The sequence below is a fragment of the Adiantum capillus-veneris genome, chromosome 18 (genome assembly GCF_014529385.1).
Source record: "Adiantum capillus-veneris isolate H3 chromosome 18, ASM1452938v2, whole genome shotgun sequence".
In the NCBI taxonomy this organism is placed as follows: Eukaryota; Viridiplantae; Streptophyta; class Polypodiopsida; order Polypodiales; family Pteridaceae; genus Adiantum; species Adiantum capillus-veneris.
Genome location: NC_140948.1, coordinates 48,804,189 through 48,948,367, shown reverse-complemented (window position 1 = coordinate 48,948,367; position 144,179 = coordinate 48,804,189).

Below are 144,179 nucleotides of genomic sequence, written 5' to 3'. Positions count from 1 at the left end.
CTCCATGAAGCTACAAAAGAATCCACACCTCCCAGTGTTCAAGAATCACCTGATGAACCACTTCAAGTTCAATCCTGGGAGAGTACCTTACCACCCTTGCAGCTTGACAAGGCACCTAGGGTAATAGAAAACTAATGGCAAAAATCCTCACCTATTACCAACTGGAACAATTGGTTTCAAAGGGTGACAAGCTCATTTCAAATGGTATGATCTACCCAAGGAAGGGGGGAGTGTTTGCTGACAGTCATCATTCACTTGCTTCCCTCTCAACCTTTTTCCCTGACCTCTCAATTCCAATCTTAGGGAATGTACATATAAATCTTTATACTCACAAAAAAAAAAAAAAGAGCAAGAGCAATTAGCAAACGAGTATGCACATTAAAGTCAAAACATTGACTCAGACCTACACATGTCACATTTGGTACAGTGAAACAGAAACCTATGCCATAAAACACCTTTGATCCTCATCACTTGAGTGATGGAGGGTAGGTAAGATTAGTACGATAGGAGTGTTTCTGTTTTAGAGTTGAGTGATTAGCAAAGATCTCTTTTCCCACTAATGTGCCTCCTGGAGGTATTCCTTTTGTTTCCTAGTGTGTACAGGAGCGTGTTGCTATTGATAGGATTTGGACCTTCATGGAATCTTTATCTCGACTCACTCTTCAAATCAAGCGCGACCATCGACACAAACAGGTGTTTCTTGTCCATTAGCATTGCCCTTATCTTTTTGCATCCATGTTTGTCTGCTTTGATTGTGATTGGTAGCATACTATTCAGCGCATTGGCTTAGTATCAAACATTTAATTCAATGCAATCTTTTGTCATAATCACTTGTTTAGGTGTAAAAATCAAGCAGTCCGACTAAGCTAGTTTGACCAAGCTAGGTATTAGAAATCTTCTCTTAATACCATGGGGAATGCCTTCCTAATAAGCAATGGTTACTTAGGTTCTTAATGCGATTTAGGCAGCATTGTATGAAATGTACTAGGGCTTTCTAGTGGGCTTAACACTAGTGACCTTTAGCTTAAGTATTATAAAGGGAGTTTACTAATGTGATGAGCGTGGGGAATGTAACAGTGTTATATGACCTCCCAAAGTTAAAAAATTAAAATGCTGAAAATGAACAAACAAAAAATCAAAGTGCCACAATGTAAAATTTTAAGCATGAAGAGAAATCCCTGCTTAAATTGGTACTTCACTCACATGTATTGCCTATGGTACTAGAGCCCTAGAGGTTCCCAGTGTGGGCGCTTTTCCTTGAAAAGCAAAAAACCCAAGGCATACAAAATAAGCACCCACTTCAAAATTGAATCAGTGTGAAAAGACTTTGGGGGGTCAAAGAAAAAGTAATCAGTCAGGCGATGATTTCATGAGAAATTCCTTTTATGGTAGCTTAACTACAAAGTCTTCTAGGTATAGCCTCTAGTCAGCCCTCGAACATGAATACTTGGCTCTCGCGATTAAACAACTTAATTGACCACAGAAAATTAAGAAGCTTACCCATGGTATTAATATTCGATCTCTAGTGCTTTTTGACCGTCAAATTAGAGACCCCAGACTTGTTTAATTTTCTACCTTTACATCTGTTTATGCATTTGATTACATTGCAATTTAATGTTCATTGCTACCAAATTGTTTGAAATTCTTTTACCAATCAATTTTTCTACCTAAAACTGCATATGCTTTTTAAGAGAATGCAATTACTGTGCCAATGTTGTTTGATTTTGCAGTGACTGAAGAAGGCTAAGGACATTCATCTCAAATTCTCTTCCACCTCGACGAACCAGCTTCAACTCAATAGCTTCCGAGGACGGAATCTACATCAGGAAGGGGGGCATGTTAACCCTCACGGCTCACGGACACCCCATCACCTACGACGGACGTGTATTATGTATTCGGTAGAGTCAGGTACCGGGCTTGTCGGACCAATAGGAAAAGGGTAAGAGTGATCGCCGATGAGAGGCGCACTTTAAGTTGAACATGCTAGGGTTAGTTGGCTAAGCATGGGCGCCCAAGTGTGAATGGGGTGAGCTCCTATAAAAGCCAACTAAACCTAATTTTTACTCATTCTCTCATTTGTGCAATAGAAGAGTGCTCTTGCTCCATCTCCATCTTCTTCTTCTTCACCTCCTTGTGTGTGTGTGTGTGAGAGAGAGAGAGAGAGAGAGAGAGAGGGAGAGTGTGTGTGCGATCGAGCATTACGAAGGCACGACGGTGGCGAAGCAGTTGAGCGCGACACGACTGCAGCTTCTTCTTCATCGCGGCGAGGAATCCACCACGAAGGCGAGCGTGGAGCGGTGAGTGACACACCCTTTGTTTTCTTGAGCTTGCTAGTTTAGGCTTGTTGTGTGCTTGGAGCCGTTTGTGGCTCGCATACGGTGTATTGGCAAGTCCCTTGCTTCGACAGTGCGGCAAGGAGCGCACAACCACGATTAAAAAGGGACTATACCCAAGAGGAAGTGTCTAACCTTTGGGTGCTATGCTCCAATACTTAATGCATACATACATGCATAAACAAATAAATATATACACACAAATATATATACAATTCCATACTATAGCCATCGTTTTGAGTATAGATAAATAGTTACGGTTGTAAATGTAGCCATCTTTTGACTATAGATAAATAGTTATGGTTGTAAATGTAGCCATCTTTTTGTATTGTGCGCAGTGAGAGAGTGCTCGTGCTTCTGTAGAGTGCTATAAAGAAGAGATTCTTTATTGTGCTTCTTGCGTAGCATCCCTTCACAGTGCATCGCATGTTTGCCTCCATTTTGAGGAATGGTATCGTTAAAAGTTTTCCAACCGGACGCCTCTTTCCCTCTCTCTCTCTATCTATCCTCGCTTTCCCTCTCTCTCTCTCTCTCTCTCTCTCTCTCTCTCTCTTCCTCTCTAAATCTCTACCTCTCTCTCTCTCTCTCTCTCTCTCTCTCTCTCTCTCTCTCTCTCTCTTTCCTTCTCTTTCTCTTTCTCCCTCTCTCCCTCTCTCTTTATCTATCTCTCTCTCTCTTTCTATTCCTCTCTTTCCCTCTCTCTCTTTCTCTTTATATCTCTCATCATGATATTCATTAGCTGTGAGACTTGCGAGATGGACATTGACCGGGATGGGTGGAGCACAATTGCTTATAGCCAGCTACTGTGCAATATGATGATCAAAAGTTATGATAGATGGAGATAGAGGAGTAGAGATAGGCAGCTCCTCCAATCCTTTAGTGGCAGGTGATGTGAAGGTGGTGGTGGTGGGCAAAGGTTGAGAGGGGATGGCCTTATTAGTAGTTTGAGTACTAAAAGATGTTGGTGCAACCAAAGTTGGTCCGAGCTAGAAAGTGGTATATGCCAGGTAAAGGTTGCAAGTAGGTGTAGTGCAGAAGGCTAGGGCAGGTACCAAGGTCCCGTGCAGCCAAAGGGTAGCGGAAATGTATGTCTAAAGAGGTTTTTTAGGCCAAAAGAGCTCAAGGATGGTCCAAATGGGATGAGAGATCAAGGTACCCAAAATACTATGTCAGTAATCTGGAATGTAGTTTTCAATGTTCTCTAGAAGCTGATCTAGATGGCTCGTTAAGGGGAGCCCTGGTGTGTAAGATACTAAAGTTCAAAGTTAGAAGGTTTACCAGATCCCCGACGGGCAGGGCAGCTGAGGATAGGTGGCCTAGACAAATGTCAACAGATAGATATGTAGAGCTCAAATTATGGAGCATGCCCATCTTCTCGGATTGCTAATCAGAACTCTCGATAGCAAGTTATGGCCATCAGAAGTTTTTTCGGGGGCCAATTATGGGCCAAGTGGACCGCAAGGGGAATCATGCCGGTGGGCATCTTTGGGACCTCAACAGGGCTCTAGAGAAAAGTATGCATCATACGAAGTCAGCAGAGATAGACAGCTTGGAAAACGGATACACAAGCACTGAATTATGGCATGGTGAAGTTGGGTATACTCCCGGGGCGGTCACTTATCAAAAGCTTCCTATATCACGTGCGTTCAAGAGGTTATCAATAATACCTCAATATACATACTATATTTACACTACGTGCTTATTTAAAAACCCCCCACCTCCCTCTGTATGTATACATTTTGATACATTTTGATCTTTTAATAATCCTCTCCGGTTAACTCATGTGATAGCATACACATTCTAAAAAGTGACCGCCCCAGGGGTATACTTGGCAGAGAGGAGGTTGCAGATGGGAATTTCCATTTTCAGAGGCATTGATTGGCAAACAGCCTTGAGTCTAAATGTGGGGAGAGTTGGTGAGTTTAAAGTTGAGAGCCGTGTCTACTGGCTAGAGCTTACGATTCGAGTACCGAGCCTTGGAGCAGCAAGTAACACATGCTTGAAAGTGACAAGAAGAAGTAAAAAAAAAAGGTTTAAGTGGAGAGTTTGGTGGTCTTGGTCACCCCATGTGGCTTGGAAGCCCAGGCACTGCCACGTGGCAAAAAATAAACCCATGGGTGGATCTTGAGCAATGAATGTGAGTCTATAAGAGCTAGGAGTGGTGCCCATTGTGGGTATCCTAAGGGGGAAGAACACCCTCTCGCGGTGTGAGGCTATGGCGGGCGCTGTGAGCACGTCAAAGCAGGTGACGGCTTCGGCCGATTTTGGCGGACCATGGCGGCGAGGAGGCTGGGTTGAGCGGCACCGCTAAGGGCAGCGATTGACTGTGGTTGGCTATTAGCCATTAGCGACAGTGATGATGTGGTAGGTGCCCGCTATAGGCTGGTTCACACAGCACCATGGCTTTTTGAAGGGAAAGGAAAGGCACCATTAGCAATATTTATATTGGTCCTGTGCATAGGTAGGGGATCAGTCCCGCGAGAGAAGAGAGAGAGAGAGAGAGGATGTGGCCGGCTAGAGCAGTCGGGCCCAAACTGAGTCAAATGCAAAGGGGTGGTCCCATGGGGTTCGAGCAAGAGCTAGTTGATGTTCGGGCAGAGCAAAGGGCCCATTATAAGGCCCGACAAAGCATGGGTCAAAGGGCAAATGAGAGCAGTGCAATCCAAGGGCAGACCAGATGGGAGATGGAAGGGGATCCAAGGAAAGCCAAGCCAAGCCAAGGTGGGCAGATAGAGTGCAGATGGGTCAAAAGCCCAAAGGGCCAAATTCAAAGGTAAAAAAGAGTAGGGATAAGAGAGGAAAAAAAAAATAAAAAAAATAAAAGTGCCTATGGGCAATAGCGACATTGCTAATGCACCCCCCTCAAATGCAAGAGAGCAAAAGAGAGCAGATGATAATGAGGCAACTCCATTCTTTCAAAGTTTCCAAGTTAAGGTGCCAGATGGGCCAATTAAGGTGCAGATTCTAAAGTTGAAGACCCCCCACTATAAAAGCCATTTTTTTAATGAAATGGGGGCCTTTTTGTGCCGTTTCAAGCCTACAAACTAGAGCTCTCTAACAAAGGAGTGTGCCTGTCAAATCCCTTTGTACTTTTTCTTGAAAATGGTGACGACATTGCAAGCCTTTGTACATGCCTTTTGAAGTGTGATCAAGCCACTGTTGCCCCGTTTTGCTGTCATTTCCCTTCCCCCCTTCTCTTTCTCCTGCTTTCATGTTTTCCGTCGGTGCTGGCAGTGTGGATGTGTGTGCCCCTCGGACCAACGGTGTTTTGGGTGAGAGAGTGAGATTGAGTGGCTGTGTGTGTGTTCAAGGGTGGAGACCAATCGTGGCAATAGGTGTGCGATGTGTGGTGGATTTGTGGAGTGTGTAAGTAGTGGAAAAAGAGCAGGTGGTGGTCTACTAGTGTGAAGTGTGTTTTTGAAAGGTGTTTTTTGAGAGGATAGGGGTGTTGTGGATACCTTGAGCTATAGAGAGTCCTTTGTGTTTGTGCCGGGTGTGTTCCCCCATTCCCCCTCTTTAACATCATATCAACATTGTGGAAGAGGAGGGGTGTGGGTGGGGGTGGGGGAAGATCTAGAATAGACGTGCATGGTGCTGCCAAAGGGCCCCCAAGACGCTGCCCTGCAAGGGCAGAGAACACCCCTTCCTCTTCCACAAACTACCACAAATCTTCCCCTGTGATCCTCAATGCCATTCAATAGGCAACATGTGTTGCCGTAAAAGCATGCCTCTGCTCTACTGCTTGCTTTATCAACCTCTTTCTAGCCCTGCATTTGCCCACCACATCCTCTTCTCTTAGCTTGGAGTTTATGCATCCCATGGCGCTGTGCATGTCAAGAAGCTAAGGCTGGAAGCCTTTTGCCCCTTGTGGACATGTGTGTGTGTGTGTGTGTGTGTGTGGGGAGAGAGAGAGAGAGAGAGAGAGAGAGAGAGAGAGAGAGAGAGAGAGAGAGAGAGAGAGAGAGAGAGAGAGAGAGAGAGAGAGCCCAAAAGAAGTATGAGACTGTGACTCTTCTGTGATCGGCTATCTAGTTGTGTGACATCAAGGTCTTGACAAGATCTATCGCAGTCAGTTTGAGGTACGCGAGTCTTGAGGCGGGCGATTGATCTCATGACTACGGCTCGTCCGTCACTTGTTCCGGAGACAAGATCGAGCCTCAAGGGAGGGAGAGTAGTTCATTGTGTCTAGCCTTGTGAATCATGATGCAGCAGGATAGCTCTCCATTTTGTAAAAAATTATGTATGACCGTTGGGACTGTCACCTGTCTCTGCATGTCTACACATGTTTTAGGATAAATCAAACAGGCGCCCAACTGGTCGGACACGTAGCCGGACACCACATTTGTAGTCTATTATTTTGTCCGAGCTAGTGTAGTGATACTCTGTGTAAATCCTGATTCCAGGATAATGGATCAATTCCGTGAGTTGTCATGCTATAATGATATTTGTAAAGGTCCATGTAAACCGGCCACTATCCATTTAGAATGCCCTAGGTATAAAGGTCAATAACCTTAATCAATGTTAGCGGGTTGCTGCGAGACGGGTGTCTGCAGCATAGCTTTCTGGCACTAGCATAATGTCAATACTCATGGAAAGTGACTCGGATGGGGCACGAAGACTCTATGAGATCTTCAATCTCACGAAGTGAACCTTAACAAGCAAACACAACAACTCTACAAGCATAGCTTTCTGGCACTAGCATAATGTCAATACTCAGGGAAAGTGACTCGGATGGGGCACGAAGACTCTATGAGATCTTCAATCTCACGAAGTGAACCTTAACAAGCAAACACAACAACTCTACAAGCAAACCAACACTCAATGATCAGGGAAATTTGCCTATGTCCTTTCTCACAGCTCTAGGTCATCATGCCATTTCGGCACTCCAACGGACTCGAAATGCAATGAAACTTTAGGAGGAGGTCTAGGACACATAGGGGCACTATCCTAGCAAATTTGGATGCAATCCAACAAGGTACCAAAACCACGATCCATCATGAAAAAGGTCCTCAAAACTGGAACAAAACATACCAAAAAGGTCGTCCTATGGTCTAAGAACACTCTCCTACGGTCAAAACAACCAGAAACAACAATTTAAGCACTCAAATCTGCAATTACAGCTCACAGACACGTAGTCGCGAACCACAACAAAACTGCCAATGCTTACACTAGAATGAAAGAGCAAAGAAAGAGGAACACAATGCAAGTTTTGGATTTGAAAACGGATTACCAAATCATTAGCTGCAATGATTACAAGTTCGGAGCAGCTCGTAGCTTGAGCGTACGTTTTTTGAGCTCCCTTGTTCTTCTCCAAATAAGCCTTCTGTCACATTAAGGTTATTGACCTTTATACCTAGGGCATTCTAAATGGCCAGTGGCCGGTTTACATGGACCTTTACAAATATCATTACAGCATTACAACTCAGGGAATTGATCAATTACTCTAGAATCAGGATTTACACAGAGTATCACTACACTAGCTCGGACAAAATAATAGACTACAAATGTGGTGTCCGGCTATGTGTCTGACCATTTGGGCGCCCGTTTGATTTATCCTCAAACATTTAATGTTAGCGGGTCATCGCGACAGACGTCTGTACCATAGCTTTCTTGCACTAGCATAATGTCAATACTCAGGGAAAGTGACTCGGATGGGGCATGGGGACTCTATGAGATCGTCAATCTTACGAAGTGAACCTTAACAAAGCAAACACGACAACTCTACAAGTAAACCAACACTCAATGATCAGGGAAATCTGCCTATGTCCTTTCTCACAGCTCTAGGTCATCACGCCATTTCGGCACTCGAACGGAGTCGAAATGCAATGAAACTTTAGGAGGAGGTCTAGTACACCTAGGGTCACTATCCTAGCAAATCTGGATGCAATCCAACAAGGTACCAAAATCACAATCCATCATGAAAAAGGTCCTGAAAACTGCAATAGAACATACCAGAAAGGTCGTCCTATGGTCTAAGAACACTCTCCTATGGTCAAAACGACTAGAAACAACAATTTAAGCACTTAAATATGCAATTACAGCTCACAGACACGTAGTCGCGAACCACAACAAAATTGACAATGCTTACACTAGAGTGAAAGAGAAAAGAAAGAGGAACACAATGCAAGTTTCGGATTTGAAAACGGATTACCAAATCATTAGCTGCGATGATTACAAGTTCGGAGTAGCTCGTAGCTTGAGCATATGTTTTTTGAGCTCCCTTGTTCTTCTCCAAATAAGTCTTCTTTCACATTAAGGTTATTGACCTTTATACCTAGGGCATTCTAAATGGCAAGTGGCCGGTTTACATGGACCTTTACAAATATCATTACAGCATTACAACTCAGGGAATTGATCCATTACTATGGAATTAGGATTTACACAGAGTATCACTACACTAGCTCGGACAAAATAATAGACTACAAATGTGGTGTTCGGCTACGTGTCCGAACAGTTGGGAGCCCGTTTGATTTATCCTCAAACATTCAATGTTAGCGGGTCGTCGTAACGGACGTCTGCAGCATAGGTTTCCGGCACTAACATAATGTCAATACTCAGGGAAAGTGACTCGAATGGGGCACGAAGACTCTATGAGATCTTCAATCTCACGAAGTGAACCTTAACAAGCAAACACAACAACTCTACAAGCAAAACCAACACTCAATGATCAGGGAAATCTGCCTATGTCCTTTCTCACAGCTCTAGGTAATCACGCCATTTAGGCACTCCAACGGACTCAAAATGCAATGGAACTTTAGGAGGAGGTCTAGGACACCTAGGGTCACTATCCTAGCAAATCTGGATGCAATCCAACAAGGTACCAAAATCACGATCCATCATGAAAAAGGTCCTGAAAACTATAACAAAACATACTAGAAAGGTCGTCCTATGGTCTAAGAACACTCTTCTATGGTCAAAACGACTAGAAACAACAAAGTACTCAAATCTGCAATTATAGCTCACAGACACGTAGTCGCAAACCACAACAAAATTGACAATGCTTACACTAGAATGAAAGAGCAAAGAAAGAGGAACACAATGCAAGTTTTGGATTTTAAAACGGATTACCAAATCATTAGTTGCGATGATTACAAGTTCGGAGCATCTCGTAGCTTGAGCGTATGTTTTTTGAGGTCCCTTCTTCTTCTCCAAATAAGCCTTCTTTCACATTAAGGTTATTGACCTTTATACCTAGGGAATTCTAAATGGTCAATGGTCGGTTTACATGGACCTTTACAAATATCATTACAGCATTACAACTCAGGGAATTGATCCATTACTCTGGAATCAGGATTTACACAGAGTATCACTACACTAGCTCAGACAAAATAATAGACTACAAATGTTGTGTCCGGCTATGTGTCCGACCATTTGGGCGCCCGTTTGATTTATCCTCAAACATTCCTCCCTTCCTAATTCATGTCGTCCCTTGACACGAGCTTGTGCAGTCTTGTCATAGGGTTAACCGTCTTCAGCTTTGTCTTCAAGGTTGGTCTTCAGCTTGGGAAGTGCTTTGTTGTTGATGACACTCCCCCCTTCCTTGAGTGATTCATATATGTTGTGTTGTTGATTCGTGATTTGAGCTTGATTGTTGTGGCCACTTTTCTTCTTGTTGAGCATTCGCCGCTTCGTTGCCAATTTGAGTTGCCGTAGAGATGGAAGTTGATGTGTCTGAGCTTGTAGAATTGATCCTCTTTGTTGCTTGGACTTTATGATGGATTTTCTTTCAATATCCACTGCAAATTGAATTTTCCACAATAGGTAGTCTACTTCTGGGGAAGCTCTGCCAAAATTTTTCCAAGTTATGATGGCTGGTTTTTTGGTCTTTTGAGCCATTTATGCTGTTATGTTGCTGAAATTCTGGCAAAATCAAAGGATAAGTTAGGTGCGCCTTCTTGGCTTTATTGGATGATCAAAACGTGTAAGGTCTCTGACCTCGATCAAAAGAGCACCATTGTACCTTGAAATGAATATAATAAAAAAAGTTACTATTTTTAGTAGTTTTCCGAATTCTGTCAGTGCCATGATGTTTAGAATGTTTTAAAGCGTCGAAATGTGAATTAAAATAATGTTTGTAAAAAAATTCCAAAAATAGTAAGTTTTTGGTCACCCCACCCGTCCAGTTTGAACCGTCTCGAAAAACTACACCTGTACCCCGAATTTGAAAAAAATGCATTTTCGGACCCCGGGGGGCTGCTAAATATGGCAGGTACTCGGGCCGGTATGCTTTAGTTAGAGCTTGCTATAGCAATTTTCGGCATCAAAATCCGACTCGTATGATTCGTTTTAGCCTAGAACCAAATTTTCCCAAAATTGTCTAGGGAGGCTCCGGGAGCCCGAGGCTGTGTGGGAACAAGTTCCAGCCCACTCCTGCTCAGCTTTAGCAGCTAGGGGGAGCCCTCTTACCTTGTGGGAGTCTTGGGAGAGTTTCTAAGATTGCTACTAAGTGTGAGAGTCAGTTAACCAAGCCAACTAGACACTTGGTGGGTAGGCAACTGGACTTGCCATGCTTAACTAGAGAGGCTCCCAGATGCAAATAGCAACCCAGATCTATTTTCAGCTTGAGGAGGCCTATTCAAAGGTGTGCTCACACACACACACACACATGCTCACACACACACACCTACACACACCTTGGGGAGGTGCTGCCGGCACACACACAGTTTTTGAAGGAGAAGCAAGGAGGGAGGTGCTGCCGAAATTCTCATCTTGAGGATTCATTGGATCAGAAAATCAAGAGGATTCTCAGCCCCTAATCACGGTAATTATGGTTTAATTACGGTTCTTCTCAATTCTCATCATTACTCTCTCATAATTCTCGTCTACTAGGCCTACTTTTAGCTATAATTGCCAATAGCTGCTCTCTAAGTTTACATAGCTATACTCCATTACATAATCATCATTCAATTAGCTAAATTATGCATCCATTCATCATCCTTAATCAAGGATTAATACATGATTAGGAAAGATTCTCTCTCTAGGCAGCATAGTTAATAAATTGTCTGCCGATAATAAAGTAGATTTGATGAAATTCATTCTTTTATCATTCAATAGTATTGCAATTAAATTAGAATCAATCTTCTCTCACATTAAAATGTGATTAAGGCTGAAAATTAAACCGTCATTAGGCAATTAAGAAGAGAATTTTCTATCACACATGCTTGCGGTGCTCTAGGAAAGTGATTGAACTCGCTTATTTCATCTCTCTTGTAAATCAATTAGTAAAATTCTGAATTTACTTATCATCTAAGCCAAGTGATTAACTTAGAGCTAGTTCCAATAGGGCAAGTAAAGAACTACCCATAAAATTGCTAGGTCTCGAAGGAAAAATCAAATCTCTTGCATAAGGTGGATTCATTAATGATTCTAATATGCCAATTGGTTTGTTATGATGCTCTCAAACTTTAGCTCCTTTTCCAGTTTATCATTTAAAGTAGTGAGTAAAATGGCCTCGGTTAAGCGAACTCGTTTCGGTGGTGCCCACGACCGCGAGGCGGGAATGAGCAATGTGAATGGAAAGGGAAAAGCTCCCATGGACGAACAAATACCGGCCATCTCACGGGCCATTGACGAAGAAATGGAAGAGGTAGGTCGTTTGAATTAACATTGCACACGTTTAGTTAGGAATGAACATATCCCCAAAATATGTTGGAGAAATCCGACGGAAACCTCGGCACTGAACTCATTTGTACATTAAAGTCTAAAGTAGGAAAGAAATGATTGATGGGTCTGATGTTTGCAATAGGAAAGAATGTCTGCTAGGGAAAATTTAGCTCGACATGTTCATTTTATTTCCAATGTTGAATCAGTCCTGACCCCCCTACTGATCATAGGGGGCAGAGTTCCTCGTTAAGGGCTCTTGAATCCACGACTTTCTTTTTATGCGGTGGATACCCACGACTTGCTTTCTATGCGGCGGGAATCCACGACTTGCTTTCTATGCGGTGGGAGTGTTCGTGTCATGCTTTCTATGCGGTGGACATACCTAGTTGTATGGGCAGCTAGGCGACAACGGGAGGAGTAACTCTCACTGGAGGGGGGATGTTGTACCTCCAGAACATTGGAATTTTAATGAATAAGTTTGAGTAGAATTTTTACTAGAATACTGTCTTGGTGTTGTTTGCAATACTGGTTGAAGGGCTCTCTTAACGAACAATGTGATTCGGAATTAATCAAGGAATGTTTATGTTGAACAACCATTGTGGTAGTAATTAGGTCAGACAAGGAAGTGTGAGTGTGGGGGTGGAAAGTGGGGGCTTGGCTCAGGTTGCCAATGCCTATAAGATGGGTGGTCCCGATTGGTCGGGAACTCTCTGTCCCCCATAGTGTTCAATTCGATATTAGTAATACTCATTGCCCCTAGAGCGGTGAAATATCGAGAGTACGTGCCTCTGAAACATGGGGAAAAAGGAACTCGGGGTTTTGCTCCTCTTGGAAGGTGGGTCTTAGGATCGCTAGATAGTTTAGGTACGCTTCCCCTGCAAGGTGGAGCTAGATCTCATTGCTAGTAGGCTCGAGCTCGACTCACTTTGTGATGAGAGATCGTCCGCTAGCTGAACCCTGAACGACTTTGTTTGCTTTCGCTATAGATCTAGTGGGGGCCACCAGGTTCACCATCAGATCCGCTATTTGATATGGCGGGGCGGGGACCTCACACTGGTGTCAGAGCCTAGGTTAGGCTGGGAAATAAAGTCGTGCTGTTTGAATCTTTAAAAAGGAACTGAAATTATATAGGTAGCTGATCCAAATTCCCTGCATTGGTGTTGCAGGAAGACCCCGTGCTAGAATATCGGAAGTTCCAAGTGCTTGAGCTTATTTATGAGCAAGCTCAAAGATCCCCAGTTTACCAGTTCAGGCGAGGTGTCATGGAGATACTAATGAAGGCTCATACGCCACACTCCACTCGCATTGATAGAGGATGGGAATTTGATTGGACATTTCTAGGAGGGGTTTACTACATCAACGCTCGGAAGCTAGGATGCCTGGCTACCGATTTGAAGAAGATACGTTGGGGAGAAGAGTTGAGGGTAGTGGAGTTATTCTACTTGCTGCCTACCTGATTAGACCTGACTGTTTCAGGCGACTCAAATTAAACCATCAACGATAGGCTCTTGGAAAAGGTCACTGAGGTGATCCCAGCTAACAGAGTCAAAACTTTTGGAGTACCAAAAGAGGAATTCCCGCTTGATATCTTAGTTTATTATCCACTCAAGGATGAGTACAGGAACTATTTCACGAACAAAGTAGTGCATCATGAGAATACCATCTCCTAGGCGTATTTTATACGTAATCCAAAAAGCCATGTAATAAGTTGATCATCAGTTATCCTAAACCTTGAGGGGTTTCAATTGTAATAAATTTTCATCAATAAAGTGCTTTTTGTCTCTGAATCTCTGTCTCTTGATAAAGTGGTATCTTGAATTTTAGTCTCGTGTTTATTTTGAAATCCAAGTAATGGTATCAAGAATCTTGTATAACCTCTGTAGGCACCGCCTGTTGCTTTGTACTCGGCAGCGCAAGAGAAGAAGCTTCTCCTTAAGCAAGCCCAACCTCCGATCTTTAAGGGCGAGGGGGAAAATGTGGAGAGAGATGCGGAAGTGTGGATGGAAGCCATGGACGACTACTTTGAAGCTGCGGGGACCCAACCCATAAATCAGACCATGCTTGCGATGTTCCGCTTGACTGGCGATGCCAAGATATGGTGGAAGCAACATTGCAGGGACCTGGATATTAAGGGATCTTCCCAATCCTGGGAAGACATCAAAGCTGCGATAATGGGGCATTATTTACCACCTGCCTATAGAACCTTGAGGATGAATGAATTCTTTTCACTTCGGCAGTTGAATTCATCTGTCAAAGAATATTATGCAAAGTTTGTCACTCTTCGGAGATACGCTCCTAAGATGACCTTGGAACAACAGGTGCCGAGGTTCTGCCAAGGGCTAATCGACCCTTTGAATAATCGATTGGAAGCTCTCAGGCCAACAACACTACAGGATGCCTTGTTGAGGGCCAAACCTCTGGCTCTTGAAGTACAAAAGGTTAATCAGAACAGGAGGAATCATTGGGCAAAGAGGGCAAGGACAACTACTTGGAATAACAGACCAGCCAACCAAGCATATGACCAGCATCCTATTGTGGCTACCACCACAACCATGGAGTTCCCAGATTTTCGATGCTATGTTTGCAGTGAGTATAGACATTATAGATCCAAGTGCCCCAGGAACATTCAGGAAACCAACGCCAATGCCATACCCTTGAATACCCATGGGCATGGCCAAGTTAATGGAAGAGGAGGACGTGGAAGGATGAACAGAGGGCGAGGGCGTGGAGCCACCGCTAGAGTGAATGCCACAATGGTACAACCAATTGTGGGTGATGAAGCAGTGGAGAGAGCAACCCTGCATGCTGCAATTGACAACCCCAATGGTTGCGAGAAAAAGTTGGGTGTCCCCCTAATTGACTTTGATTTAGGGGGACACCCAACTTCTGCCCAATTTCGAACCCTACCCTTAGGATTCTTTGATGGGATACTAGGGATGGACTGGATAAAGCAAAATAGGGCCCACATACATTGTGCACAAGGAAACTTTACCTTTACAGATAACTTGGGTAATGAAGCCTTAATCTAGGGGGAAAATGGAAGACCTAGGGCTACTCTAGTTAATTCAAGCAGACTTTTGAAGGGATTAAGAAAGGGACAACAAATTTATGCAGTAAAGCTCAACAAAGTAGACCAAGCAGATACCTCACTTCGACCAAACTGGTTGAGGGAGTATGATGATGTATTCCTTGAAGACCTTATGAATCTTCCGCCACATAGAGAGGTAGATCATGAGATTGAGACTATCCCTCGATGTGAACCTATCTCAAAAAGACCTTATAAAATGTCACTTCTAGAGGCCATCAAACTCAAGGAACAACTTAGGCAACTCATTGAGCAAGGATTCATTCGACCCAGTACTTCTCCTTGGGGTGCACCAGTTCTTTTTCAGAAGAAGAAGGATGGAACCTTAAGGCTATCCATAGACTACCGTGGACTGAACCAGGTAACTATCAAGAACAAGTATCCAATCCCAAGGATTGATGAACTCTTGAACAGGCTACACGGCGCCAAAATGTTTACAAAGATTGATCTAAGGTCAGGATATTACCAAATCAAGATCAAGGAATCAGATATTCCAAAGACAGCTTTCAATACTAGGTATGGGCACTACGAATTTCACAGTAATGTCGTTTGGTCTAACAAATGCTCCTGCAAGCTTCAATCGACTTATGTAAGATATTTTCAGACCTTACCTAGATGATTTTGTCTTGGTTTTCTTTGATGATATTCTGATCTATTCTAAGAATGAGGCAGACCACGAAGAACATGTTCGCAAAGTACTTGATCTTCTTCGGGAACACCAACTTTACGCTAAAGAGAGCAAGTGCACTTTTTGCTCGCCAAAGGTCAACTATCTTGGATTTGTCATATCGGATGAAGGGATCTCAGTAGACCCAGACAAAGTCGAGGATATCATTGATTGGCCTCAACCATCCACTGTCAACGAAGTAAGAGGATTTCTTGGAATAACGGGTTGGTACAGGATTTTTGTCAAGTACTATGCACGTATTGCTGCACCTTTGACGGAACTCCTGAAGAAAGGAATGAGGATCAAATGGAAGACCGAGCACGATTCTAGCTTTGCTAAGCTAAAAGAGTTCTTGGTCTCAGCTCCTATTTTAAAGCTTCCAGATTTCAGTAAGGAATTTGAAGTAGCGACCGATGCTAGCAAATTTGCTCTAGGCGGAGTTCTTACTCAAGAAGGAAGACCAGTGGCGTATACTTCGTGAAAGTTGAGGGATCACGAGAAGAATTACCCTACTCATGATTTGGAACTTTTAGCAGTTATACATGCGCTGAAGTTATAGAGACATTATCTTTTCGGACGCAAGTTTCAGCTGGTTACTGACCACAAGAGCTTAAAATGGATTTTCACTCAACCTATTCTCAACATGAGACAACGGCAATGGATAGAGCTATTACAGGAATATGACCTTGACATAAAGTATAGACCAGGGAAGGAAAATGCAATTGCAGATGGTCTTAGCCGAAAATCCTTTCTCGGAGCTATCTCTATTCCAAATAACCCTATTAGGGATAGAATCAAGGAAGCATCCTTGGTGGATCCAGAGTATCAATGTATAGTATCATTAGTTCAGCAGAATAAGATGCCTGAAGCTAAAGATTACTCTCTTATGGGAGGATGTCTTTACTACAGACATAGACTCTGTGTACCCGGAGACCCAGCTCTAAAGAAGGCTATTCTGTATGAAGCACACGATAGCCCTACATCTGGACATCCAGGCTATGCTAAGACTCTTCATGATGTCAGGAGGAGTTACTTTTGGCATGGAATGAAAGGAGACATACTTCGTTATGTGAGGCAATGTCTTTCTTGTCAGTGGATAAAAGCTGAAAGGGTCAAATTACCAAGACAACTTCAACCTCTTGACATACCCCAGATGAAATGGGAATGCATCAGTATGGATTTTGTTACAGCATTACCTTCTACAGGAGGTTATGATTTTGTTTTTGTGGTTGTTGATATGTTCACAAAAGTGGCTCATCTAATACCCATAAAGGCAACCTTTACTACTTCAGATGTTAGCCGGGTATTCATCGAGGAGATTTTTAGACTACATGGTCTACCCAAGCGTATCGTCAGTGGTAGAGATGCCAAGTTTACATCAAAACTCTGGACTTCTCTTTTCCAAGCTATTGGGTCGCAATTAGCTTTCAGTATAGCGTATCATCCACAGACAGATGGGCAAACTGAAAGAGTTAATCAAGTCATCGAGGACATTCTTAGAGACTATTGTTCGCAAGAGCCAAAGAAGTGGTTACAATATCTACCTTTGGTGGAGTATGCTTACAACTCTTCCGAACACAGAAGAATTGGAATGTCACCTTTCAAAGCTCTTTATGGACAGGACTTTTTAGCACCACTGAACTTCTCAGATCCAACCATCAGGGTAGAAGCATCTAGGAAGATGTTAGAAGATATGGAAGCATAGACTAGAGCTATTCGCCAGGACATTCAGGCCGCTCAGGATAGACAGAAGCACTATGCAGATAAGAACCGTTCGGAAAGAACCTTCAAAGAAGGTGTGCGCTCCTTGCCGCACTGTCGAAGCAAGGGACTTGCCAATACACCGTATGCGAGCCACAAACGGCTCCAAGCACACAACAAGCCTAAACTAGCAAGCTCAAGAAAACAAAGGGTGTGTCACTCACCGCTCTACGCTCGCCTTCGTGGTGGATTCCTCGCCGCGATGAAGAAGAAGCTGCAGTCGTGCCGCGCTCAACCGCTTCGCCGCCGTCGTGCCTTCGTAATGCTCGATCGCACACACACTCTCCCTCTCTCTCTCTCTCTCTCTCTCTCTCACACACACACACAAGGAGGTGAAGAAGAAGAAGATGGAGATGGAGCAAGAGCACTCTTCAATTGCACAAATGAGAGAATGAGTAAAAATTAGGTTTAGTTGGCTTTTATAGGAGCTCACCCCATTCACACTTGGGCGCCCATGCTTAACCAACTAATCCCTTGAATGTCCAAGTTAAAGTGCGCCTCTCATCGACGATCACTCTACCTTTCCCTATTGGTCCGACAAGCCCGGTACCTGACTCTACCAAATACATAATACACGTCCGTCGTAGGTGATGGGTGTCCGTGAGCCGTGAGGGTTAACATGCCCCCCTTCCTGATGTAGATTCCGTCCTTGGAAGCTATTGAGTTGAAGCTGGATCGTCGAGGTGGAAGAGCATTTGAGATGAATGTCCTTAGCCTTCTTCAGTCACTGCAAAATCAAACAACATTGGCACAGTAATTGCATTCTCTTAAAAAGCATATGCAGTTTTAGGTAGACACATTGATTGGTAAAAGAATTTCAAACAATTTGATAGCAATGAACATTAAATTGCAATGTAATCAAATGCATAAACAGATGTAAAGGTAGAAAATTAAACAAGTCTGGGGTCGCTAATTTGACGGTCGAAAGGCACTAGAGATCGAATATTAATACCATGGGTAAGCTTCTTAATTTTCTGTGGTCAATTAAGTTGTTTAATCGCGAGAGCCAAGTATTCATGTTCAAGCGCTGACTAGAGGCTATATCTAGAAAACCTTGTAGTTAAGCTACCATAAAAGGAATTTCTCATGAAATCATCGCCTGACTGATTACTTTTTCTTTGACCCCCCAAGGTCTTTTCACATTGATTCAATTATGATGTGTGTGCTTATTTTGTATGCCTTGGGTTTTTTGCTTTTCAAGGAAAAGCGCCCACACTGGGAACCTCTAGGGCTCTAGTACCATAGGCAATACATGTGAGTGAAGTACCAAATCAAGCTGAGATTTCTCTTCCAGCTTAAAATTTTACATTGTGGCACTTTGATTTTTTGTTTGTTCATTTTCATCATTTTAATTTTGTAACTTTGGGGGGTCATATAACATTGTTACCCTCCCTAGGCTCATCACATTAGTAAACTCCCTTTATAATACTTAAGCTAAAGGTCAATAGGGTTAAGCCCACTAGAAAGCCCTAGTACATTTCATACAATGCTGCCTAAATCGGATTAAGAACCTAAGTAACCATTGCTTATCAGGAAGGCATTCCCCATGGTATTAAGAGAAGATTTCTAATACCTAGCTTGGTCAAACTAGCTTAGTCGGACTGCTTGATTTTTACACCTAAACAAGTGATTATGACAAAACATTACATTGAATTAAATGTTTGATACTAAGCAAATGCGCTGAATAGTATGCTACCAATCACAATCAAAGCAGACAAACATGGATGCAAAAAAGATAAGGGCAATGCTAATGGATAAGAAACACCTGTTTGTGTTGATGGTTGCTCTTGATTTGAAGTGTGAACGAGAGAAAGGTTCCATGAAGATCCAAATCCTATCAATAGCAACACGCTCCTGTACACACTATGAAACAAAAGGAATACCTCCAGGAGGCACATCAGTGGGAAAAGAGAACTTTGCTAATCACTCAACTCTAAAACAGAAACACTCCTATCGTACTAATCTTACCTACCCTCCATCATTCAAGTGATGAGGATCAAAGGTGTTTTATGGCATAGGTTACTGTTTCACTGTACCAAATGTGACATGTGTAGGTCTGAGTCAATGTTTTGACTTTAATGTGCATACTCATTTGCTAATTGCTCTTTCTCTTTTTTTTTTTTTTTGTGAGTATAAAGCTTTATATGTACATTCCCTAAGATTGGAATTGAGAGGTCAGGGAAAAAGGTTGAGAGGGAAGCAAGTGAATGATGACTGTCAGCAAACACTCCCCCCTTCCTTGGGTAGATCATACCGTTTGAAATGAGCTTGTCACCCTTTGAAACCAATTGTTCCAGTTGGTAATAGGTGAGGATTTTTGCCAGTAGTTTTCTATTACCCTAGGTGCCTCGTCAAGTTGTAAGGGTGGTAAGGTACTCTCCCAGGATCGAACTTGAAGTGGTTCATTAGGTGATTCTTGAACACTGGGAGGTGTGGATTCTTTTGTAGCTTCATTGAGGTCCATTACTATAGATGGAGGTGGTGTAGAAGCTTTTACCTCTATGGATGTATTACATGAGGAGCTAGACGCTTCATGGGACTCCCCCCTTCCTGAGCTAGGTGGAACAAATCGTTCTTTCTTTGGTACCCAAACTAGCTCGGGAGCGGGTGTGTAGCATTCTGTGATTTTTTCCTTTCCACGATTATTGATTCGTTTTGGAGCTATGGGATTGGGCTCACTTGGGTCAGGTGATAGGTAAGAGCACAATCTACGTTTTGGCACCCAGATTTGATCATTTCCTTGATAGTAGCCTTGGGCTTCCAATAGTCGTTTAGGAATCCAACGCAGCGTTTCTTTACATTTCTTGGAGTGAGTGGTACGGTTCTTACTAGGTTTCCGTTTTTTAGCACTAGCTATGGTCACTAAAGAAGCTTTAGGGACCCACTTGTATGTTTTCTTCGTTACCTTAGGATGAGTCTTGTCAGAAGCGATATGCATTGCTTGTAGCATATTTAAGGGTATATGCATTTCATCCCCCTCAGGTGTTACCCATGTCGTCCCCCTATTTCCCCAAGTGTCTATGGTTGATGCTAGGTGGACCCAATCCACATTGTCTGATTCCGTCATACCCGGTAACACATCCATGTAAGGAGAATCTTGGCCAATGTCTGTATCCTTCTTACAAGTGTAACAATATTGTAGTGGGGCCGAGTGAACTGTGGTGTCAGAGCGATGATCAATAATGGTTTTACTCCCTAAGGGGTGTACCTTACCAGTCACCAAATCCACTCTAAGGACAGAGTCTTGGAATTGCAAATAGACATGATTTTTAGACCAATCGTGAACCATTTGTGCTTCCCTCATGAATGGTCGTCCTAAAATCATTTCATATGACATAAGGTGTTTAGAGAAATCCATTACAATGAACGTATGTCGTACCTTGTGTCCTAGAACTTTGATCTTAAGATCCTTGAGCATCCCCATAGGTTTGGCTATGGTACCATTTGCCATCTTTACCACAATGTTAGTAACACTGAGGCGGGGTTTTCCCATGGATTCCCAACAATCTTTTGTAACGATGCTAACTCCCGCACCACCATCAAGAATTCCCTTTATAGTTAATCCCTTGGTAGTGATGGGTAGGGTCGCATTAGACTCGTCGCCTTCAAAACACTGCCCTAATTCGTTAATGGGTACCTCGATCACAGACTCGTGTCCATCTAAGTCAAGTGATTGCACATGATTTTCCTCATCAATCATAATCGAGTCAGGCCTATTTGGTTGCGCAAACTGCGGTAATCCCGTTCGTAGCTCTCCGTTAAGGAATGCTCGAAGTGCAAGGAATAACTCAGGATCTCCATACAGCTTTGCTATGATCGTGGTTCGGACCTCAGAAGACATGAAGTCCACTAGTTTGGCAACATTCATTGGTGTTTTGCAGGGTGTAGGTCCTTGACTAGGAACTGGTGAGGATGGAATCTCATATTCCTCAATGGGATCAGGTATTCCTTCGTTAAACATCCTTCCCAACAAGAAGGGTGTATGCTCACTTTCTGATGTCCCGTCCTCACTCCCTTCTTGGATGATACTAGATATGGCTAACGGTCTATGGTTCATGTGGGGTGGATGAACTTGCGTGGGAAACACTGTGTCATGAATTTTTACATGCATGGGTTCTGGTTCTAGTTTCCTTTGAGTCTCCTCCACTAAACCTCTTAGATGTTTCACCTGCTTAATCTCGTCTACAGGGTTTGGGTACGTCCCAATCTTCTTTTTACGATTTTTCCCTTTTTGCCCCTGCGATTTATCTTGGGGGTCGTGGATTGGATTTGGAAACACTTGTGGTGTTTTCAGAGGCTCTTTATGGTTTTCTCTTATTCGGTTTTCATTTGGTTCCATGTTACGGTTTTCTTTGTCGGTCTTTCCCTTTGTGGTATTGGTTCTAGTCTCCATTGTCCCGACTGAATCTGAATCATCCTCGAGGTCATTCATATACACGGGGTCATCTCCTGTTCCTATGTTTGTTTTGGAACTTGGCTTTGAATTTTCCGTATTCTGCGACTTCTTCCTTCGTGTCTTCTTTTTCTTTGCTTGGATAACTGACGCGGTATCTCTCTCTTCGAGGATATGTCCTGGCCCTTGAAGCATGGACCGTGTAATCGCATAAGCGGGTGCGACGGGTGGCATTGGCGATGTCACACTAGCAGTTTCGACCAAATTCAGGGGTGTGATTTTAGGTGCATTTGGGTTATAGGGGCATTGGGCAATCAAGTGATCTATGCCACAACGATTACATGTGAGTATTGGCATTGCAGACGTGCTCCCTTGATTCACTTGCATCTGTGCAGCATTCTTTTGCAGCCTAATAGGGCATTCCGCTACTCGATGTGGTCCACCACACTCGTAGCATTGAAGAGGTGGCCTCCTAGCCTGGGTGTTGATATTTTGACCTCTGGATGCAAGAGCAGCAGCTTGATAAACCGGCTTGACTTGTCCCCAACAATCTTCCATGTAGTATATAGGACACTCTTCCAATGTATCAAGTCCATAGGCAATACTAGTGTCTATTTCCTCCTCACATCCATCTGCATAAGCATTTGATGGCTCGCAACCCACTTGGTTCATAGGGGCGACTCTTGGATGCGGGGGCTGCGGTCCTAGCACAGGAGGTGGTAACGGTGTAGCTTGTACAACATTTTGAGATCTAGGGACCATGTGTTGCGGTAGTTGCTCAACAGGTGGAGTAGGCATCAATACAGGAGCTCGAGGCGTATATTTGCCATCATACGTTTGATCATTAAACAATCCTTAGCTTGGTGACCATACCTACCACATGCGTTGCAAGTTCCATTAAATTTTACTCTAAACGTAGGGCACTCACTAGTGCTATGTGGACCTAAGCAAATGGAACACCATTGTTGCTCCCTTCTTGGATACATGTGACTATTTTGAGGGGGTCGATTATCCTTAAGAGACTCTTGGATTGCCTTGGTGAGGTCTATCAAGAATGTCTCAAATACCTTTGGCTCATTGGCAATGGGCTTTGCAGTCATGGGTTCATACTCAATGGCTTGTGAGCTAGTGGATCTCGTGTCAGTAGACACCCTCATGCCTGCTATCATCAAGTTGTCCTCTAGTTGGATTGCATTGGCAGTGACATCTTCCCAGGTTGTGATACCTCTAATCACTAGTCCATTATAGATTCCTTCATTCCTCAACCCTCGAATGAATCGATCAAGCAGTTGGTTATTGTTGAAGCGCTCATTTACAGGGCAGCGAGAGTTTAAGTGCTTTAGACGACTAATGAAGTCTCTTACTGACTCTCCTTCCTTACGTTCGGCCTTCTGTAGCTGAGATGCTACACCCCAAAGCACACCTTCTCGTATGTACTCCTTTAGAAACAACCTTCGAAGGGTAGGGTAGATTGTTTTCTCGTCCACCCTTAGGGTCCTATACCAATCTCCAGCCTTCCCACTTAATGTCAAGCTTAAGGCATTGCACTTATGTAGTTCGTTGCGTTCCCCTAAGGAATCACATACTTGTTCAAACACTTCAATGTGTTTCCTAGCATCTTCGTCCCCATTGAATTTTTGCGTGAGTTTGGCAATTTGTACTGCCTTACTTCTAGGCTCTCTATCAGATGCATGACGCATATTTTCCGCGATAGATCGACCTATGGTTTGAGCAAATGCTGCCAAGTCACCTATGTGAGGAGGTAGGGCCGGTGGAGGTTCTCTTGGAATCATATGTGGGAGAGGAACGGGTACCGGTCTTGGCATATGTGTGGATGATGCAGGATATGGAACATAACCGGGCATAGGTCCACTCGGATAAGAGCTAGGGAGCGGCACTCGAGGAGCATAAGCAAGTGGTACAATTGGAGGTGTGGGGGCCATGTGTGCATAAGGGGCTAGAGGCACATATGGTCGAGGCCCCATATTAGGTACTACGACACTAGGTAGTGGCACTGCGCTAACCGTAGATGTCATCGGTACATTCTCTGTCAGGCTTATCCCTGGAGTGAGCACTGTGTTTTCCTTGATAGAGGGTTGAGCCAAGTTAGGGAAGCTAAAGTTTTCGCTCGGAGGCTCAGATTGCATAGAGACCCCAGGTGAAATGACGTAAGATGGGTCCATGGGGCTCATTAGAGGAGTCTCCATTTGTGATAGAGTAGGCTGTTGAGCCTTACTCGTATCCAAAAATCTCATGGGGCCAGTTGAGAGTATATTTACCCCTCGGTTTTGCCTTTCTGATTGAATAATGCCATGGATAACATTACAGATCATTTTTTGTTGATCTTCGATGCTCGTGGCACTAGAGGTGGATTGTACAATCTCTATCCATCCTACATGGTAGGCGTGGCCAGAGTGTAGATCCGTCAACACCTCAGTGTGGAGGTCGTATGTCCAATGATCATTAATGAACAATCCTTCTAGAGTCGACGTGTTAATGGTTTCTTGTGAGGTAGAAGCAATGTTGCTCCCCGTGGTTTTACTTGTCACCAACGGTACTCTAGAGGGAACTTCTGAAGGAGGCAGCTCAACAGGGCCTTCTTGGTAAGAAGTTGGCAGGATATCCACATGGACACTCTTTGGGGGTGTGGGGTCCACGTGCGATGTGAAAGGAGAGTCCACTTTCCCACCCCCTTCGTGTGCTTCATTTGCATCAGGTTCCGAGCGAGTAGCTCTACCTAATGTTTCCATGAAACGGCTAAACATACTACTACTAGGCTGTGGAGCTTCGGGAGGTGCATGGCCTTCTCTCTCAGTGTTTTGGGTAGGGTATGCTTCCATGATTTCTGAGTCGGAGGAGGAATCACTAGCGGCTATTTTAGGGTCTTGGGTGGTGCTACCTTGTGTCCCCGCTGAGGGTCTAGAGCTTATCGTGAATGGGTAATGGGTGTCCGTATGAACAGAGGCACCCTCAATATGCTCGTGTTCTAGCACCCGTCCAGAGCGTAAGTGCATGTGCTTTTGATACCCTAAGGTGTCAAAAAGCTGCTCTAGGAGGCCTTGTGACTAGTTTTTAGCGTGTTTTTTGTTTGTTTTTTTTTGCTAGATTTTTTAGAGCGTGTCGTGAAATGGGCCGTGTGATAGCTCGAAACGAGCGTATCGGTCAGAGGGTCGTGCCGTGCTTTACAGCCCTCCGTTTGGTCACTCTATGCCCTCGGAATCCCTAAAACTGTCAATTTCCAGTAGGGAACTAGGCCCAAACTAGAAAGTCTAAGGGTGCAAGTGGGAAGAGAAAGGAGGAGAGTGGAGGACTTGTCCCACATGCTCTCATTCTCTCTTGAGGGAGTAGGGTATATATATAAGAGCGAGTCTAGTATATATCATAAGATTGAGGACTGAGGCCTGGGCTTGGGCTTGGGCTTGGGCAAATGATCCCGATCTATCTTTTATACAAACCAACCCATACGTTTTAAGAGTCACGTTTTTTATTTTCGAAAAATATCGCCACCCACTCGCTCGCGTTTTTAATTTCCGAAATTTTTTTCCTTTTAATTTTTTTTTTCAAATTTTTTTTTTCTCAAAAAACTTTTTGTTGATGCAGAAAAACGCAGAAATTGAAAAAAATACAGAAAAACGCAGAAATTGCAGAAAATGCAGAAAAAACGCAGAAATTGCAGAAAATGCAGAAAAAACGCAGAAACTGCAGCAAATTGACAGAAATGCTGAAAATTACAGAAATTGAAAACGCCGAACTTGAAAATGCAGAAATTGCAGAAATTGAAAAAAACGCAGACAATAGCAGAAATTGAAACTTGACAGCAATTGCAGAAAACGCAAAAAACGGAAATCTTCCACACACTCCTTCCCTGCCTTTCCTATGATAGAAATTGCACCACAAGGAAGCGTAAAGTGCTAACCGAGCTTAGTGTAGGGCATATCCCCGGCAGCGGCGCCAAAAATGTGCGCTCCTTGCCGCACTGTCGAAGCAAGGGACTTGCCAATACACCGTATGCGAGCCACAAACGGCTCCAAGCACACAACAAGCCTAAACTAGCAAGCTCAAGAAAACAAAGGGTGTGTCACTCACCGCTCTACGCTCGCCTTCGTGGTGGATTCCTCGCCGCGATGAAGAAGAAGCTGCAGTCGTGCCGCGCTCAACCGCTTCGCCGCCGTCGTGCCTTCGTAATGCTCGATCGCACACACACTCTCCCTCTCTCTCTCTCTCTCTCTCACACACACACACACAAGGAGGTGAAGAAGAAGAAGATGGAGATGGAGCAAGAGCACTCTTCAATTGCACAAATGAGAGAATGAGTAAAAATTAGGTTTAGTTGGCTTTTATAGGAGCTCACCCCATTCACACTTGGGCGCCCATGCTTAACCAACTAATCCCTTGAATGTCCAAGTTAAAGTGCGCCTCTCATCGACGATCACTCTACCTTTCCCTATTGGTCCGACAAGCCCGGTACCTGACTCTACCAAATACATAATACACGTCCGTCGTAGGTGATGGGTGTCCGTGAGCCGTGAGGGTTAACAGAAGGGGATAAGGATTTTCTACGAGTCTGACCAAAGAAAAGCAACTTATCTCTAGGCAGATATAAGAAGCTAAGCCCAAGGTATTGTGGACCATTCGAGATCTTTAAGGTTGTGAGTGACCAAGCTTACAAGCTAAAGTTACCTGCAAACTTGAAGGTTCATGATGTGTTCCACGTCAGCTTACTCAAACCCTATATTCCTAACCCTGATCAATTCTTAGACTCAGATCAGATAGTCATGCCAGCACAAGGAGTTCTCGAGCTCCAACCTGACTATGTACTTGAAACAAGGGAAAGGAAGTTACGCAACAGAACTATCACGGAGCATCTGGTAAAGTGGAAGGATTACCTTGAAGAAGATGCAACTTGGGAGGACGAACCAACGCTCTTAAAAGATTACCCAAACACATTCTTGAGATGAGGACATCTCAAATTTTTCACGTTGGGGAAGTTGTAAGGTCTTTGACCCCGATCAAACGAGCACCATTGTACCTTGAAATGAATATAATAAAAAAAGTTATTATTTTTAGCAGTTTTTCGAATTTTATCAGTGCCATGATGTTTAGAATGTTTTCAAGCTTTGAAATGTGAATTAAAATAATTTTTGTAGAAAAAATCCAAAAATAGTAAGTTTTTGGTCACCCCACCCGTCCAGTTTTAACCGTCTCGAAAAACTACATCCGTACCCCGAATTTGAAAAAAATGCATTTTCGGACCCCGGGGGGCTGCTAAATATGGCAGGTACTCGGGCCGGTACGCCTTAGTTAGAGCTTGCTATAGAAATTTTCGGCATCAAAATCCGACTCGTATGATTCGTTTTAGGCTAGAACCAAATTTTCCCAAAATTGTCTGGGGAGGCTCCGGGGGCTCGAGGCTGTGTGGGAACAGGTTCCAGCCCACTCCTGCTCAGCTTTAGCAGCTAGGCGGAGCCCTCTTATCTTGTGGGAGTCTTGGGAGAGTTTCTAACCTTGCTACTAAGTGTGAGAGTCAGTTAACCAAGCCAACTGGACACTTGGTGGGTAGGCAACTGGACTTGCCATGCTTAACTAGAGAGGCTCCCAGATGCAAATAGCAACCCAGATCGATTTTCAGCTTGAGGAGGCCTATTTAAAGGTGTGCTCACACACACACACACACACACACACCTACACACACCTTGGGGAGCTGCTGCCGGCACACACACAGTTTTTGAAGGAGAAGCAAGGAGGGAGGTGCTGCCGAAATTTTCATCTTGAGGATTCATTGGATCAAAAAATCAAGAGGGTTCTCAGCCCCTAATCACGGTAATTATGGTTTAATTACGGTTCTTCTTAATTCTCATCATTACTCTCTCATAATTCTCGTCTACTAGGCCTACTTTTAGCTATAATTCCCAATAGCTGCTCTCTAAGTTTACATAGTTATACTCCGTTACATAATCATCATTCAATTAGATAAATTATGCAGCCATTCATTATCCTTAATCAAGGATTAATACATGATTAGGAAAGATTCTCTCTCTAGGCAACATAGTTAATAAATTGTCTGCCAGTAATAAAGTAGATTTGATGAAATTCATTCTTTTATCATTCAATAGTATTGCAATTAAATTAGACTCAATCTTCTCTCACATTAAAATGTGATTAAGGCTGAAAATTAAACCGTCATTAGGCAATTAAGAAGAGAATTTTCTATCACACATGCCTGCGGTAATTCTGCATTCTCAAATTGCTCTAGGGAAAGTGATTGAACTCGCTTATTTCATCTCTCTTGTAAATCAATTAGTAAAATTCTGAATTTCTTAATCAGCTAAGCCAAGTGATTAACTTAGAGCTAGTTCCAATAGGGCAAGTAAATAATTACCCATAAAATTGCTAGGTCTCGAAGGAAAAATCAAATCTCTTGCATAAGGTGGATTCATTAATGATTCTAATATGCCAATTGGTTTGTTATGGTGCTCTCAGACTTTAGCTCCTTTTCAAGTTTATCATTTAAAGTAGTGAGTAAAATAGCCCCGGTTAAGAGAACTCGTTTCGGTGGTGCCCACGACCGCGAGGCGGGAACGAGCAATGTGAACGGAAAGGGAAAAGCTCCCATGGACGAACAAATACCGGCCATCTCATGGGCCATTGATGAAGAAATGGAAGAGTTAGGTCGTTTGAATTAACATTGCACACGTTTAGTTAGGAATGAACATATCCCCATAATATGTTGGAGAAATGCGATGGAAATCTTGGCACTGAACTCATTTGTACATTAAAGTCTAAAGTATGAAAGAAATGATTGATGGGTATGATGCTTGCAATAGGAAAGAATGTCTGCTAGGGAAAATTTAGCTCGACATGTTCATTTTATTTCCAATGTTGAATCACTCCTGACCCCCCTACTGATCAGAGGGGGCAGAGTTCCTCGTTAAGGGCTCTTGAATCCACGACTTGCTTTCTATGCGGTGGATACCCATGACTTGCTTTCTATGCGGCGGGAACCCACGACTTGCTTTCTATGCGGTGGAAGTGTCCGTGTCATGCTTTCTATGCGGTGGACATACCTAGTTGTATGGGCAGCTAGGCGACAACGGGAGGAGTAAACTCTCGCTGAAGGGGGGATGTTGTACCTCCAAAACATTGGAATTTTAATGAATAAGTTTGAGTAGAATTTTTACTAGAATACTGTCTTGGTGTTGTTTGCAATACTGGTTGAAGGGCTCTCTTAACGAACAATGTGATTCGGAATTAATCAAGGAATGTTTATATTGAACAATCATTGTGGTAGTAATTAGGTCACACAAGGAAGTGTGAGTGTGGGGGTTGAAAGTGGGCGCTTGGCTCAGGTTGCCAATGCCTATGAGATGGGTGGTCCCGATTGGTCGGAAACTCTTTGTCCCCCATAGTGTTCAATTCGATATTAGTAATACTCATTGCCCCTAGAGCGGTGAAATCTCGAGAGTACATGCCTCTGAAACATGGGGAAAAAGGCACTCGGGGTTTTGCTCCTCTTGGAAGGTGGGTCTTAGGATTGCTAAATAGTTTAGGTATGCTTTCCCTGCAAGGTGGAGCTAGATCTCATTGCTAGTAGGCTCGAGCTCGACTCACTTTGTGATGAGAGATCGTCCGTGAGCTGAAGCCTGAACCGCTTTGTGTGCTTCCGCTATAGATCTAGTGGCCACCAGGTTCACCATCAGATCCGTTGTTTGATATGGCGGGGCGGGGACCTCACAAAACGGACCTCAATTCACTCCTTTTCATTTAACACAAAGAATCCAGATAAATAATGTTAGCAACAAGCTAACGCGGACACCATTTTTCAGAGTTCTTTTTGTAAAACATTTATTATTTTGATAAATCGAGAATATTATAACTCTTATTTTCTCTGATAAACCTTGTAATTAATGAGCCGGGGCTACAAGCTTCCAGATTGTATCAGCCAGTCACTTCCCAGCTTTGGTAGAACTCCAGATTATTAGTTTTGACCATCCAAAAACCTTGGCTAAGGTATAAAAGCCAATTTTTGTAAGTTTTTTATAGGTTTTTGGATAAGAAATACACAGTGTGAGCTAATGGCACTCACTTCTCTCCTTCTTGCGCTTCCTACTCCCTCTCCGATTGTTACGTTGTAATTGCGTTTGTTGCATTGCAACCACAAGTAAGAGCTCTACGCATTGACGTAAGCCATTCACAGTATTTCGTAGCTTTTGGCATCGCAGTTCCGCGGCCTAATTTCATCATAACTAAGAATTTACATGTTCAAATAAAAAACTAAGCATAGGCGGGGTATTGGGAAATCATTGCTAAGCATTTAGATGCATTCTAGGTCGAAAACAACTAGGTCAAAAATCCACTGCTGTTAAGAATCGCGATTTTGAAACTTGACCTAAAGTGGGATTTGAAGCCATAGGTATGTGTGCTTAGGTCTCATAAACTTGTCCTAGAAGTTTCGTTATGTTTGGATGTCATTTGATGCTGTAACGGATGTGATTTGCTTGTTGATGATCTATTGGCTTTTGGTGATTTCAGTCACTTGAGTGTAGCTTGAGTTAGATGTGAGTTGTTAGTTGTTTTCCAAGAGATAAACAACCTCTTGTAGACTCAATGCACTAGTCGAGTCAGCTTCGTCCCATGGTTTGACAAATTAATCGTGGTTCTCGCTAATACTCCAATAAGATAGGATGGTGAGGTTAGACATGCGTCCCACATTTGGCGTCGCTGTAGGGGATCGAAGAGACCTTGGGAAAAAACACGAGCGTCTTGTGTATTTGTCCTTTAACTTCTTCTAGGTTCGCCTAGAGTTCAAAACTTTCTTTTAGAAACCGCATAGCTTATTGTCGTCTTTTGCTGTGTAGAGGTAGCTTGGAAGTAATCATACTTGTTGAGTATCTTTAGGACTATAGGATTGTAGATTTAGATTAGGATTTGGAGAATGATTGGTAGACGAGACAAGTCTTAAGATCAAGACTCTGAAAAACATAAAAAACACAAGAAAACGAGTGTTTGTGGACACTTTCCACAACCCCATTGCATGAGAATCTAGGAGTAGGGTAAGTAGGATCCGAGGTGGATTTCAGAACATTGCTCTCTCTGAAATAATCAAGTGTGAGTTGTTATTGGAAGTTGCAGAATTTCAAGTCTACAGCTAGAAATAGCTTGAAAAGACTCGAATCCACTCAGTCCGACTGGAGAGTAAGCCTAAGAGTGTTATAGAATTGATATTTTGTTATTTATTGCATCTGACAGGTGGAAAAGACTAGACCCAGCTTGGCCTATGCGAATGGATATGTATATCATGTACATTTTATTATTCAAGTGCTCTTTTATGAGCTTTGGCCATTTATGACCGGCCGACCAGTTTGTAACCAATTTGACCATTCAAGAAATCTATATAACAAATACATGCAAGAGGGAAATGGACTCTTGTACGGGGGTAGATTGCACCCAGTGTCTGTCTATTCTTCTCTCCTCTCCTCTCTTCTCTCTTCACGTGCCGGTGTAGCACTCCACTCTAGGAGGTGCGCCTGCACATGTTCTTTCGCTCTCTCCCGCTCTCTGTCTCTCTCTGTTTGAGTACGATTTGATTATATGCTCACAGGCTTTGTCAGGTATGCATATTTGCGGTGTTTTGTTGTTTCCATCATGCTATTTGAGGTATTTTGCAGGGACACTATGTCTTCCGTTTGTAGCAGTGGTATCAGAGCCCTGGCTACGCTCCAATCAACCTCACACCGAGAAGTCTACCTACACAAAGTAACATGAAGACGAGAAGCCTTGTTGGGTATGGCAACAAGGAGGCATGCGACATGAAGAGTAGATGCACAACTTGCAAGATACTACGCATGCGAAGCTAAGTAAAGCGTTAAAGTTTAGTTAAGTAGCAAGTTTATGAGTACAATCTTGTTGGACTATCAACTACAATATGGAAAATTGACCAATTTCTTTTTCAGTGACATTATTTATGTTTGTGCATATGTTAACCCCAATGAGATTTGAACCCATATCTCCCTGTACAACACAGGGGCACGACCATTTGTGCTATGGAGTTTCAAGCATTTAAAAAAAAAATAAAAAATGAGTCACTTAGCATGAAGCGGCACATGCATGCAAATGCGACCGACTAACACTTTCTGCATAACATTAGATCCCTCGAAGCTCCGTGAAAATGGCGGGGTAGATACCATAAGGGCATGATGGCGCTGCCCACCCATGACCCTCACACGCTTTCACCGGTGCGCTCTTAATATGACACACTGTCATCTAGACTGCGTATTTTTTGTCTCTCTCTGATTCGGAATTGAGAAGAATTTCCAGGGAGACAAGGCCCAGGGACATGAGGCCTAGAGACCTAGTGTAAGGCCAGACATAAGGCTTGCGAAAATTATGACGGCAGCTACGCTCGGAAACGAGAACTCGCAGCAACCCACGGCACCCTACCCCATATTCTCCCCTGCATGGCATGCCACCCAAATAGTATGACGCCACCTCAGCCAGGGACCTGGCAACCCCTGCAGCAGGCACGAGTAGGAGCATACCTACCCTCCTATGATGAGTGGCCGACAAGAGCAAAGCGGAGCCCACAGGGTAGCCTGAGGGACACACAGGGCGAAGACCACCAACCAAAATCCAACGGGCCAGCATGCGACCACCAACAACCCGCCCCTTCCGATAACGCATGAGCTATTCTTGACCAATCAAACTCTCTCTCTCTCTCTCTCTCTCTCTCTCTCTCTCTCTCTCTCTCTCTCTCTCTCTCTCTCTCTCTCTCTCTCTTTCCGCTCAATCACCTAACTCCATGCAGGCAACCGATCACCCCTAACCATTCAACCCACAACTACCGTATGACAGTATCTCTCTCCCTCTTGTTATCATGCACACATCGATCATTTTCTCTCTCTCCCTCTCCTCAGTTCACGGAATCCAACAATGGGCTGCGCACCACCCAGCCGTCATGCATATTTTCAAACCAAAAAAGGGGCGGCCGACCTACACTTTCATCTGCATGCCACCCACCATGAATGCAGCCGTTTCTTTTTCTCTCTCTCGGTAAGCTACTACCCTCAGTTGTGCATGTGGTGGGTGGATTGAGAGCAATCCACCCGTTCATCCCTCTCTCACTCTCTGTCCCCCGTCGGAAACTCATAACAACTGCACCTTTTACACCCGTGAACTACCCATAGATGGAGACTTTTAGTGAACAAGATAACTACCTCTGGACGTGGCCCTTGTAGTGCAGCACTACCAACCACACCAGCCAACATCACCCTCTCTCCTATCAGAGCCGCCCAGCACCTCCTACTGTCGTAAAAACACAGCTACAACTCCTAGAGGTGCCATGCACCAGCCTCACCAACTCGATAGAGGGCGCCCGGTCCCAAGGTTTTGTTAAGAAGTTCACAGACAGAAACCTTCTGAGCAGCTGCATGATTGGCTAAGAGCTGCTGAATGATTCTCAATGATACTATTCAGGTATCATAGCTGACCAGTAAGGTCCCCATACACCAGGAATGAAAATCTTCTTCTTTGAAACATCCATGTGGCAGATAGATTTCCCAAAATTAGCACCATCTATTGTGCCAAGGTTCATCAAAATTTTCCACCCTCAAGCTCTGAGGCACCCCTTTCATTACTCCTATGCCACCAGCATGAGCATCAACGAGTGCCGTTCCAACAGGAGTTCCTTCTAGCAACCCAAGCTCCTCAGGAAGTGCACAACAGTTTCAAGCCCAACTATCCATACTGTAATGAGGTTCTTGGCTTTGCAGTAGTGGAGGTCAAGCCAGACCCTAATGGATAACCTGGAAATGCAACACTTTGCCAAAGTTTTGCATAGTTTCCTTCAACAACATCTTCAAGCCCAACTTCTTGCCAGAAAACATCATCCCATCCACATGCTGCAGTAACCGCGGTAGAGTCTTTGCTGGTCATTTTCTCCATGTGAGCATGCCCTAGATATAATGGTGGTGGAGGTTCACCAAATGCCTCATCAGCTGCAGGGCCTACCTGTGTTTCTTGCACCCCTAGTGATGGTATTCTTATCAATTGCTAGCTACAATCGATGGATTATGCTCTCAACATCTTCTGACCATCATCAATTATGGTAATGCACGCCCCTGGTTCTCTAACCGTGGCCTCATACTCACACCCTTATGTAAATCATTAATTAATTTCTTGTAATTGGGGTAGTCTCTCACAGCTATCTTGTCTTCTTCGCTATTTCTTTAGTGATCACAGCGGCAATCACATAATTGCTTTGTAGCATCACTTGCTAACGACCTATGAGATCCAAGCGATACAATCTTGGTGGATCTAATACAATGTTTGGATACAAAATAAATTGACGTAAAATTACGGCGCATTGGTTCATGAAGCATGTTGTAAATAACGGGTCAATAACCGCCTCCATCAATGTCATGGTGGCCCTCGTATAAAACATTACCATCTAGCTCTTCCAAGCTTAATGACTCTATCGATAATCAATATACCTTTGGTATTGCCGGACTCTGAAGTCGGCTATGAAGCTTGTTCATCTAACTGCCGAGTCTCTGCTCTAAAGAAGTCAATGATCTCCCTCTGTAAATTTCTCTCATTGTCTCATCTCCTCAAGGGACTCTCCTAGTGTTTGTCCAACTCTAGCGAAAACAACCCGAGGAATCTTTGATCCTGACTAAATGAACAATGAAAGTGGCCTCATATCTCATAATATACTGGACACTGACATATGCAACTCTATCTTTGGCTCTTTTTGACACAATTGGAAAATCCTGGCCTCTGCTAGTATTCCCTCCCCCTCCTCTTCCGTTATACATACTAGCACTTAGTCTTCAACGTAGGAACAACTTCCATTTTCTTTCTTTTTGTGTTAAGAAACAACTCAATGGGTATACACACCTGCTTGCGACATGTTACATGCCTTCCAGCACCTCCAAATATAAATGTAAGTCACGTTACCTTCACAACAAGAGCTGTATGTTTGATCCATTAGCAAGACTAGCACCTCGCTATAGACATCTCAAAATGTTGTATGTATTCATTAGTGACATAGAAGCCTTCCACAAGTCTTCTAAATAAAACACTATTAATGTATATTAAGAATGATAAAAAATTGTGACTATTTTGCACAATTATATAACCCGTTCGTATAGAAACATTTACTCGTTTTTACAACCTTTGTAACATTGATACTCATCTTCAGTCAATAATTTTTGCATGCTTCCTTCACAACTTGCAGTTATACAATGTTGTACGATCTAAACTTTATGCGCACTACACAGTTGTGAAATTTATATTAATCATAATTGCATTGAAAGTGGCTTAACATTTGTATTTTGGTTTAGTCTATAAATTTTGTTATAAAATCCAACTGTTTATCTTGACTGACATTAACCAAATGATACTTTTTCTACTAACCTTCCCTTTTAAAGTACTTGTTTAGAATTCGACAATTTGACTCCTCGCCATTTCCTTGAACCACCCCTAGGTATGTAATTTCTCAATGTTCTCTATTTCATTTTGATTCCCTTTAACGAGTCACTTCCAAAAAGTATCTACTGATATCATTTGTCTTAAGATCTTGTTATTATGATCCATCTCCCCTCTAACGCACTCGCTTGATATACTACTATGCGAATACTTACCCTCTCCATTTCTTTATCAATTGTTTTCTTGATACATATATTTAGGGAGACCAACTCAAGCAGTTTTAAATAAGAATAAAAACATTGGCCAATTTCCACCAAAAAAAAAAGAATCTTTTGTGTATATATGTATATTCTCTTATAGCGGGTGCCATTACCCATCGGTAAAGTTATGCCTTGTGTAATTTCTATTGAGAGGATTTGATATTCAACTATGCAGCTACTCATATAAGCTGTGGTGCTTTGAGTTAGTGAACAAAAAAAATTGTAAGTACTATGTTACTCAACTATACTCCAACGTGGTGTCACACAGGTAGTAAATGTTTTGTCTTTTTATGTCTTGTCTAGTCCATTGGTCACATGCACACAGATCCGCCGATTTAGGTAGTGTGTAAATGCTCACCTTGGTGTAGATTCGCCGATTTAGGCAACACCAATTATCTGTGCAGATCCGCCGATTTAGGCAGCACACTGACAAATTGCAAAGTCACAATGGTAAATGCAGATCCGCCGATATAGGCAGCATTACTGCAAATTTGCCGATCTAGGCAGCACGTCTTATTGGTGTAGATTCGCCGGTTGAGGCAACACCGATCACGAAATCATGCTGCAGTGGCTGGCCACCACTGCAACTGGTATGATTTTGTTACCCGGGTACATAATGAAAGTGATTTGGATTTGGACTTATACTGTGGAATTGGAATTGGATTGGGAATTGGTATCTGGTGATTATTATGCAGTGTTTATGTGATGAGATTTGACATTATGAGATTGATGATGAGTGTGACCAATGATATCCTGATTCATCAGGGTATGACATATACTGCTTATTCTAGTGGTATGGGACACTAGAATAGGTAGTATGTGGATGACGGCAGGCATAAGCAATGTTGTCTAATTTTATGGATTTTCTTTACTATTTGATACAAATTTCTAATCATTGTTTTTGACAAGTATTGTTCGCAGATTTTTATCTTCGCAACTGAGGACAGTTGCTTTCCAACGGACAAGTATGTTATAGAATTGATATTTTGTTATTTATTGCATCTAACAGGTGGAAAAGACTAGACCCAGCTTGGCCTATGCGAATGGATATGTATATCATGTACATTTTATTATTCAAGTGCTCTTTTATGAGCTTTGGCCATTTATGACCGGCCGGCCAGTTTGTAACCATTTTGACCATTCAAGAAATCTATATAACAAATACGTGCAAGAGGGAAATGGACTCTTGCACGGGGGGAGATTGCACCCAGTGTCTGTCTATTCTTCTCTCCTCTCCTCTCTTCTCTCTTCACGTGCCGGTGTAGCACTCCACTCTAGGAGGTGCGCCTGCACATGTTCTTTCGCTCTCTCCCGCTCTCTGTCTCTCTCTGTTCGAGTACGATTTGATTATATGCTCACAGGCTTTGTCAGGTATGCATATTTGCGGTGTTTTGTTGTTTCCATCATGCTATTCGAGGTATTTTGCAGGGACACTACGTCTTCCGTTTGTAGCAAAGAGTTGTCCGAACGAGTGCGTAAGCTCAAAGATACTTCGAGGTAAAAATTTCAAGAAGTTGACCAAGACTCAGATTATTTACTTTTTTTTGACATTTTAGGCCAAATTAAGTTTTGACTTGATTTATAGGCTTAAAAAAAAACTATATCTCAGAAAATTGCAAAAAAGTACTCATTTCAAGCCTAAAGTTAATAATCGTGATTATTAACTTTCTGCTCTAAATTGACCAAGGTTCATACCATTGACTCATTGAATGTGTACAAACAACTTTTGTAAAGGCTTAAAAGATTTGGATCACTAAACTGGTAAAAAATAGGGTAAAAACTAAAGTTTGTACTGACTTTTTGAATCTTGAGTATAAATTTTTAAAAAAATTGTCCAAACTTGTTGAAATTTGATTCATAGGCTTACGTTGATGTGATAAACATGTGTATATACTCAGTTGACCAAAAATTTGCAAAAATTTATCAAAAGTAAATAATCGCGATTATTTACATCTGCCCTATTTTTCAACTTTTTTGACCAAGTCTGCATACCACTAGCTTCACCATGTTGTAATAAGTCCACAAACCAAATTTGGTAAGAATTGGACCACTGGAGTGAAATTGGTGACTAAAATTGCAAAGTTAGTATGCGAACAGATAATTGATGACCATTTGACCAAAAATTGTCCAAACTGGATGGAAATTGGCTAGTGACATTAACTTAAGGTGCTTAACAGATCTGTGTCAAAGTTGGGGTAAAAATTTATAAAAATTTGTCGGAAGTAAATAATCACGATTATTTACATCTGTTTCAAAACTTGATGATTTTGCAAATTTGACTATACCACAAGGTCAAGCACATCAAGTAGACCTCATGAATCAATTTTGGTGAAATTTGGATCCCAAAAGTGAGACTTAAGCCAGATTCTCGAAATCAGAGTCTGCGGACACCAAACAGTTGATAAACTTGATCAGAATTGGTCCAGACTTGTTGAAATCTTCCGAGAGACTCTAACAAGTTGTATACTTGCCAAACCTATCAAAAAAGTGTAAAAATTTGATAGAAGTAAATAACGCGATTATTTACTTATGCTATCCAGAGACATCATTTTGGACTTTTGAACTCATACAGTGATCGACCAACATAATATAAGGCCACAAGGAAATTTTAACAAGCACCTCACACCGGCAATGAAGGAAAAAGCACGGAAAATGTTGCAAAACTATAAAGATGTGTTTGCTTGGGAGCACACAGATTTGAAGGGAGTAGATCCTGAAGTATGTCAGCACCGAATACCTCTGAAACCGGATGCTAGGCCAGTAAGATTGCAAAGATACCGGATAAACCCCAACTATGCAAAGAAGGTCAAGGAGGAGATTGATAATCTTCTCAAGGCTGGGTTCTTTACGGAAGTAGCAAGCAGTGATTGGTTATTTCCCATAGTCGTTGTTCCTAAGAAGAATGGGAAATTAAGAGTCTGTGTCGACTATAGGAAACTAAATGCCTAGACTATTAAGGATCCATTTCCCTTACCTTTTACTGATACGTTGCTTGATGAGATCGTAGGATATGAGATGTATAGCTTCATGGATGGTTATAGCGGCTATAACCAGTTACAGATCGCTCCTGAAGATAGGACCAAGACCACTTTCATCACTGAGTGGGGAGCATTCATTTATCTGATGATGTCTTTTGGCATGTGCAATGCACCAGCTACTTTTTAGCGGTGTATGATGGAGATGTTTCATGAATTTCTTCATTGGTTCCTCGCCATTTTCATGGATGACTTCACTGTCTATTCAGATGAGGAACAACACCTTCTATTCCTACAGATGGTTTTTAAACGCTGTCAGGAGAAGAGGATTTGTTTGAATCCATTCAAATCTGTATTTCTGGTTTGGAAGGGACAGCTACTGGGACATGTGGTTTCCCGCAATGGAATAGAGATGGCCAATGAAAAAATACAGTGTGTCTAGCAAGCTAAAGCACCCAGAACTGCTTCAGAGTTGAGTTCTTTCTTGGGTTATGTGAATTTCTATAGAAGGTTTGTACACAAGTTTGCTTCTCAAGCAGTACCATTATATGAGCTTACAAAGAAGACCAGTAAGTTCAACTGGACTGCTGAGTGTGAGGAGATTTTTCATAATTTGAAAAAAGCCATTACCAGTAAACCAGTCCTTAGGCAGCCGAATTGGGATATTATTTTTCATGTTCATGTAGATGCTTCAGGATTGGCAATGGGGGAAATATTAGCCCAGCCAGATGGCAGAATAGACTATCCGGTCTATTTTGCTAGTCGCAGATTCAGTCAGGCTGAACAAGGCTATACGACTACTGAAAGAGAAGCTCTCGGAATGGTTTTTAGCGCTACGAAGTTCAGGCATTACCTATTGGGGAAGTTATTCCATTTTTATGTGGATCATCAAGCTCTTCTGTTTCTGATTAACAAAGTTATTATTCAAGGCAGGCTGATAAGATGGATGATGTTCCTTATGGAATTTGAATTCAAAATTTTCCATAAGCCTGGCCGAAACCACTGTGGATCTGACTTTCTTTCCACAAGTGCGGAGGGATATTCAAAATCACCTCTGAGAGATGAGCCAGTCGATGTTGATTAATTTCAGTTAGAAGCAGAAGAATCAGTGGATCCTGAATGGTATGATATTTATCAATTCTTTTCCCAAGGTGCCTTTCCAGAGGATTGGAAACAGAATTAGAAGAAAGCTCTGATCATAAAAATCCTGAAATTTACCATCATCGGAGGAGTACTTTATCGACTACGTGTGGATGGTATACTTCGACGATGTGTCCCTATGGAAGGAAGAATGCAAGTGATTTCAGAAGCGCATAATGGTGAGTCTGGTGGACACTTTTCCAACGAAGTGACCTACAAGAAGATTCTGCAAGTAGGTCTGTGGTGGCAAACACTGATTGCTGATGTCAGAAGTTTTTGTAAAACTTGTGACATATGCCAAAGAATGGGCCGACCAACAACTGCAGACATGACTCCCTTAATGCCAATACAACCATTGGGAGTATTCATGAAATGGGGACTGGATTTTATGGGACCTTTTAAGAAGGTGACTCGCAGGAAGAACAAGTACATCGTGATGGCTACTTGTTATGTTACCAAGTGGGCTGAAGCTAAGGCTGTTCCTGACAACACAGCCAAGTCAACTGCAAGGTTTCTGTTTGAGAATATTGTCTGCCGATATGGATGTCCAGTAGAAACTGTGACCGATCAAGGAACACATTTTATCAATGATACTATGGAAATCCTATTGGATATGCTTTCAGTCAAGCATCGGAAATCTACTCCTTACTATCCTAGATGCAATGGACAGACTGAAAGTAGCAACAAGACAATAAAGACTATTCTCACTAAGGTGGTGCAAAAGAAACCAAACCATTGGGATTTGAAGCTTCGGACTGCTCTATGGGCTTATAGGACAGCTTATAAGGTAACTACTGGAATGATACCATTCAGAATGGTGTATGGTACTGAAGCTGTGGTTCCTATGGAGTTTGTAATCCCCAGTTTGAGAATGGCTGTGAAGTATGGATTAGACTTCAACCATAATCTTAAGAAAAGGATGGATGAACTGATGCAGTTAGATGAACTTAGGCAAAGGGCTATATTGGAACAAGAAATTGTTCAGCAACGAAGGAAGTACTGGCATGATCGCCGAATTAAAGTTTGAGAATTCCAGAAAGGAGACTTAGTGCTTCTATATCAGTCTATATTGGGTCCAAAGAAGCCGAATTTGAAGATTGCCTGGGCAGGACCTTTTGAGGTTGATTGGGTCTTCTCCAATGGCACAGTCAGATTGAAAGATTTATTTGGACTGAGTTTGCCGGGAGTGTATAATGGAGCCAAGATCAAGCTGTATTATTCAAAGACCAAAGAAACTGGGTTAGAACAAGGAACTAAGGAACTAGAGGTTGCTGATCCAGAGAAACCGGAATCAGATATTTTTGGACTTTTTCATGTGCAACCAGTTCCAATTTCAGAACTAGTACCAGAAGGACCAGATCAGTCTGATCTTAGAATCAGTACCAGTATGGTTGCACCAAACTGGGAATCAAATCAGTACCAGTATGGACACACTTTCCAAATTTTAAGCACCCAACGGTCAAATGGCACGCCAGTGGTAATTATTACAAGGATGGGTCGCAATCTTGTCCAATGCATGTCTGCCACGACAGCAACGACGCACACAAGTCTAGGAGTGGCGAGTGGTGGAGCTTTTATGGCACAAACACGTATAACAATCAGGAGAGTTAGCATTTTTCCCCATAAATCTCCTGTGCGATGCTTTCCTCTTGTCAACCATTCGCCATCGCCGAGCTCCGAGGTTTCTTCACTATAGCCGCAAACTTCGACCTCTGACGAGACAACTGACTATCAGACAGTCTTACCAGCGACACCAGGAAACGGCTTTGACACAAGTAAGTCATCTTCTCCTTCGCCTGTTTCATCGTCATCGACCTCACAGTGTATGTGTAGAAGGAAACATTCAGAGAAGATGCAGGAAACTCTTGAGGAAACCCAGGCTATAGTTGCTGAGGCAAAGGCAAGCCTTCTTGTTCTTCCATACAGTAAAATCCAACGATATGTATTTACTGATCACGCAATGACTCTGCTACAACTTTGGGATCTGCGAGTTGTGTTGCAAGCTACAAGGATTGCTTTTGATGCAGATATCATCAAGAAAGTTCTTGATTCCTTTGATGTTGAAACTAGCAGTGCTATGGTAAATAGTAGGAAGGTGTCAGTGACACCAGAAGCCAGTGCATTTGCATTTCGGATGCCTAATGAGCCCAAACCGTCTGTGGCAACTGCGTAGCAAATAAGTATCGCTCTAAAGGAGGATGAAACGGCTAGAAAGAAGCGCAAGGCAAGTGCTCAAGGAGTTCCAGTAGTAGCAGAACTAGAAGCCTCCACTGCTTACAGGTTTGTAGCTGAAGTAGTCAGCCTTAAGAACAACCCAACGTATGTGTCAGAAAAATTGTTTGCTATGCTGTTGGCCAAGATACTGGATCCAAAAGTCCATATCAACCTTTGTCAAATACTCTCGCATAATGTACTCCAACAGACTGTCAAGCTGAAATCTCAAACTGTTTTCAAGGCATGGTATGTTTGGCAATTCCTGTATTGGGCTACTACTGCAGATGTTAATGAGTAGGTAAAGCAGGCTTGGAGTGAGCAACCCATTTCTGAACCAAACAAAATTGAATTGTCCTCAAAGACGACGAGGAAACAAACAGTCAAACGATTTCCACTGACCTGAAAAGGAAAGCCACTGCAGAAGAAGCTGGCAGTTCAAAGAAGCCAAGAATTACACTGACAAAAAGAAGTGAGTTCTTGAAGCAAATAGAAAGCCAGGTTAAGGCAGTAAGCATTGAGAAAGTTGAGATGACTAAAAATGAGCACCAATCTACTCAGAAGCCTGTGCCTGATCAGCCAGTTTTGTCAAAAATACAGTTGCTACTGGATCTGGGAAAGATCATGTCAAGCCAGTCACACTGTTGAGAAGATACCAGACCAGTCAGGGGACAAAGGCAAGAGTCAACTGGACAAAGGGAAAGGTCCAACGTTCTCAACTTTGTCTGGTGGAGTTCTTGCCATTACTGGAAATACTCTGTAACTGGTAAAATAGGATAAGTTGCAGCAAATGCAAACTCAGAAATTAAGAGGGCATCTTTTGCTCAGCAAAGCTGATTGTGCAACTTTACCCTACAAGGATCCAGTGGCAATATATGAACCTATTGATTCTGATCCAACCATGGTCAAAGACAGATGTTCAGTACTGATACAGTCTTCTTGGAATACCATTGTCAGTTGTATGGGACAATTGGTGGAGCCTGCTGGATCAGAAGACGAAGTCAAAAAGCTTAAAGCTGACTTGGCAGAAGCACAGCATCAGATTGAAACACTCCAGAAAGCCTAGGAAGTGCAGAACATACAACACAGGGTACTGGAAGCTCAATCAGAAAGGACTCAGGAGTTGTTGAACAAAAATTTAGCTAAGGCTGAGTTTGAAATTATGATCATCAAAAGTCAAAGGAATGAAGCACTGAGAGCTGTCGAGCGAGCAGAAACGATGCTCAGGATGAAGCGGGCGAAATTCAAAAAGTTGCTATTACACCATACAACTCTAAAGCGTTCGCTGACTGACAGATACATCTACAATAGCTTGTCTGAAATTTTAAACCCTTCAGGCAATGCTATTTATGGCTTGAGAAAATTTAAAGTCTTTGATGGAAAGTATGCAGAGTGATTTGCAGGACAAGGTGGGTGAGTTCAATAATGCTCTGATGAACCAAGCTATAATGGATTATATTGAGCAACAGACTTCCCCGGATGAGGATGGAGAAGATGAATCTGATCAGGAGGAGGATGATCAAGAAACTGGGCATACAAAGGACGATGATAATGCCCCACCACCATCTCCACCTCCAGGACCTGGTACTGGTGGGACAGGGCCTGATGAAGGAGGCCAGTCACACAATCAGACCAGCCAGACCAGAATGAGGGTCAGCAGGAAGTAGATGATAAAGAGCACCAGTCGGGTAATCAGCAAACTGAAGAGTAGAAGCCCAGTAACACTGGGAATTAGCCAACTGATCAGTCCCATCACAGCAGAGAGGCTAAAGGAAAAATGAAAGTTTAGGATGAGGGACCAGTGGCTGATCATCAGCATTCACTGCAGCTCATCAGTTTGAATAAGCAACTAAGACATCAACATGCCTCCATCACCAGACAGTATCTGGAGGATGATGCTCTCTGGAATGACTTGGAAAGATTTCAAAGACTATAGCCAGGGAAATGGTAGAACATTGGAAATCAGCTGCTTTCCATGATAAAGAAGCTTGTAGACTACCTGCGCATCCCAGTACAGTCCACCTGTTGGAACGAGTTCCAGAATGGATACTCAATGCTGATGAGAAAGTGACAAACCTGCACTGGCAAAGGCAGTCTACTGCAGATTGTCGGTCCTTAGCTCTAGAACTGGAACTTCTGCTGGGTAACAAACCAACTTACCGCTGCATGAAGGATGTTAGGATACAACTCAAGGACGTTCTGGTACAAATGCAAGCTGCCAGAGGTGTTTTGGATCAGAGAGTCAAAGCCATTCTTGAGGACCAGACAGCCACTAGCAGAGGACCTCAAACGTGAATTTCAGTAGGAGCACATGTAACAGCTCTCCGAACCTTGTTCCAGCTAGTGAGAATCACCAGAAAGATGATGCAGTAGGAGAACCAGGCTGTTCTCAATTTCCTGGAATTTGTGCATGATTCTCCAGTTCTCTTGTATGTTGTTCCAGCAAGAGAAACTGAGCTGCCAAGATTCTTTCCAGCGCTGTATCCTCAACATCAAGAACCAGTTGATCGACTCACATATTTCAAAATAACTGATGACCTTCAGGATTGGTATGAGTGATCAACTGTGGAATGGAAGACTTGGCTGACATTGCTCAATGATGCTCTCCAAATCAATGACATTCAGGCAATGAAAGAGGAGCTGCATAGGATTTAGCTGTGTATGGGCCAGTGGAAGATTCAAGTAAGAGGATCGACCAGGATTACTAATCAGTTGCTACAACTCACAGTCGAATCTTCCAAATTGCCTGAAAAAGACATTGCAGCAGATCCGAGTCTGGCACCACAGTACAGGGAGATGGTTGAGATTCTTTTCGAAGCTCGCATCAAAACAAATCAACCTCTTCCAGAAGGATGGATCCATACTACTTTGCATTGTCATAAGCTGGCCAGAACCAGACGGAGCAAGGGCAGGTGTACACTCTATGATCCTGACACCAAAACCTATCATTCTCTCATGCTTTATGAGGTAGAGATGACCACAAACCGGCGGGATCAGCTTGAGCAGGAGGCCATTTACCGACTGATTCAGAAGGAGAATGCTGGTGCTGGGACTTCTCAGGCACCATCCCGGTCAAAGAGTACAGACAAAAGGAATACAGTCCAATGGAAGGATACTGGGTAGTTCCATCTCAGAATTCAGTGGGGCGACTTTTCTTCTCAGCAGGCAGGGAGAGATGACAGCTCTACCTTGGCCTGATGACAGCTCCACCTTGGCCTGGTGATAGCTCCACCTTGGCCTTTTCCGCTGCCTTCTGCAATCCTTGGTCCTTCTTGAACCCCTACTCGTAATCTTTGAATGGCCATTCTCTATGTGGTCAAGCTAGCATTCCAACATCAGAACCAGATGATGGATTTTTCATTCTCACATCAGAATCAGACAGGGGAAATTTTCAGAAATTTTGGAATCTTGCCAAAATTCAAGAAAGAAGGGAAGGATGTAGACGGCTGGATAGAAGGTGGGCAGTGAATTACTTAGTAATTATTAGAGTAATCACTACAGTAAATCCGAAGTGTATAAATAGGGCCCATTACATTATTATCGGGTTGGCAATTGTTATCACTTGTATTAGCGCTTTGGGCTATAATTGTAATTGAGCATCTGTGGCAGTATTGTCGGCTGTACTTTCCCTCTGTAATCATATTCGTTGTAATCTTCATCTATAATCTCAATCATGGCATATATTTCAGTGATACTTACTTCTCGTCCAGTCTTCTGAATGTGAATCTGAACCTTATTCCAGTGTATAAGTCTGATTCTTATTTCAGTATCCACATTTCAGTCTAGTCTCTGATTTCTGTTCAGTCTGCTGTCTGAAATCTTCCCACACTAGTAGCTGAAATCCTTCAACACTGGAATTAGCTGTCTCAAGAGATCAGCTCCAATTCCAGTTATGAAGATTTGTTTTTGTATAGTTTTTGGTTCTGAGGATGAAGTTTGAACGCTCTTGGGCTATCAAGCTATAGAGGTATCCCAGTTTTCCTTTTGCCCAAAAACATAATAGACAAATGGGGGTTAGAAGTAAACACTATAATCCCAGATATGTCAGCAAAAGAAGGACCACCAACTTTGGAGTTCGAGGGATATGATCAAGTAGACATAAAGCCTTTGAAATGTCTTAGTACAGATAATCCTAGGATCGGAGTCTATTGTTGGGAAGATAGAAACATAAAAGATCTTTTGTGGACTTCTCATGCCAAACCAAGACAATTAACGGCCATGAAGATCATCTATATCTTCAAGATCAAAGATAAGGGATCAACAGACCTACTAACCTACCTGTTTAGGGATTGTTATAACAACTTTGTTATGATGACTCCTGAGAAGGTAGAACAAACCAAATACCAAGGGTATTCCATACGGGATTGGATATTGGGGCAAGGAACAGACACAATTTCAAGGGATGAACACCGTGAGAGATCATCTAAGAGTAATGTGAAGAAACCACAAACCACCTTATCACGTAGAAAATCGGGTGACACTAAGGCCAGCCCAGGGCTACATGAGTCACTATTTCCAACAGACTGGTTTGAAGGACTCGGAACAGGACCAACTCCCAGAAGACTTGGAGTTGAACCAAATAGACGTGTGAGACTAGCTGATTTTTAAAAATGGGTCAGAAAATACAGTGGATGAGGGGATCCATATGACCACTTAGCAAGGTTTAAGCAAGTGCTAAGAGCAGAGCGTATATTCGATTTCCATACTCAATTCGAGGGGTTGGAATGAAATTAGAAGGAAAAGCCTTGACATGGTTCCAAAACATTCCACCAAGGTCAATCATGGACTTGAACACATTAGCTCAAGGATTTGTAGCTGCTTGTTCCAAAATGGGGATTAAACATAATACGGTAGCTCAAATCTACAGCTTTAAACAGAAACATGGTGAGTCTGTTAGGGATTGTGCAACTCAAATGAAACAATACATTGACAGATGTCCAAAGATGGAGATACCTGCAGAAGAACGACTTATATCTTTCTTTCTAGAGAGACTGCTAAACAAAGAACTTCATGCTATACTCTATAGTAAAAAGCATACAACCCTAGAAGCGTGTGTGTCTGATGCTATTGACCTAGGAGACAATTGCAAGATCTTCAATGAAGAAGATGTCCCTAAGGATAACCAAAGTGAGAAGACAATATCCTTTAAACCAGCACAAGTGGGAACGGCTACCGCGACACCACTCTCAGCCATAGAAGATATGCTAAAAAGGATGAACGACATGATGAACAATATGCAAAAAGCACCTACGAGAGGACCAGGACAAGGGATACCTCCACAGGGACAACCAATTAGGCCACAAAAATGGTATGAAATTGAGGGTAAATGGACCAACCATGAGACCCACGAGTGCTACTTCAGACCAAAGTATGATGGGAATGTTCAGTACGTGCCCATGAGGCCCCAAGGACAACCCATGTATAGATATCAGCCTAATATGGCCCAAGCTCAAAGACCACCAATGGGTATGGAAACACCTCAACCTGTGTTGGGACAACAATCTCCATATCCAAGACATAATGTAGTGCCTGTAAAGTACATGCACTTGAAAGGAGTCATAGATGAACAAGCATTAGTGCCTGTTACACCCTATGCAGAGCCTAGTCCATCTACAATAATGGTATAAGGAGATTGGTATAGTCCACATCCACCACCAATGGAAGAAACCACGACTTATGTTCCACCAGAGTTTGGAAGACCCATGATGAAGCTTAGAACAAGAAATTGTCATAACTGTGGTGCTGATGACCATTGGAAGAACGAATGTCCAAAGCATGACAAAAACCTCAAACCAATTGAAGCCTATTGCATACAATGTTGCAAAAAATGAGGACACTTTTGGAAGATTGTCCTAAGAATCCTTTGAACAAGGAAAAAAGTGTTGTAAATGTAGTCCAAGTGATGCCTAGTAGCTCATCAGAGAGTGAACGGTTGTTCCAATCAAGGTAATCACTAGAGCCCACACAAAGAAAAAGAAACACAACTCCTTTGATGATTCAGAGACCACAAAAGTTTCTTCTCAAAGAATCAAAAAGAGCAGAAGCAAAAGATATGAGATGAGAAAACAAAAACAACGGGTTGAAAATGAAGGGAGAGCAAAAATGCTAGCCCAGGACAAGTTGAAAGAAACTGGCAGTGAATTCAAGGAAACAACCGTGAAATCTGGAGGATCCATTCTAGTTGATAAATTTTTGAGCTTATTAATGCTTCCTTGGAAGCCTACCAAGCAGGCCAAAACATGGAAAACAAATGGAAAAACTATCCATCTCTAGACATGGAAGCAACAAAGCTGGAGGCTTATCAAAATTTGGTAAGAATCATGCAAGAAATGCTGGATAAACAAAAACCCAAGCTTGAAAGTATTGCAAAACCTGAAGAGCTTGCGGTAGAAGAAACGAAAGAAAAATCCGATGTGGTGGCAGAACCCCACCTTGAAACAAATGAACCAGAGCTTATAGTGCCAGACAGCGAAGATGCCTTAGACGGAATTCCATTCGTAGAGGAAGACTGGCCAGGACACTTATGGGAAAAGGTGAGAGAGATCAATGATGGGAGCCTAACTTTAAAGTCAACTCCTATAGAGGAAGTCTGGTTGGATAACCTACCATCTGATATGAACATGGATTTACAATCCTTGTATGGGGATTGTGGATCAGAAGCTTCAAGAATACCTAAACCATTGACATTAAAAACATTACCTTCTTACTTGGGAGATAATGAAGATGAATCCATTGTTTGCAAGACCACTCAAGTAAAAAGAGCCAAACAGACCCTAGAAGTAGACAACATTCATTCAATCATGTCTACACCCATCCAATGGACTCTTACTTTGGGAGAACTGTTGAAACTCAGACCATACTTGTGGAACGATTTACAGAAAACCCTAGAAAAGTTGGGGATAACGGGGTTAATCTCTAAGAATTTGGGAAAATTGAAAAATGAAATGGAAAACAAAGAGATTCGATTAGTTCCTATGAACAAGGTCGGAGAATATTATGAAGGGGAAGAAGGAAACACCACCCACCCAGTGAAATATAATGACATTGAAACCATGGCAATACTGGATAGTGGAGCTGGCATAGCCATAGCCACTAAAGCAGTATGGGAATCCTGGGGACAACCAGCCATTAGACAAACACGAATGAAATTGTAGTTGGCTAACGCACACATTGAGAGACCACTAGGGCTACTTGAAAAAGTGATAGTCAATTCCTGTGGAATTGAATATCAACACACTTTTGTCATAGTAGACTTTGGGAAAAAACTCAACTATGAAATCATATTGGGAAGACCTTTCATGTGACAGGTACATATTATCCAAGATTGGGGAAACAAATATCTGTACTTGAAGCAGGTAGGATCTATAACAAGAGTCAATCTAAAGATCACACTTATAGAGATGTCTTGAAAACACCCATCCAAGAGTTTGATTCAGTCTCTTCGGTTGAAACTAAACTCCCATCCTGGTTAAACAAAGACACTGCTATTTGGATGTGCGGAGCTTCAGAAAATGGAAGCTTAAGATGAGAGGAATGTATCCTAGAAAGGGACTATACAGACGAAGCCTACATACCTGAACCCTTTCCAGAGCATTTATTTGAACCATTCGAGTGGACTCAAATTTTAGCGACAGTGGATGTATGTGTGAATACGTCTATGCCTACTCAATTTTGCAATGAGGATGGCTACGACATAATTCCCATCCAAATGATGTCAGTCCTCAACATTGAAAACAAAGATGAGGAATCCAAGGACTTGATGTAATCTCAACAAGTCTTTTCAGACCTCTATTATGATGCAATTGATGAATTAGATGAACACTCAGCTACCTCAGAAGATTCGGGGTCAGAAAAAGAGCATACGAGAGCTCAGCTACTCTTAAAGGGAGGGGAGGAAATGTTTTTGACTTTCCAAACCAGAAATAAAGAAAACAAAAATGGTATAGACAAAAGAGAGACACCACTATTGTGAAAACAAGATCTATGCCATTAGTCTCCAGTAAAACACAATTTCTGATGCAGATAGATGCTAATGATTGTGTCAAGGACAAAATAAATGGCAGATATCCTTTAAAAAAAACTCAAAAATGTCTCAGACATCAAGAAAAACAAGGAAGGGTACTCAGGAAAAATATCAGGATAAAAAACCACTCATGACCAGAGTCGAGCGGAAAAAGAAATATCAAGAGTTGAAAAAATATCTAAAGGAGATATACACAACCGAAATGGAAACCATGGAAGAGGATGGTAAGGATGTAATGCATGTTCCATCCATTACAAAAAGTATACTCTCCAAGATCAAAAAATCATAATTGAACAACTTGTTAGGGAACTACGAAAACAAGGCGAATCTTACGAAGGGCCTGAAAACGCTAAAAGGGTAGACTCGGTTGAACCAGGAGAAGAGCCTAGACCTGCTTACATTACAAATGACCTAACAAAAGAAGAAGAAAAGATTTTGCTGAGCTTGTTAAAGGAATATCGAGATATCTTCGTTTGGTCTTACAAGGATCTCAAGGGTGTTGATCCAGAAATCTGTCAACATACTATACCCATGAGAGATGATGTGAAACCAAGTAGACAGAATACACTCATAACAAAACATCTATTGGGGTATAAAGCCCAATGTGGTCGCCTAGGTAAGTGGGCGGGCCGCCAGGTATGTACACATATTCTTTTGTAAAAACCTAATAAGAACTCACTATGTTCTACACATTACAGTCGAGCGAGTTCACCATAGCATCGTGCTCTTATTCTCGCACTCTCTCTCGCGTCGCACTTCCGCTCGTACTCCTTCAACTGGTATCAGAGCTCAGATCGAGGCTCGGGGCAGCACTGCAGGAGGCTAGAGTCACCAGCTCAGATTGGAGTGAAATTTGACAGGCAAAGACATGGCCCCAAATCTTGTGGGAGAACCCAAAGGGCTTGGTGTTGTCAGAATTTCATTCAGAGGTCATGTCGGCCACCGTTCGGCTTCAACAAAGGTCTGCGCAGGCCATTTTCGACTACGTGGTCTCGGCGGGTGCAGATCCGACTCTGCAAATTTGGGGTTTTCGGCCTACGACTTCAGGTGCTGAGGATATCGACACTCCCAGAGTGTTGATTTGTGGCTGTCTACACATCAAAGGACGGCTCACAGTTCTTGGAGGCGTGTCACATACGACACGGGCGCATCTACACACAGACTATAGGCGACATCCACTAGTTCATCAGGTAGCTTGTGTTTGCTGCTTGATATTCCAGATTTCATCCTGACATTGCAGGTACTTCCACATGGGATGTATTGTCAGAGATGATGTATGTCTGTTGAGGGTTTGCTGGCTGTGAGTCACGCACCAAACAACCGCCGCAACGGTTACAACATACAGTGGGAAATTTGTGGATGTATGACTTTGTGAAAAGTCTATGTACTGTCAGATTTACTGCAGCCTTTGTTGAGGGTCGAGTGAGGTTTTATTGAGCTGGGGGATTCTCGAATGTTGAGATTCTTTCGGTGATACAGGTCTTGGAGCGATCCCTCGAGCACCCTTAGATAGGCAGCTAGGATGTATTGACTGTGAGTTAGACAGTTGGGATTTCATCTTTGCTTTACTGCCGTTGAGGCATTGTCGCAGTCTATGCTTACAGGGCCGTGACAGGACAGTCAAAGACAGTACAGGTGCAGGACAGATTTACCCACAGCTTATAGTGTCAGAGAGACAGTGTTTTTTGAGCTGTTTTTTGGTCTGTTTTTTGAGTACACCAGAGCCATTTTACAAAGGAGACTCTGCCAAAATTTCTGCAGAATATGAAGCTTTCTTGGTTCATTTGACAGGTTGATATTGGTTCAGAGGTCAGTTTACAGGGGAAACTCTGCCGAATTTTTCCCAGAAAAGTAAACTACTGTGAAGCGTAGCTATGGCTGGATCACAGGACACTGCTCTTTACAATATCAAGAAGCTGGATGGAAGCAATTTCCCATTGTGGAAAAAGAAAATTTGGCACGTGTTGGTACAAAAGAAGCAGATAAAACCTATAAAGCTCAAGGGGATAAAACCAGAAGATATAGACGAAGATGAATGGAGCGAAATGGATGAATTAGCACTTTCTACCATTATGCTGACTTTGGCAGAAAGCGTTTACTTCAATGTAGCAGACGAGATGTCGGCTTATCAAGCATGGTTAAAGCTGAGTGATCTTTATGAGAAGCAGAGTGCAGCTTCACAGGTATACTAGCTTAAGAAGCTTGTTGACTTGAAGATGAAAGAAGGGACACCTATGTCCAATCATCTGAATGAATTCAACACAATCTATAGTCAGTTGTCAGCTCAAGGTGTCAAGTTTGATGAACCTGTTAGAGCTATGTTCCTGTTGATCACATTGCCGGAAAGTTGGGACACTTTTGGCACAGCTTTGAGTAATTCTGCATCTCCAGATGGTTTGAACATAGCAGGTGTAGAAGGAAGTCTGCTTACTGAAGAAACCAATAGAAAGACAATGGACAAAGGCAAAGGAACAGCCTTAGTTGTCAGGAGAAGGACCAAAGAAAAGTACAAAGGTGGAAACAGGAATCAGTCTCGTAGCAAGTCCCACAATGCTAAAGGCAAGAGTGACATAGAATGCTACCATTGTGGCAAGAAGGGTCACATGAAAAGAGACTGCAGAGAATGGAAAGCAGAAAAAGGCAAAGAGAAAGCTGAAGACCATGGTGAGAAGAACAAGTCCTCAATGAAGATTCAAGAAATAAATGTGACAAACACTGTTGCAGAGGATGACAGTCTAGTGTCAGGAGACATCTACTTCTTGAAGAATACAATGGACTCAGTCTTCTTACAGCATCTGATGGAAATGCACTGAGTGACTGGATAATAGACTCAGGGGCATCACTTCATGTGTCTCCAAACAAGGAGTGGTTTACTTCTTATGTGACCACTAAAGATCATGTTCGGCTAGGCAATGGGCAGACATGTGAGATCTTAGGTGTTGGAGATGTTCAATTGAAGTTTCAGAATGGCTCTTCTTTCACGTTGAAGAATGTGAGACATGTTCCCGCAATTACAAAGAGCTTGATAAGCACAGTTTTACTTGATGATGCTGGCTACATCACCACTTTTGGACAGAACATGTGGAAGATATCCAAGGGTTCTATGACAGTAGCACATGGATTAAAGTTTGGAGGACTTTACATGATTTATGTATCAAATGTCTCTAAAAATGTAATCAATGTAACCGAGCAGCCGAACGTTTCTTTGTGGCATAGCCGGTTAGGACATATGTCCAAGAAGGGAAGGGAATGGAAATCTTGTCTCGTTCTGGTTATTTTCTTGGCTTTTCATTTAATGATTTTGAATTCTGTGAACATTGTCCTTATGGTAAGCAAACACAGCAGCCACATAAGCATACAAGCAGTAGAAGAGATACACAGTTGGCACTTGTTCATAGTGATTTGTGTGGACCTATGCCTAACCTATCTCTAGGGGGAGCTTCTTACTTTATGACATTTATAGATGATTACTTGAGGAAAGTATGGGTTTACTTTCTCAAGCACAAGGATGAAGCGTTTAGTGTTTTCAAAACGTTTGTGACACTTGTGGAGAATCAGAGTGGCAAGAAGCTTAAATGCTTACGCACTGACAATGGTGGAGAGTATGTTTCAAAGGCCTTTCAGGACTTTTGTGAGTCAAAAGGTATAAAACGTGAACTTACTGCTCCTTACAATCCTCCTCAAAATGGTGTTGCTGAGAGGATGAATAGGACCATACAAGAGAAGGTCAGAAGTATGTTGTCTAATGCACAGCTGCCAAATGGGTTTTGGGCTGAAGCTGTATCAACAGCTGTTCATCTTGTAAATAGATCTCCTAGAAAGGTTTTGCAGAAGGATTCAGTGCCAGAGATGGTATGGTCAGGCAAAATGCCCTCATACAAGCATCTCAGAGTCTTTGGCTGTGAGGCATATACTCACGTTCCAAAGGAATTTAGGAACAAACTTGAGCCAAAGAGTAGAAAGTGCATCTTTCTAGGCTATGGTAATTCTGGTGAGATGGGGTACAGACTTTGGGATCCCGAATCCAGAAAGGTTTTCCGCAGCAATGATGTTCACTTTAATGAATCCAAATATCATTCTAAACCAGAGAGGGTTGAGGAGATTAGAAGAGTTGTCTTCCAAGAAGATGGACCTGCACGTGCAAGACAAAATGTCAGGGCTCAAGAGGAGCAAGGACAGGATAGAGTGGAACCACAAGTTGTGGCTGAGCCTGAGCCACCTATTGTGCGTAGATCTGGACGTATCACGTGACCTCCTGATAAGTTTGTTCCATCTATGAACTATGTCATGTTGACTGATTGCAATGAGCCTTCATGTTACAAGGAAGCAATGCAAATGAAGGACTCCGGGAATTGGCAATTGGCCATGCAGTCAGAGATGACAGCTCTGCATAAAAACCAAACATGGAAGCTAGTTAAATTACCACGGGGCAAAAAGGCTCTACTTTGTAAATGGGTTTACAGGTATAAGATCACCGCTCATGATAGTCAGCCAAAGTACAAAGCAAGGCTTGTTGCCAAGGGCTTTAAGCAAGAACAAGGCATTGACTTTGATGAAGTCTTCTCTCCGGTGGTCAAGATGACTACATTGAGATGCTTTCTTGCATTGGTTGCCATATTAGATTTGGTGTTGCACCAAATGGATGTCAAGACAGCGTTCTTGCATGGTGATTTAGATGTGGAAATTTACATGCAGCAGCCAGAAGGCTTTGTTGAGAAAGGCAAGGAAGATTGGGTATGCCAGTTGTTAAAGAGTCTTTATGGCTTAAAACAATCACTGAGGGCATGGTACCATAAATTCCACAAGTTTATGCGGATATTATCAACGGTTCATCTACATGTATGCTATAATTGCAAAATCCATGTATAGCTTGATTACGCACTTTGAATGGACCGTGTCATGTGAAGAATCCTTCATGAAGCTTAAGCAAGCTCTCACCTCAACTCCAATATTAAAAGCACCAGATTGGGATAAGGTATTCCACGTACATATAGATGCTTCGAACTTTGCTATTGGTTGTGTACTAGCCCAACTAGGAGTTGGAAAAATTGACTTTCCTATTTCTTATGCTAGCCGACAATTGAACATTGCAGAAAAGAATTACACCACCACCGAAAGAGAAGGACTAGGAATGATCTATGCTGTTAAAACGTATAGACATTACCTATTAGCCAACAAGTTTGTATTCTTTGTGGACCACCAAGCTTTGTTATATTTGGTCAACAAGCCATGCAGCACATGGAGAATAGTGAGATGGTTTATCATTCTTCTCAAATTTGATTTCAATGTGGTTGTAAAAAAAGGCACTACACATCAACGAGCAAATCATTTGTCAAAGATTGTTTCAGGAAAATTACCTAAAGGGGTAGACGATGATTTACCAGATGCCTATTTGTTCTCCGTGGAAATGATACCTAGATGGTCGGAAAACATTGTGTCATTGATGACAATAGCTCAAGTGGATTCACAAATACCACTTCCTATCACAATTGATTTAATCGAGCAATTGTCTATGTATCAATACTAGCTGGAAGGCTATATAAAAAAAATCGGGATGGGATATTGATTTTATACATTAACCTTGAAGAAAAAGAACAATACCTAAGTCAAGCACATAATACCATAGTAGGAATTCACTTTGCAAAAGACCAAACTATGCAATGAATCTTGAGACTTGGAGTATTTTGGCCGACTATGAGGAGAGATGTTAGGTCTTTTGTAAAAGATTTCCCTCAATGTCAAAAACAACCACCCATTCTTCATGTAACATTGTTTCAAATGTCACCTATTCCTAAGTGGAGTAATTATCTGGTTACTTACTTATCGAGACGAACATTTCCTGGGGACAACCGCTGGCACATTTACCAAGGAGACAACCGCGGCTATATTGCCGGTCTTATCCACAAATAGGTGGAAGAGCCAGCCCGTTTGTACCATCAACACTTTCATTTTCTGGCAAAAAGGCCACCAAGGTACACTACACCAAATCACGCCGTGGCCACCACCTTCACTCAGGTTCTTAAGTCAACAACAAGGCAGCCTGTGAACCATGTGCAGTATGTCTTGACAACCTTGAAGGGAACCAAGAAGGAGGGAATAATCACATACTTAGGTGCACCAGAAGTGTTGACTAGAATAGCCTATCATGCCATCGGCATGGTCGACAACCTACCACCTGCCCCTAATCAGAATACATGGATCTTGGCAGCACAACCCTCTCCACGAGCTACAAGGTCAAGTAAAAGGTCACAAAAATCAGATGGTGAGTCAGCTAATAGCTCACCAGAGCGGCACAGCAGCGAGAGCTCTGACAACAAAGAAAAGAGAGCTCGGAGAGAAGAGATGAAGAGGACAGTTGTGGCTTCCCACCAAGAGGAGCCAGCTCAAAAACAAGCGCATTTTGAGAGAGAAAAACAGGCTTACCAGCGTAGTAGGCAAGCACAAGGAAAGGACCCAAAAAAGTGGGTACCCACAGGATTGAAAGGACCTCAAACAAAGCATCATACAGGAAAAGAGGCAGATGATCCAACAGATTATTTAGAAAGAATGTACCAAGAGGCCGAAGCCCTAAAGCTGAAAGAGGCAGAAGAAGCATCAAAGAAAGATAAGGAAACGGCTACACAAGAGTAAATCTAGGGATCTCCTCGACCCATCTCACCGCCTCCGGAACAACAGGACCATCCCATGCCTAGCCCACCACCATCACCACCAGGAAAAGGTACCAATGAAGAAACAGAGACTGAAAAAGAGAAAGATTCTGAGTCCACCCAACGAATAGAATCTACCCAAAAAGCTGACCACACCGATGGACGTAAAGAAAAAGAAGCCGAGCGAGAACCGGAGCAGGCAGCAGAAGAGACTCAAAAGCCGGAGGAAGAAACTGATAAGGAAGCAGATACAGAAAAAGAGCCTACCACTACACATGAGACAAAGCCCAAGCGAGATAAGGCAGAAAGGCTGGCACCTGAAGAGATAGTAAGGGTTGAGACCACACCATCTACTTCTACTCAGCCAGAAACTGCCGATGCATCAAAGCCTCAGGATGGCCAAGAAGAAGACCGACCATCTACCTCCACACAAGAACCACCAACAATTACGACGTAGCAAGAAGCAACACGTGAGATTGCAGGCAAATCCCAGCTGGCCAGACAGGAGGAGTGGCAGTCAAATGATGAAGTTATAATACAGGTCAATGAATATGCACACCAGATGCAGGAAATGATGGAGAGACTCCGTTCAACAGCTTTGAACCGCAGCACAAAGGCCAAGGAATTAGAAATGGTGATCGACGCTCTTCAAGGAGAGCTTGAAGACAAGATGATTATCATGACTGATCTCCAAAGGCAAGTGCAACAGCTGAAGGTAGAAGCGGAACAACATCAGATAGCTAGGGATAAACAACAAAAAGAAATGGATGAGTTAGGTGACCTCCTCACCAAATTATCTGATGCTTGCAAGGTAAAAGACGAGTAGCTGACAGAAGTCACGAATGAACTTCTTACGACCTCTCTATCAGCTCAGAAAATTCAAGTACAGCTAGATGTTGCCAATGCTTTCCTGCAATATTCTGAACAGAGAATCAATGATCAGGCCATTTTCTTACGGTAAATCAGAGAAAATCGAGCCGTGGCCTCAATCAAGGGAACTAATGAAGTGTACAAGGCACTTGAAAAGAAAAACAAGGACTTAGAACTAGAATTAAAGCTTGAACAGTCACAATGTAGAGACCTGCCACCACTGATGCGGGTTCAAAGAGAGGAGGAGCTCCTAAAGGAGATAGCAGAACTCAAGTGGATAAATCAGCTCCTCAGAGATGGAAAGTTAGACATGCAAGAAGAGGTAGGTACTTCACAACCTCCACAAATAGATATTCCCTCGGTCTTGTTTGCCGAGTTTGAGACATAGTCCACAACGGAGCCGAGTGGTGATGAAGATTTTCACATTCATATCACAGATGCAGATACAGTGCCAATGGTCTAGCTATCAAAAGCTGAAGAACACACACTGAAGGAGAAAATCACCTTAGAGGTGGATGAGAAGTGGAAGGCCGCTATGGATTGGGAGTTGAGAGTTTTACAATCTGTCAATGTCACTAAACTCACTCCCAATCAAATCAATGCTCAATGGCACCAACTATCCCTATCGTATCACAAAAAATGTGCAAAAAACTAAAATAGAACTATACAAAAAGGTCCCCCATAAGCATAGAAACACTTATCCAAGGTCAAAACATCGAAAAACAACCATTTATGACCTCAAATAAATGCATTTAGCTCACAAGCAAGACTTTGCAAACCATGGAAGAATCAAGAATGATTACACTTAGATTGTAGAGCAAAAGACAAGGAACACAATGTGCTATTTGGAAAGACAAGGAGAAAAGTGGATTACAAATTGTAGCAGCAAGAGGCTCTTATAGTGAACCCAATCCTTCCTTAGCTAATGATAATGTGAACTAAGGGTTTTGACTTAAGTGTTAAGGGGACTTTCCCACTACCATTCAAGCACTTACAAGGGGTGTAGACTCAGAGAGGCTATGAGGGCATGACAAAATATATTACAATTACGAAACCTCATTAGCTGAATTACATTACTTGTTCAAAAAAATGAGTGAGTACTACAGGGTTTGGTGTACATTCGCCTTTTATGTGTCAGTCTGTTGTGTCCACCAAACATTCCTCCCTTCCTATTCATTGCACGTCCTCGTGCAATCTGCCTTCGAGTGTCTTTCAGTAGTTGATCGGTCTTTTCTCTAGTGTCGCGTGAGGTGCCTGAACTTTTCTGCCCTTGCCTTGATCACTAATTTTGTTGCCAGCTCTCTAAAAGGATTATTGCTAAGAGTGCTTTGATATTCTATATGTCGGGTTGCCAGATCTTTGGTCATGGGATTAAGTATTGAGGAGTCTACCTTGAAGAATCCGGTCATGAATGCCTTCTTGAAAGTCTGCATGTAGTGGGAAGGTAGGAACATGACTCTCGCACAAAATCCCATGATGACATTTTTTCTTGGGATTTTTGTCTTCATATTCCAGTAGAGCCCTCTTGGTGCCTGCAACAAAAATCTGTCAGGGATGCTCTGCTGCCTCTTTATCATTGAATGCTGTTATGCAGGTGATTAGCATCTTGGAAATTTTTACAAGCATTTGGCATGCGAGATTTGGGATCTCCTTCATCATATAGACGAACCCTTTCAACGTCTGAACCATATACTTCTTTGACGGGGGGTTGTTATTGATTGGCTCTGTTATAACTGAGTAGTTCAATACTGTCGGTCTTTTGCTTTGCCAAGAGTAAAATCTGTTCCAGGATTGCCATCTATTGATGAGACAGTAAGTTGGGTTGATCCTCAGATGTTGCGGAGCATTCCTACAATAGGTTTCATTTGTAGGTCACTGCTCAAACCATTTCTTTTGCTAGAGGGGTTGATTGTCAATGATAGTCTAAATTTGTATTGTTGTGACAAGAACATCTCTGCAATCCCCTCTATTGTTTGGCTCTAGGGCAAGTAGCATTCTTTGTTTCCATAATCTGGACTCCTGCCGCATCAGTGGGGCAGGGCAATTATCTCATGCCCAAGGTTTTTTACCACTTCATCTGGAGTGATCATGAGTAGGGCAGCAGATTCCAACACTTTCAGTTCATATTGCAGATATTCTTTGTGTGAGGGGTCTTTGACTTTTGAGATCCAGTGCTGAATTTCTTCCTTGGCCAACTCCGAGATGGATGTCATGTGGATGGATCTTCAAATTCCTGTGCTACTTTCTTTGTGCTTGTACCTGCACATTTGTTTGGTGAGCTTCAAAGTGGAATGCTCAAATTCTCCTATTTGCTCAAATTCCACTGGGGTTTCTTGTTTAGGCTTTGCTTGTGATGCACTTAGAGCCTCCAAATCTCCCCTGGCCTCTGCCAACCGCTTTCTCAATTCTTCAATCTCCTCGTCTTTGGCTTTTTGTAGTGCTCTATGCTCTACAGTCATGTTTTGTCTGTCATATTTTTCTTGAGCAAGGGCCTCCTTTAGGTCTTGGACCTCTTTATTCAGCAAGGTTGATCTAGTTGGTAAGCTTGAGGAGCTTGGCGTCTCTTGCAGGGCTAAAATCTGGGTCAGAGTCTTGCTGACCACCCTGACCTTCCTAGATGACTGCAAAACTTGGTAGGATTGTACCCCTAGGTGTTGTAATACCTCTCCTTAAGTTTTGTTGCATTCCAAATTTGTTTGGATGCCAAAAAGACATGATAACCTAGAGCGGTGAGATCGGACATAGATTGATTTTCAAACTAGGAAGTGGCTGATTTGCTTTTGTCGTAGTATGAATAGCCCTCTGAGTTCACTTTGGGGAGATTGACACTCTCATTAAGTCTCCGTGCCCCTTCTCGAGTCGCTTCCTTGCATATTGACATTATGCTAGTACCAAAAAGCTATGTTGCAGACATCTGTCATGGTGACCCACTAACAATGATGCCTTCATCTTGTTTGACCCTGGCTCTACTCACAACTTCATATCAATGGAGTTGGCCACCAGGTTGGCCACCGTATGTGTGTGGACTATGGAGCACTAAACCATATCTCTATCAAAAATAGATTTCTTGTGCCTTGGGTAGAAGATCTATTTAATAAGGTACAAAGCTCTACCTACTTCAATAGGATTGATCTTAAAAGTGGATATCATCAAATAAGGACAGTGGATGAGGATATCCTAAAGACCGCGTTTCACACAACGTTTTCTCTTTATGAATATCTAGTCATGACTTTTGGCTTGACTAATGCACCAACCACGTTCAATTGTCTAATGGAGAAAATCTTTAGACCCTACTGCAAATTCACTGAAGTGTTCTTTGATATTATCATCATCTATTCCAAGTCCTTGGAGGAACATAAGCAACATCTCCATATAATTTTTCAAGCATTGAGGAAAAAGCGAATTTTTCCTTCAAGAGATTCAATACTTAGGTCATATTATCTCTCAAGATGGTATCTGTATGGATCCAACAAAGTTAGAGGTAATAAAAGCATGGCCCAATCCAAGGAATCTACATGAGCTAAAAAGATTCATTAGTATGTGTGCATACTATAGACGCTTCATAGCAAAATTCTCTCAAATAGCAGGACCATTACATGACTTAACAAAGAAGAAAGTTAAATATTTATGGACTGCTAGGGAGTAAAATTATTTTGACAAGCTCAAAGAGAAACTTACCTCCCAACCAGTCCTCATGCTTCCGGATCTCTCAAAGCCATTTTGAGGTCCAATGTGATGCTTGTGGTGATTGCCTTGGAGAAGTCTTGCTTCAAGAAGGGCATTCCATAGCATATGAGAGCCCAAGGCTCAATACAGATGAACGTATCTTAGGCATTTATGAGAAAGAGCTTTTAGCTATTCTACATGCCCTAGACACATGGAAGCATTATTTATTGGGGACTCCATTTATTCTACCAACCGACCACCAAAGCCTCATGTACTTCATGATGCAAACCAAGCTTTCCAACAAACAAATGTGGTGGACATATTTTCTTTTGCAATTTAATTTCCATATTGCTCTATAATGTACCCAACAATTTTCCAATAAATATTTCATTTTCTTGCAAAAGTGTTAAGGTTATTGGGGACTCCATTTATTCTAAGTCATCAAGCATTTCAACGGAAAGATTGGATCGGTAATTGGACTATAGAACTATTAATCATGGCCTTTATTCACTTGGAAACAATAGGTTGAGATGGAAAACTTAAGCCTCAATTCTATTTCTAAAGATAAGAGTTGACCCGAAAGGAGGAGTATTTTTAGGAAATAGGGAGTATTTTTAGAGAAATGAGAGTCTCTTTTCTTGGAAGCGAAGATCCTTTTCATATAAGAGAATCAAAATCATGCATCAAAATGCTTCATGTCAAAGAAAATTAAAATTAAAATTATAGAGCCGGGAACGTGTGCAAACTTATCTTTCTCCTTTTTGCTATTCTTCGCTTGTGCTTTTGGCTCTTGAGAGCCTATATAAATGCCCCTCTTCCCTCACTTTCAAGACTCACACCCACAAACTCTCAAAAGAGGAAGCTCTCTTGCCATAACATTGGAATTACCTTCTCTCCCTCAACCTCTCACCCTCAACTCATCTCCATCTCCAACTCCCTCTCTACAATCGCCATGTTGCCCTTTGATTTCTTGAGTTCTCTATCTCTCTTTCCCTCTTCTTTACCTGGATACGATGGACCCAAAGTGAGTGACTAGAAGCTTGAAGGATGCTCCTGTCATTCCACCTCCAACGAAGGTGCAAAAGAAGGTATCATCATCTACTCCAATCATAACTCAAGCGGAGGTATTGACTCCACGAGAGGTTGAAGCCGTCCAACCTCCAACACAGGAGGTAATCAAACATGTCGCTAATCCGGTAAGACAAATTTATAATTTTGCATTGCTATTCATGTTGACTTGGGAAGCTAAGCATAGGGATTTCCTTAAACTGTCCAAGAAATGTAATTCTATCACAAGAAACAAGCATATGTTTTCATAGATTAGTGAAAGAGCTGCTTCATAAATTATCACTGTCTGTTAAATTGTTATTTCTTAATAAATTGTTATTGTTTGGTAAGTTGTTAATGGTTGATATGAAGAGTTGGTTGATCATGTTTGAAGAATCATTTAAAGAGAAGAATTGTTGAAAGGATATCTTTTGTTCCTTGTGGGTAGCGAGATGATTCTGTCATTAGTGGAGATTAAGCTGAGGTTATTGGCTCTCTTTTGCTCCTCGTGGTTAGCGGGATGCCTCACGAGTAGCAAGATGCTGATGGGTGAAAAATGAACCCCGACCGTCTCTACACCAGGACCGTGCACACCGAGCTCTTCATGGGAAATGAAAAGGTGGGCACCACCTAGCTTTGAGCGGCTAGGATGCGGAGAATAGTGATTTAAAATAGCACAAATACTGCACACTGAGAGAGAGAGAGAGAGAGAGAGAGAGAGAGAGAGATGTAGGTGATGAAAACCCCTCAAGATGTGATGGAAACTTGATTCAAAGTTATATTTACAGAAATCTTAGCTACGAAAAGATGACAACTGTGATGATAGAGAGTGATAGTGAGAGATAGAGAGCCTATAGTGTGTTCTCTAGAATAAATTCCATATACACGGAGGTTCTACTCTTCTATGCTATTAGTGCAAAAGAAAGACAGCACATATCCCATGTGTGTCGACTATAGAGCACTAAATAGGATCACTATCAAAAATAGGTTTCCCGTTCCACGGGTAGAAGACCTATTTGATAAGCTACAAGGGTCCACCTACTTCAGTAGGATTGACCTAAAAAGTGGCTATCATCAAATAAGGATAGTTGATCAAGACATTGTAAAGACCGCATTTCGCACTACATTTGGTCTTTATGAATACATTGTCATGCCTTTTGGCTTGACCAATGCATCACCCACATTCAACCGCTTGATGGAGAAGCTATTCAGGCCTCATTGAACCTTTACTGGAGTGTTCTCTGATGATATCATGATCTACTCTAATTCATTAGACAAACACAAGCAACACCTCCAGGTAATATTTCAAGTTCTAAGAGAGAATAAACTTTATATTACTCATCAAAAGAAAAGTGAATTTTTCTTACAAGAGATTCAACATTTAGGTCACATTAAGGCTCTCAAGATGGAATCCAAATGGATCCATCAAAGTTAGAGGTAATAAAAGGATGGCCTAAACCAAGGAATCTTCATGAACTATAGATGCTTTATAGGTATGTGTGCATACTATAGATGCTTCATAGAAAAGCTCTCACTAATAACAGGACCATTACATGACCTAACAAATAAAAACATTAGGTACACATGGTCTGCCAAGAAGAAAAATGCTTTCGAAAAGCTTAAAGAAAAGCTTATCTCTCAACCTGTTCTTACACTACAGGATCTCTCAAATCCATTTGAGGTCCAATGTGATGCTTGTGGTGATTGCCTTGGAGCTGTTTTTCTCCAAGAAGGGCACGCCATAGGCTATGAAAGTTGAAGGCTCGACCCTATTGAGCAAGCTCTAGGCATATATGAAAAGGAACTCCTCGCAGTTCTACATGACTTAGACTCATGGAAGCACTATTTATTGGGGACTCCTTTCATTCTGCGAACGGATCACCAAAGTCTTAAGTACTTCATGACGCAGACCAAGCTCTCCGACAAACAAATGAGGTGGGCAAATTTCCTTTCGCAATTTCATTTTCATATTGCTCACATTGCTAGCAAGCATAATCAAGTAGCATGCACTCTCAAGATGGCCAAGAGTGAATGTGCTTTCCATAGCAACTCACAATGATCTATGTTCTATGGTAGATGAGTATGCTATTGATCCTGATTTTAGAGATGTGATTTGAGCCCATGCATTAGGGAAGAAAGAGGAACCATTTACCTTACAAGATGGTTATCTTCTCTATGGCAATAGACTATGCGTTACTAGCTCACTACGTGAGAAAGTAATGTATGAATCTCATGCTCCTCCTTATGCAGGGCATAGAGGGATTCACTCTACCCTAAAGGGGATTGAAACATATTTCTATTGGCCTACCATGAAATCAAACATACAAGAGTATGTTTCTAAATGTGTGGTATGCCAAAAGACGAAGTTTGATACAGGGAGGAAACCTGGATTGCTTCAACCTTTGGAAATCCCTAATTCACCATGGGAGAGCATATCCATGGATTTTATCTTTGGATTTCCTAAGTCTATCCATGGGATTACGGGAATATGGACGGTAGTAGACATGTTCAGTAAACAAGCTCATTTTATACCTGTCAAAAAGACTATCAAAGCCCATCAAATGGAAACCCTCTTCATTTCACAAACCTTCAAGTACCATGGCTTGCCAATGTCCATAGTGTTAGATAGATATCCTAGAATGACCAGTACTTTTTGGAAGGGTTTGTTTGAGAATTTAGGAACAAGGCTAAATTTCTCTTCCGCCTATCACCCGCAAATGGATGGCCAAAGTGAAATAGATAACCTAAAAATTCTTGATCTACTAAAAGACTACGTAACGGAAGTAGATCAAAGATCCCAATGGGAGAAGTACTTACCCTTAGTGGAGTATGCCTACAATAACATTGTACATGCTTCCACGAGAAAAGCACCTTTTGAGGTAATAGAGGAAAGATAAAAAATTCCCTTGCTACTTAAGGTAAATGGGAAGATCTTTGCTACAGATGAGTATAGCAGAGACCTACAATAATTTTTCCAAAAGATTAAGGATGCTATTACTATCTCACAGCAAAGGCAAAAGGTTGCTGCTGACAAGCACAGAAGAGCCCAAGCTTTTAAAGAAAATGATTGGGTCTTATTAAAATTTCCAAAGGCTTGATTAAGGCACACGACAGACAAGAATACTACGGGACACCAAAAGTACTATGCTAAGTTAGCAAAAAGGTACTATGGTCCCTTCCAGATTCTTAGGCCAATCAATGAGATGGCCTATCAACTCAAGTTTCCCAGCCATTGGCTCATACACAATTCTTTTCATGTGAGCCTATTAAAGCCTTACAAAGGAGAGCCACCTCAAGAACCTACTATTGAAGACCCACCGGAGATCGAGGACCAAGAAGAGGTGCTGCAGCCCGAGTCCATTCTCCGACATGAAGACAAGGTACTAAGAGGCGGTAAGACTATCCGACGATATCTTATTAAGTTTAAGAATTATTCATTTCAAGATGCTAGATGGATGCAAGGCATACAATTAAAGGATAAACTAAACCTTGTCAATGCTTACAATGCTTCCCAAGAGTAAGAAAATATACAAATGTTAAAAAATGAACAAAGTTTTTGTCTTAAAAGACTCTCTTTTTCTTTATTGTGCACAAAAATGAAGTAGTATGCATGCTTAGATCAAGTTTGCAAAGACGACGTTTCCCAAACACCAAGTAGAGCTTGTCACTCTACTATGGAAGATTGATAGGACTAATGTGCAGACATGCTTGCGGTAGCTTAGGCTCTCAAGCACCAAATGGACTAGTCATCCATTCTGGAACGATGTCGTAGGGTAACATAGGGATCCTCTACCCGCTAGGAAAAAGGACTAATGAATATGCTTTATCTTATCTACCCCATAGTCGAGGATGACTATGATTTCAAGAGAGAGGTAATGTCATAATAATCAATATCTAATTCTCTTGAATGATTTTCTCACGTTAAACTGATCATTTAATATGGGGAAGTGCCAGGGGAGAAAAAGCTAGAATATTGGTTTAAGTTAGCAGACCGGCCATAGTAGGGATCCAAAGGGGGGGGGCATTTGCAAAAGAGCTATGTGCAAAAATGGGCTCAAAAGACCCTAAGGTTCAGCCCATTAAGACTTACAAAATACTAAGGTTCCAAAATTCAAAGGTTGTGTCCAAAGGTCAAAAGCCTAGGGAAATTGGATTCTTTGTGTGTGTCCCAAAAGTCTTCAACCATCCCTACATAGGAGGGGGCAAGCCCTAGAAGTAGGAGATGAGAGAGAAACTCTCTCACACACACACACACACACAAGCTCCCTTTACACAAAGGGAATGAGGGACACATGTCAACTCCCTAGCCTAGATGCCCACAAGGTGTACTCAATTCCTATTGGATGGCCTTAGAGGTGGACCAATGAGAATTAGGCTAGAGTAAATCTAGTTTAACTTATTTAAAAACACTTAATAAAAGAACCAATAAGAATTAAGCTCTCTAGAAGACTATTGGACAGTCTGCCAAGGGGTCCAATGAGCATTCAACAACCCAATGGCTTGCCTGATTCCTATTGGCCAGGAGGCAAAGGAGTCCAATGAGAGTTTAGTTGAATTAATTAATTACCTAAAGCTCTCACAAAAGGGGAAAGGGGGACACATGTCAGAAGACTATCACTTATGCAGCTTAATTTTCATTGGCTAGGCCTGGGGAGGTCCAATGAGGTGTGAGGATGAGAAAATAGCAAGAGGGGTCGACCAAGAGAGAGGGGGGAATGATTTTCTCAAGGCATTATTGACTTACACACTCACACAATCAATGTGTGAAGCAAGAAGAATCTCTTTCTCCTTCTCAAGCTTTAATGGAAAGCTTACCACCTACTCCAAGCTTGTGAGAAGGGAGGCCTACACCAACAACTTTTGGATTTGTGATGAAAATCCAACCAAGATCCAAGATTCAATGCATGCTCATCTCCTCTAGGATGCTAATTACTAAGCTAAGCTATGCTAATATGAGTGATTATGTGAGGAGATGTATATCTTTCTCGTAAGAATACTCGTTCTTCCTCTCAATCTACTCTCATACCCCGCTAGCTCTCACCATCTTCGAAGGTGTGTGAGGTCTTGAGTCTGAGACCGTGAGGGGATTGATGTTGTGTTTAATAAGTGTTGTGCTTAGTGCTTGAAGTTTCCATCTTCATAGCACTAGCTAGTATTCAAGGAACACATAGAATTGTATTGTAAAATGTCTCTCTTGATGGGAGAAACCATAATACAAAGCCTTTTGGAGGGGCAACCGGCTCCATGCAAATCCGGTCCTCAACTGTTGTCAATTGCTTAATTTCTCTCTCCTTTGAAGCATTGTTAATGCTATCAAACTAGGTGTTATGCTTTTTGTTGCTCTCTTCACCCAAGACTCTTGTTTTTCTCATTAGGAATCTATTCTAATGAAATGGTCACTATGCTCATGCTATTTTCCGCTACACACAGGTTACTAGGCCATTAAATGTTACATACCCCACATACCATTTTTGGGGAAAAGTGATTAGTGACATTGAGCATCATTGGAAAACTGCTATGATCAAGTTTTCTTGAAAGAAAAACTCAAAAATCACATCAAAATTGGTTGTTAGGGCAAAAATAGCAAAATAGGCATTGCAGACACAAAATTGGAAAAATCTTGAGATTTTGGGATCCAAATTCAACAAGGGGTGAGATTTGGCTTCTATAGGGCACAGAGAACTTGCATTAAAAAATTCATGAAAAACTGCTGCCAAACATGGATCGGGATCCATGTACCTTTTTGACATTTGGGGTTGATATTTGACAAGTACATCCCTGATATCGTTTGAAACAACTTTGCTGTAAGGGACCATGTCAAAAAATTGAAAAAAGTTGGTCAAAATAGCCAAATATAGAAACTAGTCAAAAACCGCAGGGCAAACAGAAGAACTCACTTTTGACTAGGAAAAAGTTGTCCAAATTCAAAAAGATTTGGGGAAGAGTATCACCATAACATGGACTACAAGTTGACCAAGTTTCATGTCAAAATGAGGCCAAACATGGATCGCGATCCATGTACCTCATGAAAAAAAAATTGTTTTTTTTTTTGCCTGAGATTTGAGCAGTAGCTAGCTGGTACCATTTAATCAACTTTTCCAAATGAACCATATGAAAAAAAGTTGTAAAAAGTGGTAAAAAGAGTCAAAAACAATGCAAGGTGAAAAACCTAAAACGGACCTAGGGATTGACTTTTGCCTGACCTAAACAAGTCCAAATCATACAAAAACCATATAGCAGGGATCAGGAGACCAAGGGCAAGTTGTGTGCCAAGTTTCATTACCATCTGACATAGAGGTACATGGATTGGGATCCATGTTCCTTTGTCACAGACTGATACCAAACTTGTACCATAGCTAGAGAACATCACAAGGAATCTAGTGGTCTTTTCAAAAGTGATTTTGGATATCAAAAACTAAACCAAAAACCCAAAATTGTCAAGTACTCAAAGCAAGGCCCACAATTGACCTAGCTTTCAATCCAGAGGTCCATTTTATAAAAAAAACTTATACCATAGGACCTACTAATCATGTTGAATCTGATGGTACCAAAAGAAGTCAATTTGGGCTCCAAACATGGATTGTGTTCCATGTATCCAAAGTGACAACTTGAATTGAAACTTTCTAGATCAGTAGTGCATACAGAAGGAAACATATCTCCAGCTCCAATTTTGAAAAAAATTGAGCAAATTTAGGTCAAAAGGGAGCAAAACAGGTGACAGACTGAAAACCACAGTGCAAACCTCGTGTTGGTTATTTGACATGTCAAAACAAGTCCAAATCCAAAAAGATTTGAGATTTAGCTTGTGGACATAATCAGGAACAAACTCCCAAGAGGAAAAGTCTAGATGTGGTTGAACATGGATCGCGATCCATGTACCTCAACCTCAAAATCTCATGAAAATTGGTATATAGACTGCATAGGACCTTGTCTACACACAATCAAAATTTGGAGAATTTGGAGATTTTTTAAAGAAAATTTGACAGGGAACATGGATCGCAATCCATGTACCTCTCAACATAGTGAGGATACCTGACTTGGTGATCTTGTACACATACTTGAGGACATCCCAAATCTCAAGTTTGAGCTAAAAATACCTTTTAGAGGCCAAGATACAAGCCAAAGTTCCTATTTCTGGTCCTGAAACTGTTTTGAGTGTTGTTTCAAGTGCAGTTCACTAAAATTTTTCTAACTTTTGATAGACAACTCCAAATTGAGTCACGTATAGCCAAGAAGAAATCTTGCAGGCAATAGCACACAGCTAGACTAAATTTTGGTGTTAGAGCTAAATTTTACTAGGTTTTCTTATCACAAAATTTTCGGGTACCCAGAACTAGTTTTCAAAAACCAAAAAGTTGCAAATTCCTGACTTTTGAGAGACCTGACTAGGGGCAAAAATAGATAAGTTGCACTAAGCCAAAATGAGCTTGTCAAGGACTATCTTGAGAGATTTGACTGAGCCTCAACAATGAAAAATCATCCACCACCAGGGTTCTCTACTCCACTCAGAGACATGAAAAACGCAAGAAACATTGCAATGTCGACAACATTGGAATTTGGAGAATACATAGAGGAGAAGCATCCTCTAATCAACAAACCAAACGTGAGATTCATCAAAGCCAATGAATCCATGAGAGTGCTTATGGATTACACTTATGAGGGCTTGTATAGATTCACAAACAGGGATCCACATATCTTTTACAAGTGTGTAGAACCCTATGCTAGAGAGTTGACCACCCATAAGAACCTGTATGCATTCACATATAGAGATTCCCATGAAGTGCAAGTTTTGATGGTAGATAAGTATGGAAGATATTATAAACTTGTCAATACAATTGACCTAAAGAGATATACATACAAGGGTACTCCAATCTCTACTTACTTTCAACCAAAAAAGATGCCCAACTACACATCAAAGAGGATTCCACCGGGATTTTCTCCAAAATGAGAGGAGAGCACGAGAGACATCTTTCCAAGAGACCATGAATTGATTAGATTGGTGGTTGAACACAAAAAATTAAGACCATATCAAGTGGATCAATGTGTCAAGACAAAGTACGATGGGTCAAAGGATCCATATGCTCATTCTCACTCTTCAAACAAGTGTTGAGAGCTGAATGGATTGCAGATTTCCATACTTAGTATGAGGGATTTGGATTGACATTAGAAGGGACGGCTTTGATGTGGTTCCAACCTCTAAACAAAGATGATTTTTCCAATGTAGCACAACTCTTACAAGAGTTTGTAGAAGAGTTCTCAAAAAGGGGAATCAAACACAACATAGTGTCCCAAATCTACGCTTTTAAACAGAAAAACAACGAGAGAGTGAATGTCAATGTTGTGGGATAGACCATCTATACCAACATTGTGCTAAAAATTCAAACTACAAAGGGAAAGCAACAATGAACGTTGTAGGCATAATGCCTTCTTCAATCGGATCCAAGGTAGAACCCGCCATTCCTTTAAATGTATGACTCGAGCTCAAGCTCAAGAAGTTTCCAAAAACAAACCAGCTGAAGAAGCCACATTACCTGTTCAAAAAAAAATTGAGACCATATCGGTGAGAACTTTCAAAAGAAGATTGTGGAAAGCAAAACGAGACAAAATGAAATCGAAGAGGCTAAAGGAGAAAGCTTCTTTGGAAACTAAATTGAATCAAACAAGAGAGCATCTTAGACAAGAGCAAGAAAGGAACAAAAACACAAAGGGACCTAAAGAGTCAAAAGACTAGCTCGGGAGGTTCAGTCTTGGTCAACAAAGTCTTTGAACCCTTGGATGCAATCTTGAAAGTTTATGATGTTAGGTTAAAGACCAACCAAAACCAGGAGGATATATGGCTAACGTATCCTCATCCAGGGTATGAAAAAGAGAGGTTGCAAATGTGCAAGGAGCTCATCCAAAAGGCCCAAGCTCTTATGGAACCACATGTTCCAGATGCTCCAAAAATGGAGGTTCTAATCCGCGATAAAGTCTAGGAATTGGAGAGCCATGGTATTGTAAACAGAGACCAGAAAGAGTGAAGAGTTGAGGCACCTTTAGATACAAGGGAAGTAGCCAATACCACAGACGGGGTGGGTTCACAAGCAGTGATGCCTATTCCGGAGGTAGAAGAACCATGGCCACAATCCTTGTGGGAATTGATCAGAAACAAAAAAGATGGAAGGGCAACACTAAAGTCAGCACCTATCCTTGAGATAAACATGTATCATGAATTTTTCCCATGGGATATACGATCTTTCTATGGGGATGTTGGGTCTGTCGCATCTGAAGAGAGTAAACCACTCTCTCTAAAGACTTTGCCATCTTACATAGTAGAACTTGAAACAAAATCAGAGGTTTAAATGGTACCTTCTCATTGGAAAGCCACACCAAAATGGATACCAAGAGCTTGCACGAATTGATGTCGTCTCGTATACAATGCACACTTTATCTCTCAGAGCTACTAAAAATTAGACCGCATCTATGGGACTTTGTAGAGTGCGCAGGTGATGGAGAAGCTAGGAAGGAAGACTACACACACACACACACCAACACACATCGAGACACACACACACAATCGTTACCCTGCAGCAGCCATTCAACGAGCTGCTCTTCTCTTCTTCTCTTTTGAACTATTATCCAAAGTATATTTACAACATAGTATAGTCAGTGTCCAGCCGCCCATAGCACAATGGACATATTCTTTAACATCAAATTCTTTAACACTCCCCCTCAAGCTCAGAGTGAGCTTGCATATGATGGATTCCCAATGATTCAGGAAAGTAGCAAAACTTCTCCTTTCCAAGAGCTTTTGTGAATATATCCGCAACTTGATCATTTGTCTTCACATACACCAAATCAATCTCATTTGCCAAAAATTTTTCTCTAATGAAGTGATAATGTACCTCAATGTGTTTAGTGCGAGCATGGTAGTCTGGATTCTTTGCCAACATGATGCTGCTAATATTGTCACAATATATAATGACATTGTCAAGATAGTCAAAACCAAAGTCTACCATAAGTACTCTCAACCATGACTCTTCACATGCTACCAAAGCTGCTCCACGATATTCAGCTTCTGTACTTGATAATGCTACAGTTGATTGCTTCTTGCTACTCCAACTTATCATACCATTGCCAATGGAAAATACATAACCACTTGTAGATCTTCTATCCATAAAATCTCCTGCCCAATCTGTATCTGTGTAACCATAAAGACAAAGCTTCCCATTCTTTTCATAAAACATTCCATAACTGACAGTGGCTTTCACATATCTCATAATCCGTCTCACTGCATCAAGATGAATTTTACATGGATTTTGCATGAATTGACTCACAACACCCACTGCATAACTCAAATCTGACCTTGTTATTGTCAAGTAAATAAGGCTTCCAACCATCTTGCGATACATAGTGACATCCTCAATGTAATGTCCATCATCAAACAACTTCACATTTTGATCAAGAGGTGTATCAACCGGTTTGCACGTTGTCATTCCATGCTTCTCAAGCATATCCAACGCGTATTGTCTTTGTATCATCCAAATTCCTGATAAAGTATTGACAATTTCAATTCTCAAGAAATATCTCAACTCACCAAGGTCCTTCATGTTGAATTCTCTCAACAAACTCTTCTTGACATGAAAAATTTGCTCAGCATGACTTCCAGTGAGAATCAAGTCATCAACATAGATAACAATAACGACGATCTCTCCATCAACATGCTTCAAAAATAATGAGTGATCAGCAGTAGATTGTTTAAATCCAATCTTCTTCAAGAATCTGGTTATTTTTCACACCAAGCTCTAGATGCTTGCTTCAAACCATACAATGCTTTCTACAACTTACACACATAATATGGAAACTCTGGATGTTGATAACCCTCTAGCTGTATCATATAAACTTCTTCTTCCAAGTCACCATTCAAGAATGAAAGCCTCGCTTTGTATCTTTCCACACTACCATCTGACTTGCACTTGAATTTGTATACCCATTTTGAACCAATTGCTTTCTTTCCCCTTGGCAAGCGAACCAAATCCCAAGTGTCATTCTTCACAAGAGCATCCATCTCATCATCCATAGCTGACTCCCATTCCGATTTTCCAATTGCCTCTTGAAAACATGTAGGCTCTTTATGTTGCACACGTGAAACCATGTATGCATAATGTGTACGCATGTAACCGTTGTATGTCAATCTATCAACTGGATAACGCACCCTCTCTGATCTTCTCAACTATGGTGCACTCTTCTCTTCAACTCTTGCATATGGGGGTACATATTTCTCAATATGCTTACTGCCAGGTGTCCTCAAATGTGGTAAACCATGCTCTTCATCGAGGCTTTCAACTCCAGAACTCTCTTCAACCACTTTCTTCTTGCCTTTCTCGTCTTGCTTCTTATCTCGCAAACGACCGCTCCATGGGTTGACACTTCCTGTACTCTCCTCTGCCATATGTGGTCCTAAAATAGTTCTTGTTGATGGTCCTGGCTTATCAAAAACATGACACACATTCTCTTGCTCTTCATACTCATCTTCTATCATCACTGGCTTTGGTTTATACCATGGTTCATGCTCACAAAATCTGACATCTCTACTGACATAAACTTGTCTTGTCGTAGGATCATAGCACTTGTAACCTTTCTTTTCAACTGGGTAGCCCAAGAATATACACTTCACTGCCTTTGGCTCCATCTTCTTTCTTGCTTCATTTGGCACATGAACATAGCAAGCACATCCAAAAACTTTCATGTAGGAAATTGTTGGCTTGATCCCATAAAGTCTCTCATAAGGTGAAATTTCATGAATGGCAGTTGTTGGTGTTCGATTCATAATGTGTACTACTGTATGGACTGCTTCAGCCCAATATGTTAATGGCATATTCATCTCATTCATCATGGCTCTTGAAATCTCTGCTATGACTCTATTCTTTCTCTCAGCAACTCCATTTTGTTGTGGTGTGTATCTGCAAGTAATCTGTCTTCTTATGCCTTGTTCACGTAAGTAATCATCAAAACTATGTGACATGTACTCTCCCCCTCCATCTGTACGTAGGCATTTAATTTGACAACCATTCTCTTTCTCAACCATAACTTTGAACTCCAAAAATACCTCAAATGCCTCTGACTTTGCCTTTAGAAAGTAAACCCATGTCATTGTGCTGTAATCATCCATAAATGTGATAAAATATCAACAACCATTTGGTGTAGCATGATCACAAGGTCCCCAAATATCTGAATGAACAATTTCCAAAGGGCTTTGGCTAATTCTCCCCCTCTTTGGAAATGGTAAACGAGATTGCTTTCCAAATTGACAAGCTTCACAAACATGATCAAAATTCAATCTGCCAAACTTTGGTAATCCACGTACAATTTGATTTGATTGCATATGCTTTAATCTTCTAAAATTGACATGACCAATCCTCTTATGCCATAACTCTACCCAATCATCTTGAGTGGCTGATTTGTTTGCATACATACCACTGTGTAAACATGGATCTCCAGCTTCCAATGAGAACAAGCGACCTTTCTTTCTTCCATGTGCTAACATCTTGCCTGGTCTGCCTTTGTGAAACTCCTCTATGAAGCAGCCATAATGATTAAAACGGACTTGCAACCCTTGATCTGTCATTTGTCCAACTGATGCTAAATTCTTTGTGATTGAAGGCACATATAGAACATCTCCCCATGTGTTGTATGTCCCGTCTTTTTCTAGCAATGGAACTGAACCAACATGTGTAATCCGATGCATAGTATCATCACCTGTAGCGACAAACTCATCCTCTTCTAATTTCTCTTTTCTGTCAAACCATTCACCATGATATGTCATATGATTTGTGGCACCACTATCTAAATACCAATCATCTGTATGATGTGGCTCCACCATGCTTCCAATAACATGCTCCATAGGAAATAAATGTTCACTCGACCTATTGTCATATATATTTTGATCATGAGGATTGTATCCAACAAAGTTTCCTCCATGTCTGCCATAACCTCGGCCTCTTCCACCACGATCACGATTTTGATTTAGCCTTGTGTAACATTCTCTTTCAAAGTGACCATAAATGCCACATCTATTACAATATCCATCTCTTTGAGGATGTACAAATCGTCCACCTCCACGTCCATGAGTTCGGGATCTCCCCCTGCCTCTTTGGCTATAATCATTGTAACTTTGACTTTGTTGGTTTTGCCATTGACCTTTTCCAACATTGTTTCCACGACCATAGTTTCCTCTTCCACCTCTATTGTTTCCACGACCTCTAGAGTAAAAAACATGATCTCTGGAATTGTTATTTGATGTAGAAGGACCTGACTTGCCTAACTTCACCTCTTCTTGCAAACAAAGGTTTACTAACTCTTCAAAATCAAGCATGTGTCCTCGAACAGATATAGATGTATCTAATGACTTGTATTCCGGTCCCAAACCATTCAATGTCACTGAAACTAAGTCATCATCTGGAACTTCAACATTAATGCTCGCAAGATCTTCCTGTATTTGCTTTATCTCTGTCACATAATCTGATATGGATCTATTTCCTCGCCATACACAATGTAACCTTTGTTCAAGTGAACTTTTCGTGGTTCTGTATTGGAGCTGTTTATTCTTGCTAGTAGCTCCCATGCTTCCTTTGGAGATTGAGCCTTCTTTACATGTGGTATAAAGAAGTCACTAATGTATAGTGAAATCTAATGCATCACTTTCCTTGAATTCTCGATCCACTTCTTGTAAGCTTCTACTCCTGCTTGCCATGTTTTATGTGCTTCAACATTCTCTCTATTTGGTTCCAAACCAACCTCGGGACACTCTTGTTCACCTGTAATATAATCCCATAAACCTTTGCCCATGATAAAGTTCTCCATCTTGTAAGACCATATGTTGTAGTTCTCTCTGGTCAGCTTCTCTCCAACAATCTGTGTGACTTGAGTTGAACTTTCTGTCATCTTCACTCTCTCAATTTATTTCAAAGGATTTTGATAAAATTTTGACAGAGTTTCGTTTGTATTTGGACAATATCTCAAGTGACAATCTCAACCAAAGTGCTCATAAACACTAACAGAAAATCTCTCACTGCCAAGGGAAAATCCACTGACTCACTTTGCCACAGACTGACTCAGTACTATGCATAAATACTCTAAAACAATGTCCACATGGACCTGTATGCAAATGCAATCCATACGCTGTCCTGTACCACATATCCATACATCCACCTTCTTCCCATAGTCGTAAACGACATATGAGGTCTTTCGCGGGGTTAGTCGGGGGTTCGCTCCAGTACCTAATCCACCTTGCCAAGGTACCAAAGCTCCCAAGGCAAGGCTTCAGAAAACCTCACTCGACCCTCACAAAGGCTGCAGTTTTCCAAAATACATTGACCCTATATCCATACATAACCACAAAGTACTCAATCTGACAATATAACCGCCTCAACTTCTTCCCACAACCTTTCTTACATAGGCGGCTGTCCATAACGAACCCACAACAACCAAACATAATCTTCGATAACACAATATCATGATGCAAAAGCTCTATGTCGCTCTCCAAAACCTGTGTAAATGCTGAATTCTTCACCTGTAACCTGTAAATCTACTGCCGAGTGCAAAACTGGACATCTCCTATGCTTGTGTGAGCTGGCTGTTTGCTGTAGAAAATTGCAGATTTTGGGAAATCTTAGTATGCGAATGCGTCCGGACACCCAAAAACATAAAGATAGACTCCTGGATCACTGTATTCCGAGTTCGGGTGAGGGAGTTATGACCAAAAAACCTCTCTTTTTTGCTGTTTTCCAGAGCTGCAGAAACCTGTGTATTGACTGTAGCTCCTCAAACTGAGCTCTGATACCACTTTGTAGAGTGCGCAGGTGATGGAGAAGGTAGGAAAGAAGACTACACACACACACACCAACACACATCGAGACACACACACACACAATCGTTACCCTGCGGCAACCATTCAACGAGCTGCTCTTCTCTTCTTCTCTTTTGAACTATTATCCAAAGTATATTTACAACATAGTATAGTCAGTGTCCAGCCGCCCATAGCACAATGGACATATTCTTTAACATCATATTCTTTAACAACCAAATGAGCAAAAACCTAGAAAACATGGGGGTGGAAATCCCTTCAGATGACCAAAAACTTGCGGACAAAAACATGGATGACACTTGCCTAAGAAGCCACACGCAAAGCTAGTACCAGTAAATAAGGTGAGTAACTACTGTGAAGGAGAAGAAGAAAACACCACCTTACCACTTGAGTACAAAGGATTAAATACGGTTGCTATATTAGATAGTGGGGCAGGAATTGCCATTGCAACCAAATAAATGTGGAAAAAATGGGGAAAGCCTTCTCTTACAAAAACTTGAACGAAACTTCAATTAGCGGATGGATACGTGGAGAAACCGATTGGAATATTAGAACAAATCATTTTATCCTCATGTGGCATAGAGTATGAGCACACCTTTGCCATAATGAATTTTGACAAGAGCAACAACTTTGACATCATATTGGGTAGACCATTCATGCGTTAGCTCACTATGGTACAAGACTGGGGCTATGACTATATCTACTTGAGACACAAAGATGTCACTACAAAAATTAGTGTCAAAGATCATAGTTATAGAGATGTAAATCGAACCCCGGGGGAAGAATTAAACTCCACAACTTATTTGGAAAGCAAAGCGCATATTTGGATGTACGGAGCTCCTGAGAGTGTAAGTCTGAGGAAGGAGGATTGTATTCTAGAACGACCTGTGACGACACACACTTGATGATTTCTAGAGGATTTATTTGAACCCTTTGGATAGGATCAAATACTGACCACTCTTGATGTGTGTGTGAATGAGGTGACCCTGACTAAATTTTGCGACCAAGATGGCTATGATATAACTCCCTTATTTACAATAAAGTTGTTGAAGGAATCTAATGCAGTTTGTGAGTGTGAAAGCAAAAATGGTGGGACAGATAGCTACATCATGGAGCATGAGGAAAAAGTGAAAACAAAGGAAGTAGAGCAACCACAAGAATATGTCATCATTGGCATACCTGAAGAATCGACAAGCTGTTTCAAAGAAGCCGACTGTGCAAATGAAAGTAGATGAAGGAGAAAAGTTTCCAAGTTCAACGACAAATCTTCAAACGCAAGATCAAAAGAAGAACATGGATAAGGACGAAGATTGATGGTCTCTTACGATGATCAAATTCAGTATATGCAGAGAAACATGACTCAAAATCACATGTTCAGCTCTGTGATAGATCTAGAAGCAACAAATAATCTAATGACTTATGGAACGTGGATCATGATGGAAAAGCCACCAATCAAAGAGCTAGAGGAGATAGTGTACACAAGTTCTAAAACACCAATACCTAGCTTCAAAGTGACAGAAGTTGTACTCAAGTTGAGTACCGGGGAGTATAAGGATACTTTACACATAATCGACTCCCATCACGTCAAAGAGAGTGATCCTGACAGAAAGTTGGAGGAACATCTTTTTTCAACCATAAGGAAAATCTTCAGCAACAACACCATCAAAAATCCCAAAAGCACCTCAAGTCAATGCAAAGAAGGAGCAACCATCCATCACGGAAAAAGGTAAAGCAAAGGTAAACACCTAAGTATATCAACCTTGCAAGAGGACTTTACCCTCAACGAGCTTCCATCAAACTTCTCACAAAGCCTCTACATCAAGAGCCAAACCATCAACAATGCAATGCAGATCAAAGAAAAAAGTCTATCAACCAAAGTTTCCATCACAAAAATGCATCTGGAAGAAGCCAAAGAATGTAAACCAAGTGTTGGTATCCAAAGAGCACATCAATGTCAAAGACTCAACTTGGATACATGAAGCACAAGTTCAACCACAACAACAAAAGGTGATAGGGTGGGTAGCATCAAATGAGTCAATCACTCCGTAGGGCTACTTCGGAGGAAACATTAATGTTTGGGCCAAAAGCCTAAAGTAACATCCTGGATGTACTCACCTCAAGAAAGAAGTTCTACAATGAGCGAGCCAAGCTATCAATGGAATACAAAGAACTCAATCAAGGGAAAAAACAATAACAAAAGGCAGAAGAAAAAACCTTCCAAGCGGGCAACACAAAAAGTATGGGTGTCAAAGCTAGCCAAGCTACCCAACACAAACAGGTGAAGCAGTGAATGATTCCAGTCAAGCTACTCGAAGCACAAGGATTTTGTGAAGGCACTCAAATATGGTTACCAAAAATTGTAGCTCAGTCTGGAACAACCAAGAGAAATCATGCAGCACAAGCTTCTACCCAAACCAACAAGCAAAGACAACCAACATCCAACAAAAGCCAATTGCAACCAAGTCTGCTACAATCTATAGATGGATACCTCGTCATACTACAAAATCAGTGCTTTTACAACTAAAATCATCAGGTCTGGATACGAAAGCCTAGTGTCCATCAAATTATAGAAAAAGATAAAAGGCCAAAGACGGTCACACAAGGACCAAAAGCAAGATGGGATCCAAAATTGCTAACAGAAACTCAATCACAGAGAACCCACATATATCGACAACCGCTTCTCATGTAAGATAAAGCAAAGGCTACATAAGGTCCGGACTCTTATTGAGGTGCTGGTAGCCCCCATTGGCTCTAGTTGATCCATACTACACTCTAGAACCCGATCAAGGCCCACAAGATGCCAGATGGCATGATTCCCCATGCGGTCAACTCGGCCCATAACTAGCCCCCGACAAAACTTCAACTGGCCATAACTTGCTATCTAGAGCTTTGATTCACAACCCGACAAGATAGGCATGCTTCATAACTCGAGCACTACGCATCTATTCATTGACATTTGCCTGGGCCACCTGTCCATAGCTACCCTGTCCGTCGAGGATCCGCAACACCTTCTAACTTTAAACTTCAGTATCTTGCACACTGGGGCTCCATTAGACGAGCCGTCTAGACTGGCTTCTAGAGCACACCAAACGCTACATTTTAGAGCACTAACTTAGCACTCTAGTCACCTTCATCTTCTATCCCATATAGACCATCCTTTAGCACTTTTGGCCCAAAAATCTCTTTAAAAATATATTCCCATTGCCACCAGTCTGCCTAGGGACTCCATACTCGCTCTAGCCTTTTGCACTGAACATCCTTGGAGCCTTTGCTTGGCATAGACCACTTTCAAGCTCAAACCAACTTTGGCTGCACCAACGTTGTTTCATGTTGTCACTATTTGCACTCATTGAGTCTTCAACATCCTCAAGTTCCATGTACTTGTTTCTTTTGTTTGTTTTCTTTCCAAGTAATCTTTGTACATATTTTTTTTGTTGAAAATTAGATCTCTACGTAAGATTTTACCATCTTTAGGATTCCATAGGCGATACCCAAAGTCACCTTCTCCATAGCCAATGAAGAAACACTTTTTGGACTTTGCATCTAGCTTTGACCTTAGGGTTGTATCTATGTGCATGAAAGCCTCAAATCCAAACACTTTGAGCAATGCATAATTCATTAATTTACCTGTCAATGCCTCTTTTGGAACTCCCCCATCTAATGCCATTGAGGGTGACTTGTTGAATTAAGTACACATACGTACTTATAGCTTCCTCCCAAAGCTCAAGCGGTAGGCCTGCATATAGTCGTATGCTTTGTGCTCACTCCATGATTGTCCTATTTATTTTTTTCAAAATCTTATTTTGTTGAGGTGTCCTTGGGGTTTTCTTTTGCCTCCAAATTCCATTGCTAGCACAAAAGCTTTCAAAATCTTGGCTTCAATATTCGCCTCTATTGTTGCATTTGAGGAATTTAACCTTGGTACCTGCTTCATTCTCCACAAAGGATTTCCACCTTTGCAATGTGAAAAACACATCGGATTTATTCTTCATTACGTAAAACCATATTTTCCTAATCCCGTCGTCTATGAATGTTACATAGTACAATGAGCCACCAAGTGATGGTGTAATTGAAGGACCCAAACATCAAAATGAACCAGCTCAAGTTTTTTGTCGTTTCTTTCATTTTGTGATTTTTGAAATTTTACACTCTTTTATTTACCATAAGAAAAATCTTCACAAAATTCTAAGTCAACTTCTTTCAAACCTCGTAGAAGCTTCTTTGATTGAAGGATTTTCATTCCTTTGGCACTCATATGCCCAAACCGATAGTGCCAGACTGCACTATTGACTTCTGCAGCTATTGCACAAGTTGAAGATTGCATGATGACAATACACAAGTAAAGTGTACCAATCTTTTTTCCTTTGGCAACCACCAAAGATCCCTTTGAGATCTTCCACTGTTTGTTTTCGAATGCAATGTTCTGACCTTCATCGTCCATTGTCCTGAGAGATTAAATTCTTGCGAAGAGAAGGAACATGCCTAATATCTTTAAGCTTCCATTCATTTTTGTTAGCAATTTTGACACAAACTGTACCTTTATAGACAATTTCACAAGCTTCATCATCTCCCAAGTATACATACCCAATATTACCTTTGGTGTAATCATGGAGATTCTGCTTTGCATGGAATGAAGTCCCAAAATCTACTATCCATGAACTAGAAACATTGTCTAATGAGAGAATTAGAGCGTCTTGCTCTACTTTACCTACCACATTGGCCTCTGATGCTAGCTTGTTGTCTTGAGACTCTGACTCCTTCTTCTTCTTGGACCAGAAATCCTTCTTGGACTAGCTTGGCTAAGCCGTTGTTGATGCCAAGCTTAGCCGGATTTTTCCTAATGTCTTTCGGTCAAGGACAATCCATGCTTCATTTGCCATTGTTGCAGGCTTCTTTGCAAGACCGCCTAGTGGCAAATAAAGATCCTTCTGGTAGAGATAGTCTTCAATATGCATCTTCCAATGTTGGTAGTTTTTGCTGTTGAACTTCTCAATCTTGAGCTTGCCTTCCTCCATAATTACTCCCACTCAATTCAAGGAATACTTTTCTTGAGATACTTTAGCTATGAGAAAACTTGGCTCTGATACTAGTTGTTAAGAAATAGGACGTAACTACATAGATATTTGAGTAGGTTACATAGGAAATAGGACGTAACTACATAGATATTTGAGTAGCTTACTTAATGGAGAGAGAAAAATTTTCACGAGAGAGAGAGAGAGAGCACATGATATACATGGTTCACTCAATGGGGGCTACATCCACGGAAAAGCAGCCACTCAATGGCTTTAGTACTTCAAACAAGAAGTACATTACAAAGGGATTATATCCTTACAACTCTCACCTTGCTTCATTCTCACCACCTCACACCCACCTTGTTGTGTCAACTTCACACTCCAAAATGTGTGTAGAAATGGCCTCCTTTTATAAGGCCAAAAGGGCTTCCCTCTCTCATGATAGACGGTCATGCGTAGCCACCCTTGTGTAGACAAGTCCAAATTGGACTCTCTAATCCGCCCATGTGAGACCTCCCTTGAGAAGCAAGGGTGACTTGGAAATCGGCCATCGGTCACCGGCCATTGACTTTTGACCATCACCGGCCATTGACTGTTGGTGGCCACTAGCCAACCGACCAAACGACTGTCCGTTTTCCGACCTTCAAAAGCAAGTCCGCCTTTGAAATCGGCCACCGGTCATCGTCCATTGACTTTTGACCCTCGGCCATCAATCATTGACTACTGCCATCGGCCAACCAGCCAAACAACCGATCATTTTTGGACCACTTTCCGACCGCCGTCTGGCCATAATATTCCGACAAAAAAGAATGTTCCGACGAAGGGAAAATTTTGGTTTCCAGCGAGTGATTTTTATTCATGCATGACGGCTTCTCCTCATGATGGGGGCCTTACAAATGCGCATTTTTAATACAAAAAAATACAAGGGGTAGATCGAGCTCCAAACTTATCATGTATGTGCACAAGTTGTGTGCTTGCAGCCCCTATGGCTCGTACGACGCGGTGTTGACAAAGGTCCATGTAGTTGACAATTTTGGTGCCAAGCTCCCAACCGCAGCCTGCATTGTGTGTGTTGAGCTTACTTTTGTATGTTTGAAAGGTCACAAAATGTGCATTGTGTTGTATGTATGTGTAGATCTATATGCATTGTTGTAGAGTAATGTCGGTTGTTTGTTGCTCTCAAAATTTTGTTGTGTGATGTGTGGTGAAAAAGGGAATTTCTTTTGTCATTGTTTGCTAATTTATGCTTTGTTTGTGGTCATTTTTTGAGCTACTTTATTTCTATTCACAAACTCCAAAAATTTAATTATTAAAAAAACAAATAAAACCAAAAAACAAAATGACCACACAATTGATTTTGATCTTTTGAATTGACCAAAAAAATTAACTCCAACTAGTTCTCGTGTAGGCAAGAAAAAGAAAAAGGCCCAATATTCCGGGTCCCCGAGCTCAAGCATGAGCACGTTCTTGGTCTGATGATAGTAGGTAAACATGGTTTCATATTTTTGACCCATGGGTCAATATAAAGTATAACTTAATTTTTATACCAAAGTCTTATTTTTTGAGAGTTATGAAATGATACAAATTATGGTTAAAAATATCATTTGTAATGAGTAGCTTCTAGTTGCAAAAGTCGGGGTGTGATGGCACTTCCAAATTGTAAATACAAAGCCATTTGACCCATTAAACTCTATTTTTGGTTTAACCTATGGTAGCCTTAGTCTCTAAGTTACTAAGACGGGCAACAAGAGAGGCGACCTCTAAACACCCCTCAAGGCTCCCATGCTGCTCAATTGGGGCTGGGGCAACCACAAGCACAACACAACAACAAACCCACAGCCAAACCCAAACAAGATAGGGACACCACCTAGTTATGGTATGCAAACTAGGACGCAAGAGAGATTTTTTCACAACCAAGTAGATGCGCCACAAAACACACACAAGCAATCTCACACCAAGACACACACAAAATGGACTAGAGAGTGCTAGAGGAAAGGGAAGAGAGAGAGGAATGGATCTTGTGTAATACCTTATTTGTGACTTGCAAATGGAGATGGTTCGTTATGATGCTATCGTAGACCTTGTACAAAACTAACTCAATGCCTAGTGTGAATGTTAAACATTGCCAACACACACATTGTCTTAGGGTGTGGGAGATCTCTCATCACAATATCCTCTTACAATGGACACAAAATTAGCAATGAAAACACACTAAAACACTTTCTAAAACAAGATCAAATGATAGAAACTCAAAAGACACAAGTCACCTTGAATTCACCAAACCATATTGCACAAGTGGAAGGACGAAGATTCGAACGTCGAATCACGCATTTGATACAACAAACCTCAATTTTTTTATGATGGAGGAACATTTAAAATAATGGTTTTGAGATTTTTGAACTCACGCTCTCTCACTTGCAATGTGTAGCTTGAAAGCTTCTCTCATACCAAAAGTGAAGCTCACAAAATGGTTGCTACACCTAAGTCTCTCCTCACGCATATAGTGTTGGGGTGCTATTTAAGATATCAAAGGTTGTTTTACAAGAAGAAGAGAGGCCTATTTATAGGTTGGAGACCCTCATTAAGATTATTTGGAAATCCTAATTTACAAGCTAACAAATCAGGATTATTGAACATCAACACATTGTGGACGTTCTTTGTTTGCTTGAGTCATGGATGTGGGCTCAAAAGAGAGAATTATTGATGGTAGATAAGGTGAAAGTAGAGTTTTAAGAAAGGAGAGAGAGAGAGAGAGAGAGAGAGAGAGAGAGAGAGAGAGAGTTACTATGCACATATCTTGAGGTGAGGTGTCTTTTATGGTTAGGTCAATGGCTATTTTGTGTTAGTATGTTAGTGGTTAGTATTAGTAATCATTAGAAAGTTCATGACATATTTACAATGGGTAGAATGAGGTGGATGGTTGAAGTAAGATGGTTGAATGAACTGAGGAAATACTTGTGATGGTGAAGCTTGAAGAAGTTTTGGATTTACTTGTGTAGGTTCTCAAAATGGCTATTGATCCTCTTCTTCTTCTTCTCTTCTTTATGCCACCGTCATAAAGGTTGATCATCGCAATGAAAATGGAAATTTGGTTGATGATCTTTTAAATTTGCAGAGGTTAAGCATGGTTTACATGCTGAATTTTATGTATACAGAGATAGGGTAAGATGGAATTGTACTTTGGAAGTAATAGACAGAGGCATAGAGATGGTGTATGTACATGTAGAGCTCATATGAGAGCTATGGAAGTAAGAGGGGAGGTTAACGGTGAAGAAGGTGAGAGAAACCATGGAAGGTGCAGGTTTGAGTGAGGGATTGAGAGGAATGAGTGTGTGTGTGTGTGTAGAAGTGTGGAAAGAGGTGAGAGAAGACTATGGGCTACTTGTGAGAAAAGTGGGCAGACTAGGGTACAATCAAAAAATCATACCTCACCGGTGGTAGCTTCAAAAATTATGAAAACTTTTGAGGCGATTATTCAGCTTTTGGTCCACATTGTGTCTTCTAACCACCACTTCATAATTCTAGGTGGAGATGGATATCAAAAATCCAGCCAAAATGCCTATTTTGCTTCACAAAAAAGTCTTCAGTGGCCCCCCTTTTGTTGAATTTGCATATAGCTCCAAAGGTGAGCCCCTCCTTGCATTAGAGCATGACCTAATTGATTCCTAGGGGTTTGAAAATTTGCATGGTTTTGGATTATGCATAAATATAATATATGGATATGATGGAAAAAAACAGGTTAGTATATATAAACAATATATGGAATCTAGAATAGTGTGAGTTATATATATATATATATATATAAAAATATATGAAAATAAATGGAATCAAATGAGGAGGGTCCTCATTTTTTTTATTGATGTATATTTATTTACAAAAGGTAAGAAAGAATACCTATAGGAAATAGGAATTTAGTGAAAGGCAATGAGTGATAGTGGAAGGTAGTTTTGAGGTTTTTCCTTGGAGTGGATTCATACCAAAAATAAGGGAAGCTTGCATGAAAATATATTTATATGGAATAAAGAGTGTGTAGAATGGTAAGAAAAAATGTGATAATGGTGAGTTAATGTACATAGCTTACATAGGGAAATAACGCACACCTACGTATAAATATTTAAATAAATATCAAAATAATTATGAAAACTCCTTATATTTAAGCCTTATATATAATGAAATATTTACACACAAATGGGTCATAATATATTTTGTTTTTTTGATTTTATTTATTTATTTAGCTCAACTAGCCCAATGACTAGCTAGCTAAGGGTTTTAACGAGATATGGAAAAAGTCCCCTAACTTAAACACGCTGTTGGGCGCATTTCTGACACCCTTTCTTTTATAAATTTGTACATATAGACATGATGCCCGATGTCAAAAGTGTGTATGGGATTTCTTTTTGTGGAGTTTTTAGCTTGATTTAGCAAGCACATGTACATGCACTGCAAGTCGCTAGTCTAGTCACAATTGTCAGGCTACAGTACCGTGAGTGATTTTTTTGAAGGGAGACTTGTATATAACTAACACTTATCTAAAAAGTAAAAAATGTTTAGTCAAATATCAGAAATTTTCAGGTTTTGGGTAGTTGTGGCTTCTTGATGTTTTTGGATGCAGTTTTCTCCCCTCGACAAGCCTTCCTACGTGTAGTAGGGCCATGGCAGCTTGCTGTTCGTGCCAATTTTGCACATAGAGGTACATAGAATTGAAATTTGTGGTCTTTAGATATTTTGTTGTTGGAAATGTAGAGAATTTTTGAAGCTTGAAATCATCCATTTTGGAGTTGTGGTTTGGAAGATACAGTCTATTTCCCACAGCGCACAGGATATAGCACAGGCAGTTTGGTGTATGGTAGGTTGTGGAAGCTCTCTTGTTTGGAGATGTCTGTACATTTCAAAATTGTGTTTTTGAAGAGTTACTTGGTGAAGGTGAAAGCTATTTCTCTCAAGTGCATTTGTAGGCGTGTGCTGTAAATCCATGCCAGGGTAAGTGCTTCCTAATTTTCATGGTGGTCTTTTGGGTAGGCGTGTGCTGGTAAATTCCCAAGTGATCACTTGTCTTTGAGTTGTGGTTTTGTTGAGGTTCTTTTGATACCATTTGTGGTGCTGATCTTGTGTCTTCAACGCTCTTGGGAGACATTGCTATAGAGGTGCCCCTTGCTCTTGTTTTCCCAGCAGTGTTTTGGTGCCCGCCACCGAGGAGTTGCTTCAAGTGACCTTCAATTTACAAGTTTGATTGGATTGTTGGCTAGAGTTAAATTTAATTTTGATGGTTTATTCATAAAAGTGCAGCCATGGTTAAGCTTAGTGATGCATTGATTAGGATGAATGATGCGATGCGACAATTGAAGCTAAGCAGGTTAGAAGACTTGGACATGCATTACATCAGGTTTTTCTCTCTCAAGCAAGAGTTAGAGGTGCTTGAGGATATGGTTTTGGATGCAACAAGAGAGACATTCTTGTTCATTGGTACTCTTCCGAGATGTCTGGCGGGCATTGGGTTTGCTTGCACAGACTTGTTGGGTGTGAGAAGCATTGATGATTTCTTGAAGCAAGAACGATGGGTTGAAAATGTAAATCAATATTGTGCTTCTTCATGGGTTTCATGTGAGAGCCCCTCTATCACTATTGATGATTGTAGCACTGATGATGAGGTTCATTCAAATGTAGAAGATGACGCATTGTCTCTTGATGATGTACATTTTAATGGGAAGTTATATACAAGTGGTATTGTGAAAGAAAGAACCTTGGAGTGCATGTATAACAAAGAGGGCAACGGTATAGCTGATTTGGATGCATGTCTAAATGATTGTAAAGATGAGGATTTGTCTAGCTCTATGTGCTTGCGTTATATGCCTTTGGATGATTTTGGTTGTGATGTAGATGACATGCATATTGAGATTATGGATGATCTTTTCTCTCCTCCATCTTATGAGTTTTTATGGTACCCTGATGGGTTGTGGGTATGTGGACCCATTTGGGATACTCAGATTAATGTTTGTGATGTTGATGACGTTATTGGTGACACTGAGTTGCCTGCTAGTTATGATTTTCTTTGTGAGCAAGAGGATGGTTTGAGTGATGTGGATTGTGATGGTAGTCTTGATTGGGGCTTTGATGACCCACAAGTTGAGATGGATGATGAGATGCAAGTTAGTGTGTGCCATGCATTGTCAAGGGTGCAGAAGCTTATGAAAATCTCACATGCATGTGTGGATGTTGAAGAGGATTGTAGCTTGGAAAGTTGGGATAGCCATGACGACATGGATACAGTGGATTTTTTATCTTGGCTTGATGTGAGTGATACATCTTATGATGGTGAGAATGTTTATCCATGCTATTTTGGTTTGTATGACATGTACGTTGATGATTGGAGCTCACTAGTGATTGATGATTGTTCTAATGACTTTGAAGGATGCCATTATGTGTGCACGATGGATACAAGGGATAATACTTTTCCATTTGATCATGGTAAGGGTATATGGTTCTGATTCCTTTGTACATGATGTATCTTTGTACATAAGCGTTTGCATAGTCTACTGTTGAGCATGAATGCTCTAGCAGACTCGGGGTTTGGCAAACTATGTTGGGTGCATTTCTGACACCCCTTTTTTTGTAAATTTGTACATACAGACATGATTCCCAATGTCAAAAGTGTGTATGGGCTTTCTTTTTGTGGGGGTTTTAGCTTGATTTAGCACGCACATGTACATGCACTGCAAGTCGCTAGTCTAGTGATAGTTGTCGGGCTACTATAAGTGCCTGTGAGTGAGTTTTCTGAAGGGAGACTTGTATATATATAAAACTCATGTAAAAACTAAAAAATGTTCAGTAAAATATCAAAAATTTTCAGGTCTTGGGTCATTGTGGCTTCTTGATGTTTTTGGATGCAGTGTTTTCCCCTCAACTAGTCTTCCTACGTGTAGTCGGGCCATGGCAGCTTGCTGTGCGTGCCAATTTTGGACATAGAGGTACATAGAATTGAAATGTGTGGTATTCAGAGCTTTTGTTTTAGAAAATGTAGAGAATTTTTGAGGCTTGAAATCATCCCTTTTGGAGTTGTGGTTTGGAAGATACAATCTATTTTCCACAACGCATAGGATATGGCATCTTGCAGGCACTTTGGTGTACGGTACGTTATGCAAGATCTCTTGTTTGGAGATGTGTGTACACTTTAAAATTATTTTTTTGAAGAGTTATTTGGTGAAGGTGAAAGATCTTTCTCTCAAGTGCATTGGTCAACGTGTATTGTAAATCCATGCCAGGGTAAGTGCTTCCGAATTTTCATGGTGGTCTTTTGGGTGGGCGTGTGCTGGTAAATTCCCAAGAGATCACTTGTCTTTGAGTTGTGGTTTTGTTGAGGTTATTTTGATACCATTTGTGGTGCTGATCTTGTTTCTTCAACGCTCTTGGGAGACATTGCTATAGAGGTGTCCCTTGCTCTTGTTTTCCCAACAACACCTGTGTACAATGAAAAGGTAGGGATAGCCACAGTGTTTGGGTGATTTTGGTAGGGTGAGGTAGCTCACTATAGAAATTATAAAGAGACAAAAAATGGCTATCATTAGCCCTCCCCCACGATGATGGTATATTCATGTACCATCATAAAGCATCTTTTTCAAAGAGCGTGTTTTTGAGTCCTCTATCATATTTGGTCCCTTGACAGGATTTTCATTGTGTGGCTTTTTGTCACACTCATGCTTCATGTAGAGAGAGAGAGAGTTACTATGCACATGTGTTGAGGTGAGGTGTCTTTTATGGTTAGGTCAATGGCTATTTTGTGTTAGTATGTTAGTGGTTAGTGTTAGTAATCATTAGAAAGTTCATGATATATTTACAATGGGTAAAATGAGGTGGATGGTTGAAGTAAGATGGTTGAATGAAGTGAGGAAATACTTGTGATGGTGAAGCTTGAAGAAGTTTTGGACTTACTTGTGTAGATTCTCAAAATGACTATCGATCCTTTTCTTCTTCTTCTCTTCTTTATGCCACCGTCGCCAAGGTTGATTATCACGATGCAAATGGCAATTTAGTTGATGAGTTCTCTCAATTTGCAAAGTTTATGCATGGTGTACATGCTGAATTTTATGTATTTAGAGAAGGGATAAGATGGAATTGTACTTTGGAAGTAATAGAGAGAGGAATAGAGATGGTGTATGTACATGTAGAGCTCATATGAGAGCTATGGAAGTAAAAGGGGAGGTTAATAATGAAGAAGGTGAGAGAAACCATGGAAGGTTCAGGTTTGAGTGAGGGATTGAGAGGAATGAGTGTGTGTGTGTGTGTGTGTGTGTTTGTGTAGAAGTGTGAAAAGAGGTGAGAGAAGACTATGGGCTACTTGTGAGAAAAATGGGCAAACTAGGGTCCAATCAAAAAACCATAGCTCACCGGTGGTACCTCCAAAAATTATGAAAACTTTTGAGGTGATTATTTAGATCTTGGTCCACATTGTGTCTTCTAACCACCACTTCAAATTTGGAGTGGAACTGGATATAAAAATTCCAACCAAAATGACTATTTTGCTTCACAAAAAAGTCTTCAGTGGCCCCCCTTTTGTTGAATTTGCATATAGATCCAAAGGTGAGCCCCTCGTTACATCAGAGCATGACCTAATTGATTCTTAGGGGTTTGAAAATATGCATGGTTTTGGATTATGCATAAATATAATATATGGATATGATGGAAAAAAACAGGTTAGTATATATAAACAATATATGGAATCTAGAATAGTGTGAGTTATATATATATATAATAAATATGTGAAAATATATGGAATCAAATGAGGAGAGTCCTCATTTTTTTTATTGATGTATATTTATTTACAAAAGGTAAAAAAGAATACATGTAGGAAATAGGAATTTAGTGAAAGGCAATGAGTGATAGTGAAAGGTATTTTTGAGGTTTTTCCTTGGAGTGGATTCATACCAAAAATAAGGGAAGCTTGCATGAAAATATATTTATATGGAATAAAGAGTGTGTAGAATGGTAAGAAAAAATGTGATAATGGTGAGTTAATGTACATAGCATACATAGGCAAATAACGCACACCTATGTATAAATATCAAAATAATTATGAAAACTCCTTATATTTAAGCCTTATATATAATGAAATATTTACACAAAAATGGACCATAATATATATTTTTATTTTTATTTTTTATTTATTTGGCTCAACTAGCCCAATGACTAGCTAGCTGAGGGTTTTAAGGAGATATGGGAAAAGTCTCCTAACTCACACACGCCTATGTACAATGAAAAGATAGGGATAGCCATAGTGTTTGGGTGATTTTGGTAGGGTGAGGTAGCTTGCTATGGCAATTACAGAGAGCCAAAAAACGCTTATCATTAGCCCTCCCCCAAGATGATGGTATGTTCATGTACCATCATAAAGTATCTTTTTCAAAGAGAGTGCTTTTGAGTCCTCTATCATATTTGGTCCCTTGACAAGATTTCATTATGTGGCTTTTCTCACACTCATGTTTCATGCACAGAGAGAGAGAGAGAGAGAGAGAGAGAGAGAGAGAGAGAGAGAGAGAGAGAGAGAGAGAGAGTTATTATGCACATGTCCTGAGGTCAGGTGTCTTTTATGGTTAGGTCAATGGCTATTTTGTGTTAGTATGTTAATGGTTAGTGTTGGTAATCACTAGAAAGTTAATGATATATTTACAATGGGTAGAATGAGGTGGATACTTGAAGCAATATGGTTGAATGAAGTGAAAAAATACTTGTGATGGTGAAGCTTGAAGAAGTTTTGGACTGACTTGTGTAGGTTCTCAAAATGATGATCGATCCTCTTCTTCTTCTTCTCTTCTTTATGCCATCATCGTCAAGGTTGATTATCGCGATGAAAATGGAAATTCGGTTGATGATTTCTCTCAATTTGCAAAGGTTACCCATGCTTTACATGCTGAATTTTATGTATATAGAGATGGGGTAAGATGGAATTATATTTTGGAAGTAATAGAGACAGGCATAGAGATGGTGTATGTACATGTAGAGCTCATATGAGAGCTATGGATGTAAGAGGGGAGGTTAATGGTGAAGAAGGTGATAGAAACCATGGAAGGTCCAAGTTTGAGTGAGGGATTGTGAGGAATAAGTGTGTGTGTGTGTGTGCGTGTGTAGAAGTGTGGAAAGAGGTGAGAGAAGACTATGGGCTACTTGTGAGGAAAGTGGACAGAGTAGGGTCCAATCAAAAAACCATAGCTCACCGGTGGTAGCTCCAAAAATTATGAAAACTTTGAGACAATTATTCACCTCTTGGTCCACATTGTGTCTTCTAACCACCACTTCAAATTCAAAGTGGAGATGGATATAAAAAATCCAACCAAAAAGCCTATATTTCTTCACAAAAAAAGTCTTCAGTGGCCCCCCTTCTGTTGAATTTGCATATAGCTCCAAAGGTGAGCCCCTCGTTGCATTGGAGCATGACCTAATTGATTCTTAGGGGTTTGAAAATATGCATGGTTTTGGATTATGCATAAATATAATATATAGATATGATGGAAAAAAACAGGTTAGTATATATAAACAATATATGGAATCTAGAATAGTGTGAGTTATATATATATATATAATTCATATATAAAAATTTAGGGAATCAAATGAGGATGATACGCATTTTTTTAATTGATGTATGTTTATTGACAAGAGGTAAGAAACAATACCTGTAGGAAATAGGAATTTAGTGAAAGGCAATGATTGATAGTGGAAGGTATTTTTGAGTTTTTTTCTTGGAGTGGATGCATACCAAAAATAAGGGAAGCTTGCATGAAAATATATTTCTATGTAATAAAGAGTGTGCAAAATGGTATGAAAAAATGTGATAATGAAATAACGCACACCTAGGTATAAATATTTAAATAAATATCAAAATAGTTATGAAAATTCCTTATATTTAGGCCCTATATATAATGAAATATTTACACACAAATGGGCCATAATATTTTTTTTAAAAACTTATTTGGCTCAACTAGCCCAATGACTAGCTAGCTGAGGGTTTTAAGGAGATATGGGAAAAGTCTCCTACCTCACATACGTCTATGTACAATGAAAAGGTAGGGATAGCCACAGTGTTTGGGTGATTTTGGTAGGGTGAGGTGGTTTACTATAGCAATTACGGAGAGCCAAAAAATGGCTATAAGTACCTAGGTCATTTTGTAAATAGAAACTTAATCTTAATCAAGGTTTTGTGTTCCCTTTGACTATGAGTGAGAGAGAAAGAGAAAGAATGTGAGCTTCATCCTAACGCTACTCCCTGATCGCTCATCGCATTGGAAATCCAACTGTATCATTGCAATAGTCTTGGAGAGAGTTACACAACAATACGAAGCATTTCACGCAAAACAGAGCACATGTGCTAACGCATCTACGAGCTAATTATGGTCGTAAGTGTATCAAACAATGTCTGTTTTTTGCATGCAAGTAGTTGTTAGAATTGTGGCGATTGGAATGGGATTTGGTCTCTTCAGACAACTTATTCTAGTGTTATAATTTTGAGCTATTGGTTATATCGTCAGTTCAGTTAGTGAGACTGAAACAAAGTACTGGATTGAGATAGATGATTGAACTGGAATAACATACTGAAATGGAAGATAGAACTGGGAGAGTGGAAATGGTAATTGCATATTCAGATTAATGGTTCAAGGATAACCAGTATATTGTACAATGAGTTAAGATCAAATGATTACAAGATTAATGATTACAGAGGTGAATCTAGAGGCTAAGAGCTCGTAAACCAAAAGTGCTTAGAAAGCCCAAAAGACAAAAAGACCAGAAGCCCGGTTACAGTGTAGCGGGTCCTATTTATAGATCTCAAGAGTTACTATAATAACTGCCTGCGGTAATTCCTTCCAATGTGGCTGCTCCTGCTTCTCATTGGTCGGCTTTCTAAGGGGCAACTCCCGCCTGCTAGGACTATCCTTGCCTTCTACATCCTTCCCTCCTTTCTCAAATTTTGGTATAACTCCAAAATTCCTGAAAAAAATCCACCGCCTGATTTTGATTTGGTGTTGAGAAAACCATCTAGCTTTCTGGTTTGACCGATGGTCCTCATGATATTAGTCTTTTGGTATTGCCAGCTTTATATCCTACTTCATGCATGTTGAGTGCTTGACACCCCTATAATTGTAATTCCAAGGGTGCACAACCAAGGAAATTCCAATGCCTAGCTGGGAAAAACTATCATCTGATTCTGAGATGGATCTACCCAGTATCCTTCCATTGAACGCGCTTCCTCTTGCCCTTCTTCTGTGTTGGTGCCTGAGAAGTTCTAGTGCCAGCATTGTCCTTTTGGATAAGTTTGTAAATGGCCTCTTGCTCAAGTGGATCCCACCTTACAGTGGACTTCTCAAATTCATAAGACATTGAGGTCGTTGTAAGTTTTGGTGTTGGGATCATACAAACTCTGTTTGCCCTTGGTTAGACGGGTTTTGGCCAATTTATGACAATGCAAGGTTGTGTGGATCCATCCCTGCGGTGGGAGAGACTGATTTGTCTTGATTCTAGCTTCAAAGAGAATCTCAACCATCTCACTATATTGTGGCCCTAGTCCTGGTTTTGCAGTGATATCCTTTTCAAGAATCTTGGAAGACTCCACAGTCAATTGGAGTAACGGATTTTTTATCTTCGTTAATCTACGAAGCTGATCTTTCACTGTATCATATAGAGTTTTACCTTCTATATTTCTCCCTGCAAATCCATGATAGTATCCATTTTGAGAGCATCATTGATCAGTGGTTTCCAGGCTTTCCATTCCATAGTGGCTCGCTCATACCAGCCCTAGAGTTCATTAGTGATGCTGAAGTAAGTGAGCCGATCCACTGGTTCTAGATGTTGAGGATACAAGGCTAAGAAAAATCTAGGCAGTTCAGCCTCTTTAGCAAGTAATGCATATTGGAGAATTGGAGAAGTCGGCACAAAATCCAGAAAATTGAGAACAGCTTGCTTCTCCTACTGCATCATCTTTCTAGTAACTCAGACCAGCTGAAAGAGTCTTTGGAGAGCAGTTGCATGTTCTCCTACTATCATTTGAGTTTGGGGTCCTTTACTGTTGGAAGACTGATCTTCAATGATGGTCTACACCCTCTGATCCAAAACTCCTCTGGAAATTTTCATCTGAAGCAAGACTTCTTTTAGTTGAGTTCTGACCTCCTTCATACATCTGTATGTAGGTCTGTTTCCTAGCAGTAGATCCAGTTCAAGAGCTAGAGAGTGTCGATCTGCAGTAGATTGTCGCTGCCAATGTGAATTGACTGTCATATTATCAAAAGTCAATGTTGTTGGATGAATACGCCGCGATGGACGTCATCACAGCGAGAACTTACCTAACATGTAATGTCAGCTAAGGACGAAGCTCGACCCGCAGGCGCGTGGAAGCAAGCATAAGGTGTCAACCTACACTCGACCGACTCCTAACTAATTCCTACAGAGGTCTCTACCAATTGTCTAAGTCACAGCCTTCAAGAGTGCAAAAGAGGAAACTTCCTACAACGCTTTCTAGAGCCGAACACCCATCAAACAATCTCAAAACACCATAGAACTTGAAGGAGACCCTACTAATACCAATAGACCGCTCTCCCTAAGGTCTATGAACCAAAATCACGACCCAAAACACCCGGTGCAAAAACACGTAGGATGTTTGGTTGAAATCTGCAGGTCTTCGTTTTTGAAATCTAAAGTGCCTAATGTGTAGTTCTACTCAATGTGAACGCGTGGATATGCTGCAATGCAAAATCGGACAACGTATGCTCACCCAAACAACCGATGAAGCTCGTAGAAGGAGCTCACAAAGTCGGACTGTACGCGCGAAATGTTGGTATCGGCGCGTAGCTCTAATCGGGGGCAACACGCTGCACTTCTCCGCACTCGATTCCGACCACCGTAGCACTCGTAGCGTCAAGACGAAGCTCACACTCTCTCTCTCTCTTACATAGTACGCTCACTCACAGACCTCAAACTTGTTTTTTTTAAATGACAAAAGGTTTTTCTCATTGAGGTCAAAAAGTGGTATATATACCTTACAAATTTTCAAACCCTAAAGTTCCAAAATCAACCATCTACTCAATCTAACTATCAAAACTGGGATACAATTCGGAAACTTCTGTAAGTCCAAATATTTACAAGGTGAAAGATCGGGTTTTCCTCAATGAATGAATAATTACAAAGATAATAGTCCTCCGAGTAGTTAGATGACATGGGGTGTGTCCAGATTCTAACATCCCCCCCCTCCTTGTTCATGTCTTCCCCAACATGTCCTTGATTAGCTGCTTCATCTTATCGTTTCCCGCATCTTTAGGAGTGATTCGTACCTTGCATGTAGGTTCAGCATTGTCAGGCCAAAGATATATGTATTCATGGTGAAGAACCCTGTATAGAATGCTTCTTCAAAAGCCTGGAGATGATAGGATGGTAGAAACATGATTCTTTGGTACAGCGCATGTATCACCTCCTTGGAAGGATGACTTGACAGATCGTAAGCACATCTATATGTATCTTGGAAGAAGAATATGCTGTCGGTCACCTGGCCCGGCTTGAAGGTCTCGAACATTGCTAGGATGGTTCTGCAGATTTTTCTCTTCATTATGCATGTAAGGTCAGGTGAGACAGTGAACAATTTTATGGCGCCCTTTAGGGTTTTCACCATGTATTGGACACTTATTCTCTCACCTGCCTTCATGCCCGGTAGCTTTGGGTATTCAGCCAAGTGGGTTGGCTTCTTTGCAAAATTTCTTGTGCCTTCCACGTCCTAACCCTTGGTAGAGGATAGAAGCTGAGGTTGTCTCTGATATGTTTACGTGCCTCTACCAAGTGGATTAGATATTGTGGGTAGTTGGTAAGCCAAGCCTTCCTCCACTTTGGCTGAGAATCCACTATGAGCTTAACTCCTTCTGGCCTCGAGGTGTCTGCATTGTAGAGAGGTACCGTTGGCTCTTCTCTGATTTGCATGTTTATTGTTACTGCTTCATACTTCAGCAATGGATATGGGAGAGAGGGTTGAAGCCACTAGTGCCTGATATTGTTGGCGTCGATCTTCTGAATTGTCATAGATTTGAAGACCCTCTGCTCCCATTCCAATGCTTCCTTTGTGCTTTCTCTTAGCTCTGCCTCTATTGCCTTACGTAATTTTTCCTCCTCTTCTTGTGTTAGATCCTGCGGCTCTTGAGAGGATCCTGCTATGCTTTCCTCTTGCATGGGTGTGTGTTGAACCGCTGGGTCAACAACACAACATAACTCAAGTTTCATACCAAAGTCTTATCTTTTGCGAGTTATGAAATGCTACGGATTATGGCTATAAACATCATTTGTAATGAGTAGTTATTCTAGTTTCAGAAGCTGGGGTGCAATGGTCCTTCCAGATTGTAAATACAAAGCCATTTGACCCTTTCAACCCCATTTTTGGTTAAACCTAAGGTAGCCTTAGTGTATAAGGTACCTAGGTCATTTTGTAAAGAGACTTTTATCATAATCAAACTTTAGCGCTGCCATCTACTGTGTGTGAGAGAGAAAGAGAGTGAGCGTGAGCTTCATCCTCTCGCTACACCCAGCTCGCTCAACACATTGGAGATCCGATTACACCATTTTTGTAGGCTCGAGGAGAGCTACGCGACAATGCCAAGCATTCCATGCGAGACGAAGCGCACACGCCGACGCATCTACGAGCTATTTGTGGCCATAAGTGTATCAAACGATGTCTGTTTTCTGCGTGCTAGTAGTCTATAGAATCGTGGCGACATAAGCTACGCATAGGTACTCATAAATTTTAGTTTTGAGCACTTTAAAAATTGTGCTCTGTCATCCTACGCGTTTTCTGCAGATGGGTTGAGAGTGAGGGTTTTGAGTGTAGAAGCTTAGGGACAGGTGTATCCTAGTGAGGGGATGGTGTTCCTTAAGTTTCGTAGGAATCTGGCATGATTAGGTGAGTTACCTTTCGTATGTATGTATGTGGCTAGGTGGTGTAGTTGAGAGCAGTGAGGTTCTTGATTGTGGTTTAGTTGGCCTTCCAGAGTGTTGTATGTGTAGGATGGTCTCAGCCTGACAAGCTAAATAGATTTCCCCCGTGTGCCTATCGTGTCATCTGTGTCCTCGATTGACATTATGTTGATCTAGGTAGTGTTTGCATGCACTTCATGGGTGTGTGAGTTGCTCACGTCGAACATTGGCGCCAGTGCCGGGGACACAAGGACCTAAGTAGGTTTCCTACTAACACTCGTGTGATGGTTGCTTGATTTAGTTTCGGCTAAAGAAAGCATTTTTCTTAAGTGGATCCGGAAGAGGATATTCCGCGATCAAGTGGATAGCCAGGAAGCGTGTGTCTTGCCGAGGGTCTGCGACTAGATAGGTTTAGTTAGGATCTGTGGATTAGAGTAGTTGTTGGTGGTCGAGTGATTTGTGAGGTGATAAAAGCGTTTACTAGTCCGTGTGTGGCAGTGAAGCGTTTTTCTACTCATAGATGCAAAACCCCATATGATTTGTAGGAGTAGCTTTAGGTAAGTGATCTGATTCTGATCTAGAGCTATTCAGCATTGAATTAGTTGCTAAAGTTCTTGATTGCATTTGAAATCACGGAAAAGTGTGCTTTTGTGGGTAAAAATGCATTAAACAAGCTTTTATGGATAATTTTGTATGACTGACTGATGTTGTGCATATAAAAGAGCATTTGCAAGGGTTGTGTGAAGAAAACCTGCAATTCTGTAAACATAGACATCCTACGCGTAGGATGTCTCAAGGGGATTCTGGAGACCAAATTTGAAAATTTTGACTACACCAGTGGGTTGAGAGGGTAGGTTTTACCCTAGTAACATATTGACTTAGGTGTTTTTCCCTATTTTTGTTGACCAAAAGCCAAAAGGCGAAGTCAGAGAACGTAAAATTTCAGAAAAGGCTTAAATTGAGTGATTTTTGCATGTTTTTGCAATTGTGAAGCATACTTGCACTTGCTGAGAGCATAAGGAAGCATCAGGGACACTTCAGTCTCAAAAAATCAGCAGTAGACATCCTACGCGTAGGATGTCTACAGGGTGATCTGGGCATTTTTTTTGAAAATCTGAGGTTACTAGTGTGTTTAGAAGGTAGGTTTTACCCTATTTTCACCTGGAAAGGGGAACTTGACCATAGCTTGACAAGAAAAGGCCAGATAGACTGAAATTGCCAGACATCCTACCCAAATTGTGCCAAGGCATTATTCCAAGACCAAATCCATAGGATGGCTGCAGAAGCATGATCTGCATGATGTATTGAGTGACTGAGAGAGTTTACATCTCATTTGGGGAAGAAACGGGGATCCTAAGCAAACTTTAGCACTTTTGACTGAAAAAGACTAGAACATCTAAAATTGGGGTCTTTTGAAATCCAAACCAAAATCTGAGCATAGCACTAGGTTGCTGACATCAAGGGGAAGCTTTGGGTCAAGTCTGGGGTCAAACAGGCCAAAAAGACATCCTACGCGTAGGATGTCATATGTGTGATTTTGCACTCCAAACTTAATTTTGAGCATACCATAGTGATCAGCACCTTAAGGAGAGTCTGTGGTTCAAATTTGGGTTCATTCTGAGCAAAAAGACATCCTACGTGTAGGATGTCTAAGGCATAATTCTGAAACCAAAATTCTATTGTGACCATACCATGCTGTCATATAGCCTTAAATAAGCCTCCTAGGCAAATTTGGTCCAATTTGGAGTTGATTTGACTAGTGAATTCATCAGAATAGACATCAGGCTTTTGGAATAGATTCTTGAGCATTTGACCAATCTATAGGTGTCAGAATCAAAAAGTAAAAATAGCTGTGAGATTAGCACATCAAGGGGAAGCTACAGTGTAAGTTTGAGCTGAAACAGAGCAAAAAGACATTCTACGCATAGGATGTCTCCAGCTTGATTTAGGACTCCAAACCAACCTATGAGCACACCACTGTGATCAGCACATCAAGGAGAAGCTAGGGTGAAAAATTTCAAGTCATTCTGAGCAAAAAGACATCCTATGCGTAGGATGTCTCAAGGACATGTTTACATCCAAACTAAAATCTGAGCATACCATTGTGTTGTTGGACTTAAGGGGAGTCTCTGGACCAAATTTTGTTAAATTCTGAGCAAAAAGACATCCTACGCATAGGATGTCTCTAGGCCAGTTTTAGGGTCCAACTATAATTTTGACCATACAGAAGTGTTCACAGTGTCACAGAGATCCCAAATCTTCTTTTAAAATTGAATTTGGACTCATTTTGACCAGTCTAAAGTGCATTTCACTGTTTTGGCCATAACTTTCACAAATGGTATCGGATCAAAAAGCGACAATTTGCGAGAATTGTGAAGAAACGGTTGTGGTTTTGGACATAGTTTCGACTTTTCCCTAACCAAAGCACTTGAACACAGTGGACTAATTCTACTTGAACCAAGCAAAAGCTCTTAAGCCCAGAAATCATGTCTATCCTAAATTCAAACGCAACTTACACAAGCTTGGAGATCCCGACGATAGAGGAATATCCTCCCACAATGGATCTTCCAAACTTGCAATTGATAAAGACCCATCTTGTTGAGAGAGTTTCGATGATTGGTCATGAGAGTGAAGGACTATATAGATACATTGACGACAATGAGGTCAATCTTTATAGGTGCTCAGATCCATACCTAGAAGAGATAACGGATTACAAGCTCTTATATGTCTACACATACGGAGTCGACTGTCAATGGAGATCTATAGTTGTCGACAAGTATGGACGAGAATACAGAGTTGTAGAAAGCACAAATCCACAGACTGTACTAGAAAGAGGTGGATATTTGGTCAATGAAGGACCACAAATGCCTCCACCAAACACGAGAATTCCTATAGGAATTCCAAGAAGAGAGCCACCAGGATTCCCTTCAAGAGTGATAACGAGAGAAGGATTGGGAGAGTCTCTGGTTAGACTTGCAGACAATCGACGAGTAAGACCATCCCAAGTCCAGAAATGGGTAAACAGAAAATACTCTGGCGATAAAGATCCGAGAGATCACGTAACGGCTTTTAGAAGAGTGAATATTAGAGCAGAGGAAGTTTCAGATTTTGCGACACAATTTGCGGGATTTGGATTCACTCTAGAAGATGATGCAGCTACATGGTTCGACTCGGTGGAAAAATGGGATTTTGAGACCCTAGATGAGCTGTTAGAGGAGTTTACTGAAGAATTCTTGCCAAAAGGCATTGCTCACAACACGGTCTCGCAAATCCATAGATTCAAACAGAAAGAGAATGAATCAGTACGCAAAGCATCATTACGGCTCAAGAGATATGTTAAGCTCTGTCCGAGAGCGGAATTACCTACGCAAGCACGACTGATGCTGATCTTTATCCAGGGAATGAGAGATGAGGGCCTTCAGAAGGATCTGCATATGATAAGGAGGATGACGCTAAACGAGTTGATCAAAGAAGCTCTTTATCTAGTGGATAACTGTGAGGCTTACAAAGAAAAGGACTTAAAGAGTCAAGAAGATGACACATCCTCTTAGCACAGTGTTTCACAGATAAGTGAGTCCATTGCCAAGCCAACGGCACCTATTGATCAAGAAAATCTTATCGACGACTTGGTCAAGAGGTTGATTCCTCTTGTTAGTTGTGATTCGGGAGAGCCGAAGTGGTGTGAAATTGAGAGAAAATGGACAAACCGTACGGAGGAAGAGTGCTATTATAGCATGGAAAATGATAGGGAGAGGTATGTACAACCTGTTCCAGAAGCACCTACTCCACCTAGATACATTACGGGGAATGCGCCAGGACCAGTAGGAGTTTTAAGGCCACAGCTAGGTTGTTGTCTTAGGACAACAACCTAGAATGCCGGTAGACATGAGATACATGCCAATGATGGAAGCATCAAATAAACCAACGCCAGTACCAGCTACAATGTGGTATAGCAGCCAAAGTGAGTACTACCCTTTGGAGAAACAAAATGTGAGAGAAACACATGGAGTGGTGAGGCCTGTACAACCTCCACCTCTTGGGTTTCAGTCGAAAGAAAGAAGGTATGAAATGGAAGAAAGGACATTGCGATTTATTGCAAATAGTGGCTTATCTAGGTCAAAGCTTGCTTATAGCCAAGAGAAAATGCTAAAAGACCATATTAGGTAAAGTGGGAAAATCCCAATTCCTAGGTTGGACAACTTTCAATATATCATGTATAAAATATAGAGATTTTGTCAAAAATTTGAGTTTTCTTAAGGTCTCATTCCACTTTATGCACATACAATACACAATGAAAACAACTAAAATATCATGGTTTCAATGAATTGGATTATTAGGAGAGGAGTATATTGCATCCATTATCGTTGTCTATGTTCTAATGTCCTACCTACAACTTATCTCAACATGGAGAGCTTGGTTTCTAGGTCCACCACTTGTCCAAGTTAATGTAAAAGTGACTCAAGGTTCACAACTTGTGAAAGCAAGGATCCATTGAGGAATACAATCCACTTGGCTATTTTTCCTTAATTTATTGCATGTGACATTTAAGCAAGGTCCACTTCTAATCTATAACTTCTTAATTTGAGGCATGGGGCATACATAAAATATGTAGCATATGCTCTATTGCCTCATAGGAAGGTTGGTTTCAAGGTGCACTTATCCATGCTAGCCTATCTTGGAGAAATGATGGAGCTTGCTTCTCTCCTTGTTTCAATGGAGACTAGCTTGGACAAGTGGTGGACCTTTGCTTCTCTCTATGTTTCAATAGAGTTAGCTTGGACAAGTGGTGATCTTGGAACAAAACCCCCATGTAAAACATATCATGGGTATTCCAAGTGATTAGAAAGATTACCATTTAAGATATAACCTTATAGGTTGGACAACTAGATCTTGGCTTGGAGAAATGGTGGACCTTTGATTCTCTCCATGTTTCAATGGAGTCTATCTTGGAGAAATGGTGGAGCTTGCTTCTGTCCATGTTTCAATGAAGCCTAGCTTGAACAGTTGGTGGACCTTTGCTTCTCTCTATGTTTCAATAGAGTTAGCTTAGACACGTGGTGGATCTTCAAAATAAACCAACTACTATCAATGTTGCCTAGCTTGGACAAGTGGTGGAGTGTTTCTCTACTCCATGTTTCAATGGATCTTAGCTTGGACAAGTGTTGGACCTTAAAACAAAAACCCCATGTACAACATAGAATGGATTTTCTAGATTTCAATGGAGTCTAGCTTTAACAAATGGTGGAGCTTGTCTTCATCCATGTTTCAATGAAACTAGCTTGGACAAGTGGTGGACCTTTTAACAAACCCTCCCATGTACAACATATCATTGGTTTTCTAAGTGATGGGAAGGAATACCATTCAAGATATAAACTTATAGCTTGGATAAGTAGTTGACTTTAAAACCAAATTCATCATAATACAATGAAATACAGGTCAGCCAATTCCTAAATCTTGAGACCAAACCTCCCATGCTATTAGAGATAATATATTGGATAAGTGGTGGACCTTCTATTATTTTCCCATGCCTAGTTTAGACAACCGGTACACTTCGCAGCTATAAAGGTTGGACGAGTTGTGGAGCCTTGTTTCTATCCATGTTTTAATGGATCCTAGCTTGGACAAGTGGTGGACCTTGGAAAAAAGCTTCCATGTACAACATATATGAGGTTTTCCATGTTTTAATGGAGCCTATCTTGGACAAATGGTGAAGCTTTCTTCTCTCCATGTTGATTTTGGAACTACCTTAGACAAGTGGTGGAGCTTTTCTTTTCTACTCTTCATAATACAATGAAGTATATGTTGGTTACATGGTGAATCTTAAGGCCAAACCTCCCATTTTACTAGAGATGATAGGTTGGACAAGTGGATCAACCTTCTATCATTTCTCCATGACTATATTGGACAATTAGTAGACATAACATCTCTCTATGTTGTCTAGAGATGAGCTTGGACAAGTGATGGACCCTGCTTCTCTCTCCCCTTGGTTTACTAGTTTGAAGACTCAGTATATATACTTTCTTAGATCTAACTTGAACAAGTGGTGGACCTTGCATCCACAATCTTAATTCAGTATAAAAAAGTATATGAAAAAATAACATAGGAATCTTGGTTTGAAGGTCAAGCAATTAGGTTCCAAATGCACATAATAATATATTTTCCACCCATATTAAAAGAAAGTTAAATATGCACATAATAATATATTTTCCAAATGCACATAATAATATATTTTCCACCCATATTAAAAGAAAGTTAAATATGTTATTACCAAATTGACAAAGGTAACGTCCAAGAATTATATCTTTCCATCTTGTCAGATCTAAATCTTCATCAAAGCGACATGCATGTATACATCAACTTTCAAGCCATTCAAGAATACATGCACTTAGATTCCATAGTTTTGTTTTCAAAGTCTTTTAGGTTCTAAAACTCTTTCACATAAAGTATGTAATGACAAAATTCTTGAAGCAAACATTTGTGCCCAAGAAAAAGATCCCTCTCACATATTTAAAGTCCATGAATTCTCTGATCCACACTACAAGTTTTATTTTGACATCAAACATCAATTCTTTCATAGTTCCAAATAAATGCAACCTCGATCTGAATTGACAAAAAATGAATTTCTTTTACTATATGACCCAACATAGGCCCCAATCAAATAAAAAATGAGTCCCCAAAAATTTGGGTGCACTCTAGCAATACATCAGAGTCCCCTTACAATAGGATGCACTCCAATAGTACATTGAAGTCCCCTTAGAGTAGGGTGCACTCCATTCAAGTGTTCATAAAATTGACACACCTTTTATAAAAAAAAAAAAAGACTATATCAAATTATACAAATGTTGAAAGATACACACTAGAATAAAAAAAGCATCTTATAGCCATATTTATTCAATGCTTTCGTGTTGACAAGTACACACCAAGGACATAATTTGTCTCAGAATCACTATACTGATTTACAATTGTGTTATATGTATAGACTCTCTTATCTCTTGCATACAACCATCCTACCAACCATGGAATTATGGTTCTCTGCAAGAAGTTTTGAAGTTGCTCGGAAGTTTGCCTCCACATCTTTGGAAATATAAGATATGTCCCTGGCATGTTCCACATCACCCTATATGGAGTGTCATCAAAAATTAAGGTATTGTTTGCATCCAAATCCTCAAATATCTTCCAAATATCACTCAGATTTTTGTGATAAACCCTTGTAAATCCTAACATGATATTTGGATTTTGGCAATTTTTGTTACTCATAAACACCTTGAACTTGGTATACTGCTCAGGAAAACACTTTTGTGTGATGCGTTGCACCCTTGTTAAGTTATAGCAACTCCATATCCATAGCTCAAAGTATTCAGCACAAAAATCCAAAAAACTTTGTGCGTCTGGTCGCACCACATGATAAACTTCATCTTTGTCCTCCACAAGTCGCATGTGTTGAGCCCAAGATGGCATAGAATCTCCATGTTTCATTTCAACTGTCTTGAGAAGTAACCCCTCTAGATCCAAGATAAGTACTCTTTTGATGTCCTTGAAAGCAAGTGGTAGGTGATAAGGAGGTGATTCATTCCTTGGACAAGGTCTTGGAGGAGGTTGGATGGGTAATTCAATAGTTTTCTTCAATTTATGCCAGCATATAGCCAATCCATTTTTCTGTAATGGTTCTGAAATTAAAGAACAAGAACACTTAATGCAAACACAACAATAGACATGATTTTTACATTGTCTACCCTAAGGTTTTATTAGATACCAAAATCCATCTATGATCTACTCATTAATAGAAAGAAAGTCAAATTAAAATCCTGACTCTTTTTTATGCTACACTCTCTCTTAGTCTCAATACCATGGAGTTCAACTAGATTTAAGTCAACTAATAACTACTACTTGTTGTTAAAGGTATGCTTGAAGTGTATAAGGCTTAACCAATGCTCTAGTGTAGAATGGGTATTTAGGTCTCAAGGTCTACCACTTATCCAAGCAAAGATCCATTTAGATATGGAAACCCAATTTTTCTTAATATAATGATATAGAGTGGACAAGTGGTGAATCCTGAGACCAAGCCACTCATGCTACTAGGGATAATAGGTTGGACAAGTGGTGGACCTTGAATGTAAACCCCCCATGTACAAAGTATCAGGGGTTTTGGGTATTTCAATGGACTCTAGCATCTTGGAAACATGGTGGAGCTTACTTCTCTCCATGTTTCAATGGAGTCTATCTTGGATAAATGGTGGAGCATCATTCTCTCCATGTTTCAATGGAGCCTACCTTGGACAAGTGGTGCATGTTTGTTTCTCTCTATGTTTGAACAGATCTAGCTTGGACAAGTGGTGGACCTTGGAACAAAATCCCCATGTAAAACATATCATGGACATTACAAGTGGTGAGAAAAAATACCATTCAATATATAACCTTATAGGTTGGAAAAGTGGTGGACCTTAACACCCAATTATTATTAATATAATGACATAGAGTGGACAAGTGGTGAATCTTGCGACCAAACCTACTAGGAAAAGTACGTTGGACAAGTGGTGGACCTTGAATGCAAACCCCCCATGTACAAAATATTACTCATGCTACTAGGAATAATTTGGTATTAAGGTCCATGTTTCAATGGAGCCTAGCTTGGAAAAGTGGTGGACCTTTGTTTCTCTCTATGTTTCAATAGAATTTTCTTGGACAAGTGGTGAACCTTGGAACAAAACCCCCATGTAAAGCATGTCATGGGCATTACAAGTGGTGAGAAAAAATACCATTCAAGGTATAACCTTATAGGCTGGACAAGTGGTGGACCTTAGCACCCAATTCCTCTTATTATAATGACATATAGTGGAAAAGTGGTGAATTGTGAGACCAAACCTACTAGGGATAATAGGTTGGAGAAATGGTTGACCTTGAATGTAAATCACCCATGTACAAAATATCATGGGTTTTGCGTATTTCAATGGAGCCTAGCATCTTGGAGACATGGTGGAACTTACTTCTCTCCATGTTTTAATGGAGCCTATCTAGGAGAAATGGTGGAGGTTCCTTCTCTCCATGTTTCAATGGAGCCTAGCTTGGACAAGTCGTGGACCTTTGTTTCTCTCTATGTTTGAATATGGTTAGCTTGGACAAGTGGTGGATCTTGGAATGAAACTCCCATGTAAAACATATCATGGGCATTTCAAGTGGCGAGAAAGGATACCATTTAAGATATAACCTTATAGGTTGGACAAGTGGTGGACTTAACACAATATAATGACATAGAGTGTACAAGTGGTGAATCTTGAAACCAAACCACTCATGCTACTAGGGATAATAGGTTAAACAAGTGGTGGGCCTTGAAATAAAACCCCCTAGAGTGTTTCAATGGATCCTAGCTTGGAAACATGGTAAAGCTTGCTTCTCTCCATGTTTCAATGCAGCCTATCTTGGATAAATGGTGCAGCATCATTCTCTCCATGTTTCAATGGAGCCTAGATTGGACAAGTGGTGGACCTTTGTTTCTCTCTATGTTTAAATAGAGTTATCTTGGAAAAGTGGTGGACCTTGGAACAAAAACCCCATGTAAAACATATCATGGGCATTACAAGTGGTGAGAAAAAATACCATTCAATATATAACCTTATAGGTTGGACAAGTGGTGGACCTTAACACCCAATTATTCTTAATATAATGACATAGAGTGGATAAGTGGTGAAATTGGGACCAAACCTACTAGGGAAATAGGTTGGACAAGTGGTGGACCTTGAATGTAAACGCCCCATGTACAAAATATCACTCATGCTACTAGAAATAATTTGGTATTAAGGTCCATGTTTCAATGCAGCCTAGCTTGGAAAAGTGGTGGACCTTTGTTTCTCTCTATGTTTCAATAGATTTATCTTGGATAAGTGGTGTACCTTGGAACAAAACCCCCATGTAAATCATGTCATGGGCATTACAAGTGGTGAGAAAAAATACCATTCAAGCTATAACATTATAGGTTGGACAAGTGGTGGACCTTAACACCTAATTCCTCTTAATATAATGACATAGAGTGGACAAGTGGTGAATCATGAGACCAAACCTACTAGGGATAATAGGTTGGACAAGTGGTGAACCTTGAATGTAAACCCCCCATGTACAAAAAATTATGGGTATTGGGTATTTCAATGGAGCCTAGCAACTTGGAGACATGGTGGAGCTTATTTCTCTCCATGTTTCAATGGAGCCTATCTAGGAGAAACAGTGGAGGTTCCTTCTCTCCATGTTTCAATGAGCCTAGCTTGGACAAGTGGTGGACCTTTCTTTCTCTATATGTTTTAATAGAGTTAGCTTGGACAAGTGGTGGACCTTGGAATGAAACCCCCATGTAAAACATATCATGGGCATTTCAAGTGGTGAGAAAGGATACTATTTAAAATATAACCTTATAGGCTGGACAAGTGGTGGACTTTAACACATATTTCTTCTTAATATAATGACATAGAGTGTACAAGTGGTGAATCTTGAGACCAAACCACTCTTGCTACTAGGGATTATAGGTTGGACAAGTGGTGGACCTTGAATGTAAACCCCTCATGTACAAAATTATGGGTTTAGGGTATTTCAATGGAGCCTAGCTTGGAGACATGGTGGAGATTGCTTCTCTCAATGTTTCAATGGAACCTATCTTGGAGAAATGGTGGATCATCCTTCTCTCCATGTTTCAATGGAGCCTATCTTGGACAAGTGGTGGATGGAGTTAGCTTGGACAAGTGGTGGGTCTTGGAACAAAACCCCTTTGTAAAACATAGCATGGACATTACAAGTGATGAGGAAAAATATCATTCAAGATATAACCTTATAGGTTGGAAAAGTGGTGATGGACCTTGATAAGTGGTGAAGGATACCATTTAAGATATACCCTTATAGGTTGGACTAGTGGTGGACCTTAACACCCAGTTATTCTTAATATAATGACATAGAGTGGATAAGTGGTGAATCTTAAGACCAAATCACTCATGCTACTAGGTATAATACGTTAGAGAAGTGGTAGACCTTGAATGCAAACACCCCATGTACAAAATATCATGGTTTTAGGGTGTTTCAATGGAGCCTAGAATCTCGGAGACATGGTAGATCTTGATTCTTTCCATGTTTGAATGGCACCTATCTTGGAAAAATGATGGAGGTTACTTCTCTCCATACTTCAACGGAGCCTAGCTTTGACAAGTGGTGAACCTTTGCTTCTCTCTATGTTTGAATAGAGTTAGCTTGGACAAGTGGTGGACCTTTGCTTCTCTCTATGTTTGAATAGAGTTAGCTTGGACAAGTGGTGGACCTTGGAATGAAACCCCCGTGTAAAACATATCATGGGCATTTCAAGTGGTGAGAAAGGATACCATTTAAGATATAACCTTATAGGTTGGACAAGTGGTGGACCTTAATACATAGTTCTTCTTAATATAATGACATAGAGTGTACAAGTGGTGTATCTTGAGACCAAAACACTCGTGCTACTAGGGATCCTAGCTTGGACAAGTGGTGGACCTTGGAAAAAAGTCCCCCTGTACAACATAGATGAGTTTTTTCATGTTTTAATGGAAGAGAGATTCGACAAATGGTGGAGCTTGCTTATCTCCATGTGGATTTTAGAACTAGCTTGGACAAGTGGTGGAGCTTTGCTTTTTTACTCTTCATAATACAATGATGTATAGGTTGGTTACATGGTGAATCTTAAGGCCAAACCTCCCATCTTACTAGAGATGATAGGTTGGACAAGTGGTCAACCTTCTATCATTTCTCCATGCCTATAATTAGACAATTAGTAGAACTAGCATCTTTCTATGTTGTCTAGAGCTGAGCTTGGACAAGTAGTGGACCTTGCTACTCTCTTCCCTTGGATTATTAGTTTGAAGACTCATTATATATACTTGCTTAGATCTATATAATTACTCATTAGTTAGGTTACAAGTGGGTATGTAATTTGTTAGCCTCAAGGGACTTTGAATATTGAATAGTAAGACCAAGTGCTGGTTTGAAGATCTTTTGCTTATCTAAACTAAACTCTAACTCAATAATAAGTTTCATAAGTTCCACGAATTGTCCTATCTAGGCTCCAAAAGAGTCTTAATTGGTTTGTGCTAGATTATAACTTCCTTGATGGGGTAGAATCCTAGAAAAATGAGGCACTATAAGTTTTACCTTAGCTCAAATGGATTTTTCACTTAAACTCGACTGCAATTTGGCTATCTAGTCTTTGTCTCGATGGATTTTAACACTAGATACATAGTAGTGATATTTAAGCTTCATGTCTCTTCACTTGATCGAGATATGAGACCATACTTTCAAGGTCACCACTTGTCTTACCTAAAGACCAATGTGAGACATGGGAGCAAGAAAGCCATCCGATATTGTTTTAAGGACTATTACATAGGCAATCAATAACTTAAGTAAAGAAAAAAAACTTGGATCTTTCACAATTAATAACTTAAGTAAAGCCAAAAAGACTTGGATCTTTGACAGTTTTTTTCAAACTAAAAAAGCACAATCTCATGCTAACAAAACTATAAATCACAATTGAAAGGTTTGAACAAGAAAAAGATCAACAATCTTAATAAGACGGATACTTTTCATTTCATTTGATGATTACAAACTAAAATAAAGTCTCTCAAGAAATTGATAAACAAAAAATGTAGGTGACTGCTTCATTATTTTGAGCAAAAATATCAAAATCTCTATTGATTGAGCTCCATCTAGTAGTATCCTTTGTAAGATCCTGCAAGAAGGAATAAAAAGAAAGATTTGTTAGATACCATGCACATGAGTGTTCAAGCATGTGTATCAAGAATATATGACATGTCACTAGTACCTTAGGGTTGCTTTCTATCCAGCCTTAGAAGATTGTTCTCAGCTTTCACCTTATTTATATAAGCCTTTGTTGTGGTTGCCTTCAAAACTCCTTTTGTGTTACAACCCAATTGCCTAGCTAAAGTGGTCAATTGTGACGCCTTCATGCTTTCAATGGGTGTACGCTCCTTTGCCAAGATCTCTTGTATTTGGGCTCTTCTCATTTCATTGCGGTGGCTTGTGTCACTTGCATCTTCAATGATAGTTTCATCTCTGTCACCTTTTGCAGGTGGTATTCTTCTTGTAAAGAACACCTTAGCTGACCAAACATCATTTTTCTGCTTCCAATACTCCATGATTTGTTTGTATTCACTATCATTTGTCACTATAGGTTGTCCATAACGATTAGAAGCAATTAAATCACGCACATCCCTTCTCTCATCAAGCTGAATCAAGTATGGCAGTAGCTCCTCCAAGAGCATATTGTCAACCATCTTCTGAGCATCAAATTGTGGTGGAAAAATGCAATTGTTTGCTGGTGAAATACATCCCTTGTAAGGAGAGTCATCAATAAGCACTGTTCTTTGTGGATCACATTCAAACCCCATGGCAATTTTGGCTAGAGGCTTGAACATTGCCTCAACGTTTGGATTGTCGGGTCTAAACAATTTTTGAGTTTGAGCGGTGTAGCAAACATCTTGCGACCAAATTGCAAAGAAAGGAAATGTATCCTTAGCTAAGTTGTTTAGTGCTGCAAGGATTTGATACACATTATTCCTAGTAGCTGTCGACCAAATTGCAACATTAAACCTTTGTAAAATAGTCTTCAAGAATTGGATGCAACCTGGCCTGAGTATAATATATCTTTTTGAATCCATTTGCACTGAGGTGTGAGGATGGTTGAGGGGAACGTTTCAACAATAGACCATTTAAATCCAATATAATTGTAAGCATGGATTTCTCAACATCTACGCTACATGACGTAGTACCAATTGGCAATAGCTCGTGAGTGGACTTTTCAGTCTCTTTTGATGTATGTTGCATTTTTGAAGCATCGATTTCTTGGTTCTCATTATTGGAAGCTTGCTCAAGTTGCACAACACTAGACTCTAGTATAGAAATATCATCCATCTTGGGCACTTTAGAAACCATAGAATCTATGGATTCTATAGTTGTTGACTGAACCATAGGAGCGTTATCCATCCCAGTTTGTGAATCTAAGAAAACACACACACAAATGGTATCTCAAAACCACTAGAATTTTATTCACCATATTTATATGTAGAACTCCTAGTAAGAAATTTATTTAAGGTAAAGTCGTTGTTAGAATCCTTGCAACCATTTTCAGCATTCGTACACCAAACACCACTTGTCTAAAATACAATCTACTAACTCAACATTTTCCATCCTACACTTTATTAAAGATGAGTACTTAAAGTGAAAACTAAAAGCCACCCTTGTTGAGGAAACATGGATACAAGGTCCACCAAATGTCCAACCTAGACTACAAGAAAATAATTAGAGATTTGGCTTAGATTTGGATTCAAAGGCCACCACTTATTCAAGTAAGATAACTCCACTTGTTTAAGACAGTAATGTTTGAAGCCCCACCACTTGTCCAACCTAGACATTGATTAAATTTTGGTAAGATTTATCACAAATCTAGAGTAGAATCAAGATTCTATGGCCAAGGTAGTCAAATATGTTAGACAACACACAAAGCATAAGAGCACTCTAGATTCTCGTTGAGCATAAACTAAACAATAATCAAATGTTATATTCACTTGAGATTTCATCCATGAAAAATGAAAATGATGCATGTACTTGAGATTTCCATCCATGTACAATACTTTACAATGTCAAGTAAAGTTATAGTCAGCAAACAACTCTTCTCCTGCTTCAACTTGACAAATAGTCTCAATGCATACATGGCCATATTCTTCTGACTTGATGTGTGAAGAGGTGCATTTATGCCAAGGTGGCAAATTTGGATCAAATGTATAGCGTACGTTGGGACAGACATTTGTACTGTGAGAACTATTTATATAGCCCGACACGTTTCCTTCTTCTACACAACCAATAATGTATGATTGATCTTCCTCTTCTTCTATGTTTGGATCCTCTAGAAGAGAATATTTATAAGCTCTTGGAAATATTTTGCATATCTTTTTCCAGTCTTGAAATCTATACTTATGCCCTCCATAGTTTAGAATAGTCAAACCACTTTCCAGGGTAGTATGCACAAATAGCCCATAACCAGCTCCTTCAATACATGAAAGTCGCACTTCAAAATCCACACCGTTAATATGGAAAATTACATCTTTGGGAATAGGAAAAGTTGGTGTCCCAAAAGGATCTTCATGCCAATCATAGTGTGAAATACATCTAGATTTTATATCACTTAACTCCTTTGTGTCTGCAAAAAGAAGAAAATATTATGCATAAAATAATGACAATATCAAAGAAAGATATCATTATTTTATAGTCCAATAGGTCCATTGTATGGAAGACTTAGAGTGCCTCTTACATGGTGCCTCCAAGGTTTCCAAAAAATAAAATCATTGGAAAAAAAAGGCCACTGTGTCTCCAATCTATTGCCCATTTGAAGCATAGAGAGAACCAAGGTCCACCACTTGTCCAAGCTAGACATGGAGCATTGACACAAGATCCAACACTTATCCAAGAACCCTATAGTATATGTGGTAACATGGGATGCATTGATGCAACAAAAGTAGTCTAGCCTCCTCATCCATCTCTTTTTTCTTGTAGCCTAGAGGGATTAGTTTCAAGGTCTATCACTAGTCAAAAACTACACATAGAACATTGATACAAGGTTCCACCACATGTGAAACCTATCATCTCTAGTAGCATGGATGGTTTGATATCAAGGTTCATCGCGTGTCCTACCTATACTCTATTGTAGCATATAGATTCTGGTTTGGTGGTACTACACTTGTCCAAACTTGGCTTGTTGTTGATATCTGGAGGTAATCAAGGGTCCTCCACTTGTCCAAGTTAGGCATATAAAACAATTGCAAGGTCCACCATGTGTACAACATATGATTGATTATAGCATGCATGGTCTTATTTCATGGGCAACCATCTTCTCTCCAACATGTGTCCAACCTCGGCTCCATTGAAGCATGGAGAGAAGCAAGGTCCACCACTTATCAAAGCTATTATTTTCTCCCAGTGCTTTCAAAACCCATAATACGTTGTACATGGGGGGGGGATTCTTGTTTCAAGGTCCACCCCTTGGCTAAGATTGGATCCATTGAAACATAAAGAGAAGCAAGCTCTACCATTTGTCCAAGCTAGGAGCCATTGAAACATGAAAACCCCATAATATGTTGTATACGAGGGGTGTTTTTCAAGGTCTACCACTTGTCTAAGCTATGGTCCATTGGAACATGGAGAGAAGCAAAGCTCCACCACTTTTCTAAGCTAGGATCCATTGAAACATGGAGAGAAGCAAGCTCCATTGTTTGTCTAAGCTAGGCTCCATTGGAACAAGGAGAAAACAAGCTCCACCACTTGCCTATTATTGCATAGAGATTCTGGTTTGAAGGTCCACCACTTGTCCAACCTTGCCTTCATGTATGGAGATAATCAAGAGTGCAATGCTTCTCTAAGCTAGGGACATAAAAGAGTTTCAAGGTCCACTACATATACGATCTATGATGGGTTGTAGCATGGGAGGTTTCATTTTAAGGTTGACCACTTCTCCAGCTCCGCTTGTCCAACCTCAGATCCATTGAAGAATGGAGAATAAAGGTGTACCAACTCTCCAAAATAGGCAGGACAATCTCTATAAAACCCATGAATTGTTAATATATGCTATGCTGTGGAGTTTTGTTTGAAGTTCCACTCCTTATCCAAGCTACAATCCATTGAAGCATGGAACTAAGTAAGATATATCTCTAGTCCAAGATAGGATCCATTGAAACATAGAGAGAATCAAGGTCCACCACTTGTCCAAGCTATGCATGGGTAATTGATATAAGGACCACTACGTTTTCACCTATACTATGCTCTATCATGGATGGTTTCATATCCTACCAATTTTCCAACCTATTTAGTAGGTTGTATTATGGGGGTTTGGTTTCAAGGTACTTCACTTGTCTGAGGTGGGTTCCATTGAACCATGGAGAGAAACTATGTCTACCACTTGTCCGAAATATGCTCCTTTAAAACATAAAAACAAGGTCCACCACTTGTCCAAGCTAAAGTTTCTCTCCATTGAAGCATGGAGAGAAACAAGGTCTACCACCTGTCCAAAATATGCTCCATTGAAACATAAAAGCAAGGTCCACCACTTGTCCAAGCTAATATAACAAATGGGTGTTGGTTACAAGGTGTACCACACTTGTCTAAACTAGTCTTCATGCAAGGTCTACCACATGTCCAAGCTATATGAGCTTGTTTTGAAGGTCTACCACACCTCTTGAAATTAGGATCCATGTAAGGTCCACCTTTTGTCAAGCTATGCATTTAATGAGTACTAAAACTAAGTAAATTGCAGTACTTAAATACCTTTCCAAGCTCATTAAGATTTTGGTCTCTAAGGCCGGCCACCACCACATGTCTAATCTATGCTCTAATTGATTACTTATGCTATTTCTCTCAAAGTCCAAACATAAGCTCCCTTCTAGCAAGGTTAGTTTAAATTTAGGCTCCAGCACCTGTCTAAGCTAGGTTCAATTTATGAAGCATCACCATTTAACCATGCTACGATCTAATGTATCATATCAAGGGGGTATTGATAAAAGGTCCAAAACTTATTGAGTTCAAGCTCTTAAGTAATTAAGTCTTTGTGAGTATTAAATGTTTTAGTTTTAGTCTACAGATCCACCATTCAAAAACTCAAGTAATTTACTATTTACATTCAAACCTTGAATGCTTGAGATAAAAAATACAAGCTCAATCAATACTATATAAAGCAAAATCTAACATTAAGAGTATCAAATCAGTAACAAGAAACACTAACATGCACAAGAAACTCAAAACATACGTGTCTCCATTTCCAAAAAGTCCTCCATTGACAGAGGATGGTGTTGTTGTTGTTCTTCTTCTCTTTGTGGAGAGCACTCCTCTGTAACAGGCACAATGTCGCCTGATTGCGAAGTGGATTGTTGAAGTCCAGCCCATTTTTCTATATCTTCATGAGACTTAACAAAGTCTAGCAGCATGGTCTCCATGCTTTTTGCCTCCTCCACACTATCAATTAAGCAGATGACTTCTTTTTTCTGTTGTATTCCTTCTTGTGCAACCAAGGAGCCATCACCAAAAACATCAACAAGCTTGCGGTCTTCAAAACAATATGTACGAATGTAGTGCTTGACCAAAGCTCTTTTTTTGGCCTCCAAATATTGCAAATCTGACATATCGTTATCTGCTACTTGAAGAAGAGAACAATCAATTGGCATGGGATGTTCCTCTGATCTTCTTCTCAGGTCTTCAAATGCATTGCCTTGTCCCAAGAAGGCAATAACTGTTAGGAATTGAATTGCTCCTTTGCAAGGAGCTGATGGAAAGTGATGCAATGCACCACAACAATGGTAGCTCAAATTATCTCCCATGGCGTGAAAGGCACATTGCAATTTTGTGAAGTTAGTGAAATCCACAAATGCAAGAAAGACAAATCCAGGATCTGTTGACCCTCCAGCAATAGCCAAGATCCCATCCAAAGCATTGTTAAATGTCTCCTCACTCCACTTCAAATTGCCTCCAACGTTTTTTGTCATATCTAAAACACATAAGCCAATAGGCACTTTATTATTGAAGTGGCGCATCAAGTAGAGATTGCCTTCCATTTGTAGGCTCACCACATAGATTGACCATGGCAAATCTCTAGGCTCAGTTTTCTCCTTTTGAAGGTGAATTGCCCATTGCATGTATTTTATTGCTCCATCTGGAAAAGCCATTTTCTTTGTTCCACGCGTCAAACTAGATCTGATCCATTCCTCGCATAGCATTAAAATTGTTTTATAAACAACATCATTGATGTTATACATTTTGACCACCTCCTCCCAGTCTTTACATGGTGAAGACTCATTCAAATTGTTGAAGCCTTCAAGAAGTGCATCTTGAATCAATTTGTCTTGCTTCAACTGCTTGATTCGATCATACATGTCAGTTGCATCACCATCCTTTGCACTCTTTGACAGTAAAATCTTCTCATCTCTAATCTCTTCTTGAATAGTCTTTACCTCTGATTCCTCAAGGCCACAAAGATATCTAAATACAGTTGTTGGGGGTTTCTTATTCTCCTCTTCTAGATTTTCAATGATTTCTATCCAGCAATCATAAACTAAATCAGAGTAGGTGACCATGTGTGCCTGTTTAGCAATCCAACTTGCTGCTGCACTCATTCTTGCCAATCGAAGAAAACCCTGAAAAGAAATAGAGAAATAATTAAACTATTGAGCAAGATTTGTTAATTAAACACTATCAAAAAGACAAAGAAAATAACTTACATCCCATCCGGCACGAGATGCATGTCCCTCTGCAATTCCACTTGCTGCCTTTGGTGGTCGTCCTGAGAAGATCCATTGACTCCGTAAATGTCTCAATATTTGGCTGTAAGGTTGCTTGACATACAATGCCTGAGCCTCCTCATTTGCAATGGCAGATATAGCAGTTGCAACAAATGGAGGAGCATTCACAACAATGCGAGCCTTTCTAAATTTATACACGCTAATCAGTCTTTCAAAGATCTCTTTGTTGTTTTGTTCATTGTGAAGCAAAACTTTTGCAGCATAGATTGAATGCTGCCCATCAAGAATCCAATAATGATAATCTTTAATTTTTTGCTCCTCTACCTCTTCTACTGCCAAAGGAGTCCCCTTCTTTGATTTTGCATTTCGAACAGGCATCAAATATGCACATGCTGCAGGCTTGGTCGTACTCCGTGAAAATCCAAATAACACACTTTCAGCGTGTTTTTTATCCATAATACGTGCATTATAGTGATCAGGAGCAAGCCAACAATTTTGAATAGGGATATCAAATTCCCTATATTGGAAAGGAAAATAATTTATGTACTTATTCATTCCACCTGTATCTTTTTCTTGTCCTTTCATGGCCTCAGCTTCTAAAACATCTGGATCCACAATTCTCATCTTTGACATTGAACCCTCTGTTGATGAGGATGCCAAAGATGCCTTGTCTACATCCAAAATGGAGCTAGTTCGCTTAGCTTCTACTTTCTGCACTTTTGCTTGCTTCTTTGTGGATGGTGGTCGTGAAGCTTTCACCTTTTTTCGTTGTAGTGTGGCAATGATGGAGCTTTGAAGTTGATCTGCTGTGATATTTGGATTTGATTCTGCAAACTTCCATCCTCGAGAAAACATTGTCTCTTCTTTGTTTCTAGACATGCGCTCCAATGCATATGCTCCTGGAGATAGTTGAAATTCTAGATTCATTGGAACTAGAATGTCAATGCATTCCACCTCTGGATGACTATCAACTACAGAGACAGATGCTTCCACAACTTGTCCAACATCTTCAAACAAGCTGTCATTATCCTTTTTGGCAATAAATAGATGCACCTTATGAAATTGTGCACCCTCTATACCATGTATGTCCAAATACCATTTCCTAAGATCATTGCAAGTATAGTCAACTGAGACAGCAACCCTTGCAACCTGTTTTTTTGGAGCCATCTTTCCTGAAACAAAAAAAACCAAATGTTATTTTAACATATACTTTTTTGTAATGGATTAAGTTTGTGTGAATACAAGTTCCACCACTTGTTCAAGCTAGATCTAAGCAAGTATACATAGTGATCATTTAAGCTAGTAAACTAAGGGAAGGGAGAAGTAAGGTCCACCACTTGTCCAAGCTTAGCTCTAGACAACATGGAGAGATTGGAGGTCTACTAATTGTCTAATATAGGCTAACTATATTGAAACATAGAGAGAAGCAAAGGTCCACCACTTGTCCAATCTAGGGTCCATTGAAACATGGAGAGAAGGATGCTCCACCATTTGTCCAAAATAGGCTCCATTGAAACATGAAGAGAAACAAGATGCACCATGTCTTTGAGATGCTAGGCTCCATTGAAATACCTTAAACCCATGATATTTTGTATATGTGGGGTTTAAATTCAAGGTCCACCACTTGTCCAACCTATTATCCCTAGTAGCATGAGTGGTTTGGTCTCAAGATTCACCACTTTTCCACTCTATGTCATTATATTAAGAAGATCTGGGTGTTAAGGTCCACCACTTGTCCAACCTATAAGGCTATATCTTAAATGGTATTATTTACCACCACTTGGAATGCACATGATGGGTTTTACATAGGGGTACGGTTCCAAGGTCCACCACTTGTCCAAGCTAACTCTATTGAAACATAGAGAGAATCAAAGGTCCACCACTTGTCCAAGCTAGGCTCCATTGAAACATGGAGAGAAGGATGCTCCACCATTTGTCCAAGCCAGGTTTGATTGAAACATGAAGAGAAGCAAGCTGCACCATGTCTCCAAAATGCTAGGCTCCATTGAAATATCTTAAACCCATGATATTTCGTACATGGGGGGTTTACATTCAAGGTCCACCACTTGTCCAACCTATTATCACTAGTAGCATGAGTGGTTTGATGTCAAGATTCACCACTTTTCTACTCTATGTCATTATATTAAGAAGATCTGGGTGTTAAGGTCCACCACTTGTCCAACCTATAAGGCTATATCTTAAAGGGTATTCTTTCTCACCACTTGGAATGACCATGATAGGTTTTACATGGGGGTTTGGTTCCAAGTTCCACCACTTGTCCAAGCTAACTCTATTGAAACATAGAGAGAAGCAAAGGTCCACCACTTGTCTAAGCTAGGGTCCATTGAAACATGGAGAGAAGGATGCTCCACCATTTGTCCAAGATAGGCTCCATTGAAACATGAAGAGAAGCAAGCTGCACCATGTCTCCAAGATGCTAAGATCCATTGAAATACCTTAAACCCATGATATTTTGTACATGGGGAGTTTACATTCAAGGTCCACCACTTGTCCAACCTATTATCTCTAGTAGCATGAGTGGTTTGGTCTGAAGATTCACCACTTTTCCACTCTATGTCATTACGTTAAGAAGATCTGGGTGTTAAGGTCGACCACTTGTCCAACCTATAAGGGTATATCTTAAAGGGTATTCTTTCTCACCACTTGAAATGTCCATGATATGTTTTACATGGGGGTTTGGCTCCAAGGTCCTCCACCTCTCCAAGCTAACTCTATTGAAACATAGAGAGAAACAAAGGTCCACCACTTGTCCAAGCTAGGCTCCATTGAAACATGGAGAGAAGGATCCTCTACCATTTGTCGAAGCTAACTCTATTGAAACATGGGGGGTTTACATTCAAGGTCCACCACTTGTCCAACCTATTAACGCTAGTAGCATGAGTGGTTTGGTCTCAAGATTCACCACTTTTTCACTCTATGTCATTATATTAAGAATATTTGGGTGTTAAGGTCCACCACTTGTCCAACCTATAAGGCTATATCTTAAGGGTTATTCTTTCTCACCACTTGGAGTGACCAGCATAGGTTTTACATGGGGGTTTTGTTTCAAGGTCCACCACTTGTCCAAGCTAACTCTATTGAAACATAGAGAGAATCAAAGGTCCACCACTTGTCCAAGCTAGGGTCCATTGAAACATGGAGAGAAGGATGCTCCACCATTTGTCCAAGATACACTCCATTGAAACATGAAGAGAAGCAAGCTACACCATGTCTCCAAGATGCTAGGCTCCATTGAAATACCTCAAACCCATGATATTTTGTACATGGGGGGTTTACATTCAAGGTCCACCACTTGTCCAACCTATTATCTCTAGTAGCATGAGTGGTTTGGTCTCAAGATTCACCATTTTTCCACTCTATGTCATTCTATTAAGAATATATGGGTGCTAAGGTCCACCACTTGTCCAACCTATAAGGCCATATCTTAAACTTTATTCTTTCTCACCACTTGGAGTTACCAAGATAGGTTTTACATGGGAGTTTGGTTCCAAGGCCCACCACTTGTCCAAGCTAACTCTATTGAAACATAGAGAGAAGCAAAGGTCCACCACTTGTCCAAGCTAGGCTCCATTGAAACATGGAGAGAAGGATGCTCCACCATTTGTCCAAGATAGGCTCCATTGAAACATGAAGGGAAGCAATCTGCACCATGTCTCCAAGATTCTAGGATCCATTGAAATACCTTAAACCCACGATATTGTTTACATGTGGGGTTTAACGTCAAGGTCAGTCACTTTTCCAAGCTATTATCCCTAGTAGCACTAGTGGTTGGGTCTCAAGATTTACCACTTTTCCACTCTATGTCGTTATATTATGAAGATCTAGGTTCTAAGGTCGACCACTTGTCCAACCTATAAGGCTAGATCTTAAAGGGTATTATTTCTCACCACTTGGAATGACCATGATATGTTTTACATGAGGGTTTGGTTTCAAGGTCCACCACTTGTCCAAGCTAACTCTATGGAAACATAGAGAGAAGCAAAGGTCCACCACTTGTCCAAGCTAGGCTCCACTGAGACATTTAGAGAAGGATGATCCCCCATTGGTGGAAGATAGGCTTCATTGAAACATGAAAAGAAGCAAGTTGCACCATGTCTCCAAGATTCTAGGATCCATTGAAATACCTTAAACCCACGATATTGTTTACATGTGGGTTTGAACGTCAAGGTCAGTCACTTTTCCAAGCTATTATCCCTAGTAGCATGAGTGGTTTGGTCTCAAGATTCACCACTTTTCCACTCTATGTCATTATATAAAGAAGATCTAGGTGTTAAGGTCACCACTTGTCCAACCTATAAGCGTATATCTTAAAGGGTATTCTTTCTCACCACTTGAAATGTCCATGATATGTTTTACATAGGGGTTTAGTTCCAAGGTCCACCACTTATCCAAGCTAACTTTATTCTTCTCATAGAGAGAAGCAAAAGGTCCACCACTTGTCCAAGCTAGGCTCCATTGAAACATGGAGAGAAGGATGCTCCACCATTTGTCGAAGCTAACTCTATTGAAACATGGAAGGTTTACATTCAAGGTCCACCAGTTGTCCAACCTATTAGCGCTAGTAGCATGAGGGGTTTGGTCTCAAGATTCACCACTTTTTCACTCTGTGTTATTATATTAAGAATATTTGGGTATTAAGGTCCACCACTTGTCCAACCTATAAGACTATATCTTAATGGTTATTCTTTCTGACCACTTGGAGTGACCATGAAAGGTTTTACATGGGGGGTTGGTTCCAAGGTCCACCACTTGTCCAAGCTAACTCTATTCAAACATAGAGAGAAGCAAAGGTCCACCACTTGTCTAAGCTAGGGTCTATTGAAACATGGAGAGAAGGATGCTCCACCATTTGTCCAAGATAGACTCCATTGAAACATGAAGAGAAGCAAGCTGCACCATATCTCCAAGATTCTAGACTCCATCGAAATACCTTAAACCCACGTTATTTTGTACATGGGGAGTTTACATTCAAGATCAACAATTTGTCCAACCTATTATCGCTAGTAGCATGAGTGGTTTGGTCTCAAGATTCACCACTTTTCCACTCTCTATCATTATATTAAGAATATTTGGGTGTTAAGGTCCACCACTTGTCCAACCTATAAGACTATATCTTAATGGTTATTCTTTCTCACCTCTTGAAAGACTATATCTTAATGGTTATCCCTAGCTATTATTGCTAGTAGCGTGAGTGGTTTGGTCTCAAGATTCACCACTTTTATTAAGAATATGTGGGTGTTAAGGTCCACCACTTGTCCAACCTATAAGGCTACATCTTAAAGGTTATTCTTTCTTACTACTTGGAGTGACCATGATAGGTTTTACATGGGGGTTTGGTTCCAAGGTCCACCACTTGTCCAAGCTAACTCTATTGAAACATAGAGAGAAGCAAAGGTCCACCCCTTGTCTAAGCTAGGGTCCATTGAAACATGGAGAGAAGGATGCTCCACCATTTGTCCAAGGTAGGCTCCATTGAAACATGAGGAGAATCAAGGTGCACCATGACTCCAAGATGCTAGGCTCCATCGAAAAACATTAAACCCATGATATGTCGTAGATGAGGGGTTTACATTCAAGGTCCAACACTTGTCCAAGCTATTATTGGTAGTAGCCTGAGTGGTTTGGTCTCAAGATTCACCACTTTTCCACTCTATGTCATTATATTAAGAATATGCGCGTGTTAAGGTCCACCACTTGTCCAACCTATAAGGCTACATCTTAAAGGTTATTCTTTATTACCACTTGGAGTGACCATGATAGGTTTTACATGGGGGTTTGGTTCCAAGGTCCACCACTTGTCCAAGCTAACTCTATTGAAACATAGAGAGAAACAAAGGTCCACCACTTGTCCAAGCTAGGGTCCATTGAAACATGGAGAGAAGGATGCTCCACCATTTGTCCAAGATAGGCTCCATTGAAACATGACGAGAAGCAAGCTGCACCATGTCTCCAAGATGCTAGGCTCCATCGAAATACATTAAACCCACGATATTTCGTAGATGAGGGGTTTACATTCAAGGTCCACCACTTGTCCAAGCTATTATTGCTAGTAGCCTGAGTGGTTTGGTCTCAAGATTCACCACTTTTATTAAGAATATGCGGTGTTAAGGTCCACCACTTGTCCAACCTATAAGGCTACATCTTAAAGGTTATTCTTTCTTACTACTTGGAGTGACCATGATAGGTTTTACATGGGGGTTTGGTTCCAAGGTCCACCACTTGTCCAAGCTAACTCTATTGAAACATAGAGAGAAGCAAAGGTCCACCCCTTGTCTAAGCTAGGGTCCATTGAAACATGGAGAGAAGGATGCTCCACCATTTGTCCAAGGTAGGCTCCATTGAAACATGAGGAGAAGCAAGGTGCACCATGTCTCCAAGATGCTAGGCTCCATCGAAAAACATTAAACCCACGATATGTCGTAGATGAGGGGTTTACATTCAAGGTCCACACTTGTCCAAGCTATTATTGCTAGTAGCCTGAGTGGTTTGGTCTCAAGATTCACCACTTTTCCACTCTATGTCATTATATTAAGAATATGCGCGTGTTAAGGTCCACCACTTGTCCAACCTATAAGGCTACATCTTAAAGGTTATTCTCTATTACCACTTGGAGTGACCATGATAGGTTTTACATGGGGGTTTGGTTCCAAGGTCCACCACTTGTCCAAGCTAACTCTATTGAAACATAGAGAGAAACAAAGGTCCACCACTTGTCCAAGCTAGGGTCCATTGAAACATGGAGAGAAGGATGCTCCACCATTTGTCCAAGATAGGATCCATTGAAACATGACGAGAAGCAAGCTGCACCATGTCTCCAAGATGCTAGGCTCCATCGAAATACATTAAACCCACGATATTTCGTAGATGAGGGGTTTACATTCAAGGTCCACCACTTGTCCAAGCTATTATTGCTAGTAGCCTGAGTGGTTTGGTCTCAAGATTCATCACTTTTCCACTCTATGTCATTAAATTAAGAATATGCGCGTGTTAAGGTCCACCACTTGTCCAACCTATAAGGCTACATCTTAAAGGTTATTCTTTATTACCACTTAGAGTGACCATGATAGGTTTTACATGGGGGTTTGGTTCCAAGGTCCACCACTTGTCCAAGCTAACTCTATTGAAACATAGAGAGAAGCAAAGGTCCACCCCTTGTCTAAGCTAGGGTCCATTGAAACATGGAGAGAAGGATGCTCCACCATTTGTCCAAGGTAGGCTCCATTCAAACATGAGGAGAAGCAAGGTGCACCATGTCTCCAAGATGCTAGGCTCCATCGAAAAACATTAAACCCACGATATGTCGTAGATGAGGGGTTTACATTCAAGGTCCACACTTGTCCAAGCTATTATTGCTAGTAGCCTGAGTGGTTTGGTCTCAAGATTCACCACTTTTCCACTCTATGTCATTATATTAAGAATATGCGCGTGTTAAGGTCCACCACTTGTCCAACCTATAAGGCTACATCTTAAAGGTTATTCTTATTACCACTTGGAGTGACCATGATAGGTTTTACATGGGGGTTTGGTTCCAAGGTCCACCACTTGTCCAAGCTAACTCTATTGAAACATAGAGAGAAACAAAGGTCCACCACTTGTCCAAGCTAGGGTCCATTGAAACATGGAGAGAAGGATGCTCCACCATTTGTCCAAGATAGGATCCATTGAAACATGACGAGAAGCAAGCTGCACCATGTCTCCAAGATGCTAGGCTCCATCGAAATACATTAAACCCACGATATTTCGTAGATGAGGGGTTTACATTCAAGGTCCACCACTTGTCCAAGCTATTATTGCTAGTAGCCTGAGTGGTTTGGTCTCAAGATTCACCACTTTTCCACTCTATGTCATTAAATTAAGAATATGCGCGTGTTAAGGTCCACCACTTGTCCAACCTATAAGGCTACATCTTAAAGGTTATTCTTTATTACCACTTAGAGTGACCATGATAGGTTTTACATGGGGGTTTGGTTCCAAGGTCCACCACTTGTCCAAGCTAACTCTATTGAAACATAGAGAGAAACAAAGGTCCACCACTTGTCCAAGCTAGGGTCCATTGAAACATGGAGAGAAGGATGCTCCACCATTTGTCGAAGCTAACTCTATTGAAACATGGGGGGTTTACATTCAAGGTCCACACTTGTCCAAGCTATTATTGCTAGTAGCCTGAGTGGTTTGGTCTCAAGATTCACCACTTTTCCACTCTATGTCATTATATTAAGAATATGCGCGTGTTAAGGTCCACCACTTGTCCAACCTATAAGGCTACATCTTAAAGGTTATTCTCTATTACCACTTGGAGTGACCATGATAGGTTTTACATGGGGGTTTGGTTCCAAGGTCCACCACTTGTCCAAGCTAACTCTATTGAAACATAGAGAGAAACAAAGGTCCACCACTTGTCCAAGCTAGGGTCCATTGAAACATGGAGAGAAGGATGCTCCACCATTTGTCCAAGATAGGATCCATTGAAACATGACGAGAAGCAAGCTGCACCATGTCTCCAAGATGCTAGGCTCCATCGAAATACATTAAACCCACGATATTTCGTAGATGAGGGGTTTACATTCAAGGTCCACCACTTGTCCAAGCTATTATTGCTAGTAGCCTGAGTGGTTTGGTCTCAAGATTCATCACTTTTCCACTCTATGTCATTAAATTAAGAATATGCGCGTGTTAAGGTCCACCACTTGTCCAACCTATAAGGCTACATCTTAAAGGTTATTCTTTATTACCACTTAGAGTGACCATGATAGGTTTTACATGGGGTTTGGTTCCAAGGTCCACCACTTGTCCAAGCTAACTCTATTGAAACATAGAGAGAAACAAAGGTCCACCACTTGTCCAAGCTAGGGTCCATTGAAACATGGAGAGAAGGATGCTCCACCATTTGTCGAAGCTAACTCTATTGAAACATGGGGGGTTTACATTCAAGGTCCACCACTTGTCCAAGCTATTAGTGCTAGTAGCACGAGTGGTTTTGTCTCAAGATTCACCACTTTTTCACTCTATGTCATTATATTAAGAATATTAGGGTGTTAAGGTCCACCACTTGTCCAACCTATAAGGCTATATCTTAAAGGTTATTCTTTCTCACCACTTGGAGTGACCATGATAGGTTTTAAATGGGGGTTTGGTTCCAAGGTCCACCACTTGTCCAAGCTAACTCTATTGAATAATAGAGAGAAGTAAAGGTCCACCACTTGTCCAAGCTAGGGTCCATTGAAACATGGAGAGAAGGATGCTCCACCATTTGTCCAAGATAGGCTCCATTGAAACATGAAGAGAAGCAAGATGCACGATGTCTCCAAGATGCTAGGCTCCATCGAAATACCTTAAACCCACGATATTTCGTAGATGGGGGGTTTACTTTCAAGGTCCACCACTTGTCCAAGCTATTATCGCTAGTAGCATGGTTTGGTCTCAAGATTCACCAGTTTTCCACGCTATGTCATTATATGAAGAATATCTGGGTGTTAAGGTCCACCACTTGTCCAACCTATAAGGCTATATTCTAAATGATATTTTTTTTGACCACTTGGAATGTGCATGATATGTTTTACATGGGGTTTTATTCCAAGGTCCACCACTTGTCCAAGCTAGATCTATTACATATATATTATACATACAATATTCAACTAGATTCCCTACCTATCATGTCCAGTAGCATGGATGCTCTAGCTTGAAGGTCCACCACTTGTCCAACCTATACTCTCTTATGTAAGGGAGATCTCGCTATAAATTCAAAACCTTCCCGCCTAAATTTAAAATATCCCTCCCAAATCTTAAATATCCCGCCTAAATTTTAAACTATCCCGCCCAAATTTTAAAATTCAAACTTTTTTATAAAAATTTAAATTTTACTACTTAAATTTAAAATATTCCACGCAAAATTGATTTTAAATTCAAGTTTACCACAAAAAGATATCATTATACCACCTAAATTCAAATATGCAAACCTCAAATCATTATATTGTACATAAATTCAAACAAATTCAAATTAACAAGCCTAAACTGATATTAGTTTGCATAGATATGAATTTATCACACCTAAATTATGTCACCATGTTAGAGAGAGTGGTTAGAGAATTTGAACAAGGTCCACCACTTGTCCAACCTAGATATCAAGAAGGATTGAGTGTACAAGGTATTGTTTGGAGGTCCTTATAGTCCATTGGTCTTAAGGTCCACCACTTGTGGTAAGGGTCACCAAAAAGTGTATATATTCATCCAAAGAAATACACGTATTTTTGGTCTACATGTCCTAGTTTAAACCATTTATGTCCATTAGGTGTATCACTAAACAACACTACTATTTTTGAGAAACAGAAGTTACAATCATATCTACAAATGGATTAGAGGAAAATCAGCTCAGCATACATCCAGAACTCGCTACAAGAATCGACTTTAACAGATCACGCAAGTAAGTCTTCCATTCAATTTTACTAGTATTACAATGTGTTAGTTATTTGTGATATTTATGTATGTATATATACTATGTGTGCATATCGTAATTAAGTGTAATTGTGTATCTGCATTATGTATGAGTATTACAATGAAATAACACAAATATACATACATACACATAGATAACACAGACGCACACATACATGAGCATGTATTTTCAAGAGAGAGATAGCAAATACAGAGATAGATAGATAGAGAGAGAGAGAGAGATAAATAACTGTTTTTTAGAGAGAGGAGAGAGAAAGATAACAGATTTCACTGTGTTTATGTATGTGGAAGAGAGGAAGACGATGTATGGGAATATGTGCACGTATTTTCAAGAGAGAGACAACAAGATAACAGATTTCATTGTGGTTATGTATGTGGAAGTGAGGAAGACGATGTGTGGGAATATGTGCATGTATTTTCAAGAGAGAGACAGCAAGATAACAGATTTCACTGTGGTTATGTATGTGGAAGAGAGGAAGACGATGTGTGGGAATATGTGTATGTGTGCGGGGATACGTTTAAACTATGTATCTCTGTCTTTTGACGAGAGAGTGTGTGTGCAAGAAGAGTTACAGAGAACCATCTTCTCTATATGGAGAAAGACAGAGAGTGAGAGAGAGAGAAATACCTGTTTTTTCTCTATTCGTGAGGTGTGCAATGTCTCCTGAGAAGACTGCCCGATCCTGCCCTTCTGGAAAGCGTTGTGTACGCTGCTGTTTCTTTGTCTTGTGCGCGAACTTTCAATCCTGTGCACTCCACCTGTGTGTTGTGTACGATGCCGAGCTTGCTCCTCTACGCGCGCGTATACTCCAACTGTGTGCGATCCGTGTGCGCTTTCTGTGTTTTTGCTGCTCGCCTGCTTTCTCTGTGTGCGTTTCTCGTGCGCTCTCTGTGTGCCTAATCTTGATAGGGTTTATTAGAATGCCACGTATAGGATTAAAAAAAACAAAAGCAATATAAAAAATTAACCAATTCACACGGCCAAAATTAAAGAAATCATGGTTGAAAATATGAAAAACATGCATAACTCTATACTAGGAATTCACTTTAAAAAAAAAAAATCTTTGGGCGCTGCCCCTAGCCCCGCGGGGGCGCTGCCCCTCGACCCCGCCCGGCAGTCGCGCCGGGAGGCGACAAGGGGCTGCCGCCCCTTGACCCCGCCCGGGCGCTGCCCCGGACCCCGCCTGGGGCGCTGCCCCAGGACCCCGCCCAGAACAATATCCCAAAATCAACCTCCCAAGCCCCGCCATCGAGAGCGCTATATTCCACATCCCCATCAAGAGCGCTATCCCCAAACCTCACGTGGAAGCGCTGCCTTGTCACCCCATTGTGGCATTGCCCTAAGACCCCGCATCTGGAGTGCTAAATGGGAACATTCTTCATTAGTGAAATTTTGAACATAAATTATATTAGCACATACTTAAATATAATACAAATATTAACATATTAGCTATACTACTAATTTACTATAGCAGTTCTAGATTATGTCCCATACTATATTTAAGGTGCCAAAGGTTTTGCCTTATGGTCCTAGATTTAGCCAAGTGGTCAACACATATAGGACCAAGTGCACACTGTGCCACAAAACTTGGCCACCACTTCACTTGCCAAAGTTTAGGCCACATGGTCAATCCTAACTTTCCAATGTTCTTATTATGTCACCTTTTGCCTCGTGGAAAACCTAGGCTTGTTTTCACATACTCAGGCACTTCAAGCCACAATAAATTGTCATTACTCTTCGACAACCCTTTTGTTCAAGTCTTTGAAAAAACATTGTTTAAGGCCACCCTAAACCATTTTCATTTAGGGGTGTCTAAAACTAGCTTTTTGGCAATTCGAGAAGAAAATGGTCAAAGTTTTATACTTAGTTTTAACCACTTGACCAATTCAAATATTGGAAAGCAAGGTCTTGTAATACTTTTCTTTGGACATCACACATTAAAACTAGGTCCCTCACTTGTCCAAGCTATGCTCTAATACAATAAAGGGCTTTTGGTTTCAAGATGCACCACTTTCCCAACCTTGATTCCATTAAAGAAGCTAGCTCTACTTAGACATTTAATAGCAAGGTCTTGCAGCAGTTCAGATTGAACATTTTCCATGGCAGCTAGGTCCACCACTTATCTAAGCTATGCTCTAATAGAGTAAGGGGGTTTTGGTTTCAAGATCCACCACTTGTCCAAACTTGATTTGGGAAGCAAGGTCCTATAATAGTTTGCTTTGGACATTCACCATTACAACTAAGTCCACCACTTCTCCAAGCTATGTTCTAATACACTAAGGAGGTTTTGGTTTCAAGGAGAACCACTTGTACGACTCTGTTTTTGGAAGTAAGGTCTTTACATAGTTCACCTTGGACCTTGGACATTGGATACTACAACTAAGCCCACCACTTGTCCAAGATATCCTCTATATATAGCCAAAGGGTTTGGGTTTCAAGATTCACCACTTTTCCAACCTTTCTTCCATTAAAGAAAGGAGGGGCTTTATAACTAGGTCCACCACTTGTCCAAGCTATGCTCTGATATGGAAAGGGGATTTTGGTTTCAAGGTCCACCACGTGTTCAACCTTGCAAGACTCAAGGGATACTTGGACATTGGAAAGCATAGTCCTATAGTAGTTGATAGGTGGCAGTGGGTATTACAACTAGGTCCAACCTATGCTCTCATATCGCAAAGAGGCTTTGCTTTCAAGGTCCACCACTTGTCCAACCTTGCTTCCATTAAAGAAATGAGGGGCTACGTAAACATTGGCAAGCAAGGTAGCAAGGTTCTAAGGTGTTTCACCTTGGATATTGGGCATTATAACTAGGTCCACCACTTGTCCAAGCTATGCTCTGATAAAGAAAGGGGATTTTCGTTTAAAGGTCCACCATGTGTTCAACCTTTCTAATATAGAAAGGGGATTTTTGTTTCAAGGTCCACCACGTGTTCAACCTTGAAAGACTCAAGGGATACTTGGACATTGGAAAGCATAGTCTTATAGTAGTTGATAGGTGGCAGTGGGTATTAAAACTAGGTCCAACCTATGCTCTTATATAGCAAAGAGGCTTTGGTTTCAAGGTCCACCACTTGTCCAACCTTACTTCCATTAAAGAAATGAGGGGCTACGTAAACATTGGCAAGCAAGGTAGCAAAGTCCTAAGGTATTTCACCTTGGATATTGGGCATTATAACTAGGTCCACCACTTGTCCAAGCTATGCTCTGATAAAGAAAGGGGATTTTCGTTTCAAGGTCCACCATGTGTTCAACCTTTCTAATATAGAAAGGGGATTTTTGTTTCAAGGTCCACCACGTGTTCAACCTTGAAAGACTCAAGGGATACTTGGACATTGGAAAGCATAGTCTTATAGTAGTTGATAGGTGGCAGTGGGTATTAAAACTAGGTCCAACCTATGCTCTTATATAGCAAAGAGGCTTTGGTTTCAAGGTCCACCACTTGTCCAACCTTACTTCCATTAAAGAAATGAGGGGCTACGTAAACATTGGCAAGCAAGGTAGAAAAGTCCTAAGGTATTTCACCTTGGATATTGGGCATTATAACTAGGTCCACCACTTGTCCAAGCTATGCTCTGATAAAGAAAGGGGATTTTCGTTTCAAGGTCCACCATGTGTTCAACCTTTCTAATATAGAAAGGGGATTTTTGTTTCAAGGTCCACCACGTGTTCAACCTTGAAAGACTCAAGGGATACTTGGACATTGGAAAGCATAGTCTTATAGTAGTTGATAGGTGGCAGTGGGTATTAAAACTAGGTCCAACCTATGCTCTTATATAGCAAAGAGGCTTTGGTTTCAAGGTCCACCACTTGTCCAACCTTACTTCCATTAAAGAAATGAGGGGCTACGTAAACATTGGCAAGCAAGGTAGCAAAGTCCTAAGGTATTTCACCTTGGATATTGGGCATTATAACTAGGTCCACCACTTGTCCAAGCTATGCTCTGATATAGAAAGGGGATTTTTGTTTCAAGGTCCACCACGTGTTCAACCTTGAAAGACTCAAGGGATACTTGGACATTGGAAAGCATAGTCCTATAGTAGTTGATAGGTGGCAGTGGGTATTACAACTAGGTCCACCACTTGTCCAACCTATGCTCTCATATAGCAAAGAGGCTTTGGTTTCAAGGTCCACCACTTGTCCAACCTTGCTTCCATTAATATAGCAAGGAGGATTTGGTCTCAAGGTTCACCACTTGTCCAACCTATGCAAACCTTTTTCATGTTGTAGCATGATTTTTGGTTTGAAGAGTATTTTTCTATAACTATGGATTTAACAATGTAATCTTTTTACTTACAGGATGGACTTCGAATCTGGGGAGAAAGTACATATGATACTTGACAATGAAATCGTTGGTATTGGTTGTGTGTGTAGAACAGATCCATATTCCACTTGTGGTGGTACAAAGATAGGGCTGGGAAATGTCTCCATACTAGTGGAGGAATGCTTGAAGGATGTGGTCCTACCTTTTCCTACAATGGATACTTCATCTCTCCAAGGCTCATTATGGAGTGCTGTTCGATGGTCAAAGCTTCTTTTGCAATCTTTTGTATTAAATGGGAACTTAATTGATCCACACGAAAGCTACAATGGTGATGAAGAACATGATCATTCTGATCCTCTAGTTACAGATGCAATACCTATGACAAGCCCAGAATTTGAAGCAATGATTCGAGAGTCTTGGAGAAATCAGAGGGTCCTTTTAAAAGATGACACAATGATGCAAACCATGAATGAAGGGACCATCTTATATGTATTTCCACATGATTATGTCAACTTTCAGGAACTTGGTCCTGATTGTGTGGGTGTGGGTATTGAAAGAGAAAATGCAAGCATTCATGATGTGGTTGAAGTGGGTAGCATCACTTTGCTAAAGTGGCCCATCAAGCAGACAACAATGTTGAATGGGAGCCCATTACAACGCTTTGTTCCTGTTGATGGCATGCATGCTACATATGAGGATGTATCCAACGATGGCAATGTTGGAAAAAAACTTGATGGGAGTAATGTTGTCCAGTTGTCAAGGAAGAGACGATACACTTTCATGAACAGGACTCAAAAATCAAAAGCAGCACCAGCTTCGACTTTTTACCTTTCAAACAAATCAATTCAAAGGGTATCATGCATTGATTGTTGTGCACAAAAATGCTGCCAATTTGCAGATCGTGATATGGTGACAAGGTTACGACAACAATTTTGGGGAGAGTCTCAAAAATCACGCACTAATTATGTTTATGATGTTCTTTCTATATGTTATCAGAAAGATGAGAAGTCACGATACCAATTCAGGCTAAATGGCTCTATTGTTTGTTGTAGAGCATGGTATGAGCTACATGGAATACCAAAGACATCATTTTATCGATACAAGGAGAACTTTGAAAATGGTGTGCGCCAATATGTACATGGGAACACATGTACATTGAGAAGGGGACTTCAACATACTAGTTTAGCAAGAGCACTACTAAACGAGTTTGTGGAAAATAACTCTGAGAAAATGCCACATAGAAGTAGAACACTGCTAGATGGCTCAAGAGAGACTCAATTGGTGATTCCATCAACATACAAACAAGTGGATATTTTATGTGAAATCAACACGACACTTGACCAAATGGGCTATGAGAAGAAGCTATCCCAATCTTCTTTTGGTAGAATTTGGAACAAAGAGTACCCACATGTCACTTTAACAAAGACGAGTGAGTTCTCTAAGTGCAATATTTGTAGTTCAATCAAGGCAAGGTTAGAAGCTAAACCTTCTCTTGAAGAGAGAGCTCTTCTCTTGAGGGAGAGAGAAGTTCACATGGCACAACAAAAGAGTTGCAGAAGCCTATATTATGCATGGCGCACGTATTCAGAAACTCAACCACAAAAATATGTATGCATAATCCATGATAAGATGGATCAAAAGAAGACTGCCATTCCTAGATTACGCATTGTTCCCAAGGGTGTGGATTCAGGATATAATCTGCAGGTGGCATTGATTGGCATGATCACTCATGGACATGGAGAAGGTCATTACGGACACTTTGTCTTGAATGGTTTGTGGCCAGCTGATCCAAATCTTACAATTGGCTCAATTGCTAATTGTTTACATAACCTCGAGAGGATAGATAAGCATCCTCTTGGTGATCTAGTAACAAATGGACTTCCAAGGAGCAATATTTCACTACTACATGCTTTGAACTCAAGGGATGCTTTGGACTACCATAACTTGAGTGATGGAAAAGAGCCCATTGTGCAGTCGTCAGAAATTGCAGAAGAGGAATTGGGGTCAACATTTCGCAGATTGCCAGAGAACTTGTTGCTACAATTGGATAATTGTGCAGGGGAAAACAAAAATCGATACTTATTTGCCTATTTGTCAATGCTTGTTGCAAGGGGTGTTTTCAAAACCATCCAGCTGGGATTTTTAATGGTTGGGCATACACATGAGGACATAGACGCCATGTTTAGTAGGTTTTCAGAGAAGTTGAGAGTTACACAAACCTATACTTTGCCACATTTGATGGATACATTACGAAACAGCTCATCTTCATCTCCAGCTCCATTTTTTCTCACAAAGATCCCTGATTTCAAGCAATATTGTGATGGCTATCTTTGTGATGGACAAGACATACTTGTTGGACATTCCAAACCGCTTCAGTTCAGGTTCTTTATGCAGGATGAGACACCAATGATGCAATATAAGGCACATGTAGGTGTATCAAGTTGGAGTGGAAGTATTCGCCTTTGGAAAACAGACACAGAAGGCAAGCCAATGTTACCACATGGAGATCCACCTCTAGTACAAATGGCGGAGTATGTCAAGGCCCACGAAGAAGTCATTTTGGGGCTAAAGAACTATATAAAATTTTGGAAAAATTTAGGGAATGGTTCAAGTATTCCGCGATATTATAGACCCGTGATAGATTATTGGAGTAAGGTAATTGAAGAGATTGGAAAAGCAATCATATCAGAGGGAGTCTTGTATGAAATATTTTGGCCAAAAACTCAAGAATATTCTCATCTACAAAGCACTACAATGAATTTGCAACAAGGAGCAGAAAGATTCCTAGGCCTTGAAGAGTTGAACGATCATTTTTGTGGGCCTCAACGAGATAGGCCAAGGGAAGAGTTTGACCCTATGTCTGATGTGCACCAAGGTGACTTTCTTATGCTTGTTCCGAGTGACACAGAAATCTATCCAGTGTGGCTTGCAATGGCTTTATCTGACATTGATAATGAGCCTACATCACCAAACTACAGAAAACTCTTGATTCAATATTGGGCACCTTGCGCGAGAAAAAGTGGGATGACAGATACTCAAGCTTACAGTAATTGTTGGAAGGGTTATTGGGCTGTCAACTATAAGGACCCACAAGTGTGGGAAACTATAGATGCAATTGTTTGGTCCTGGAGACCCAACAAAGAAGGACCATTTTCTAGAATAAAGATTCCAGAAAGACATGCTCTAAAAGCCAAAGAAGGCCTCACTCGTGCACATCAGCCACACTTGGATCAAAGTTCAGATATGGTATCAAATGTGGAGTAGAATTATGTGGAGCTTCTATTGTGACTATACTAGTCAATTTGTAAACAAAATCTTTTTTGTATCTTCCTTTGTTTTATGTAATTTATAGTTATTATTCAAATCCATGTGTTGTACATCCTCTTGACTTTTGGTGTTTATCAACACCACAATCCTATTTTCACTTTATTTACTAGCCACACACCTCAATTTTTCCCACTTTAAGTGGAAAATTCCCAAATTACATGAATTCGGTCGATTTGGAGATTCCCATAATGTGAGATTTTTACCAAAATACCTAATATGGTCTTCTAAAAGAATCTCCTCTACCAGAGACAGATTGTCACAAAAGTCGTCACAACCACTTGGTCAAACAATGTCCTCATACGGAGATCACTGAAGTAAATGCCTGTTGTCTTGAGTGTGGCATCACTCACTTGATCCCCGATTGCCCAAAAAACCCAAAACAAATCAGGAAAATCACGACAAATGTATTAGGGATTGTTCAGCTACCTAGTAGCTCAGAAAATGAAAATGTCGTACCAATTCAAGTGGTTATGAGAGCACAAGCCCAAAAGAAAGCTGATGAGAATCTAGAGACAAAGAACATGGAAAGTGACATGAGTCCAAAGACAGATGATGGACCAAAGACAGATGCACCAAGTTAGAAAACCAAGAGCAAATGAAATAGTTGGAAAGCTAGAAAGACTAGGATGAAAGCACGCAGGGAACGAGAGCAAAAATCCCTAGCTGAGAAGCTTACCGAAGCTGAGGAGAAGATAAAACAACATGAGGAAAAGGAGGCACCTTCTCTTACACAATTGGTTAAACCTCTAGAAGAACCATCCATGGATGAGAAACCGAGAAGTGCTAGTTCAGGAGGATCTGTGTTGGTAGAGAAGGTTAATGAGACATTAGATGCCCTCTTGAAAGCCTATGATGTGAGGCTCAAAAACAACCAAACCCAAGAACACAGGTGGATGACATATCCCGATGCGGAACTAGAAAAGCAAAGGTTTGAAATGTGCCAGAAAATGATTCAAATAGCCCAAGATTTACTAGAACCACCAGTTGCAAAACCTGAGGATGTGATCCGTGTCATGCCTACACAAGTAATCCCACCAAACCAAGAACTAAAAGAGCCAGATTCTAGTCATGAGCATAGACCAAACCTCAAAGAACCAGCATTAGAACCAAGGATAGTACTGAATACCACGGATAACTCTTCTGAGGGATTTCACCAAGCTATACCTGAGGATTGTAAAGAGATAGATGGTCTTGACAAATTGTGGAAACAAGTCAGAGAGTCCAATGAAGCCGATGACCTAAGAAGACGAGTAGACAAGACTGGTGATGAATGAGGAGTGTTTCTACCACCAATAGAGGAATTTGAGACTAGATCTCAAATGAATCTAGACGTGCAATCGTGTTGGGGCGACAAAGGATCTATACAATCTATGGATAGTCAACCCCATTTGCTAAGAACACTACCGTCCTACACGGGAGAGTACGAGACCAAGTCAAATGTGGTTGCAGTCCCATCAAAGAGACTGTCTCCCAACAAGGCCATCGATTCAAAGGGGATAGTAGATATTCTATCTACCCCAGTCACTTGTACAATAATGTTAGCCGAGTTGCTCAGAATAAGACCAAACATGTGGGCTAATGTGGGTAAATGTCTAGAGAAATTTGGTGTAAAAACCCCAATGACTCAAATCGAGGAAGGCATCAAAGAGCTTGAAATGCCTCAACTAAATACTAGGCCAGTGCCATTAAACAAGGTAGGCGAGTATTACGAGGGAGAAGATGGAAACATCACTCTTCCTATGGAATTCAATGGTGTAAAAACCATGGCAATCCTTGACAGTGGAGCTGGTGTGGCCATTGCAACCAAAGAGGTTTCGAAAAAATGGGGAAAACTTGCCTTGATATCCACACGAATGACCCTGCAGCTTGCAGACGGACACAAGGAAAAGCCCCTAGGACTGCTAGAAAAAGTACTTGTTACTTCTTGTGGCATTGAATATGAACACACTTTTGTTGTTGTTGACTTTGGCAAGAAGAACAACTATGACATCATTCTGGGAATACCATTCAGGCGACAATTGAAAATGGTCCAAGATTGGGGATTTGACCATATATACCTGAGACATATGGAGACCATAACAAAGGTAAACTTGAGGGACCATAGCTATAGGGATGTGACGAGAACACCGGTTGAGGAGTTTGATTCAGCCATAGAAGCACGATCAGAACTTCCAGCTTGGTTAGGTAAGCCTAAAGAACTGTGGATGTGTGGAGCTTCACAATGTGGTAGCTTGAAACGTGAGAAATGTATCCTAGAGCGGGTTATAGAGGATATGGACTATATCCCAGAACCATTTCCTGAAGAAGAGTTAGAGCCTTTTGGATGGGAACACATCTTGGATACTCTGGACGTGTGCGCCGTGGAGGATGCTCCCACAACAAAGTTTTGTGATGAAAATGGCTATGATGTCGTTCCTTATTTTGCAGTGAGTGTAATCCACGAAAACAAAGAGATCCAGACATCAACAATCTCTCGAAATAAGGAGCAAACAAAGAAATGTGGAGACTCAAAAGATGAAGAAGACGACGAGTTCTATGACTCTGTAGAACACTTCGAGCTTCCAGAAGATCAACGACCCGGGAATCAATGTCATCGCTACACAAGTAAAGTGCATCAAAAGTGGATTCCAAAGTCTTCGGTGAAAACAAAACCACCACAAGCATCCTCATATATGGCTCCTAATAAGGATGCAAAGACTCAGCTAGGAGGAATACGACCAGAGCAACGAGCTAACAATGCTCTAATCAATGGGCTAGAAAATTTCTCCAAGAAACTACCACCCACAAGCAAACAGACAGTAACTTTCCACTACCAGCCAAAAAATCAAGGGAAAGTACAAGAAGTCAACCTTGTTGAGGATAGTAGCGATAGTGATGAATCTTACGACATCCCCTATCATCAACTAAGACCATCACTATCACCAAACCCTTCAGCAACAACCATGACAGGTCAAAAGAACAGGACAACAAGTCAAAGCCAAAACACTCGACAAATCTAGATACCAAAAAGCCAGTTCGGCCCAAAACAGATATGGATCAAGAAGACAAAGATCTCTAATGACAAATCACAAGATCCAACACCAAAACAAAAACGAGGAAAGCGTGCACAAACGGGTAAGAATATCACAAAATTTCAAGCTTTCACAACTCAGGTTTGGGCTCCAAAGAAGTTGATTCAAGCACAAAAAAGTCAGGAATTCATTTGGATTCCAAAACAACCATAGTATCAACTTTCAAATCCTAAATCCTGTCCCCAACCAAGCGTACAAGGGCTGAAGCAAAGACCACTGTTGACTCACACAACAAAAAGGTGGATCCCAAAGAAGTCTCTTCAAACACAAACAAAGCACGGGCAAGTATGGGTTCCCAAACAAGCATCAGCAACAAAACAGCCAATAATTGCAAAGAAATGGGTCCCAAAGAAGAACAACAAAACTATTGTCAGTGCATCGCCTCTTGAATTCTTAAAATTCTTCCTACGATTACACTACAGTTAGAAGAGAGCAAGTCGCTTCAATCAAGCAATGATACAGGAGCTTCAACGACCATTACATTGCTTAGAATAGGAAGCCTCACCAACAAATGACAATAAGCAAATTGCTTATACCCACATCTTGCACAACATAAATCTTTTCCATGCATTGACTGTGTATGCATAATAGGGCTACATTACAAGGCCTGCATAGGCACAACTTTTAATTGCCCAAGCACAACACATACTCTTTGCGATACCCTGTCGTAAAGGATGACTCCAAATAGGAAGGGGGGAGGCATTCTGAATGCGGACCTAACATTATGACTATTAGAGGGCAATGTTTTGTGAGATGCATTGAATTTTTGCGTTTTATTGTGATAATTTTTTGACAAAATTTAGAATATATGCCCTCATAGTAGTGTTACAGAGGAGTATGGGGACAAAATCCATATATGAGCCCTAGGGACTTGTGTATAGTGTACATAGCATTTAGATTTCTATTTGAATGATTTTTCTTTTGTTGAGGTTTTTTAAAGATTTTCTTTGTTTATTATTAAGAAAAAATAAAAAAATCCATAATCCACATGAAGAAAAGACTGACGAGAGGCCTGAGCACTACAAAGAGAAGAAGGTACAGGAAAACGATGAAACTTCACGAAGTATGTCTCAGCAGCCACTACAACAGCCGAAGAACTTTTCACAAAGCAGTGTCAATAGGCAACCGACAAGTCATACAAGTCAGAGTCGAGTAGCTAAGCCACAAAATGAGTGAGGTGTTAGTCCCAAAGCTTCAAGTAATATTCTCTGTGGTCTAAGCGTCTTAGCTATTCTAGGTAGTTCTCAAGCTAGAAGAGTTGAGCATATTTACGTTGTGTTGCTCATGCTGGTATAGGTGAGCAAAAGAGTCGAAGTCTAAGTACTTAAGTCTGGTGAAGTGAAGGAGAAGGTCCAAAAGACACTCATGTACTGAGCACAGTGAGATACGAGTGAGATAAGAGACACTCCTGTACTGAGCACAGTGAGATACGAGTGGAGAAACTTCTACATCGAAAACCCTTCTTGGAAAGGTGGAAGCTATTGAGACATCTTTTGATGTCACATGTGCTACATTTATTCCTCGAAACACCCATCATCTCCTTCTTTCACATTGCATGCTTTTGTTGACAAATTTCTCATATGCATATAGAGTGTCCCATAATTGGCACTTGCATCAGGCACTCTTTCCGTATTTCACCCAAGCACTCACCTTTCATGAACATGTACTTCACGTTCAACTGCTCAACTCCAATAAGAGCGTATACCAAAGGCATTTTTTTCCCACCGGGTTTTTTCCTTTGGTCATCCAGGTTTCAGACCCTAATCTAAAGACACCTATCACCACCCTCTTGTACATATTCCTTCTACATCAACAATAAGGAAATGCTACTTAAATCAATTGACAAATGAATTGGAGCACCAATTTCAGATCATAGCATACTTCTCCTCAATGGCGAGTCGAAGAATGGCCTACAATGAAAGCTGCAGACAACACTAACAACATGATTGCACAGGAACAAAGAAGTCCCCAATGAAGAAGAGCAGACATAATGGTAATCAGAGGATCTCAAAACATGAATGGTTATGATGATATATGTCCGCTCTAATGGATCATAGTTCTTGTTGTGGTTCGACAAAGATACAAGTAGTGCAACAGATGAAGCCAAAACAACAGCAAAGTGTTGACCGCTGGGTCAACAACACAACATAACTCAAGAACAAAGAAGTCCTCAATGACAAAGAGCAAACATAAGGGTAATCAGAGGATCGCAAAAGCTTGTCCTTGATAATGCGCATCGAATGCTCGACAGGGTTTTGAACCTCAAATTAGAATAATTAAGTCCTGGATTCGGCCTGACAGACAGACTTTGCGTTGGAGTGCAACTTGGCCTAAAGAAGTTAAGTGTTTAGCCATACAATTTCTACAAAATCCTTACAAAGTTGTCATTGGCTCACAAGATCAGAAAGCCAATCACTCAATTCTATAGATCGTAGAAGTTGCTTCTGAGAATCACAAATACTTCGAATTGACAGATTTGCTGGAGCAAATGATGGATGGAGCTTTCTCTATACATGATGATAAGAGTCAAGTTAAACGACAGTGGGTTCTTTTTGAATTTAGATCTGGCAGTAGACTTATAATGACAGAAAGAGATGCTGCAACTCGGAGCGTGGATGTGAAAGACATAAAGTTCGTCCATCAATTATGATTTTCCTGAATCATGTGAAGACTATGTACATCGGATTGGACGAACAAGACAAGCTACTGCAAAGGCTATAGTCTATACTTTCTTTCCAACAACAAAACGACAGCAAAGACCACATCGCCATCGACAATCAGGTCATGTCGGGGACGACATGAACACGGAAGGGGGGAGTGTTGAACCGCTGGGTCAACAACACAACATAACTCAAGTTTCGTACCAAAGTCTTATCTTTTGCCAGTTATGAAATGTTGCAGATTATGGCTATAAACGTCATTTGTAATGAGTAGTTATTCTAGTTTCAGAAGTTGGGGTGCAATGGCACTTCCAGATTGTAAATACAAAGCCATTTGACCCTTTCAACCCCATTTTTGGTTAAACCTAAGGTAGCCTTAGTATATAAGGTACCTAGGTCATTTTGTAAAGAGACTTTTATCATAATCAAACTTTAGCGCTGCCGTCTACTGTGTGTGAGAGAGAAAGAGAGTGAGCATGAGCTTCATCCTCTTGCTATGCCCGGCTCGCTCAACACATTAGAGATCCGACAGCACCATTGCTGTAGGCTTGAGGAGAGCTACGCGACAACGCCAAGCATTCCACGCGAGACGAAGCGCACACGCCGACACATCTACGAGCTATTTGTGGTTGTAAGTGTATCAAAGGATGTCTATTTTCTACGTGCTAGTAGTCTATAGAATCGTGGCGACATAAGCTACGCATAGGTACTCATAAATTTTAGTTTCAGGCACTTTCAAATTCTGCTCTGTCATCCTACGCGTTTTCTGCAGATGGGTTTAGAGTGAGGGTTTTGAGTGTAGAAGCTTAGGGACAGGTGTATCCTAGTGAGGGGATGGTGTTCCTTAAGTTTCGTAGGAATATGGCATGATTAGGTGAGTTACCTTTCGTATGTGTGTATGTGGCTAGGTGGTGTAGTTGAGAGCAGTGAGGTTCTTGATTGTGGTTTAGTTGGCCTTCCAGAGTGTTGTATGTGTAGGATGGTCTCAGCCTGAAAAGCTAAATAGATTTCCTCCGTGTGCCTATCATGTCATCTGTGTCCTCGATTGACATTATGTTGATCTAGGTAGTGTTTGCATGCACTTCATGGGTGTGTGAGTCGCTCTCGTCCAACAGTGTGTCCACAGGATCTGCCACATTTTCGAGGTCGATGCCCTCATTGGCGGCTGGCCCTGAGCTTTCTGCCTCTGCTTGTTGCTGGCCTTTCAACTCCTCAATTTGCCTGAGGAGTGTCTGCTTTTCTGCTTCAGCTTCTTCGCCCATATTCACGAGGAGGTCATTAAATTCAGCGTTTACTCTTTCCGCCTCCTCGAGCTTTATCTTTATGCTCTCTACTTCTTCTTGTAGGGCTTTTTGGCTGTCCTCCATTCTTGTTTGCATTGCGATAGAACCTTCAGCCATCATTAACCTTTGCTTTTTCTCGAGATTCGGCTCCTTCTGAAGTTCCTGCATTTTCTCCTCATATATTTGACTCTCGAAAATGATTTGAGTCGAGCTCGTAGCTCTAACTCTAGCAGGTGATGCTCACAGCCTCTGGATGGTTTGATCTTTGACTTTTAATTGGTCCTTGAGCTCAAGGACTTCATCCAGGCTTGCTTCTTGTCCTATCTCTGCCTTTTCCTTGGCATTTCTCATGGCCTCTACTTCTTTTGTTTCTTCTGCCAGCTGTAGTGTCAGATTATCCCGTTCTTTTTCAGCATCTCGCAATGACTTGCTGAGCTACAGACACTCTTCTGCTAGTATTCTTTTTGCTACTGCCTCATTTGCTTCTTCCATTGCTTGGCAGTTTTGTAGAGCTGTTGCCAAGCTGGCCTGCAGGTCATCTTCTCTCTCTTTTTGCCTTTGGCTTTGTGCCTGCAGAGAATCCACTTCCTTTTTGATCTGTTCTTTAGTGGCTTTGAGAGTCGTCATTTCTTCCTCTGAAGCCATGGATTGTGCTCGCAATCCGGCTAGCTTTGTCATCACCACGTCCCAGTCATTGGAGGGCGGGTGCAGGTCTACAATGTTTGTAGCAATTTCTTTAAGTTTCACTAGCTGGATGCCTTGCATCTGATCTTTATGCCCTGTTCTCGCCAAGTCGAATGCGACTGTGGTGGCTTCTTCCTTTGTATAGCCTGCAGCTAGCAGGTCCAAAAATGCATAATAGGCCTCGTCTAATCCTTTTTGCTCAGACTCAGGCTTGGCCTCTTCCTTTGGCTCAGGTTCTTGCCTTTGCTCTTGCTCCTCAGCTTGCCTTTCTTCTTGTTTGTCCTCAGCCTCCTTATCTTCTGGTGGAGGGCTGCTAGGAGGGGGTGAGGACGGTGGAGATGGTTGTGGGCTGGGTTTAGGGCTATCTGGTAAAGCTACCGGTTTGCCCTTTAAGTCCCTGTCTGCTTTCGTTTTTCTTTCCCTTTCTTGGATTTGTTGTTCATCTAGCAATGTCTGCCTTATCTGCTCCACTTCCTCCTCGATGAAAGGGACATGGGAAATAATTTCCGCTGCAGCATCAAGAATCTCAAAATTCTTGATATCATCTTCAAAGAGGTCCCTCTGCACTCTTATGGATGATCCGGACATAGACTCAAGAGATGGCTTCCAGAGTTCGTTTAAATCACCCTTGAGGGCTCTTTCTGCTCGGAAACTCTCCATCAGCCTCTCGAGTCTTGCCGCTTTTTGAGACCTGGTTTCTTTGGCCGGCACTTGAGAAGACTCCTTCTTTCCTTTCTTTTGCTCAGGTTGCTCCTCTTCAACTAGCTCTAACCGTCTCTTCAATCTAGTAGCCACCCTTGGTGCTCTTTGTGGCTCATCTTCCTTGTCTTCGTTTACCCTTAGCCAATCATTCTGAGATGGTGGGTCAGGCCACCTTCCTTTAGCGTGTAGTGCTGCATAAACCACCTTGGTTATCAGTTCTCCTGGCACTATGTAGGTTGGCTTTTTGTTGCCCATCTTTACCAAGTTGTCATGTATGTATGCCGCATAGTTGATTATCTTTGGGGTGCCTTTTGTCATTGCCCAAGTAAACGTTGTGGCAATTGCACCTGGCGGCATCCTGTACTTCTATGGCCTCTTAGTGCAAATGTGGAAGTATTGGTTGTACAACTGACACATAATTGCCACTTTTGGGTTGGCAATGTCTTCAAAGGTGTAATTGGCCTTTTTCTCTTTGTACACCTTGACTTCGTCCCTTCTTTTTGTTACATTGTCTCCTTGATTGGAGAGGTCTAGTGCA